Source organism: Centropristis striata, chromosome 9, assembly GCF_030273125.1.
Source record: "Centropristis striata isolate RG_2023a ecotype Rhode Island chromosome 9, C.striata_1.0, whole genome shotgun sequence".
Lineage (NCBI taxonomy): Eukaryota > Metazoa > Chordata > Actinopteri > Perciformes > Serranidae > Centropristis > Centropristis striata.
Window position 1 is genome coordinate 10076737 of NC_081525.1, and position 115690 is coordinate 10192426.

The following is a 115690-nucleotide window of genomic DNA, read 5'->3' on the forward strand; positions in this document are numbered from 1 at the left end:
ATATATTGACCATCGTGACAGGCCTAGTAACGAGTCATTGTGTTTTGTGCTCAGGCTTTGTGATGGACAACCATCTGAACAGACACACGTACGGCTTCATCCAGAGCCGCCTCGTCCCGTTCTACCTCCACCTGGGCTCAGCCTGCGCCTTCCTCAACCTCACCATCTACGCTGTGTATCATCCCGCCGACCTGCTGGACGACAGAGAAGCTTTCCAGGTGAGTCCTGAAACAACTTTAAAGAACTGAACCCCAACGAGCTGATTCAGATCGTTTTTTGCTTTTTCTACATTCTCCTCTCTGTGTTCTTGTATTTCACTGCAATATATAAAATCTCTATAAATCTATAAGTCCTGCAGCTCTATGGAATCAGCACAATCATGGCTAGAAGTGGGAACAACTCAAATATGTCTTTGTGCAGAATAACACAGTTAGAATGACAGAAACCAGAAAAAAATAAATAAGCAAGTTGAATTTCTCAACTTTGTGATGTCAAATTGTTTCCACATATTGTACATATTTAAGTATTGTCATGTTTCTAGCATCTCCTGTCCTCTTCTCTCTGCTCTGTGTAAACAGCCTCTCCTGTCCTCTCCTCTCTGCTCTGTGTAAACAGATTTTCAGTGATTTTTTTTTTCCAGAATGTAATGTTTTTAACAGGATCTGGTTAGTGCAAAAACTTTATTTTTGGACACGTTTTAAATGACACATGTAGAATGAAGAGATTCTGACAGAAATGTCACAAATTTAATCTTCGTTTTGGTCCCTTTTTTCTAACAGAAACTTTTGTAACCTCTGATCTGTTCAAGGACTGTCGGAAAGTTAAAATTCTGACGATAATGCCTGTTTTTACAGTTTCTTTCTACGATAAACGGTGGATTTTTGGCAACATTTTAAATGAGACATAGAATAAAGTGATTCTGACAGAAATAAGACAATTTAAAGCTTGAAAAGGAAATGTTTAAAACCTCTGATCCCTTTAAGGACTGTTGGAAAGTTCAAATTCCAAATTTAAAGTCTGTTTCTACAGTTTCTTTATATGACAAACTGTGTATTACGATCACATGAGTTTGTTTCAGCAGGTTAATATCTACTCTCCTCCTCCAGATCTTCATCTTCTTCGTGTCGGTGACGGTGGCGGCGGTCAACGCTCAATGGTTCGGCCAGATGACGTCAGAGATCATGGCCGACATGCACCTGATCGAGCAGGCGTGCGGGCTCGGCCAGGACATCGGCCAGTCGTCCAACCGCGAGGCGTACGCCAAGCTGTGTGAGACGGACGTGAAGTACCGACACCTGAGCGGGCGGCTGTGGCTCTACCGGCTGCTCTCCTCGCTCTGTAACCTCTGCTGCATCGGGTGCAACTTCTACAGCCTCTGCTACATGGCCGAGAACCTCGGCACGCTCTAGACCCTCACATCTCTACTCCCGTTTCTGTATCAATGCAGTAAGTTATATATTTAAAGTCTTTCCAAAGATAAAAAGCTCTGAGCCTTGTTCTTGTTAGAGCCCGATATGTTGTCAAATATTGGGGCAGATAGCGTGTTTTTTAAACTTGAAATGAAATTAGATCTTCTCTTTGGATTTTATTTACTGATTTTATTTTGCAAAGGTACTGAGAAGGCTGATTTCTTTTTTTAAAGATCTCTTAATTGGTTTTTCAACAGTAAAACCCAGGGAATAGGGCATTTAATCATAATAATGAAAATGATAATAGTGAGAAAAAACCCATAATAAATAAATAAAGAGCATTGATCCCATTAGTTCAACATACATTTTTTTATATAATATCCGTGCATATCGGAGAACAGATACCATCGGGCTCTCGTCCTTTAATGAATGCTCAGACTTTTGCTCTAGTTTTTGTTTTGTCTGAAGGTTGCCGGGAGGTAAATGTGTTGCTGCAGTGACTAATTTCTCACCTTTCACCCAGTGAGTCTGAGGCCGTTCAGGAACATAAAACATGAGGGATGTTTTTTAGAAAACGTTGCAGTATGAATGACACTTTAACAGTTAACGTGCTGCACTTTATTTTTTGTAGAGAAGCCAAAGAAAGTCAGTGAGTCCTGCTGGTCCTGTTTGGGTGCTGTCTGAATATTCGCCGTTTCACAGGTTCGTCCTGTTTTTATCACGACGTAAACTCAAGTGAAGTAATGTCACTATGATCAGATTTATTGTGGTGCAGCAGGTTGGAGCAGTAATGAGAGAGATAAGAGTTGTTGCTGACATGATGTGGGTCTAAATGTCCCTAAATGTGCCTAAGAGTCCCTTATTTAAATGTATGTAAACTTTTGCATGTGTAGTTGAAAGGGAAACCCTCTCAGGGGCTCTGTTTGTTTCGGTTTTTTGACCTGATTGATTTCTCTGCAGCTTCCCCGTATGACTGGTTACCTGCCTCAGCCCGACCTGTCTGTTCACTTCTGCTTTGTTTCTTTACTCCTCTGTGTTCGGAATGTCCGTGTGAATGTGTTCAAACAGCCGCGGGGAAATTATGCAGCCATGATTGGAATTTAAGCCAACTCATTTTTTGAGTTTTATTGCACTTCTCAGGTTACCAGAGCTGTTTTTAGTCCAAGTTTAACCTTCTGAACCCCAACGAGAGTGGGTTTTGTTTAAAAGAGCGCCTCAAAATACACGTTTATTGTAGAAAGACAATACTTCAATATGTGGAGAAAACTGTCATTTTACAACATTCAGGACACTTATGGGCACTTGGAAAAGTGTTTATATATAAATTCCATTTTATTCCAAGTTTTAAAAAATAAATAAGCACAGAAATTCAACTTGTCTTTCCTTTATTTTTCTGATTTCTGTCATTCTAACTGCGTTATTCTGCACAAAGACATGTTTGAGTTGTTTCCACTTCTCGCCATGATTGTGGTGATTCCATAGAGCTGCAGGACTTATAGATTTATAGAGATTTTATATATTACAGTGAAATGAAAGGGCAGAGAGTAAAACTCCCTGAAATAGCTCGTTGTTGGGGTTCAGAGGGTTAAATATCTTTGTGTGCAGAGATCTTTGATGGTTTTATGAAACTCTTCTCTCTTGTGTTCTTCTACTTTGTGTTTGTCTGTTAAACCAAAGTGCCTTCAGATTCAACAGCACCTCCATAATGAGGGAGCGGCAGCTGAGGACTGAAGTAAAAACACTTTTTTTTTTTTTTTTTTTTTCTTTGTTTAGACTGGACTGATGACGGTGCTTATTCAATAATAAATGCCCATATCTCACAAAAACAATGCAATATTACCTTTAAATTGATGTAAAATCACATTTGAGGGGAAATCATTTGACTGTTTTCTGCAAAAAGCTGCACTTCTTAATTTTAGAAGAGCCATTTTACCAAACATCTGTGGATATTTGTTCCTATTTCTTATTTTTAATGAATTAATGTGTTGTTGATGTGTCTTATGTAATAGTGAATATAAGTCGCCTGAAAACCAGTGAGGTCAGAGGTCATGAGCCTGAGGGCAGTGGGTTTGTATCTACGATGTTTTAATGTGTTTGTATTTGTATTAAAACATGTTCTCTTTGAGTTTCATCTCCATTCATTTGTAGTATTTGAAGGTTGGAAGTTTGACTTTCAGCGTGAAGTTTTTTACATGTATTTAGAGTAAACAGTATATAATCTAATCTGTAGATTGGCTCCATGCAGCTGAGACGCCTGGTGGTGAGAAAAAACGTTGCTCTGCTGTGATGTCGTGTTGAGTCTGATGTGACAGAAGGGGGAACCATTGCTCCACTAAAGTTTATCACCAGCTGATAGTAAAACAGCCAGTTACAGACTTTTGAATCATGCAGCACTTATATTAGAGACGCTTGATGGATTAAAAAAAACACACAGAAATATGAATAAAATCACTAATAAGAATGCTACTTGATGGATAATACAGTAGAGCACTTTAAATCATGTTTACACCTCACACCTTTATTTATTATTTGTCACTTGTGCAATAGTAGTTTAAGTCTGAATATTTAGCTATTATCTACTATGTTAATGTTTTTCTCCTATCTTATACAGTCATGGAAAAAATGATTAGACCACCTTGTTTTATTCAGTTTCTTGTTACATTACATTACATGTCATTTAGCAGATGCTTTTGTCCAAAGCGACTTACAATAAGTGCATTCAAACTGATGGTACTAGACAAACACCATAGGAATCAAGTAAGTACATAACTTCAAGAGCTGACTGTCATCGCTAATGGAGTGCTATATGTTGAAGAAAAGAAGAGAAAAGAATAAGAGCTTTTTTTTTTTTCTCATTTTAATGCCTGGTGAAACTAAAGGTACATTTGTTTGGACAAATATAACAATAGCTGATAAGAGTTTAATTGAAGAGCTGATATCTAGATGTTTAACATGGTTTTATTGATAATGATTTTGGTAATTAAGAAAACCATGTTAAATGTGTAGATGTCAGCTCTTCAATTAAACTCTTATCAGCTATTTTTGTTATTATATTTATCCAAACAAATGTACCTTTGGTTGTACCAGGCTTTACATTTCTATTTCAGTTAGGTCCCAGACTGTGGAGATATGGGATCCCTACTGGTTGCAGAATTTCATCTCAATATCTCTCTGCATTGAGATTGCCTCCAGTGATGACAAGCCTCCAGACCCTGTCTCTCTGACACCTCGGTATATGGAGCTTGGCCTTCAGACTGCAGATGGTACTGAAGCTCACTCCAAAGAATGCCACAACTTAGTTTTGCAGAACACCAGCTTGAAGTAGCAGCAGGGCTCACAGGGGGAACCAGAAGCTCAAAGCAAGAGTCAATAGCAACAGCAAAGAAAATCTGTTTGGCAGTTTCTGAGAAGATTTGGCTTTTTTTTTTTCATGGGCACAACCCACAAACTCTGCTGCTCATCACACAAATATGGTTCTGTTTAAAAGGGAAATAAACAGACTTTCAATGGAATACATTTTTTAGCAAAGAAGATAATCTACCAAACAAATTTTCTTACTTTTTGTGCATATTTTATATAAATTGCTATCTATCTATATCTATGTATCTATACCATATCAATATATCTATACATACAAATATATCTATATATATTAATCATTATCTATGTAGCTATATCTATCTATATCTATGGTTGTCATGGATATATAGATACATCATTACCACCATCCTGCCACTGCACCTTATTTACTTATCTTGTGTTTTTGAAGTGTCCTTGTCCTATTCTTATTTTTGTACCTCAGTATTTTATTCCATTGTATTCAAATACCGGACTGCAATGACAACCTAATTTCCCTCCGGGGATGAATAAAGTAATCTATCCATCTAAATATATCTGTTTATCTATATCAGGCAGGCAACGACCTGCGAGGTCCCTATTGTATTTCAAATGATTTTTTGTTTGTTTGTTTTCTTCTTCCCAAATGATTGCATTTTTCACTGCCTGAACATACCCCAAAACTCATGAAACTTTAAATATAAATGAATCTCGTAATATAGGCCACGCCCATTTTCGCCTAGAGTTTTTTTCCCCGAAAATTCGCGAAATGTCGTAAACCTACTTTTTCGAACTCCTTGGCAATTTCATCGTTTTGCATCAAACTTTGCACACAGCATCTATGGACCCTCATAACAAAAAGTTATTAAAAGAATTTTGTGAACCCAAAGAATACTCAAGTTATTAAATAACAACTTCCTGCAGGTGGCGCTATTATCAACACAAAACACGAAGTGTTGCATATCTCCACATTGGTGTGTCTGAATGACATGAAACTCAAGATCCTACTTCCCCATGAGCCCCTGAGGCTCTGTGCAAAATTTTGGCCGATGACCACTAGGTGGCGCTCTTTAAATTGAAGTATTTTATATCTCCAAATCGGTTGGTCGGATTAACACCAAACTTGGTATACTTATTGTCAATGCCCTCCTGAGGATAACCCTTGAAGATTTTATTGGTCGGCCCCTAGGTGGCGCTCTGGTGGCAGTCTAATTTAATATTTGGCACTGTGCCCAGACCAAAAGACTTAAGGCAATGAAATTCATTATCATTATCATGTTTTTTAAAAATCTTTTTATCTATGTTATTTTGTTTATTTGTACCCAGAGGTAGATTTTGTTTGCAGTATAGAGTCCTCATACACACACACAAAAGAGGCACATATCACAAATCATTCAACATATTGTACTTTTTACTCCTCTACATTTAGCTGACAGCTTTAGTTACTTTTCAGGTCAAGATTTACAATGAAAAACATGATACATTTAAAATTATTACCCATTTTTTATAAATTAAACCACTTAAGAGTTTATTAGGTAGTTCAAATGAGCGGAGTGGAGTCATTTCACAGTGTAGTATTAGTACTTTTACTGAAGTAAAGGATCTGAATACTTCTTCCACCACTGTCCTTTTTACTTTCCTTTTTTCAAAACTATTTTTTTAAACTATTTTTTAAAAACTTTTTTGTAACTTTTTTTTAAATTCTTTTTTTATAAAAAATGTAAAAAAAAAATGTCTTTACATTTTTTTTTTTACTTTTCAGGTCGAGTACTGCGCATGCGTGCCTTTGCAGCGTATTGCGCATCCGCGGCCCCACTGCAACATAAAAAAGACAGATTAGAGTTTTGTCAGAACAAAAATTAAGGTCTTTGTCCCTGTGTGCATTTGCAAACTGTAATCTGGCTTTTTTATGTTTCTTTTGTAGTAATGTCTTCTTCCTGGCAGAGTGGCCTTTCAGCCCATGTTGGTACAGTACTCGTTTCACTCTGGATAATGACACACTCTTACCAGCTTCAGCCAGCATCTTCACAAGGTCTTTTGCTTTTGTTCTTGGGTTGATATGCACATTTTGGACCAAAGCATGTTCATCTCTGGGACACAGAACACGTCTCCTTCCTGAGCGGTATGATGGCTGGACATTCCCATGGTGTTTATACTTGGGTATAATTATTTGAACAGATGAATATGGCACCTTCAGGCATCTGGAAATTGCACCCAAGGATGAACCAGACTTGTGCAAGTCCACAATTCTCTTCCTGATATCTTGGCTGATTTCTTTTGACTTTCCCATGATGTTACACAAAGAAGCAGTGTGTTTCAGGTGTGACTTAAAATACATCCACAGGTGTGTCTCTAATTAACTCAAATGTTGTCAATAAACCTATCAGAAGCTTCCAAAGACATGACAGCATCATTTGGGCTTTCCCAAATTGTTTCAAGGCATAATAATGTTAGTGTATGTAAACTTCTGACTTTGAAGAAAGTAATAAAAAATTGTCTAAAAAAAATCCTTCTCTCATTATTTTGGCATTTAGCAAATAGAAATAATTTTGGTAATCCTAACGGACCTAAAACAGGAAAAGTGATTGTCTGATTTCATGTCAGTGAGAAAAAAAGCCTATGTGTCTTTTTATATAGTGTATGTAAACTTCTGATTTCAACTGTATATATGTTTATGAATCTAAATCTGTTTATCCATAACTATGTATCTATATATTCATCTATAGCTGTTTATGTATCTTATCTATATACATCTATCTATATATCTTCCAACCTAATTCAAATGTATTGTTACTTCCTTGCGCAGCAATAGTTTGTATATACAGTACAGGCCAAAAGTTTGGACACACCTTCTCATTCAGTGCATTTCCTTTATTTTCATGACTATTTACATTGTAGATTCATCAAAACTATTCATGGACACATGTGGAATTATGTACTTAACAAAAAAGTGTGAAATATTTGAAAACATGTCTTATATTCTAGTTTCTTCAAAGTAGCCACCCTTTGCTCTGATTTCTGCTTTGCACACTCTTGGCATTCTCTTGATGAGCTTCAAGAGGTAGTCACCTGAAATGGTTTTCCAACAGTCTTGAAGGAGTTCCCAGAGATGCTTAGCACTTATTGGCCCTTTTGCCTTCACTCTGCGGTCCACTGCACTTGGGGACACATTCAAAGTTTTCGCAATTTTCCGGACCAAATGGCCCTCATTTCCTAAAGTAATGATAGCCACTTGTTTCTCTTTACTTAGCCGATTGGTTCTTGCCATAATATGAATTCTAACAGCTGTCCAATAGGGCTGTCAGCTGTGTATCAACCTGACTTCTGCACACACAACTGATGGTCCCAACCCCATTAAAAAGGGAAAACTAATTAATTCCACTAATTAACCCTGACAAGGCACACCTGTGAAGTGAAAACCATTTCAGGTGACTACCTCATGAAGCTCATTGAGAGAACACCAAGGGTTTGCAGCGCTATCAAAAAAGCAAAGGGTGGCTACTTTGAGGAATCTAAAATACAAGACATGTTTTCAGTTATTTCACACTTTTTTGTGAAGTACATAATTCCATATGTGTTCATTCATAACTTGATGCCTTCAGTGAGAATCTACAATGTAAATAGTCATGAAAATAAAGAAAACGTATTGAATGAGGTGTGTCCAAACTTTTGGCCTGTACTGTGTGTGTATACATATATATATGTGTATATATATACACATGCATGTATATATATATATATATAAGTACTTCAGAAGCGATATGTGGTCAGGTAGCTTTCCCAAACGTCAGGCTCACCCGCCGCCTATTGTTGTAATTAAATGATATGACAATGTTCTGAGTGTGCTATAGCCTATCTAATCAAAGGGAATCTTTTGATGTCCTACTTCATTTATATTGGAAAAAAAATTTAATAAACAAACTCTTTCATAGCGATAGCTTCCATGGCTATGATTATAATCAATAACACGCAGACACAAGCAGAGGTCCCCATCACGCACAGTCAACTGACAAGGCTTCAAATCATAATAATAGTGTTACTGTAAATATTAATTGAAAATGAGAATTTGTGAAGTTATCGCTTCAGTGCTGATGTTTAGCCACAGGCTGGCGCAGTTATTACATAAAAAGTTGATCGGAGGAGACTCAACCAGGCTCTGTGTTCATGTTCCGGCTCAACAAAACCTTTTGCCCCGGTCGGAGTTAACTGGTCTTATTGTCCGGTTATTGTCCGGCTCTGAGCTTTGTGCTCTGTGCACCTTCTCATCAAAGGAGCTGCGATCGCGAGCAAGCTTCCCCCATATTCCAGGGATTTATTATGATGCAGCTGCTGCGTTGCCATGGTGATGAGATAAACAACGTAAAAGTACTTCAGAAGCGATCAGCAGCACCGGCGACCCGTTGCTCTGTTTAACGTGGTCAGATAGCTTTCCCAAACGTCAGGCTCACCCGCCGCCTATTGCTGTAATTAAATGATATGACAATGTTCTGAGTGTGCTATAGCCTATCTAATCAAAGGGAATCTTTTGATGTCCTACTTCATTTATATTGAAAAAAAAGTTAAGTAAACAAACTCTTTCATAGCGATAGCTTCCATGGCATTAGTTATGATTATAATTAATAATCAATAACAATTATGTATTACTAAACTGACTGACTAAAATAAATGTGAACCATGCCTGGGTGTAGAAAGAGAATAGCCTATACTAGTGCATGATGATAAGTGTTTTTTTTCTCTTTTCTTTATTGTGCTTGATAATAAGTTAGCACGCTACTTTTATTTTGACGGGACTTTTATTTTCCCGTCTGTCCGCCATCATATTAATGAGTGATTAACTAATTAAAAAGATTAAAAAGGGAGCGAACTCCTTCGTCAGGAGAACTGTATTGGGCACGGGTACTATCGGGAGGATTGTGGCCCATACAAGCACTTGACAATAAGTTGATAATGTCCTCGTTGGTCAGTGTTGCTGCCACAAGGTTCCCAGACTGACTCATGCTCACTTATTGCGGCAGCAAAATACAAGATGGCAGTGCCTTGATGACGTCAGTCAAGTTTCATTATATATATTCAAGGTTCATTCCATATATTCGAGAATTCATTCAATATATTCAAAGTTTCATTCCATATATTCAAGGTTCATTCAATATATTCAAAGTTTCATTCCATATATTCAAGGTTCATTCCATATATTCAAGGTTCATTCAATATATTCAAAGTTTCATTCCATATATTCAAGGTTCATTCCATATATTCAAGGTTCATTCCATATATTCAAGAATTCATTCAATATATTCAAAGTTTCATTCCATATATTCAAGAATTCATTATATATATTCAAGGTTCATTCCATATATTCAAGAATTCATTCAATATATTCAAAGTTTCATTCCATATATTCAAGAATTCATTCACTATATTCAAAGTTTCATTCCATATATTCAGGAATTCATTCAATATATTCAAAGATTAATTTCCTGAACGGCATGCCATAAATACATGTATGTATGTATATATATATATATATATATGTATATACACATACACACACACATACATATACATGTATGTATATATATATACACATATACATGTATGTATATATACGTACATATATATGTATGTATATATATATATATATTTCTATTTTATCTATCTCTAATATTAATATTAATATTTCTGACTGATTGTGAGGAGCTTTAACAGAGAAACCTGCAGATCTTTGATAAATCATTTAATAATCACACATACAGAGCCATACTTCACGTCAGTTTCTTTTAATGTAAAAATACATAATTGTGTTTCAGCTACAAATCCAGGGTTACTGTTCGACATGAGCTCAGTTCACAACCACTCCACCTACAAAACCAACATTAGTCTAAAAAATGTAATAAATATAAAAAGACGTAGATAAAAAAAAAACAACCTCAACACTCGTACCTGACTATTAAAGGTTTTAAAAAAACACGTTTCTCTTCTTGTAATACTTAGAAAACCTGAAACTTACATTTCAGAAGAATACAATAATCTCAGTCACCAGCAATGAGTAACAGGAAGTGATGTCATTCAGGCCGACCTCAGGTAAAAGTGCGAAAAAAGAGAATGTGTGGATCCTCTTTTTACAAATAAAAACATGTTAATCCTGCATAGAGAACCAGACAAACATCCCGTAATACTGAGCGAGCAAAATGTAAACCATGATATTAAATGATTTCCCAAAAAAAAGGTGGCAGCAACATTAATTTAAAGCCACAATCCTCGATCACTGACATGAATAAAAAGAAATGTACTAAAGAGTGAAACAGCAGATAGTGACAGTGTCAGTGCATCTCACTGTGCTTAAAGGCATCTAAAGTTACATTCCCTGTAAACAGTAAAATCTACGGTGTCCCTGAGAGCTCACAGCACTGCAACTGAAGAAAACGTGCAAATACACAAAACACAAGCAAACTGAGAAAACATCTTCATCAATTTGATGAATTTGATTTCATCAAATTACCATTATCTTAAAATAACGTGACAATATCAAGCGTGTCCAGACGTGTGCATTACTTTTAAGTGTCCTCTGGAAACACTGTCTGTTGTGGTCTTTGCAGCGTTTTCTAAATGCTGTTCTTGTGTTGTCAAATCGATGAAGATGTTTTCTCAGTTTTGTGTATTTGCATGTGTTTTCTTCAGTTGCAGCGCCGTGAGCTTTCAGGGCCACCATAAAAAACAGAAAAAAGCGTTAAAAAACAAGGATTGTGCCTTCAAAATGACCATTATTTGACTCAGGCTTAAATATCTCATTTAACTTTGTTCGAAAATGTTGTAACATAAATATTGGTTCCATGTTTCCCTTCTTCTTCTCCTCCTCACGTGTACAGTATCAAAATACAAATGTTTAAAAAGAAAACACCATAAAAAACAACAACCCATAATCCCTCTGGAGGGTTAATAACCAGCAGGAGAGACACGGTGACCGCGCCCAGCATCCCACGCCTCTGCCGCTCAAAACGCTCCATAAATAAAAAAGTCTTTACTAAAAATAGTTTTTTTCTCTTTTCAGCATAAAAATAATAAAATCCAGTGTCTCTGTCATACAACCACCTTGCCCTTGATGTCCAGCTTGGTGCTTTCACTCACTTTGTTGGACTGCTCCTCTGTGAGGGTGATGTAGGAGTAAATCAGGCTGCCCGCAATACTGCAACACACACACACACACACACACACACACACAGCAACAAGTCACACACAGAAACAACAGAATACATAATGTTGGCTTTTAATTTCACCCTTTAATGCTTATGGTCTAAAGTACATTCAGGGCATCTCCAACTCCACTTTTGTCTGTTAGATCAGCTCAAAGTAAAGTGCGAAAGGGTTATATTTAGTCTCTGAACCCCAATAAACTGTTTCAGGGAGTTTTTTTGCTCTTTTTACATTTGAGTCTCTGTGTCCTTATATTTCACTTCATTCTCTATATAAATATAGAAGTCCTGCAGCTCTATGAAATCAGAACAATCATGGCTAGAAATGGGAACAACTCAAACATGTCTTTGTGCAGAGTAACACAGTCATAATGACAGAAATCAGAAAAACGACACAGGTTGGATTTCTCTAATTCTTAAGTGCCCAAATATTGGAAATAAATTGTTTCTCCACATTTTGTACATATTTAAGTATTGTCGTGTTTCTAGCCTCTCCTGTCCTCTCCTCTCTGCTCTGTGTAAACAGATTTTCAGTGAATATTTGTCACGTGACCGTTGGTCTCAGCAGAATCAATCATGTCTTCACAGTGTCTCTGAGGAGCAGAATTTAATGTTTTTAAACAGGGTCTGGCTAGTGCAGACGCTTTTAAAACTTTAAATGACACATGTAGCATAAAATGATTCTGACTCAAATATCAACATTTTAAGCTTTGTTTTAGTTACATTTTCTAATGGAAACAAGTAACCTATGATTTGTTCAAGGACTGGCGGAAAGTTAATTCTGTTGATAATGCCTGTTTTTACAGTTTCTTTCTACGATAGAGAGTGGAATAGAGAAAGTTAACTAAGGAGGACGAGCACTACCAAAAATCATGTAGGTGCATCGTTCTATCTGAATACTGAAAAAAAAGAGGAAAATACTGTGTCACTGACTCATGGTTTTGTTGCTCAATGTCGCAATGTTCTCACCACTAAAACAGTTTTTTTGAATCAGCATTTTTAAAGTTACAATGAATGTTCATTCCAATAGTTTCGGGCAAAATGAGATGAGTTATCCTCCGTGTCCGTCAGCGTGAGGCTGAACATGTTGTGGCACATTATCAGTATTAAAAATCACCGTAATTCCAAACAAGACGCAGCACGCAGATCCAGCCACCTGCAGCTGATCGGCACATTAGAATCAGTGATATCTGTTTCAGCATTGACTCTCACAGACAGATATCATGTGTGGGTTCACAGTTTAGGAAGCAGCAGTCTCACTCAGTAGTGGGCTTACTCTGCTGCTGATCAGAACCAGAAAAGAGAACAAACTTCAGTCCACAAGCTTTTGTGAAGTCATGGCTGCAGCGTGGCCAAAAACAACAGAATATGATAACGGGGACTAAATGATTCAATCTGCTGTGTGACTATTTACTTCAAATTGTTTGTGCCAGCTGGGGAAGGCTTGTGTCAGGGAAAAGTTCTGCATAGGGAAATTTGCAGCGAAAATTTGAAATGTGGCTTTAAAGAAAATATGAATAAGTGAGTTTCCATCAGCTGGTTTAGAGCAAATAAACAAAGCTGCAGTAATGCACTTTGGTCAGCAGATGGCAGTGTAATGTGTTGCTCTAGGCTAATCCATCAGTAAACAGGAGAAGAAGAGAGAAAACAACAAAAGCAAAAAGAGGTTGCTGATCGGAGAGAAAATGGAGAGAAGTCTTTAGGAATTAGATTCAATTGTACAACTTATAATTATTTTTTTCATGTTAGAGGAAGTAGCCGATCAGTCATGTGATGTTCACTTCGTAAGAAAAATAATTTCCATCTCCTGTTTAGTGAATTAACTATATTGGTAAAGAGACAAATACCACCTCAATCAATCATAAAAACTTTTATACACATTTTAGAAAGTTTTATAGAATTTTGGTGTTTCTATCAAGCTTTCCTCATGAGAACCTTCAAAATGTGCAGAGATCTCATTGATGGAAACAAGACTAGCATGAATTATAATAAAAACCACTTCATACCTGATATTCAACCCTATGAAGTTGGTCCAGGAGAAGATGTAGTCTCCACTGATCACCATGCCGATGTACGTCACCAGGACATTCTGCAAAAAAAAAGACAATATTAATTATTTTCTTTTAGTGCATTAAGCATTGCATCAAACTTCAATCAGACCTGCAGGTTACCTTGATGCAGCCCACGATGGTAGTTGTTAAAGCAGAGTTGTATTGTGTACACAGCACAGTGGAATACATCAGGACAAACCTGCAAAACAACGTCATCACTACATGACACGACATGAATTCAGATTTCACAACGTTGATGCAACATTTGAGACAAAGGGTCACTGTGAGCTTCTCTCAGTCAAAGCTGGGAACCTCTAGTTCATCCACTGAGCAGCCATAACACAGACATCTGCTATCATCCAGATGTTTCATTCTAGCAGAAAACATGCATGCACGTCAAATAATGAGCCTGTATTCTTACCCCATGATGCAAGAGAGGATGAACTGGACGAGGAAATATATATCTGACCATCCATCGTACTCCACTGCCTGACAGGAAGCAAAAGAAACAACCATGAGACAGACATTCAACAGGAGATATGCAAAATATGTAACAGTTATGTATTAAAGGTATATTATGCATCAATTGTTGGTTGTAAACACACTGTTTTCCCCTCCTCCCGTTTCAATGAGCAGCGAGTGCATGAAGGGAGAGGGAGCGGCAGAACAAAGCGGAGAAACAGAAATTAATGTTGTTTCTTTAATGTTTCAGGTCAGGTACGTTCTGAAGGACTATTAAAAACTCAGCCACACCTCTGCAGAGTCTGTGTGAATGCAGAACTTTAACCTGTAGCTGCATGTTTGTGTTTCGGTTAAACAGAAACAACAACAGCCTGGAAAAACACTGGACTATATAAAAAACACACAGTGCACCTTTCTCATGAAATGTCATCAAATATGGTGCAGAAACTAAAGGGTGCCGCCTCGGTGTTGGTGTCAGATGCTGACGGCTGAGACAGAGCTGTGATGGGAATGAGAACCGGTTACACACCCATGGGCTGCATGGTTATTGGCTGGGGATTACACACCCACCCAGAGGTGGACGCCCAGCAGCAACATCCCAAACACAGCAAAAAAGAGGAAAATAAGAAAATACAGGCCACGCCGAGCTGAGCTGCACCTGACAGACTGACGGACTACAGCTGAACACTGCAGAAACTAGCTGCTACAAGACTTTTCCTCTACTTATAGTTTAACCCTATTAACCCAAACAAGTAGTTTCAGGGCGTTTATTTTTTTTGCTCTTTTTAGTGCTGCAGCTCTATGGAATCAGCACAATCATGGCTAGAAGTAGGAACAACTCAAACATGTCTTTGTGCAGAATAACACAGATTGACAGAAATCAGAAAAGTTGAATTTCTCTGAAATTATTTTTATTTTTTTAATTTGTTTATAAATAAACATTTTTCCAAGTGCCCACAAGTGTCATGAATGTTGGGAAAAAACGTTTCCACATATTGTACATATTCTCAGTATCGTCATGTTTCCAGCCTCTCCTGTCCTCTCCTCTCTGCTCTGTGTAAACAGATTTTCAGTGAATATTTGTCACATGACCTCAGCAGAATCAATCATGTCTTCACAGTGGGGAGCAGAATTTAATGTTTTTAACAGGATCTGGTTAGTTTTCTAACAGAAACTTTTATTACCGATGATCTGTTCGAGGACTGTCGGAAAGGTCCAATGATAATTCCTGTTTTTGCAGCTTCTTCTACGCTAAACCGTGCGCCCTTGGCGAGTTTATACATTATTGTTTGTTTGTTATTTTAGGAAAAGGCTGCATAATATTCCCTCAAGTATCGTTTGAGTTCAGTTTGTTTCGGAAAAACAAAGTCACTCCTCATAAAACTGCTCTGGCACTCAGCAGAAGAGAGGAAATGAGGATTAAATGAGCACTGCAGAGTTGTTGATCACAGTTTGGGAAGTGGAAAGCAAGAAACAACTAACACTTACACACTGACAAATTGAACACTGAGCCTGCACAAGCCTTAAAAGGTAGTAGTCTGCATCTTCCCTGAGGTTTGTTCAGTCAGAAGAGTCTGTAGGCACTGCTGTAATAACTCTACGAGGTGCATAATAGCAGCTTTGTGCCTCTCTGGCTGCTGGGCCCCAGCTGGGCGAAGCAGGAGCTCTCTGCCAGCACTGACCAACCAACAGGCAGCCCATATTTACAGCACACACCCAGTTACACATATGTCAGGATTTAACCATGCAATAAGTGATCAGCTCCAGCTACGCCAAGTAATAAACTACAGAGAATCAACTCAATGCTTTAATTACTCACATTTCACACAATTTATGAATAAATGATCCATGAATACAGATGTTGGGATGAAGATAAGCAGCAGAATAGACTTACCTTCTGCATATCTCCAGTCACATGAGCCAGCAGAAGCGTGGGAATTATCATAAATAATGCATTATAATACAGCAATCCATATTTCCCCAGCTCCTGTGGAAGAGAGCACAGAAACAGATGGGCATGAAGCATCAGGAACATGAAAAATAAGCAGAGCCAGGACAGAACAGAGAGGGTTATTCACCAGTGTTTCTCAGCATTCCTCACTAACTAGCATACAGATGTCATGCAACACAAGCTCCAATCTCCTGTTTGCATCAGTCTCATTCTGTTTCTCACACACACACACACACACACACACACACACTAAATGTTGCCTTTATTTCCTTTTTCTTATCCATCTCAGCCCCAATAAGTTTATTAAGCCATAAAACCAGATAGATGAAATAAGTTTCATATTAACCAAAAAGGTTTACATATGAAAAAAGTTGACAAAGACATTTTTACTAAAATATTAGTTCGTTTTGTAACCACACAATACAGTTTCAGTTAGTTTTTATTTTTATTTCAGTTAACGAAAATGTTTTTTCAATTCTACTTTTCGTTATTTCTTTAGTTTTCGTTAACTATAATAACCTTGCCTCTCTGTCTTGTGCCACATTAGCAGCTGGTAGACTCTGTAGACATCACAAACTAAATCTGGATCAAGTTCAGCGTCTGCTGTAACGTGAGTCTGCTCATGTGACATAACAAACTACTAAAACAAGCTACAAGCCTCTGACTCCTTCTGACTTGACCGTCAAACTGTAATGAACCTGACTGTTAAAATACAAAGACTACAGCCAATAATGATACTTAAACAGACATAAGCAACAGACATAATCTAATCACCGTAGTGGCAATGAAAAGAAGCAGCTTGTGGTGTTGTGGACAGCGAGTGCCTTGAAGCCAGACCCTGAAGGACACTTTGGCTTTCTATATTCATCAACTCAAGCTCAATGCCAAAAAAAACTCCAGCCCAACAATGGTGACCATTCATCGGACGGCGCTGCCACATACCTTTGCATCTAATTTTTGTTTCACATAGGCTCCATTGGCTGCAGTCAGCACGTCGTTCAGGAGGATGAACACGTAGCCTTGCAGGTCAAAGGACAAGTCAGCACTGTGAGCAGAGAGGAGAGAAGAGGTTGAATTTCTCTGATAAAGTGTCATGAATATTGGGGGAGAAAACGTCTGGATTTACAGTGAATTCCGCAGAATTTAATGTTTTTAACAGGATCTAGTTGTTACAAACGCTTTCTTTTTGGGAGAGAAGTAGAATAATGTGATTTTGACAGAAATATCACAATTTTAACCTTCTTTTTGGTCACTTTTTCAACCTACAGTATGATCTGCTCTTTCTTTCCGACTGTCAGAAAGTTAAAATAATCAGATAATGCCTTAAATTACAAAAATACATATCTTCCCAGCTAACAGGTGATAATGATAACTCAACAAAAATATATTTTTTAAAGGAGAAGAAATAAAGTAGTGAAAGTTCTGGCTTTAGGTATGCTGTGTTTCAGATTTAACTATTATAAAACATGTGTCTAATGAGTCTGGTAGTAATGTCAGTTAAGTGGGGACATATATCAGAAGAGGACAACTCTTTGTAGTGAAGGTAATTTAGGTTGGGTTAACAGCCGGGGACACCTGGATGCAGCAGGACTTACCTTGCGGCTATAAACGCCCCGAGGATCATTGTAAATACTGTCAGCTGGACTGACCTGGAGAACTTCTTCCTGCCAAAAGGTCAAAGACAGCAGAGCAATGAAACTTTATCCGGATGCTTTGAACCGTCAGTAAAAAGCCACCGATACAAAGAGTGGCAGTGTGGAGAGTGAAAAGAACCAGTAAAAGACTGAGAAGGAAAGTGGGTTATCTATTACAAACAATCTTACTTGAGCAGCAATCCCTCAGCCAGCATTGTGAATAAGATGGAGAACCTCCTGAGGACAGTAAACATCGGCAGACTGGTGGGAAAAAAAAAATACTTTTATTAACGTGAGATCATGATGGCACTGACTGGATTGTGTCCAACTACCAAGCACACGCCCATTCTCTGTTGGCCAAAACACTGAGGCGTTAACCAGCTCACAGGACTTACTTTAACCTTTTGGTTCCTAACAGACCAGTGATTTGATTTCCCACATAAAGGAGAGGTAGAGGGAAAGTCTGTAAAAAAAACCCAAATGAACATGAATTAAACAAATGTCCTGAATTAACATAGATAACATTAAAAACACACCCAGGAAAGTTAAGTGTTGTGTATTTCATTTAAATGTATATTATACCTGCATTTTATGTACACTACTGGTCCTTATTGACTTCTGAATTACATGTGAACTTAGTATTCTTCCTATTTTAACTATTTTCTACAGCAGGATCAGATAAATATGGCTAATAAGTAATATATGAATACTTACTTTGATTGTCTGTACCGTGATATAACTCAATAAAAGGAGAAACAACTGTCCTGATCCTGGTGAACTATAAAAGCCCATATTGCACCTGTTCTGAACACACTTCTTCTTTTCTATAACATTTTAAAAAGGTCTACTTCCTCCACATTCTCCTGCCCTGGACTCATGTGGAACATTTCATACTGCTGCCTCCTTCACTGCCACTTTCATGTGGCTTGCACCACTAGTGGAGGTAGTGTCTTTGTTGTTTGTTGCTGTCTTAGAGTTCTATTTTTATTCTGTATTTATTTATTACCTTAATATGTTTAACTCTGTATTTGAGCTGCTGCAACACCGATTTCCCCCCATAGGGATAAATAAAGGAATACGTTATCCATCTCATACTTGACATACTTTATTCAGTGTCTTACTGCCTTTTATTTTCTCGAATATTGCTTCGTTCTGTTCTATAAGTTATGTTATTTATGAGATGAGATAAATCTTTATAAGTCCCATGATGGGGAAATTGCACGGTTGCAGCAGCAAGTGGAAGCAGACACCTAGATTTCCCTCGGGATAAGTAGAGTATCTATCTATTGACATATGATCTTGAATGTTATACTTTCAATTAATTAAGTGGTGTGAAACTAAATACTAACTTCTTATCTTTCTAACCGTATACTGTTTTAACTTTTTGTTGTTTGTTCTATTGTGCTAACTGTATCACATCGGACATTTGGATCTCCTCGCAGTAAAACAAACCATCGTTATCAACACACCCGGACCGTACTTCTGTCCTTCACAATAAAATACAGTACAGTAAACATACAGATGTACTTTTAAGATCGTCGCCTGAGCGTTCTTACTGCTTTCTCTCATCAGATTTACTTTCATATGGTAATTAGACATGTAAATCTCCATGTACATTGTTAAATATGTATAACTCAATTATACCTACACTGGTGGTGGCGATCTTATTCAAAATGACCGTGAAAACACTGGAAAGTGCGGCATTGCAGATGTGTCCGATTTGTGATACAGTCTCTATACCTGGGCAATATAGATGATTGTGATTTCTAAATTACGGCAAACCACATTATTTGCATCAAATATTGTGTAAAAAGTTTCCATAACCGCACATATCAGATAGCACATACACCAACACCAACACGCCTTAAATAGGCCAATATCAGCCAAAAATATCTGTCAACTGATATATCTGTCGGGCTCTAATATTAAAGGTGTTCTCACCTTGCGAGGTATGCTCTCATCACAGTCTGGGAAGCTGATCACCCTCGCAGCCTTGCCCACCCACAGCACGACCACTGTGGCCAACATCTGCACATTCACAACAAAAAATCACTTTATATCTGATACTTTCAGTGACAGAGTTTGGAAATTAGTTAGCACGAAGAAAGTAAGTAAGTAAGTACATTTTATTTATAAAGCGCTTTTCACAGGAAAAAACAACCCACAAAGTGCTTTACAAGGGCATAAAACAACATCCAGGCTAACACAGAAAAACACAATACAACAAGAAAACATAATTAAAGCCTGGGCGTCTAGTTGACCAGGTACATATAGTCAACTAAATGCCTGTCTAAACAGATCTGTCTTAATCTGAAAAAAGTAAGGTAAAAGGGGGCTTACTTGTCCAATTCCGACACATATTGAAGAAGGGAACCTAGAAAAGCAGAGTCCTTATTAGTCCCAGTGAACTAACAGCTTACTGAACATTAGCTTCAAATATAGCTTCTTAAAATGTAAATAAAGCTCTGCTGCTAGCTAAAAGTTGCCGTTAGCTAACAAATGAGCCCAAACCGCTACACAGCCAACACAACTTCCAGCAGCTAGGTTAGCTAGCACGGCTCTTAGCCTCTCAGCCGGCCGTTTGAAGCCGTTACCGGCCGTTAGCCACAGACCGGTACCGGCCACACACAGAGCGGTGGTTACTACCTGTAGTTGGTCAGGACACTTTTGTTCACCACGACGATGAAAAACGAGCTGATCCCGTAAAACCCGGCGGCGAACAGCTTCACGAACAGAGTCAGAGGTTTGTCCGCCATCCCCGACAAGTTCTCACTCCTCTCTGAGAGTCAGCTCCAACCCTGCCATCACTACAGACACACACACACACACACACACACACACACACACACACACACACACACACACACACACACACACACACACGGAGACGTTGACGTTTCACAACTTCCGCCTCAACATTAAAGAGCATTCAACAGATTTTAAAGCGCGGTTAGTGTACATAACTGGAATTAACGAAAGTTAAAGTGTTGTTATGTCAGCATTACTTACCTGAGTCTGCTAATAAAAGAAGTGGTTAAACACACTGAACTGCACTTTGTTTGTTTGTTAAAGCAGGAATTGGGTGGATAATAGTTATAATTTCCAGAAGCTTAATTTTCCATAGAGGCCATAGACTGTATATAAATAAGAGAGGCAGAGCGCCACACGTCATACTCTGAAGACCACGCCCACCGGCGGGATAAACTGCTAACGGCTAATAAAATGTCTATTTTTAGCTAACACTATAAAATTTAATAATAAGGTATGATTATTTTAGCTAATGTTAACTCTCTGTTTGTCGGCCTTACTAACGTCAGTCTGCTAATAAAATAAGTATTACACACACTGAACTACATGTTGTTTATTTGGTAGGAAATCTAAAGCAGAAATTGGGGGGAAGGCTGGAAATTTACTTATCCCTCGGTAGAGGCTGAGCGTCATACTCTGAAGACCACACCCACTTTGGCTAACAAATGCCTGTTTTTACCTCAAACTTTTAAATTTAAGAATAAGATATGATTAATTTGACATTCTATAGGTGTGTTTCCACTGAGTACTTTCTGAGTACTTTTTGGAAAGTGTTTTGGCTCCGCCCACTAGTTAGTTCCCCTAGTCCTCTGCTCCCATACAGGTACTTTTGTAGTGGCTAACCAACGGCGTTCAAATGTGACAACAGACCCACGTGGCAAGCAGTGTTGCCAACTTGTTGCTATATTTAGACTATGCAGACCCTCTAGAGACTCTTTGTCTCTATATTTATATTATTCAGACCCTCTAGAGACTATTTGGCTATATATTTATACTATTTACACCCTCTAGAGACTCTTTGTCTCTATATTTAGACTATTCAGACCCCTCTAAAGACTCTTTGTCTCTATATTTAAACTCTTCAGAACAATTATTTTTCAAAAAAAGTGACTAGCGACAAATCTAGGGACTTTTTTTGGTGTTAGTGGAGACTTTTGGAGACTCATACCTACTCTTCTTAACGAGCAGCATGCACCGTCCCAAAACACTCACAAGCGGCCCAGTCGTCCTGCAGCAGTCTCTCTCAGCTGCAGTCACAGTTGGAGATGTTAACCCCTCAGTGCCCAGTCTGCACCAGTCTGCAAATGAATCACGCATGAGCGGAGTCGCTGCCATAACCGTATCCATTCAGCATAGACTAGTCAGTAGCGGCTTAGAAAGTACCGACCCGAGGCAGGTACTTTCTGAGCCACTACCTGAGCCGCTAACTGGTGAAGTTGGGCGGATCCTCTCTCCCAAGTCACGACCATAGCGGCTCACTAGAGGGAAAAGTGCCTATTGGAAACGTGGCTTATGTCTACCATAAAGAACAAAAACTGTTAGCAAGCTTATGTTAGCTGTCTAAATTATCCACATTCTACTTAAACACAAGCATAGAGACAGAGCGCCACACGTCATACTCTACCTACTACTACTTTTAATTGCATAACACCAGCTGCATGAAATCATATTTCAGTTTTTATCAGCCTATTAAAAGTCAAACTAAGAGTACAGATAGATTAGTAAACTGGCCTCCTGGGCAGAGGACTCAGGTGTATCTTTTCATTAGTATTTGAATTATTTTTCAGCCATTTAATAGGAAAAAGAACATTTACAGTCTGTAGAGAGAGGAAGCATTTAACCGTGATCTATTTATGGCTGACCCCCAAACGAAGGCCGGCTTCTTGACCTGACCCTGTCGGAGCCTGTGTGTATTCTGGCAGGTGGTTGTGGGATAAAAACCTGACGTGTCTCTGATAAGAAATGTCCCTCTGCATGTGCCACGTTGCTGAACAGACAGCAGAGTTGAGGAGTCAAACCCTCATGCATTTCTTTTGGAAAAGACACAGCAGCTGGTGTGAGCCATGTCCGGACTCAACGCGTCTCTCGGATATTTTGTGGCTGTCGTCATCTTCGCAGCCTTAGTCCGAACGCTCCTTAAAAAATGGCCGCGCTTTGGCTTCATGTTGGAGTTTGCCTCCTCTTTCATGCTGGTGGCGTGTTGGCTGGAGGTGCAGACCATCGTGGAGGTGGGTGAGTGGGCCGGGGGCCTGGGGCCTGACGTGACTTTAACCATCCTGTTTGTGGTGCTGCTGACCCATGGCGTGATTTGTGGCGGTGCGTCGGGGAACCCCTCCCTAGTTGTGCTGAAGTTCCTGCAGCTGGAGGCCTCCACGCTGCCCACCCTCCTCGCTGTTGCAGCCCAGTTTCTGGGGGCCCACCTGGCTCGGCTGGTAGCTGGATACTACTGGAGTCTGGAGCTGACAGACATGCACATGATCAAAAACCTGATGGCCAGAGAGTGCAGCACGTCTATGCTGGTCTCTCTGCTGCAGGGTTTTTTCACAGAGTGTGTTTGCACGCTCATCTTTCACCTCATCTATCTGAACCTGCGGCGCAGATCTGCTCTGATCCGGATCCCCCTGATAGCTGTCCTGCTCACTTTCCTGTCCCACACAGGTAAGATTCAGAGCCTGGCTCCTTCATCACGAAAAAGTGGAAAATCCACTAATATAAAAACTTCGTGATATTGAGCCTGACTAATACCAAAGGCACTCAAAAGGCTGATTTTCTGAAGCAATAGCTTTATTAAAGAATATTTAACATAGCCTACATTATACCACCCAATTACAGTAATAAATAACCAGAAAAAAATCTGACATTTATTGTAGAAATAAACTCTAAAAACAGGCACTGTCATCAGAATTTGACAGTCCTTGAACATCATAGGCTATGAAAGTTTCCATTATAAAAAGTGACCAAATCGAAGCTTAAAATGTCGATATTTGTGTCAGAATCTCTTTATTCAACAAGTGTCATTTAAAATAAAGCATTTGCACTCACCAGATCCTGTTAAAGGAAGACGTGATTGGTTCTGCTAAGACCAACGGTCACATGACAGATATTCACTGAAAATCTGTTTACACAGAGCAGAAAGGAGAGGACAGGAGAGGCTGTTTACACAGAGCAAAGAGGAGAGGACAGGCTGTTTACACAGAGCAGAGAGGAGAGGACAGGAGATATTGCAAGTAGAGGTTGTAAAAATACAGATGGTTCAATATGTATAGCATGTGAATAGCATTTATTTCCACATATTGACGTATTGTCATGTTTCCAGCCTTTCCTGAAGAGCAGAATTTAATGTTTTTAACAGGATCTGGTTAGTTCAAACTTTATTAACAAAGCATTATTTTAAATGACACATGTAGAATAAAGAGATTCTGACGCAAATATCAACATTTTATGGAAACTTTAGTAACCTATGATCCATTCAACGACCGCCAGAACGTTCAAATTGTGACGACAATGCCTGGTTTTACAGTTTCTTTCTATGATAAACAGCGTATTTTGGGCGATTTTTTACATTTTCAAACCGCTGGCTGGTTGGTTCGGTCAGAAAAGGGTTAAATTTTGTGTATGAATTTGGCCATAGACAGCCAAAAGAAGGACAAACTATCATCTGGTTCAGTTTCTGCTTTTACAAATTAAATGAGTTCCTTGGACTCATTTAATTGGACTCCACTTCAGTGTGATTCATGCATGTGACTCTCTGTTTCAAGGATTATTAGATAGACTTGTGCATCTGTTTCCACTTTAAAACCATTGGTACAATAAAGACCGACTAACTTTATTTGTCCGATCTTATTTGCAGCTCGAGGCTACACGTCAGCGTACATAAATCCCTCCCTGTCCTACGGCCTCACCTTCTTCTGTCCTGGATTCACCCTCACACAGTACGCAGCCGTCTACTGGCTGGGCCCTCTCACAGGTAAACTACATTAAAGTGAAATATATCGGTCAGTTCTTTAACCCTCGATGGTACGCATTATGATGCCAGTTAAGAAAAAAAATGTTTTTGTCTTAAAATAGACTTAATAAACATAATCTGAAGAAATTTTATAATTCTTCTTTTTTTTGGAAGTTTTTGAGGTTTGATGCCTGTAGGCAACATTGTACCATAACGGTGCACAACTGAAAAAGAACATTTTTAAAATTAATTTTGACATAATTTATTTAATAAACATGTGTAAAAGATTCAGTAGCTTCAACAGGGTACAAATTCACATCGTTTCCTTTGGAAAAGTCTGCAAAAAAGGGTTTCAATACAGCCTCCTGGAGGTCATGTGACGAATTAAACCATTGCTAGTGGTTCCCTATACTCTTCCCTCTTATAAAAAAATATCACATCACTCAAAAAGATACATTGTAGAAATTTGACAGGCCAAAAATTGGTATGTTGTCTGGGGGCAACACCGTACCATAGAGGGTTAACAGTGATCACACAGTTTACAGTGAGTGTCTGTCTTCTAGGCATGAGTCTGGCTCTCCTCCTGTACATGGGCCACATCCCCAGGATCTTCGCCAAGAACCTTCTGTACTCTCAGAAGACCCGCTTCAGAGTGCCGAAGGGGGACAAAGCAGAGAAGAAGCAAATGTGAAGAAAATATACATTTTTATTTTCTAAGTCAAACTTTAAAGGAAAATACCTGATAATAAGATATTGTTACTGTACAGAAAATGTAAAATATCAACAGGACAAATTAATTTAATCCTTCAATTCTTGTTGGCAGTTTTTAATAAAATCATTTACATCAATGAAGTTTGACTCTTGGAAGAAAAAAAAAAACCATGTCCACCAACAATTTTTTTTTCTCACAACACATGGTGGCCCCCTGCTGGCAGCATCAGGAATCACATTGTGACACACAGCAGACAGATCATAGAGGCCAAAATAAATCAATAAAACTACTAAGAGATTGTGTATACAGGTGCATCTCAATAAATTAGAATATGATAGAAATGTTTATTTATGTCCTTAATTCAATTCAGGTCTTCATTAAATGTGAGCCATAATCATTATAATTAGAAGAAATTAAATAAATTAAGATGTAAACTGTTTCATTCTGTGTGTAATGGATCTATATAAAGTGTAATTTCCACTTTTTGAATTGAATTACTGACAAACTTTTATATGATATTCTAATTCATTGAGATGCACCTGTAGAAGTGGATATATGCATAAAATAAATATGAGTGGTTCAGAGGAGGGGAGCTGCTGCTACGCGCTGGTGGCGCTCTGGGCATCGCTGGGTTTAGCAGACACTTTAGGCTTTTTATCTTTTGGCTGTTTTTTAGTAGAAGGTCCTGGATCTGCAGGTGAGACAGAAGAAACACCAGTCAGTACCTTGTGTTTGTCTCAGTGGGAGTCAGAGGATCCTTTGCAGGTTTTTTTCTACGTCACCTGGCTGTTTCTTTGTCTCCAGCTGAGCCTCGGGGCGGTCCACCCACAGACAGTGATCCGGGTCGTTCAGTAAGGTCCGGCTCTGCCCGCAGCTGAGGCACCGAACTACAGTGAAGCGGGTCCTGCCTTTTTTTCCTTAATGACATAAAGTCAACAAACAGGAGGTTAGTTTCTCTGAGATTGACTCTCTGAACCCCAACGTTAGATACATGTTTTCTTAAAGGATTACCAAAATCACACATTTTATTGTAGAAAGAAAATGTAAAAACAGTAAAAATAGACGGAGTTTGAACTTTCCGATGGTCCTTGAATAGGCCACGGGTTACGAATGTTTCCATTTTAAAAAAGTGACCAAAACGAAGCTTAAAATAGTGATATCTGTGTCAGAATCCCTTCTACATGTGTCATTTAAAACGTGTCCAACCGGTCACGTAGCAAATATTCACTGAAAATCTGTTTACACAGAGCAGAGAGGAGAGGACAGGAGAATCTGGAAACATGACAATACTTCAATATGTGAAGAAACTGTTTTTTTAACCACATTAATGACACTTGTGGGCACTTGGAAAAGTGCTTATATATAAATTCAATTTTATTCCAAATGTTATAAAATATTTTATCAGAGAAATTCAACTTGTGCTTTTTCTGTTTTTTTTTTCAGATTTCTGTCATTCTGTGTTATTCTGCACAAAGACATGTTTGAATTCTTCCCACTTCTTGCCATGATTGTTCTGATTCCATCGAGCTGCAGGACTTATAGATTTATATAGATTTTATATATTACAGTGAAATACAAGGACGCAGAAAGGAGAATGTAAAAAGAGCAAAAAAAAACGTCCTGAAAAAGCTCGTTGGGGTTCAGAGGGTTAAACACACAGACGAGCTGTGATGAAAATAATAAAGTGATTTACTTCTCTGTCTTGTTGTCGCAGTAACACCGGGGATAAGCACTGAGCAGCACTTCTTGCATAATGTTCTCTTCACTGATGGGTCTCTGGAATAAAATACACAATTAAAAAGATGCTGAAAATGTTTTTATGGATAGGTAAAAATGAAAGAATAAGGGTGGATAGGTGTGCCCTTGTTTGTCAATACTGCATAATATTGCAGTATTTTGCTATGCATTAGTGTATCGCAAAACAAACACCAACTTTAAATATTTTACTGTATTCATTATTGCAAACAAATTAAACTTGTTTGATGTTACATCAGGGGTCGGCAACCAAGGTTATTATAGTAAATGAAAACTAACGAAATAATGAAAATTAGAATTGAAAAAACATTTCCCTTAACTGAAATAAAAAGAAAAAGTGAAAATGTCCTTCATTTTTGTCTTTGTCAACTTTTTTCATACGTAAACCTTTTTGGTTGATATGAAATCTATTTCATCTATCTGGTTTTATGACTTAATAAACTTATTGGGGATGGGATGGATAAGACAAAGGAAATAAAGGCAACATTTATTGTGACTTTTTTGAATCTCGCACCCAACAAATACCCCATTACAAAAAACTAAAACTAACACTAAAACTAATAAAAACTAAACTAAAACTAAGCATTTTCCAAAAAATAAAAACGAATTAAAACTAGCAAACTCACTCTAAAAACGAATGAAAACTAACTGAATTTGAAACCAAAAAATCACAACAAAATTAAAACTAAAAATTGTGAAAAACTATTATAACCTTGGTACATATTGTCACACTGTTAAACTAATCGCCATTTTTTGTCAAAATTGTTTTTTTTTTGCCTAAATCATCTCCTCATGACGCCGGCCACCTATGGTAAAATCGCCTCCATCCTCAGTTGATCAGATCATGTGATTTTACCTCTTTAAGATAATGGCCTATGTCAAGTGTGTGACTTAAGTAAATGTATTATGCCCAAGTCAAAATAAAATGTGTCTTAGGCAATTTTATTAGTTTTCCAAGATGGAGCCTACCTTTGCACAACTAATTTCCATGCTTCAGAGTGCGCCCCCAATCGGTAAGTGATGACATTTTTAGCTATAATATACATTTACTTCTTATTAATAAAGGCTAGGCTATGAATATTGAAAAGTTGTTTAGTCTTATTATTGAGGTATTTTTAGTCTGATAAGAACCCAGCAAAGAAGAGCTAGAGAGAGATTGTTCAGTTTTCAGTTTAGTTTATCAGTGTTTTATTGTTGACACTGATATTTGTCACTTTACTCTAAGGTGTCTACATAAGAGTGACATGAGCGTGTCATAAAAATGACATGGGATGTGTCATGAACATTAATGACACTTTGAAGTAACATTAATGCTCATGATACTTGTCATGTCATGTTTCTGACATTACATTACATGTCATTTAGCAGACGCTTTTGTCCAAAGCGATTTACAATAAATGACATGCTTGTGTGACACTAGACACCTTCAAAATAAAGTGTTACCATATCTTGCTTAAGTCACAAAGGCATGTTCAAAAAATTGCCTAAGTCATTTATTTCTCTTAAGTTACATAATTTACACACAGTGTTATTACTATGCCAATAGCCATCCTTTGTTACATCCTTTTTGAGTGAAATGATCAATAAATGTCATATGTTACACTTTTCGTGAAGTTTTTTGTGTTTCCTGCAAAACTTGAAAAAATGGGTTAGGCGATTATTTTAACAGGGTGACGATATGAGTCCCTGAGCAACAATAAAAAAAACAAAAACAGTTTATTAAGTTCAGACTTGAGTGACAGCACCTCCTTCAAAATAAAAGACCAGAGGAAACCAGCTCTACTCTGAGATAACTTACTGTCTGAGGACCAAACGTCTCGCTATAGTTTTCTGTGTGAAGCTGTAGAAACGAGCCAGCTCCACATTCTCCGGCTTCTGAGATAAAACACAATGAGCTGCCTGAAGAGAAATAAAATAAAACCTGATTAGCAAAGAGGCTACCACGTGAGCTACATGACAGTAGCGTCACTACTTTAAATTAACTTTTTATTTATTTCCTACCTGGTAGAGAAAGTTCAGTCTTTGGTAAGCGTCTTTATCTTTCAGCTGGACTGCCATTATAGGAAGAAAGTCACAAAAAAATATGAAGAGTAGCAGGCCTTACTTTTAGCTAGCAGCCTGACGTCACCGGTATCAAATACTATTACACATCCGCGCAAAACCTCCAAAATAAAAGCACCCAATCAAGCCGTTTCAGGACTTTTTTGTGCTCTTTTTACTTTTTTTTTTTTAAAAACAATTGTTATTATTATTTAATTGAATTAATTTTAATGTTAATATATTAACACTTTTCCAAGTGCCCACAAGTGCATATTAGCATAAAAAGAAAAAGAAAAAAAAACATGATGGGATAAAAGTAATATTGTTTACCAGATTTAATTTAATTTATTTATTTTGCTACAGCCTTGTTGACTAATTTTCTGATATTTTATTTTAATTTTTTAGGTCAACAAACTTATTTTAACATGTTTTTACATCAGAACAGTGAAATTTAAAACATATATAATTTAGGCATAAAAAAAAGAAAGAAAAAGAAAAAGAAAACATTAAGGGATGAAGGTAATATTCTTCACTGGGCACAGATTTAATTTAATTTATTTAGTTTGCTATGGCCATGTTGACTGCTCCTCTGTTATTTTAGGACCTCTGTTATTTGACGGAATTTTTCCGTCAACAAACTTAATTTTAACATGTTTTCACAACAGAACAGTGACATTTTTCACAATTTAGGCATCATGAAAAACAGTTGCATCTTTACTCAGTATTATGTAGAAAAAACCATGTAATAGAATAATAATAAGTTACAAATAAGTTACAGGACCATAAGTAAATATATGAGTAAATATATATATATATATATATATATATATATATATATATATATATATATATATATATATATATATAATAAAAACAATTAAAAAACAACAACGACGAATTAATGAAAATAAACTAAATAACTTACCAAGAGCTAAAAAATTAGTTTAAAAAAAAAAACCCGAACTTAATAATTAATTAAGATTAAGAAATTGACGATCTGTTGACTCTTTTTCATAATAAAGTAAAATAGCTCGTAATTGAATTGCCTCTTCGCTGAAGCCTGTCTATAATTAGAGTCAATATTTTAAAATATTGTATTTCACTCACGATGAAAATAATGACTTTAACCTGATTATTTGAGCTTCTTCTTTTTTGTATAATTACAGCATCAGAACTTTGCCACAATTCCCGTTCTAGTGTTCTTTTTAGTCAGGCGGCGCCCTGGCTTCCCCAGAACGACAGAGGGGTCCTTCAACAGTCTTTTCCGTAAACAATTTGAAAGCGAGCAGCGAGACTCACAACAGCGTCCGGCTGAATATAATATATAAATAAAGGATATTTAGGCTGTAATAACCCTGTTTTAGTTCACCTTTACTAACTGAATGTATTTTGTATTTTTTTCTGTGTGAGCTTGTTTATCAACATGCCATTGCTTTAACGAAAACGATAGGATAAATATAGCTAGTTAAACGGATAAACACTGATTAGTTTTGTGTTTCACTGCAACATATAAAATCTCTATAAATCTATAAGTCCTGCAGCTCCATGAAATCAGCACAATCACGGCTAGAAGTGGAAACAACTCAAACATGTCTTTGTGCAGAAAAACAGTTAGAATGACAGAAATCAGAAAAAAAACCCTGAAAAAACAAGTTGAATTTTTATGATAAATTATCCTATAAAATTGGAATACAATAGAATTTATTTATAATCACTTTTCGGAGTAAGTAACTAATATCGGAAGAAATAGTGTCTCCACATATTGTAGATAATGAAGTATTGTCATGTTTCCTGTCCTCTCCTCTCTGCTCTGTGTAAACACCCTATCCTGTCCGCTTCTCTCTTCTCTGCTCTGTGTAAACAGATTTTCAGTGAATATTAGTCACGTGACCGTTGGTCTTAGCAGAATCAATGATGTCTTCACAGCGTCTCTGAGGAGCAGAATTTAATGTTTTTAACCTTTGCCTGTTCTTACAGCTTCTTTCTATAATAAACGGTGAAAAAAATGATATCTGTACCGTTTGCAGAGAGGCATAAAACTGTTATTGATAAAAGACTAAAGTCTTAACATACAATACAGATTGGAACGATTATTAGTACTTATTTTAGTTTCATGACTTTTTGTTTCCCTCTATGTGGCTATGAACACGTTTTCACTGCACAACAATCACTTTCACGCTGAAATCACAAAAGCACTAACAGTTGCATTTATTTGAGTGCGCAGACAAGGTTGTTAGTCGCCCATAATAAAAAAAAACAACAAAAACAAACAAGTCAACAAATTGTCTTCACCAGCCTTCGATAGCTAACCACTAAGATATGGCCACTTCTTTTTTTTTTTTACTTCTTCAAACTAAACATTAAGTACACAATATACACACATGGGGGGAGGGGGAAGCGCATTTGTTTAGTCCAGAAGAACACAAAGGACAGAAGTTCAACATACAATACTCATTTTTAATAACAACAATAAAGAAGAAAGTATAAACCCTGTCAATCTAACATCATAATTTGCCTGTAAGGTGCACCTCTGGTATCAGGAGACTAAAGAACGGGTTCAGTAGGTCTGTCCGCTACGACAACATCACACGTCCATGAATGCTCTGAAATGTTTCCTATAAAAACCGGTGAGAGAAAAATGTCCGTAAAACATGTGGAAATAGCAACTGAATGAAACCGACTATATATATAACAAGGAGGGGGACAAATATGAAATTCAAGTATCAAAATAACTAAGACACTGACGAGCTGAGAAGGTAAATTACAAAGGTAGTAAAAATCATGGGAGGAGGAACATCGACACAATCAACAATACATTAGGCAACATTTGTTTAAGGCAGTTGATTAAAAAAACTAAATAGAACTAGGCATCTTCTTCATTCCAAGTTAAATACAAGCCTAGCCCGAACGTGTCACCAGGAGATCTGTTGTACAAAATAACTATGCCCGACTCAAAAACTAAAGCACTTCAGTTTGACTTGTCTTCTGACGTCTGAGTGAGAATAGAGTTCGTGTGGACAGCGGTGGAGTTGTGCTCTATGTTTTTTTTGGTCTTCTTCACAGTGAGGTTTGTCAGGGCTTTATAAGGCTGCTGCTGCGTCAGGAGTGGCGGCGAGTCACTCTCAGCCTATTGTCTGGCACGTAATCTAAATGGTTGGCACATGTGTGTGCACAGCATGGCGAGGGGCGGCGGGCGCTGACTCCAGCTAGCGGTTCCCCTTCATGGCCTCCTTGGCTGCCAGGATGAGAGGCGTGAGGCTGGAGAGCGGCTTCGCCAGCTTCAGGAACGGATGCTGCACAAGAGGAGGACGGGAAAGGGTTAAAAATATATTAAATCGAGTGCATGTAAAGATAAAACACAAGACGAGTTCAATGAAAATAATCCATTAACAGGACAGTGTGGAAAATGTTTTCAGATCCTTTATACAAAAGGACACACTATAGGTGAATAACTTAACCCTCCTGTTATGTTGCAGATCAAATTGACCCATTTCGAAGTAAAAAAATGATTGTTTAAAATATTTTTTTCGGGATGAAATTTCTTCTGCTTGATTTATTTATATATATATATATATATAATATAATATATCGCCATGAAACCTCCCCAGTTTGCTATTTACATAAAGACAGTGTTTTTTTGCATCACAAGTTTTCTGATATTTTATGTTTGAATATGCAAATTAGTTGTGAACTCATTAAATATGCACTAATTTGCATATATTTCCAGGACATAAATCTGAACATTTGGATAAACCAAGTTTCAAAGTTATCATTTTATTTTGTTGATATATTATTTTAATTTTTTTTTACTTTGATCATTTCATAAATCAGAATATACTGTCAAAAAGTAAAACTAAAACTAAAAAATATACCTTGTCTTTCCACTATTCTGAAAGAAGACGTGTTACGGGAAGAAAATACCCAAAACTTAATTGATGCATTTATGTAAGCAGCATTTTTATTTTGTAAAGACAGGGCTCCTTGTAACTACTTATTTTTCTGTTATGAGGATTAATTAAAAAATGTCTAATCACTTTAAATTAGCTGTGCTTCTTTTAGGGGGAAGAGTGGCCACAGGGAAAGGGCCACACCCTCTCAAATGTCCGCTCACTTTGCGTGTCTCCATTACAAAAAGGCCCACAGAGGGATTTACGAGACTCCGGAGGTGACGCATGGTTTCCGATCGTCACAACGGATTAAACACGGGAGACACAACTGTGGCCGCCGTTGCTAACTGTGCACAACGTCAGCAGCTGATCATAAACAAAGCAGCATGGCTAATTATGCACAGCCGGCCCCGCGGCTCGTTAAGAAGAGTAACAACGAGTCTCCAAAAGTCTCCAAAAACACCAGAAAAAGTCGCTGGATTTGTTGCCAGTCGCTTTTTGAAAAATAGTCGCTAAGCGGGTCTCAAAAGTTGCTAAATATAGCAACAAAGTAGCTAAGTTGGCAACAGTGCTTTTACAAATGGTGCGTATTGTTGTGGCGTCGAGTACTATGTCACATCCTGTTAGCGTTCTATCCAATCAGCAACCAGGCTTTTTTCAGGGGAGAAAAACGGCCCTGCTCTTCAACAGGGATAAAAAAGTCCCATCAAAAGACTGCTCCGGACGGCTCATATTCAAATTAGAGGCGTTTCGGTGAGTTAGATCTGCCTCGTTCCAGGTATTGGGCTGTAGTGGAAACACCCTTATTGATAATGTTTTTCATGTTAAATCTCGACCTGAAAAGTACCTAAAGCTGTCAGCTAAATGTAGTGGAATATAAGTATAAAGTTACATAAAATAGAAATACTCAAGTAAAGTACGCGTAGCTCAATATTGTACGTGCATAAAGTACTTGAGTAAATGCATTTAGTTACATTCCACAACTGTAGCAGTAAGGGTTTTACCTGCAGCAGCTCTTTGCCTCCGCCTCTTTTCTCTACGTCCATTTCCAAGCAGCGGTTGAGGAAATCTCTGAAGACCGGAGACAGCTTCTCGGGGTTCTGCAGCTCAGGCGTGCCGTTTGTGGCGATCAGGTATAACGCCTGTCAGAGTCGGAGAGATGAAAGGAACAACTGTAAAATCTAGTTTCAGGAAATGATTTAGCTCACAGCAAGTGAATAAAGTCAAACTGGTAAAGTGAGGACAATTAAACTGATCTGTTTGAAGTTACGCTCCAGATATAACCGACATTCACACAGTCACCATCAAGTCCTTTTCTATATGACTTAACCATCTGAACCCCAACACGCTGTTTCAGGGCGTTTTTGCTCTTTCTACATTTTCCTCTCTGTGTCCTTGTATTTCACTGCAATATATAAAATCTATATAAATCTATAAGTCCTGCAGCTCTATGGAATCAGCACAATTTGTGCAGAATAACAAAGTTAGAATGACAGAAATCAGATAAAAAAAGAAAAAACTAGTTGAATATCTATAAAAAAGATATTTTAAAAAATTTGAATAAAATGGAATTTATATATAAACACTATCTCAAGTGCCCACAAGTATCACAAATGTTGGGGGGAAAAACAGTTTTCTCCACATATTGTACATATTGAAGTATTGTCATGTTTGTATCCTCTCCTGTCCTCTCTGCTCTGTCTAAACAGCCTCTCCTGTCCTCTCATCCCTGCTCTTTGTAAACAGCCTCTCCTTTCCTTTCCTCTCCTCTCTGCTCTGCTCTGTGTAAACAGATTTTCAGTGAATATTAGTTATGTGACCGTTGGTCTCAGCAGAATCAATCATGTCTTCACAGTGTCTCTGAGAAGCAGAATTTAATGTTTTTAAAAGGATCTGGTTAGTTACCTTTTTTTTTTTTTTTAAAAAGACACATGGGGAATAAAGAGATGATGACACAAATATCAACATTTCAAGCTTTGTTTTGGTCGTGTTTTATAACGGAAACTTTTGTAACCTCTGATCTGTTCAAGAACTATCGGAAAATGTCTACAATAATGTCCATTTTTACAGTTTTTTTCCTCTGTTAACAGGGCTAATAAGTGATGTAAATAAAGACTAAAATAAGCAGAGCTTTGTCACTCACTCGTAGTGGGTTCTCGTTCAGGTAGGGCGGCTCTCCTTCGACCATCTCGATGGCCATGATCCCCAGCGACCAGATGTCCACTTTGGGCCCGTAGGCCTTCCTGGTCACCACCTCAGGGGCCATCCAGTACGGCGTGCCCACCATGGTGCTACGTTTGCTCTGCTCCGGGGTGATCTGGGCGCAAAAGCCAAAATCGGCTTTTGGGAGAAAAGAAGGAGAAGAGTTGATGCACAGCTGCAGTGAAAGACCATAGAAATCCATATTTAACAGGCTGTTGCAGGACTTACTCAGCTTGACAGAACCATCCATCCCCAGTAACACGTTGTCACTCTTGATGTCTCTGTGGATGACCTGGTTCGCATGCAGGAACTCCAACGCTTGCAAACACTGGAGACAAAGAGAGAGAGGGAGGGGTAAAGTTGTTAAGCTTCTAACTGTCACATAAACAGGATTTGATGCATTTTATTTAGCTCTGGTTGTTGTAAAGATCGTGTACCTCTCGGCAGACAGCAGCGATCTGAGCTTCGTCCATGCAGGTTTCCGTCACCACGTCTGTCAGCGAGCCACCGGCCAGATACTCCATCACCACAAACAGCTCCTCCCCCATCAGGAAACTGACAAACAAACATGTCAGCATCACACACACACACACACACACACACCCCGGGTCTCTCTGACCGTGCTATTATCACCACTTTAAGGATTTGCTGTAATGATGATGAGATGTTGTGCTCAGCCTGCAGGCTTACTGTCAGACTCACCTGTCTAAGAAGTTGACGATGTTTGGGTTCTTCAGCTCCTTCATCACCAGAATCTCGTTGATGATCAGCTCCTTCTTCGGCTGCTTCTGTAGGTTGATCTGTTTAATGGCCACCTGTTAAAAAGGAAACATGATGAATCAGTGTTCGTATAAACATAATATCCAACTATTCAAACTTTCCTTTGGTCTTTAGCATGATTGCACAAGGAAAAATTGAAGTAATAACTCAAAACAACTATAAAAAGACTCAAAACAATTACAAAGAGACTAAAAACGACTACAAAGACCCTCAAAGAACTACAAAGAGATTCAAAACAACTACAGAGATTCAAAACAACTACAAAGAGACAAAGAACTACAAAGAGACTCAAAACAACTACAAAGACAATTAAAACTACAAAGAGAAGCAAAACAACCACAAAGAGAACTACAAAAATATTCAAAAACAACTACAGACACTCAAAACAACTACAAACAGATGCAAAAACAACTACAAAGACACTTAAAACTATGACAAAAACACCCCAAAACAAATACAAAGACACTCAAAACAACTACAAAGAGACTCAAAAACACTACAAACAGACTTAAAATAACTACAAAGAGACTTAAAACAACTACAAAGAGATGCAAAACAACTACAAAAACACTCAAAAAAATTACAAAAAACACTCAATGAACTACAAAGAGATAGAAAACAACTACCACAACACTCAAAACAACTACAAAGACACTCAAAACAACTACAGCAACAATTCTCAGACGGGTGTTTTTGTTTGTCTGTTGACATTATTATTTAAATGTGGCCTATACCAGAGTAACATATGAGCAAAAAGAATCTGATTTGGGACACTTTTGCCTGCAGTCTGATCATTGATTATAACTTTCATCTGTCAATTTTTATATCATGAGCTCCACTAGTTCAGTTTTCTGATTAGTTTTTTTATTGTCACCACATCCATCACTCGTCACTCCTCACCTCCTGTCCTGTGGCGACATCGATGGCTGTGAATACTGTTCCTGAAGCCCTGTGAAACAAATAAGATGAGCACATTTACTTCAATGCTGATTTAAACATCAGTCCACTTAAATCAGTCTCCATATGCATCATGCAGACTCATTGATGTTGCCACGTTTTCACACAGAAATCCCTTCAGTCATACATAACATATAGCCCCATAAAAAACATATTAAAAAATATATATGACACAGGAAACATCTGACAGGTGGATCTGTACTCACCCCTGACCAATTTTCTCATATCTGGTGTATTTCTTTTTGGGATCTCCAATACTGACTATCGTTCCTGTAAAGCAGAAAACAAACACGTATGCAATTTAATCAATATAGCAAGAACAAATAAATAAAAGCAAATAAATAAGGTGAGATTTAACCCTCTGAACCCCAACAAGCTGTTTCAGGGCGTCAATGCAACTTGCATTTCTCTGATAAATTACTTTTTAAATTGGAATACAATTGAATTTATAGATAAACACTTTTCCAAGTGTCCACAAGTGTCATTAATATTGGAAAAAAGAACTGGGTCTCCACATATTGTCCATATTGACGTATTGTCATGTTTCCAGCCTCTCCTGTCCTCTCCTCTCTGCTGTGTAAACAGCCTCTCCTGTCCTCTCCTCTCTGCTGTGTAAACAGCCTCTCCTGTCCTGTCCTCTCTGCTCTGTGTAAACAGCCTCTCCTGTCCTCTCTTTTCTGCTCTGCTTAAACAGATTTTCAGTGAATATTGTCTTGGTTACTTTTTCTAACGGAAAGTTCAATTTTTTAAAACAGTGAATTTTTTTAGGAAACAACATGTTTCAGTTTTGGGGTTCAAAGAGAAACTGTGTTCTGTTGATGATTAGATAAGTCATTTACTCAGTTTGTCCATGATCTCCTCGTCCGACATCTTGCCCTTCTTCTTCTGTCTGTCTGCAGCCTTGGAGGCAGCATCTCCGTCTGGACATGTGCTCGGAGCAGGGATGGGGTCGATAACGGAGCGAGTGTACACCTGCATGAGAAATAAAAAAACAAATAAATATCAGGCTCACAGTCTCAGAAAGTGACACATGAAAGACAGATTTTCAGAATTTAAAAGATGTTCTAAAATTACATTTTAGACCAAGGTCAAAAAACCCCTACAGATGTTCTAATCACCATTGTATCGTAATGTTTTGTTTGTATTTTATATTTTCATCTAGCTATGTAATTTAAGTAAAGTATAGTTATTAATAGTTTTAAGAGGGAGGGTCGCTTATAAGCCCTTCGGGCTTTTTGATCTTTCCTGCACATTTTAACTGTTTCTTGTATTGTTCTTTTTTATGATTGTATGTTTGTAAGTGCAAACAACAATAAATAAATAAAACTAAACCCTTGTGACTTACACTCTTTGTGTGTTCTGGTCTCGGCGCCACAATAGGAGGAGGAGCTTCATCGTCATCATCATCATCAATGTGTTTGATAGTCGGAGAAGAGGGTTCAGTGCCTTTTTTGACAGGCTGATAAACAGAGAAAAAAAGGGTTGTTTTGAGGCAATGCATAGTACGAATAAACCAGCTCCTTTTTTTTTAAACAATATGACAGGATACTTACAGACTGAGGCCCTGGAGTGAATGCGTCTTTTTCTATGAATAAATACAAAGAAGTAAAGTCAGAAAATATGTTTTATATGTGCTTGTGTAAGTGTCTTCAAAAGGTTTTATTTCTATTGTTTCAGATATAGCGCCTCCTGGTCAATCATTGTTTTACATGAGATAATATTGATCCTCTTTTTATGAGAAAGAAAAATGTTATCTACTCGAACACAAAGAAGAATTTTAGGCAATGATTAACTTGTACCTACAAACACGGCGGAGTCTTAATCTCATGGACAGAGATAAGAATAGATTAGAAGAGAATATCATAAAAAGTTTATTTATGTCAGTATTTCAATTCAAAAAGTGGAAATAACACATTATATAGATCCATTAAACACAGAATGAAACATTTCATGTACTCGTTTATTTAATTTCTTCTAAATATAATGATTATGGCTTACATTTAATGAAGACCTAAAATTCAGTGTCTCAAAAAAAATGTCATATTACAAAAGACCAATTTTAAAAAGTATATTTAATATGGAAATGTTGGCCTATGAAAAGTATCAATCTCAATACTTGGTTGACTTGAACTACTGGAAATAAACTTTTCATCATATTCTAATGTATTGAGATGCACCTGTATACAGTAATATGCAAAAGCCTGTTTTGATAACGGACGCTTTTATTTTGAAGGGACAAAAAGAGACTTGATCCTGACGATCGTAAAACTAACTCAGTGAGATGACTACATTTACTTAATGAACTCACCAGAAGATGAGAAGCTGAGGTACTTCTGCCGGCCGTTGCCTGTAGAGTCGTAGAACTTCAGGACGTCGAGCACGGCCTGCGGGTTTTTCTTCTGCTCTGACTTGGTGATGTTCGAGGTCTGGAGTAGTCGAGCCCATTGCTCCGGCATGCCCTGTGCACCACAAACAAGACGATGTGATGTCAAAACGGTGTTCACTAAGATGTGATGCAAAGTGTGAGAACAAAAGAAAACTTACAGTGAACTCCCCCGTGACAGCATCAAACCCGACATGTATGGTGTGTTCAAAATCTGAAGGCGGTGAGATCTCGGGTCGCTCTTTGTCTCGATCTTTCTTTCGACCACCTGACAGTAACGAAAAAATCACACATGAGCACATTTAGACTCATCACAAACACACATGTAACCCTTTGGAATTTTTAAGGCATTTTCTCCATTTTTGACACCTTTTAATTCTGCCTGTATATACCATTAAAAAACAGTTTACCATGCCATGTTCGTATTATTTTTTTCCAGTGCAACCTCACCTGCAGTCATGGAAAAAATTATTAGACAACCCTGGTTTTCTTTAATTTCTTCTTCATTTTAATGCCTGGTACAACTTAAGGTACATTTGTCTGGATAAATATAATGATAACAACATAAATAGCTCATAAGAGTTTTATTTAAGGGAAAAACAAGGAGAACATCTATTTCTATATTTTAACCCACAGCACAAACACATTTTGATTGTATGAGAGGTAAAATGAGGAGAACATCTAGTTCTATGATTTTACACTAAATATATTTGACCTTATCTCTGGTTTTACTTGGCCTTTCATCATCAAACACAAACTGGCCTGATGGAGTTTTAAGTCAGTACTTTAGAGGGAAGCTGGCAGCAGGGCTCAACTCTACTTCATATTTTACAGCATGATGTCATCAAGAAGTCCTATTATTTGATTTGATTTGACTCTAGAGCACACTTAGAATGATCACACACATGAATAATACATTTAAAGTTAAATATCATTAAACCAAGCGTACCTTTTTCAGCCCCGGAGAAGATTGAGATGATTTTGTTGCGAGGTTTTTTCTCCTCGGGCACAGACGGCAGCGGTTTGGAGCTGTGGTTGGCTGAGAGCGAGTCTTTGCCGGAGCCGGTGCTGAAGATGGTGCTGCTCATCCTGACCGGAGGGGCCGGGGGTTTATCCTCGGGGTCTCCGTTATCACACATCATTAGAGGTGGTTGTTGTTGTTGTGAGCCTCACAGGGTGAAGAGGGTGGGGAGGGGGCACAGCGGACGACAAACAGAGGGTGCGAGGCAACGCTCACACCAGCATGAGGCACGGGCGTGCTCATGCGCTACGGGAGGATGAGCCGAAAAAGACAGCGGAAGAGGACGGAAGCACCGTCGAGGTACCTGGAAGGGAATCAGACATTTGTAAGCCCATTAACAAATTATGACAGGGTTATTAATACAGCAGAGTGTGGCGATATATAATCAGAAAAACCTCTCTCTCCACTGGGAAACAACTTAGTGGCACTCATTACTGAAACTGAGTAGTATATTATTAGAAAACCCAGGTCACAATAGTGTAGGGCAGGAAATACTGAGTAGTATGGAGGGAAACCCTAGACATAAAAAGTTTTTTCACAGGGTTTGAAATGTGTGTTTTCTTTAAAAGATCACGCAAAACACACCATTTATTGTAGAAAGAAACTGTAGAAACATAGCCTGGCTAACACCAGACCAAATCTCATTGGAGATTAGGTCTGGACACCTTCAATGCATTTCTCCGTAGAGGAGGTGTGGTTTACGATCCTCCGGAGCCGTTTATTGGGCGCTTAGAATGTCTATCAAAGCGTCGTAGGTAGCTCTTAGCCAATCAGATCAGTTATACCAGATGACGTAGTAGAGCAACAGAGATGGATGTTTGTTGTGTGTGTGTCTGTGAGAGAGTGTTGCTGCTGCTTTGCTTCTCCAGTTCTCGCTTTCTGCAAGATTATTTATTTTCACGCTTTATTCCCCCTCATGTCATTCAGCCACACACATCCACTGATTTTATGGGCAACAAACAAGCTGCTGCGGGTCTCTGGGGGCTCCGCTGTCCCCCGATTCGGAGCGAGATCACCGGTGGTGACCGGCGGTCTCACCGGCTCGGCGCAACGAGCCGCAGAAACCGCCCGTGCGGCGCTAATAGCCCCACTACCGGTGATCTGGCTCCGAGCCGGGGGACAGCGGAGCTGCCGAGAGACCTTTCGCCTTTCAACTTTCACTCTAAACTATTTAAAACACCATCTACAGCTAAAGAGAGTTTCGCGTCTGCAGCAGCCATGTTGGATCCGGAAAGCTTCCAAGTGCCGAGTAGTACGCGTCATCGTCTCACCGTCCCTCCCCGCTCTGTGATTGGATCCCTAAAACAGGGCTAGCGAAATCGCCTAGTTGCCAGACTGCCTGGAGGTTCGAAATCAAATTCGAGCGCGCAAGGCAGTCTGGGTATACCCAGGCTAGTAGAAACAGGCACTATCATCGAACTTTGAACTTTCCGACAGTCCTTGAACGGATCATAAATTACAAAGGTTTCTGTTAGAATAAGTGACCAACACAAAGCTTAAAATTTGTGTCAGAATCTCTTTATTCTACATGTGTCATTTAAAATAAAGCGTTTGCACTAATCATCCTGTTAAAAACATTAAATTCTGCTCCTCAGAGACCAACAGTCATGTGACAAATATTCACTGAAAATCTGTTTATACAGAGCAGAGAGAAGAGGACAGGAGAGGCTGTTTACACAGAGCAGAGAGGAGAGGACAGGAGAGGCTGCTTACACAGAGCAGAGGCTGGAAACATGACAATACTTCAATATGTACAATATTTTCCCCCAATAATTATCAAAGACATTCAACTTGTTTTTCTTTTTTTCTATTTATGTCATTTTAACTGTTATTCTGCACAAAGACATGTTTGAGTTGTTGATTCCATAGGGCTGCAGGACTTATAGATTTATATAGATTGTATATATTGCAGTGAAATACAAACACACAGTGAGGAAAATGTACAAAGAGCAAAAAAAACTTAATCTGCTTGTTGGGGTTCAGAGGGTTAAAGTACAAGTTAAAGGCTCATTAGATGTAAACTTATTGAACTGAACCAAATCATTTGTCGATATCTATCTGACGTTTACTAAAAATGTGGTGAGAGTTTAACACTGAAAGTTAACTGAAAGGAGATGGGAGATAAAAACAGGGACCACAGCTTATTTTGGGTCAACTAATTCCCCTCTGAAATTATAACACTATTAGAATTGTTGAAATCATATTTTTTTGGAGCAAAGTCGTATTTTTCTGTGTCATATGAAGCCTAAAAACAAAGCAAACAAGATGAGGATAAAACAATAAAGCAAGTTCTCCCACTACAAATTAGCACAGAAATGAACATCTTCACACCTCACTGCTTCTTATTAGGCCAAAAAGTGTCAACAGGTTATTATTTTCCTGTATAAAACTGCATTTCCGTCTATTTCACTCTAAAAATGCCCTTCAAATGAGTAACAACAGGGGCGGCTAGCATGCTAACTGACGCTAGCATGAACTACTTCTCGGCAAACAAGTGTGCTAATCTAACATTAGCATGACAAGCTAAGCTAATGCTAGCCTCAAGCTAGTGCTAACAAGTCTGAGAACCGGAGTTTAGGGGCGGCTAGCATGCTAACTGGCGCTAGCATCAACTACTTCTCGGCCAACAAGTGTGCTAAGCTAACATTAGCACGACAAGCTAAGCTAATGCTAGCCTCAAGCTAATGCTAACAAGTCTGAGAAGCAAAGTTTAGGGTTGGTTTTGGGCTAATTAGCAGTAGTTTAGAGAGCGGTATAACGGCAGCTAACTCCCCGGTAGGTGAGGTGTGTTACCGGGGTAACGGACGGGCTCACCGGAGACTCCTCAACCGTTAAACTTGAGCAGGACTTCTCTCCCGGCCGCTCCGCCTCGAAAACGTCTGTAAATCCGTTAAAAGTACTTCTTCCGTGACTCGGGGCATCTGGTGGTACACCGCGTACAGATGAGTTGGAAAAAACGTGGCTACAACTATTTACAGAGCAACTTTTCTTATTTCTGTGCGGCCCGGGGAGGATACCGCTATGGCGGAAGGGAAGCGGAACTACCGACCGACCCAGCCCAATGAATGAGAGGAGTTAGTCTGAACCATATATATATTTATACATATATATAAATATATATATGGTTCAGACTAACTCTAATTATTACTAATGCTGGTGAATAAAGGTGTTTTATAGCTTTAGAACTAAGATTAGTAGTGTTCAGACCATAGATATATATATATAAGAAAGGCTTTATATAAATATATATATATATATATATATATATATATATATATATATATATATATATATATATATATATACACACACTATATAAAGCCTTTCTTATATATGTCTATGGTCTGAACACTAAGCTCAGCTCTAAAGCTATAAAACACCTCTATTCACCAGCATTAGTTATTATTACATTTACATTTACATTTAGTCATTTAGCAGACGCTTTCATCCAAAGCGACTTACAGGAAGAGTAAAAGCAAACAATCAAGGTATAGTGCAATAAGAGCTATTAGTGCATCAATAAGTGCTAGTGACAATTCTTTGAGGAGTAGAATTATCGTGTGGTGCTAGGAGAGAAGATGCTCTCTGAAGAGCTGGGTCTTCAGGAGTTTTTTAAAGGTAGAGAGGGACACCCCTGCTCTGGTTGGAACTGGTAGTGTGTTCCACCAGCGGGGAACAAGAAATGCAAAGAGTCTGGATTGTCTTGGACCAACGGGGGGCAGAGCCAGGCGCCGTTCATTGGAAGAGCGCAACGGTCATGAGGTTGCATATGTCTGAATTAGGGCGTTCAGGTAGGTAGGAGCAGTACCGGAGACAACTTTGTAGGCCAGCATTAGAGATTTTAATTTGATGCGGGCTGCAACAGGTAGCCAGTGGAGCTCAATGAGAAGCGGTGTGACATGTGACCTTTTTGGCTGGTTGTAGACCAGGCGCGCTGCCGCGTTCTGGATCATCTGAAGTGGTTTTATTGTGCAGGCTGGCAGGCCTGTCAGGAAGGCGTTACAGTAGTCAAGTTTTGAGATGACAACAGCTTGTGTCAAGAGTTGAGTGGCATGTTGAGTTAGGTAAGGTCTGATTTTTCTGATGTTGTAAAGTGCAAAGTGGCAAGACCGGGCAACTGAGGCGACATGACTGGAAAAGGTGAGTTGGTCATCAATCATCACCCCTAAGTTTCGCACCACCTTGGTGGGGGCAAGACACAGGGAGTCAATCTTGATGTTGATGTTGTGGTGTATTGTGGGTTTAGCAGGGAGGACCAGCAGTTCAGTTTTTGAGAGGTTCAGCTGGAGGTGATGTGCCTTCATCCAAGTGGCTATGTCAGAGAGGCAGTCAGAGACCCATGCAGAGACCGATGGGTCATCAGGAGGAAATGACAGATAGAGCTGAGTGTCATCTGCATAGCAGTGATAGGAAAAGCCATGTGAGCGGATAACCTGACCCAGAGAGGTGGTGTAGATAGCGAATAGCAGGGGTCCCAGCACTGAGCCCTGGGGAACCCCTGTGGTGAGGCAATGCAAAGTAGACAACTGTCCATGCCAGGATACACTGAATGAGCGTCCTTTCAGGTAGGAATCAAACCAGGACAGAGCCAAGCCAGAGATGCCTTTTTAGAGAGAGTAGAGAGGAGGATGTGATGGTTAACTGTGTCAAACGCAGCTGACAAGTCAAGAAGAATGAGAACTGAGGACTTTGCTGCTGTTCTTGCTTCTTTTAAGGCTTCTGTCACAGACAACAGAGCAGTTTCAGTTGAGATTATTAGAGGAGTCAGTCTGAACACTAAGCTCAGCTCTAAAGCTATAAAACACCTCTATTCACCAGCATTAGTTATTATTAGCTCTGTTAAATATGTGTAAAATGTCTGGAAGTTAGAGGTTAAACAGGGTCGAAAAGCATTTTAGGCAATGTAGTTCAACAGTGATAATATCGTCACCCTGTTTAAATAATCGCCTAAGTCGTTCTTTCAAGTCTTGCAGGAAACATAAAAAACTTCACCAAAAGTGTATAATTTCACTCAAAAAGGATGTAACAAAGGATGGCATATCTATTTGCATAGTAATAACACTGTGTGTAAATTATGTAACATAAGAGAAATAAATGACCTGTCAGAAACATGACATGACAAGTATCATGAGCATTAATGTTACGATATGTAAAGAGGCTGGTTAAACACCCTAATGTACTTGTCAAACAAGATGAGAAATATCAGTTGTTCAACATGACAAATATCAGTCACCACAGAGCAAACACACCCAACAAGAAAGGAGATCATTAGTTATTTATTATTTAGAGTATAAATATTGTTTGCAGCAGGGATATGGGACACTGGCAATCCTCAGTTTAAAAAAAGCTCGTACATAGAGCTCTAAAAACACAAAAACAACCATTAATTTCCCCCTTTAGATAGCTTTACAGTTGGGAAAAAATACAGTATCCTATATATACATGTTATATATTAGCTTGTAACAGTTCTTCATTGAGGCTTTAGTTAAAATCTGGTGTTTTTACGACTGAACCATTTTATAAAAGTAAATATTTAAGATGTCTTGTTATATACATGATTCCAAATGATTCAGCCTGACATATTTAAATTGACAAGAATGCACTGTTTAATCTATGATAATAATACCTTTATTTATATAGCACCTTTAAAAACAGTGTTTGCAAAGTGCTTTGAATAAAAGAATTCACTGATTCTACTTTTTTCTTTATTTAATTTTTTACTGTTTACTGATATCTTGCATTTTATTGATGCCTCTTGTTATTGCACTATCCCCTTTGCTGCTGAACATCGACTAATAAAGGATTATCTTATTTAAAGTAAAGCTGGGCGATATGGACAAAAGTCATATCCCAATATACTATTTAGGCTGAATATCGATTTTTTTTTAATAGGAGTACCTTTTAAAAAAAACAACAAAGTTTTATAAAGTTCACATTTAAATGAAAAATATCTTGAATAATGGTTTAATTCCATATCACATTTTAAAATATATCGATATATGTTTTATATCGATATATCGCCCAGCCCTAATTTAAAGTAAAGTTTTGTGGCTTTGAATAATGTAAGTTTTCGCTGATAAACATAAGAGGGTAAACAATGTGGTCAAATTAAATTCATTTTAATTTTCCATATTATTCAGTTATGCTGCTCACAGTCATTTCGATTTGAGTCAATTTGGGGAAAAATGGATTTTACTTTTACACATTTCTGTTATAACAACAACCATCTACATCAACCTACACACTGTGCTCAGTCTACACACTCTACAATGTTTAACTGCACAGTGAACAACGTCAAGATAAAAGAAACAGCAAGAAGGGAGATCTTTTGATTTTTTATTATTTAGAGTGTAAAGTTTTGTTAACAGCAGTGATATGGGACAGTCTGACATGACCTGTGGCCACGGACATTCATGAGTTAAGTGTTTAAATAAATAAGTGTCGTCTTCTTGTGTTCTCTGGGAAATAAAGCTGTTTTATCTGGATTGAACTGATATTTTATGTGCTGTACTTTTTTATGTTGATAACTTTGATCATAATGATGCTAGAATGATCCTGATATCAGACAGAACTGGTATGACTTTAGGAGAGATCCAGTGTGTTGACCATCACAGTTAAATGGTTCGATGTTTCCACATGTGTCTGGACAGAGAGACGCAGCAGAGCATCGTGACGAGGAGAGTTCCTGCACACACAGGAGCCACTAAAGACCCGTCACCCACCGGAACCTGGACACTCAGCGGGACTCGCTCCTGCAGGACACAAGATATTGTTTGAGTGATGAAACAAAAGGAGCAATAGATGATTATCAAGAGTTATAAAAAAGATGGACATTTTTAAGATTTTAAGAAGATTTATAGAAGAACCACCTGCTGAGGCTGGAGTTTAACCCACTGACATGAGCTGGAGTTGTCAGCAGTGCATGGAGCGTCCACCACAGTGTGACGTGATAAACTGTCGAACTGACGACCTGCAAGAAGAAAGAAGTTTAGATCAAGACAATCAATTCATTTTCTGTCTCAACAACTAACAGCAAATGACTCAGTCAAGTTGTTGTTTTAACCACATTTTAACCAGTTATGGGGATATTAGTTCCACTATAAATAAAAGAAAATATATTTTTTTTAAATTTCGAGCCTGACCAATATATACATTTTGAGACCAAGTTGATAGAGATACCAATACTTCTTAAATAACTTAAAAAAAAATATTTAATACTATTATACTGTACATTAATAAACATTATGCATACAATTTGTTACGTTGTCAACCAAGTTTAGGATTGAAAACTGAGAAAATAAAGATTTTTTAAAAGAAGGATAAAATAAATAGCTAAATATAACTATGTATGAATCGATTGCTGACCATTTAAATAAAAAATTCAAATGAAATAAATAGATCTGTGAGACCATTTATAAATCACTCCAAGCATCATTTTCTGCATAATATGTTTTGTAAAGAAGTTTTTTTCACATCGGTGCATTTTGGAAAAATTATACACTGAAACTGAAACACACACACACACACACACATATATATATACATACATATATATGGGTATGATGTATATTATTATTATTATTTTTTTTTCCTCTTTAAAAACAAAACACCCCAGGTACTAATTTTGTTTAAAATGATACTGCGAATAGCTGAATGTAAGAAGCTGAATAACATAATTAAAATCTATATATTTTAACACTTTTTTTATAGTTTCTGAGAAGAGAGATTCACATCACTACGAAATAAATTTGTTCTCACATTGTTCGGTGCGCAGCAGCAGCTCTGGAGCTTCGATATGGATGGATGTGAATGTTTCTCCAGCAGCAGACGGCTCGTGGTATCGACTGTGGACAGGAATCGTTACCTTCAGTGTTCTGGGAGTCGGTCCATCAGCAGGAAACACATAGCTGACAAATCCTGTAGTCTTGTGAGCGGGCAGCTCCAGATCAATGGCTGAATCAAGTAATATCTTACAGAGAGGAATATATACATTAATAAATTATTATAAAAATACAATGTAAGAGCCATTTTATTTGCTTGAACCTCCCAAAACTTTGCAGAGAAGAGCGCTTATTACATGTTCAGAGGTAATGAGTTAATAAAAGCACCTGTGTATGATTGTTTGCTTGTGAGATGTCCGGGATAGGGAAACATTTTACTGAGTGCACGAATGGTATAAAGTTTATAAATTAGAGGTTTATTTTGCTGCGGGAAAAATAACTGCCCTCCATCTGAGACTTGTAGCTGTTTCCTTCTCAGGAACATGAATACCTAACAGTCAGAGTGTCAGAAAACCTGCTGTACAATAACCCCTGACCTCCATGCATCTGTGCACTTTGCACTCTGTTTTTTATTGTACATACTTGTTGTAAATTATGCAGACTTTTTAAGTAAATACTACTTAAATCTCACCACAATTTGCACTATATCACACTACTGTACCTTGGGATCATGTTAACTGGAGTCCAATTCCATGTTTGTGTATGCATGCTTGGCCGATAAATTTGATTCCGATTTGTCTTTAGAGGAAAGTAAACATTTTTTTTGAGAAGCAATAATAAATGGCATTAACTGTGGACATTTCATTTGTGTGCATAAAGACTTTATCAGGTAAAAAAGGGGTCTTGAGACTGGTCTTGAGACCACTTTTTGAAGGTCTCGGTCTTGTCTCAGAATCGACAGCATTTTTACTCGGTCTTGTCTCGGTCTCGGACGAAGCGGACTCTGGATTTTATTTCAAGACCGGCCAAGACCACAACTGTGCATTTTTGGATTTAGTTGTTAATATCATTACTGCGTATTGCTTGACAGGAGAAGAGGCCGTGAGAAGATGTCAGCCAACTCATCTGTAATAAAATTTGTTTACATGAACCACAAAGATTTTTTGTGCACAACTACAAAAAACAAAACACAGCAGCTTGTAAATTCTGCAAAGCAACGCTAATGGAGACGGCTGGGACTGTTCCTGGTCTTGACTCGGTCTCGCCCTGCCTCGGTCTTGGTCTTGTCTCAGTCTCGACCCGTCAAAGTCTTGGTCTTGTCTTGTTCTCGACCCCTCAAAGTCTTGGTCTTGTCTCAGTCTCGACCCCTCAAAGTCTTGGTCTTGTCTCGTTCTCGACCCCTCAAAGTCTTGGTCTTGTCTCGTTCTGGACCCCCTCAAATTCTTGGTCTTGTCTTGGTCTCGATACACTGTGGTCTTGGTATTGACTTGGTCTCGGTTTAACTGGTCTTGACTACAACACTGATACATAGTGTACATGAATGTGGTTTGTAATAATTATTTCCACAGATGTATTATGTTTCGTCCCAGTTGCTTAATATAAATAAAAGTTGTCAGTCTTACCTGCCAATCCATTTGCTGTCTCAGGGATGCGAGCTGGTACGGGTCTACATAGACCCCTCTGGGCCATTGATGGACCAGCAGGACTCTGAGCCCACTGAGCACATCTGGGCTGAGCTGAACAGAGGTCACCAGCTCCCTGAAACACATCAGGAATCATTTACTCATTACAGTCACTAGGAGCCCTTTAGAGGATTATTGTTTGATGTTTGTTAATACCTGTGGAAACCTTTCTTGATGATCTCCACTGAAACTAGTGAGGATTCAAGCTGCCGTTTCAGAAGATCACAGTGGTTCTCGTTCTTCTCATCTACAGAGATATTAAGGTTGTATCATTCAGAGCACTTTAGTTAAAGCTGTTATAATATACATTTAATTAATTATTTGTTAGTTCTGATAAAGCACTGAAAAAGACGAGGGGGCCACAAAAATGGGTTTATTGGGAACATGCAAGCTTATATTAAAAATCAAATAAAGATTTTGGTAGACAAGAAATTTAATTTTAAATTTCTGTACAGTAAAGTCATTTCTAGGAGACCAATACAAAATACTTGGAGTTTTAACCCTCTGAACCCCATCACATTTCTTTTTTCTTTAGTGAATCGCCAAAAATACAAAAATACAGTGTTTATAGAAAGAAACTGAAAAAAAGGCATTATCGTCATTTGAACTTTCTGACAGTGGAACAGTTAAACAGATCATAGGTTATGAAAGTTTCCTTTAGAAAAAGTGACCAAAACAAAGCTTAAAAATGTTATATTTCTGTCAGAATCGCTTTATTCTACATGTCTCATTTAAAAACAGTCATGTGACAAATATTCACTGAAAATCTGTTTACACAGAGCAGAGAGGAGAGGACAGGAGAGGCTGTTTACACAGAGCAGAGAGGAGAGGACAGGAGAGGCTGGAAACATGACAATCCTTCAATATGTACAATATGTGGAGAAAACATTTACATTTTTCTTTCTCAACTTTTGTTTTTTCTTTATTTTATTTTTACACTTTTAGCCATAAATGTGCTGCTTCCATATAACTACAGGACTGTATGTATATATATATATATATTGCAGTGACACCAAAACTAACAAAAACACAAAACTAATCAGTGTTTATTCGTTTAACTAGCTAGATTTATCCTAAACTTACCGTTTCCGATGAAGCAATGACATGTTGATAAACAAGCCCACACAGAAAAAAGTAGAAAATACATTCAGTTAGTAAAGGTGAACTAAATCAGTCTTTTAACAGCCTAAATATCCTTTATTTATACATTATATTTATCCGGACGCTGTTTTGACTCTCGCTGCTCGCTTTCAAATTGTTTACGGAAAAGAATGCTGAAGGACCCCTTCGTAGTTCTGGGGAAGCCAGGGCAGCGCCTGACTTAAAAGAAAAGAAAAATTGGAATTGTGACTAAGTTATAAACCAAAATTATGTATTTTAAGCAGACCGATCACATAACCTGTCATTAATAATAATTTTCATCGTGAGTAAAATACAGGAGTTCAACTTATTTTTGACTAATTATAGAAAGGCTTCAGCGAACACAGCAAGGTTCGAGACCGCCTAACGTTCGGCTGCCAGACAACGTTAAAGCGGATCAGCTGGATCTCGCTGGTCAAATGTGAAATATATTAATTATTATTAATAACTGCGGTTAAAATGTTTAATAGCTGAATTTTAAGTGGAGATTAGTGGACACTGGGCTGCTGCAGACGTAAGAACACCAACTGAAGATGAGTTTCGAGGCGAAGCGCTGCGGAGTTCAGTTCAGTCCTCCTGCTGTGGTTTTAATCTATGAGGAGAAGGAAAATAAACATGTTCGGAAAAGAGTCATCCCTGTCCGCAACTTCTCTAAATACTCCGGTAGGACAGCAATTATTCTGCTTCTCATACAGGCACAGAACCTGTTAACTAACTACTAATTATTATTATTAGATGTAAACAACAGGGATCTCCCAGCACCATATTATACCCATATACAGGTACATCTCAAAAAATTAGAATATCGTGGAAAAAGTTCAATATTATTTGTCAATTATTTCAGAAAGTGAAACTCCTATATTAAATAGATTCATTACACATAGAGTGAAATATTTCAAACCTGATTTTCTTGTAATTTCATTATCTCTAAGCCAGGATAATCAAAATTACAAGTAAAACATTAATTAAGAAATAAAATGTCAGTCCTAAAATATCAGAAAACCAGTCAACATGGCCGTAGCAAAAACATATAAATAAAATGTAATTAAATCTAGGCCCAGTGAAAGAATATTACCTTTATCCCATAGTTTCCTTTTTCTTTCTTTTTTTGATGCCTAAATTATATATTTTTCAAATGTCAGTGTTCTGATGTGAAAACATGTTAAAATAAAGTTTGTAGACCTAAAAAATAAAAATAAAAACCAGAAAATTAGTCAACATGGCTGTAGCAAAATAAATAAATAAAATAAAATCTGGGCCCAGTGAAGGAATATTATCTTTATCCCTTTTTCTGGGAATATGCACAATTAAAGCACTGAGTAAATTACAAGGATACAGGCTTTAAGAAGGGTCCTTTATTTTTAACTAATTCTGGGGCCATCATAGACATTCATTATGTCAGTTTACATCATGATATATATACCTTAATAACCACAAACACACTGGGTCATTCTGGAGTCTTGTGAAAATAATACAAAATTGCCACATATAACATGTGTGCACTATACCTGAAAGATACTTAAAGGCAACATGATGCTCACTGAGGGTGGAGGAACAGAGTTTATCTGACCCAGTAGACTGCCAAAGAGCTGTTTCAATTCCTGATGTGTTGTCCTTCAGACTACAGCATGGCTGCAGAGAGGCTGAAGAACCACCCTCGACACAGAGACTACCTGGAGAATGTGTCTCAGGGCCAGCTGGAGAAGCTTCACATCATCCTGAGAGATCACATGCAAGGCCTCAGCCTGGAGCACAGCCTGGACTCGTTCCGCCTGGACCCCGACCAAGACCTCAACAAACTGGACGACGACGAGCTGGCTCGCAAAAAGGGCCAAATGGACGGACTGTTCGAAAAGAACCGAAAGCACAAAGACGACCCTGACTTTGTTTATGATGTGGAGGTGGATTTCACCAAGACCACACAAGAAAAGTGCAGCTGGGATGAAGAGTCTGATGATGGATTTTAAAACTCTGTTCTACAATCTTTTCTTTCAGACTGTAAACCACCCGACATACTGTAAAAAATATATATTTATTGTGGAGGCCTGGCCTCACACCTCTCAAACTACTTGTTTTATCAAAAACTGTGAGTCCTCACAACAAAATATTAGTATCATCAGCAAGAAAAGTCTCTGCTGGACATGTTGATGTAAGTTTCACGTCTAGTAAAAAAGAGGTTAGCATTAGTCTCTATGGACAGTTGGTTGGAGTTGCTGTCACACTCAGGCTCACTGAGACAAATCTGTACATCCGACTGATTCCAGAGTAGGCTGTCTGTGAAGAGCATACATTTCTCTACAATCTGCCCTAGAAATGATTTATGAAGAGTGAAAGTTGTGGGAACCAAAACAGGTTTTTCAGAAAAATGTCAGATCATTTCCCAGCCTCTCTCAACTCGAGCTATGACATCATCCACTCTAGCTCTGAACATTCCGTCCAATACACACCCATTATAAACTCTGAGACGCTCTGAAAACAGCATTAAAGGTAAACTGTGATAATGTAAAAACCAAAAACTCAATCATTTTTTAATGTTAAAGTATAGCGAATTGGCACATCCCCAAAGTGAGGTGTTTCTGAGCTTGTCTCACCCTGATTGCCCGTTATTTTCAATGGGAAATTTTAATCGCAGTTGTTTAGATTTTTGCGTAAAGCTGTGAGGCGAATCTCAACAGAAAGACGTTACAGTATTAATTCCCAGACAACAACAATAAAGACAGCAGGTACAAGCATTACCCACTTACAACTATTGGTCTTGAAATAGTCATTTTAAACACACATCTCATGTTCCATTTCAAACTACAATGAATGAAGTCAGGCATGAATGTAATAGTGAATATTTATTTGTTATAAAATACTGAATTTTACAAAATACAAAGACTTTGGCTCTTTTTATTTGTGGCTTACACCTAGGTGAGTGATATTCACAGTCGAGTATGAAAGAAGATTCTAAAATCCTATTAAATAAAATTTGAGCGTACACCAATAAGTAATAAGCAATACAACATATATATCTTTGGAAAAAAACAAACTCCACAAAATATTGTTATCATACAAAACATATATATATACGTATATATTTCCATAAAAGCGATGGCAAAGTTTTAAAGGAGATAAACTATATCATAAAACCACGCCTGCAGTATCAAACCTCTTGAGGGGAAAATTTCATTCAAAGTGCGTAAATACCTCATTCAGAGAGACACTGACTGACTGACCTTTAGTACCACAATACATTCAAAAATGTCGCTTTTTCGTTGTTGTTGAAAATAATCAATGAGTTTACATTGCTTTGCTTGTTTGGTTTAAGATAATCTAAACATTAATTTTACACTGGTATCATTGCAGTCATGTATGCAGTGCTGATGTATTTCCCTAAGGAGGTAGGTAACTGAAAGTCTGACACATCATTCCTTTTACCAGCAAAACTTGGTTTTAAGGATTTAAGGTGTTTGAAATTGTAAATTCTCAGCAGGCTTTTCATTCGTTTAAAAAATAGTTCTTTATAAAATTGATATTTCAAGTATGCTAAAGCCACAATCCAAGATTTCTATTAGTAATGACAATATATACACTATGACTTGAAAGGAAGGACTTTCTGATCGGTAATCGGGGAGATAACGGTGATACTCAAAATCTGGATTAGGCCTTTAAAGAAAGCTGTATGACCCGACATGTATATGGAGAGTTATAGGAACTGAAATATATATTACACTATTAAACTACATCCAAAATACATACATTATTAGTAAGGTATTTCTGATGGTAAGAAATCTCATTTCTTCTTCTTGTCTTGGGTACACCTCGGACAAAACCTGAGATTTGAGAGGAGAAAAAAAAGATTTTTAGACACTGAGGAAAGTCAGGAGGTATGTGTTATATTAACCCTCTGAACTACAGCAACTTAAAAAGTATGTTTTCTTTAAAAAGTTGCCAAAAATATAGTTTATTGTACAAAGAAACTGTAAAAACAGGCGTTATTGTTGGAATTTGAACTTCTCGTCAGTCGTGGAATATATATATATATATATATATATATATATATATATATATATATATATATATATATATATATATATATATATATATATATATATTACATATATATATTACAAGGCCAAAGTGAGTAAAATCTAAAAAGAGCAAAAAAACTCCCTGAAACAGCTTGTTGGGGTAATGACATAATTAACATCCTTTGAACTAATTAAAAGTTCTTACCATTTTCCTTTGGGTTTCGAGGTGAGATCAACACAAGCAAAGTGGAACCATTCGATCGGACACTGAGGGATGAAAAACAACATTATTGTTCAGAATCTTCCACTCAAACTGGTTCTACTGGTAAAGAAACATGTGAAATATAATTTTGTCTAGAAAGATAAACTGAAAACCTACATCTGGATTATCACATCCAATCATTTCTCCATATGACACCTGGTGGCAGAGGCAGTATGTCGGCTCATTGGGGTCGACCGGCATGTCCAAGACGTCTGATGGCTGCATCGGCAGCAGAGCGTCACTCAAGTCTGGGCTAGAGTCCAACATAATACATGGAGCAAGATCAGAAATAAACATGACTGACAGATTTTCTGGTCTGAAAAAAATGTGTAGTGTAAATTCTGGAAGCTGCAAAACCTTAACTGGTCTGATCCAGCAGCCCAGACATACCTGTTCTTTATCTTTTTCTTTTTGGGAGAATCTTCATCAGAACCTTTCCTTGCTCTTCCTCTGGAGGCTCGCTTGTCTCTCAGCCCCCGGGCCTCTCCCTCTGTGGAAAATATTTACATTTATAGATGTACTTCAGTCCAGTTTGTCTTATTGATGAAAGTCTGTCCACAGTTACCCAACTCACTTTTCACCGCTCTTCCCTCTGTGCTTTCGTAGCCGCTCACTTCCAGTTTCTCCTTCAGCTCGTTCTCAAACCGCGCCAGATCTGCGTCCAGCCTGCGGATGTGTTTGTCCACCTGAAGAGAATGCATTTCACGGAGATCAGACACTGACAACAGGTGGGGTTTCATTTGCAAATTAAGAACATATGTTAACTAGGGATGCAACAACAAATCGATAAAATTCGATTACTAAAAGTGTTGGCAACAAATTTCACTATTGATTCATTGTGTCGCGCGATTATTACACCACTCAATAAGTCGTGGAGATGTTTGCGTATATATATTTAAAAAAAGTTGAGTTGAGCGGAGCAGAGCAAAACGGAGCAAAAACAAAAAAGGAAAGACCATCTGAGAGACAGAAAGAAGAAAGACCAGACGGAGTAAGACCGAAGTCATCCAACGTGTGTAAGTATTTCACAGTAACCAAACAGAAAAGGTGTGTTGATTTCCAAATATGCAAAAACGAGATGGATTGGCACAGAAGCACCACGGTGGTGATTCAACACGTAAAACGGATCCATGTTGGAGTCCTTGATGAGGAGGGAGGGAGTTCAACAGCAGGGTAAGTCACTACAGAATCCTACTTTTATTCACTCGCCTTTTTGGCCTATTAATTTTTCAATCTGTTGTCATGTATATATTATGCTTTGTCCCACATCGGTTATTGTTGACAATATTATATATAATATATTTGTGTGTGTTGTACTTTTTTATTTCATTCATGTTATTTTATAGCACTTGGTCATCTTAAGCTGTGTTTAAATGTGGTGTATAAATGAACTGAACTTGCACTTACTACAGTGATGGTTATAAATGAATGAATAAGCTTCAAGTGAACTTGGGAGTGGATGGATGTGTGTTTGTGTGTGTCTGAGTGTAGGAGTTTGAGTGTGTGCGTCTGTGAGTGAAGTGTAGAGAAAAACTTCTAACGTTCAAACAAATCCTGTTAGGTTTTTTGCACGGTCAGTTCTGTTTTTGGAACAAAGGGTTGGAAATTAATGCTTTTTGTATTTAAAAAAAAATCTCACCTATTAATCTGAAAAATGATCGACAGATTAATCAATTGTTAAAATAATCAGTTGTAGCCTTAATGTTAACTATTGATAAGTAACACAAACACCAGTAAGTCTGTTTATGACCCACCATTTCGTACGTCTGCATGGCGAGCTGGACTTTGTCGTCGCTGAACTCTTTGCACTTGCTGTAGGCGTTCTGGATCTTCTGCAGGTGTTCCACTCTCTGCTCTGAGGCCAGGTTCTTCACCTTCGCTATGTACTCTTCAGCCAGTTTGTCGATCTCTCCTTTCTTTTCTGCATAACAAAATGATTATTACAGTGCTGGAAAAAAACATTATGGTTGTCTAAAATGTAAATAAAATCAGGATGTCATAATTTGCTACTCCTTTTTTTTGCATATATTTAATTGAAAACTGTACAAAAACAATATATTTAATTTTCAAATTAATAATATGAAGTCACCAAACTTCATTAATGTCAGGATGATGCAATCAATCAAAACTCACCTGAGATTATTCTCTAATGAGACAGAATATAATGTAATTTAACACTTGTGCAGGTAGACCATGTGTGAGTAGGGGCTTTTAATCCATATTTCATTTGTATGATAAAAACTTGATGAGATTAAATGATTACCTTCAGTCCTATTGTCCAGGTCCCGCATCAAAGTGAAGTTTCTCTGCAGCTCACATGGAAGGTTTTCAATACCTAGAGAGAAAACCAACATTAGGAGTAGGGAGACCAAGGGACAGGCTTTCCATCACTAACACTTCACCACCCACAAACCAAGCAATAAATTACTTCATAATAAATAGATAGATAGATAGATAGATAGATAGATAGACTTTATTTATGCCAAGCTGGGAAATTACAGCATAATAGTATTAATAGTGGTTATAAGAACAGCATTCAATAACAATTAAAAGCAAGAACTGAGGAAACGCTTTCTTAAATCTCATCAATTTGCAGTGAGCGAACACCAGAGGCTTCAACCTGTACCAAGAGGTAAAACAGGTTAGAAATAATTAGACATACAGATATATACTAACAATTATAATAATCATTAAATAATAAGATTGATTAAAAAGTATATATACAAACACTGAAAAAAATTGAATGTACAGAAATACAGAAATGTTCTTTTTCTTTTTAAAGCATCTGGTTTGGGATGTATCTGCTTTTTAAAAATAATTTACTTATTTTACTTTTCTTATTTGTATTTTTTATTTTACCATTTTTATGGGATGTCTTCGCTATTTTTTTTTTTTACTATTTAGTTATTTTATTTTTCATTTTATGACTTTTATAGGATATCTCTGCTTTTAATTATTTTACTATTCTTATTTGTTTTTTTCATTGGATTATTTTTTATGGGAACTCTATTTTTTAGTAAAATGATTTACATATTTAACTTTTCTTATTTGCATTTTTTTTTCTATTATTGTATATTATTTACTAATTTTACTTTTTTTAAATTGTATTATTTATGGGATGTCTCTGATTTCATTTTTTTTTTATTAAAATATTTGGATATTTTCTTTTCTTATTTTTTATAGGATGTCTGTGCTTTTAAAAAAAAATATTTTTTTACTTTGGTATTATTAATATTCTCATTGTATATATATGTATATATATATATGTAGTGTAAATCAAGCTATAGGGATTACTGTGCTTGGTCCGTAACATTACATATGTGACGCACTTCTAACACCCCGCCCCGGCGCGTAACTGCTTACGGGAAACGCGGTTATCAACAGGTTGTTAATGCATGGTGCCTGCCATCCTCTGAACAAACCCACATTAGTCCAAACATGGGCATCATTAAAAACGTTATAACATTAAATATGACGATAGCATTTAAATCAACCTTACAAAACCACTGCTAGTTGCTAGGTCAACTAGTTAGCTTCTGTGACAGCTATCGCTACCTACAAACCTACAAACTCCGTTAAATATTAGACATTTGTTCAATTTATGATCACATTTAGTTTCTTCTTGAAATAGTCAAACATAATACATGTAGAGTTTATCCAACTTAATACAACCGACGGCGATGCTAATCAGAGAGTTAGCTCCGGAGCTAACGGCTAGCTGCTAACGCACTGTACTATCTGTCAGTCATCCACCAAGCAAAAAAAGTATTCGACACAGTAAAACTAAACCCCAAACAGTCGTAAGATGTTCAAAATGTTAACACTAGTACAGTGCCCCCCCAGATACTCACTGTCAAGGTAATGTTCCAAGTATATAGCCGTCGCCATTTCGGGTTAGCCGATTAGCTCCTTCTGTTAGCTCTCAAACTGTTGGCCGGAGAGTTGTGGGGGCTTGTTTAATCACCCCGGGTCGCCCGTCGGTCGATGGCTCGGAGGTGCAGCCTGCAGTCTCTGGGCGGTAGCTTAAAATGAAACGACGCTCTCTGCTGCAGTCACGCAGAATCAGTTTCCCTCCACGACACCATGCACTCTCGGGAGCTGCAACACAGGAGGAGACAACTTTTTCTGCCTGTGTGAGTTTGTGTGAACGAATGCCCGCCCCTTGCTGCTGCGGTTCACTTTCCAACAGTCAGCTGGTGGGTGACGTCATTCAAAACAAACGCCTCCCTCTCCAAAGAGACTGAACGGGGCAATGAGGATGCGCTGTGGGCGGGGCTAAGGGTAACTAATTTTATTTATTTTATCTATTTTTTATTGTCAATCATCGTTATTACAAACATTCAAAGTAAAGAACAAACAACATTTCCATATTAAACATACTTTTCAAAATTGGTCTTTTGTAATATTACATTTTTTTGAGACAGTGAATGTTAGGTCTTCATTAAATGTAAGCCATAATCATTATAATTAGAATAATTTAAATAAATGAAGACATGAAAAGTTTCATTCTGTGTGTAATGGATCTATACAATGTGATATGTGTAACTTTTATATGATATTCTAATTTATTGAGATGCACCTGTATTCAACTGGAAGTCACCAGATGACACGGTCACCCGTTAATCCGTAACACCAGTGTACCGTTAACATAGACATATATGACCGTTAAGGCAAAGCAAGTACGAGCCAATCACAGCATACCGTTGGCCCTCGTCACACGGAAGTGGGCGCAGTTTCTTAAACTAAACTGGGTTGAAAAACGCTTTTTGACACCGAGGAGGGCATCGTTGTTGTTTTTTGTTTATCTCACTTCCGTTCGTGTGTCCCATCAAAGCCTTCATCTGTTCATAAAACTAAAATTACTAAAATAATCAAGTAAGTAAAAAACAGTCTTCTTTTACCGATAATGAGCTTTTATGCTGGGTTATAAAGACCAGTGTTGTTGTCTAAACGTTAGTTAACGCGAGGTAACTTCGACTGCGTTTGGCATCAAAGCTAGCTAAACTTGTGATTAAGCTACGCTGTTGTGGTCTTTCACGTTATGGGATCAATATTGGACATTATCTCTCTGGTGCAGATCGTATTAATAAGACATGAGGATGGCTAAGTGACAGCTGGCCTGTTGTTACATGAAGCCATTATCTGTTACCGTTAAGTTAGCTCGTTAGCTCAGAACCAAAACAGCTGCCCGAATATTAACTGGTAGCGAATCATGGGTTATTTTAGGACACGTTTATAATGACACATGTAGAATAAATTGATTAAGACAGAAATGTCACTATTTTAAGCTTTGTTTTGGTTACTTTTTTCTAACGGAAACGTTCGTAACACATGATCAGTTCAAGGACTCTTTGAATGTTCAGATTCCCAAGATAATGATTTTCTTCTACATAAAACATACTTTTCACTCAGATCGCTTGTTTTCAGAGGGTTGAACAAAAAGTGACACGTACGGCAGTGACAGTTATCTATTATTAGCTTCTGCTGGTGTTGTAATTGACTAACAAAAGTCGTTATAATATTTATATCTTATACTGTAAGGAAGAGTAACCTGTATCTGCGAAAACGACCGATGTGCTCACGCTTTGTATTCTTTTCTACTTATTTCTGTAAATATCATTGTAGACCTATGCTAATGGTGCTAAGAGTCACGAGGTTTGTTTGGCTATGCCGCTCACGCCCAGTCACCAGCTGATCATGTGTCATTATTGACAGACCCTGAATATGTGTGTGTATATATACATATGTGTGTTATTGTTTTAGGTGAAAGATGGCTATGGTAAAGAGTGGTTGGCTCCATCGACAAAGTAAGTAGACAGACATAGTCCGTATACTATAATATATGCTGTTATAAAGTAGGGCTGGGCGATATATCGCTATAAAAGATACAGGTATATTTTTAAATGTGATATAGAATTAGACCATATCGCATATCGATATAGTTCAATTGTTTTTTCTTTCTTTATATATATTAATGCTGCCCTTACTAGTGTTTGTCATATTTAGTACTTTTGTAATGTACGTTATTCTGTTCTCATATAAATATATTTATTTCAGAAAAAGATTGGCCTATTTTATTTCATAGGCTATTTTTCTCAAGATTTTTTGCTATTTAAATGTGCACTTTATGGAGCTTTGATTTCAAAAGAAAAAAAAAGAAAAAAGGTACTCCTGTTATACAGTATTTATGTTCACTTAAATAAACGGTTTCAATAAAACTACTTGTGACATGTCATATTTGGCTTTGACTTTGACTGAACATTTGCTCTCACTTTGCGATAAAAATATCGGGATATATATTGTATATCGATATCCAGCCTAAATATATCAGGATATGACTTTTGGTCCATATCGCCCAGCCCTGTAATAAAGGCTAAAAGGTTAAAGATGCTGTGTGATATCCTGTATGATTGACTGTTATGTTTTCCTTACAGGTACCATACTGCGCCGGTGGAAGAGAAACTGGTTTGACTTGTGGGCTGATGGACGGCTTGTGTTCTACAACGATCAGCAGCGGCGTGACATGGAGGACGACATCCACATGAGGGTCGACTGCATTAACATCCGGAGCTCGGCTGCATGCCAAGGTTCCCGGCTGCATCAGTGTGTCGCTGCTTCACACTTAAACTCTTAATTTATGTTCATGTTTAAATATGTGTTTCGTCTCTTTTTGCTCCTCAGAGCTGAACCCACCGGAGGGGAAGAACCGAGACGCCCTGCTGCAGATCGTGTGCAGGGACGGACGGGTCATCAGTCTGTGTGCAGACAGTGCAGATGATGCTCTGTAAGACAACACACACACACACACACACACACACGCTGAGTCATCATATCAATTGCATGGATTGTTACTGTGTTTACATTTACAGATATTTAACATCTGAGATATCATGACTTTGTGTTGCAGGGCGTGGACCATGGCACTTCAGGACGCCAGAATCAATGCTGTGAGTTTCTGCTTTGTCTTTAATTCAATTTTTAAACATTTATTTAATCTCAAGAAATTATTGAGCTTTCATTTTCAACAATGATGAGGTAGAATTACAAAAAATCATACACACATTGAAGTTAACAAGAAAACAAACAAAAGTCGACAACAGTTAAAAACTGGTACATTCAAGCCCAGAATAGTTTGTAATCGTGGTTTAAAATCGACCTGTAAGTACATTTGTGTTTAGTTTGAATGTTTTTCATGGGTGCAGCAGAAAAACTAAAAGCATTTTCCAAAATTTTGTGTTTACATGCTAAACTTCAAGTATTAGCAGATCACTAGAGCGTCTGGAATAATGGCTATGAGACCAGTTTAATAAAAAAAGAAGTTAAACATGCATATGGCATGTTGCTACTAAGAGCTTTATAAATAAAGTAACTCTTTAATGTTAGCGTGGACTGATAAACTGAATCAAGCGGTCTGAGAGTGGAGGCAGAGGCGTGTCTGTAGATAACATCACCACAAACCTAAACAGACAGAAGACGGCCTCAATTATCCGTTTCCTACCAATCCTGGGGGGAAAATTGTGTCTGTGTCTGCACAAATATCCAATTTTCAGTTGTAGGTTGCAGGCCAGTGTGTCAATGTGACATTCAAATGTAATTTTCTGATCCAGATACAGAAATATTTATACTCTGAGACAGTCCAGCATCCAGTCAGAGAGGTTATGTCCAAAATGTTGTCTGCAATATTTCTGGCTCTAGAGAAAATCATATATTTACAGGAGCATCTCAATAAATTAGTCAATTTCCAGTAGTTCAAGTCAAACAGCCCCAATCAAGTATTGAGTCATATAGATGGACATAGTTTTCAGAGGCCAACATTTCCATTTTAAACATTAGAATATTAAAAATAATAATAATTTAAAAAATATATTAGTAATAAGAAATATTACAGAGACACTCGATTTTAGGTCTTCATTAAGCCATAATCATTATAATTAGAAGAAATGAAATAAATGAAGACATGAAATGTTTCATTTTGTGTGTAATGGATCTATATAATGTGTTATTTCACCTTTGTGAATTGAATTACTGACATAAATAAACTTCAAAGGTTTGTACTGCCGGAGTGTGTAGCGTTAGTAAAACACTGCAAAATTGTGTCATCTGCATAAAGATGTGTGTTATAATTTGATATATTGTTAATGTAAATAGTGAATAAGACAGGGCCAAATTACTTTTTGTTTACCAAAACCATAAAAAAAATGTTTTTGTCAAACCTGTAGGTATAACTTTATCTGTCTTATTCAATAAATAAACTGCAACCTAAACTGTTAGAGAATATTATTTGAATACTGTCAGGCAGGCTGAGCTCATGAAACAACAACTCTGTCATGGTGCATCTATTTTTAGGTGGTGGCTACACCTCAGATCGGCTTTGCACAGGAAGCGATGGCGTCAGCTCCTCCCCCCTACTCAGAATACGCTCCCCCACCTCAGGTAAAGACAAACAGTCTGTGTATGATTAAAAATGTATTAAATTAACACTGAATGCAAAGACTGTTTAGTAATGTTATGGGTTTGTGATTACAGAGGAGTCTTTATGCTCTTTTTTTTTTTTGTCATTCTCCAGCAGGTCTATGCTCCGGGTCCGTATGGAGAGTATGTTGCTCCTCCACCTCACGCTACTCAGATTGTCTACTCTGCTGACGGGCAGCCCTACGCTGTGGCCTATCCCTATCAGTACCAAGGTAAACAAAAGTAACATTTTCAGCACAAACGTAGCAGCTTGCAGCACCTCGGCTTCTTACTGGTTCTAACAGATGACATTACATCACCCCGATTTTAGCTTCTCTTCACTGGCTCCCTGTTGGTTTTAGGATTGATTTTCAGATTTTACTGATCACTGATTCACAAAGCTGTTTGAGGTCTGGCTCCTAGCTATTTAACATTATTATTATTAACTCCATACGAGCCGACCCGCATCCTCAGATCTTTGGGTCCTTCTGACCGCTCCAAAGTCAAAACTGAAAACCAGACCAGGCTTTCTCCACCAGAGCGCCCCGATATCTTTTTGAGTGATGCGATACTTTAAAAAAGAGGGAAGAGTATAGGGAACTAATAGCAATGCTTTCATTTGTCACATGACCTCCAGGAGGCCATACTGAAACCCTTTTTGTAGGCTTTTCCAAAGTAAACAGCTTTGCCATTTTGTGCCACAAAAATCACTCAAAACGTAATTTCCTGGGGCATTCCAGGTGGCACACCTGGTAGAGCGCATACCACAGAGGCTCAGCCCTCGTAAGCAGGCGGCCCGGGTTTGAATCCGGCTTGGAGCCCTTTCCCGCATGTCTTCCCCTCTGTCTCCCCCCTCGACTCTGCATATCTGTCTACTATCAATAAAGCTATAAAATGCCCAAAAAATATTTTAAAAACAACAAAAAATGTAATTTGCTGGCCCTTTTCGATCTGGAAAAAATCTATTCCTACTGATAGGTGAATCTTTATTTTTGATAGTTTCATACACTTAGACATTCATTTCAATGGGTCGTTGGTTTGATGGTACAATGACAACATTCAGACAAGAAACCGGTTAAAAAAGTTCCTTTCATAATGTTTTAAAATTTAAAATGTTATGTATTGTACCGTTGAAGCTACTGAATCTTTTACACGTTTATTAAATAAATAATGTTAAAATTAATTTAAAAAACTCTTTTTCACTAATGGTACAATGTTGCCTACGGGCAACAAACCCCAAAAACTTCCACCAAAAAAATAATTATAAAATTTCTTCAGATAATGTTCATTTAGTCGACCCCACTTTTTTTCCTAACTGGCATCATAATGTGTACCATAGAGGGTTAAATCACTTCTTAAAACCCACTTTTATAGACTTGTAATGCCGTCTATCTGCCATCTATCTCACCACTCCTTTTTACTTCTTCACTTTTTACTTTTTTTTACTCCTTTTCCCGTTCATTTTCTGTGTATCTGAGAATGTCTTGTGTTTGTTCCTGCTCTGTCTCTTGTTTTTCTTTTAATGTGAGAATTGTTTTTAGCCTCATGGCATCATTCTCCTTGTGATTAACTGCTCTCTGTCCAAGCACTTTGTAAACTGCTGTTTTTAAAAGGTGCTATATAAATAAATGTTGTTATTATTATAAAAATAGAAGAAAAGTTTAAACTCCTTACCTGCAGACCTGAATGTTGTCTGGTTGCTGCTGCAGGTGGCTACGCTGCTCCAGGAGTCAACCACGTGGTGATCCGGGAGCGGCAGCGTGAGGACGGAGGGGACGTGGCATTGGGGATGCTCGCCGGAGCTGCCACTGGCCTGGCGCTTGGCTCGCTCTTCTCCGTCTTCTAATGTTTTAACTGCTGTGTGTGTGTGTGTGTGTGTGTGTGTGTCCTGTATTAGCAGCGCTCGGCTTCTTCTCTGCGCCGTCACAGGAGTCAAACAGTCTGTTGGGCTACTTTCCATCTACGAAGCATGATTGTGATGAGCAGCGATTTACTCCCTACGTGTTCTACAGGTGCATCTCAATTTAATTTAATCAATTTAAATATGATAGAAAAGTTTATTTATGTCAGTAATTCAATTCAAAAATGTGAAATAACACATTATATAGATGCCTTACACACAAAATGAAACATTTCATGTCTTCATTTATTTAATTTCTTCTAATTATAATGATTATGGCTTACATTTAATGAAGACCTTAAATTCAGTGTCTCAAAAAAAATGTAATATTACAAAAGACCAAATTTAAAAAATCTGTTTATTATGGAAATGTTGGCCTCTGAAAAGTATGTCCATCTATATGACTCAATACTTGGTTGATTTGAACTACTGGAAATAGACTTTTCATCATATTCTAATGTATTGAGATGATCCTGTGTATATATATATAAATATATTATACACACAGTAAACACTGTTAGCACTTTCTCTTGTCTGAATATTCTTAACCAAAAAATACTCACTTTTTAAGAGTTATTTAAGCGTCAGGAAACACAATACTCCTTTTCTGTACTGTACATTTCAGGTCCTGCCTGTTGGGTTTCATGGAGCACATTCCTTCTGTATATTTGCAGAATTATCTAAATAGCCATAAGTTTTTCTTGTGTTTGTTTTCTGTGTGCTGCTGGACTTGTTTTACACGTCTTTGTTTCCTCGGCTCCTCGGGTTATTTGTGGTGGAGGCGGGCTGAGGATGAACAGCAATAATAACTCATATTGTAGCATTATAAGGTACATGAGAGGGTTCTGGTTGTGTGGTGATGTCGCCACCACGAAAACGTCTGTGAGCGAGGAAACGCCGGCATTTCCACCATGTGCTTTGAAGTGAAAAGGGACGTCGCTCCTCATATGTGTAATAAGCATTATCTATGATCTTTTGTTCATTGGCAGCTGTTGAATAATACTTTTTATTTCATTTGGAACGTGTTTGAATTTTGGTTTCGACACATACTAATCAGGCTGATCAGTTTATTTAGAGTTAGTTACATTTCAGTCGGCCTGCAGTTTTATTTTTCACTCCAAATGATGTCAAAATTCTCCAGTTTTCATGTTATTTATGAATGCATTTGTGCACACTTTCATATCTGTATTAAGCACTAACAGCGATGTTAAAGACTCCAGATGGTCAGCTTGTGTGTAACATTGATGTGATTTTTCTACAGTTCAAGTGTTTAAAGATGTGAAAATAATCAAGCAGTTGTATTCCTCTAATATCTAATGCACTAATTATATTCTGATCATTTAGAGTACAGTTATGACTAAGAGATGTATTTTAACAATTAAATATATATTGGCAAAGTTAATAAAGACTCTTGGTGTTGTTTGTTTATTAACCCTGAGACCTTTTTATTCACAGAACACGTTGTAGAGATACAACAAAAGTGCAACAAGTTTATTTATGTCACCAGTCAGTAACTTTAAACCGCCACAGAAACTCTTAGACACAATATATTATATATTATAGAAGTAATTCAGAACGTACAGTAAAAAACAAAGAGTAGAAATGCATGCACAGACATGCAAAGGCATTATTGTGCAATATTTGCTTTGTAGAAAAATTCAGGAACTCAATAAAAAACCCCAAAGATCCTTATGAAGATAAAGGAAAATTTGTAAAATAGAGAAAATAACGCAACCAGTAAAATGTATTTACATTTTATGGAAGCCAATTTATGCCAATAAAAGCCAGATTCAGAGATGACTTATGAGAAGAAAACAAGCAAGTTTTACATTTTACAGCAAACATTCCCATTTATAAAAGCTGACCTAGAAACTGATTTTTTTTAGGTGCAATATCATATATTAGAGTTATGTAGTGTTGAAAATGTAGCATCAGCTTCCAACCTTCATACTGAAGAACAGTGATGGTGGTAAAGTTTTCTTTGAAACAAGTAAATATCTCTTTTTTTTTGGGACATGCAAAAGTAATATACAGTTGAAACCAGAAGTTTACATACACTATATTAAAAGACACATATGCTTTTTTTCTCACTGTCTGACATGAAATCAGACAATCACTTTTCCTGTTTTAGGTCCGTTAGGATTACCAAAATTATTTCTATTTACTAAATGCCAGAATAATGAGAGAAGGATTTTTTTAGACAATTTTTTATTACTTTCTTCAAAGTCAGAAGTTTACATACACTAACATTATCATGCCTTGAAACAATTTGGGAAAGCCCAGATGATGCTGTCATGTCTCTGGAAGCTTCTGATAGGTTTATTGACAACATTAGAGTTAATTCGAGACACACCTGTAGATGTATTTTAAGTCACACCTGAAACACACTGCTTCTTTGTGTGACATCATGGGAAAGTCAAAAGAAATCAACCAAAATATCAGGAAGAGAATTGTGGACTTGCACAAGTCTGGTTCATCCTTGGGTGCAATTTCCAGATGCCTGAAGGTGCCACATTCATCTGTTCAAATAATTATACCCAAGTATAAACACCATGGGAATGTCCAGCCATCATACCGCTCAGGAAGGAGACGTGTTCTGTGTCCCAGAGATGAACGTGCTTTGGTCCAAAATGTGCATATCAACCCAAGAACAAAAGCAAAAGATCTTGTGAAGATGCTGGCTGAAGCTGGTAAGAGTGTGTCATTATTCAGAGTGAAACGAGTACGAAGACATGGGCTGAAAGGCCACTCTGCCAGGAAGAAGACATTACTCCAAAAGAAACATAAAAACGACAGATTACAGTTTGCAAATGCACACAGGGACAAAGACCTTAATTTTTGGTCTGACAAAACTGTAATCTGTCTTTTTTTATGTTTCTTTTGTAGTAATGTCTTCTTCCTGGCAGAGTGGCCTTTCAGCCCATGTCTCAGGACTCGTTTCACTCTGGATAATGACGCACTCTTACCAGCTTCAGCCAGCATCTTCACAAGGTCTTTTGCTTTTGTTCTTGGGTTGATATGCACATTTTGGACCAAAGCACGTTCATCTCTGGGACACAGAACCCGTCTCCTTCCTGAGCGGTATGATGGCTGGACATTACCATGGTGTTTATACTTGGGTATAATTATTTGAACAGATGAATATGGCACCTTTAGGCATCTGGAAATTGCACCCAAGGATGAACCAGACTTGTGCAAGTCCACAATTCTCTTCCTGATATTTTGGTTGATTTCTTTTGACTTTCCCATGATGTCACACAAAGAAGCAGTGTGTGTCAGGTGTGCTCTAAAATACATCCACAGGTGTGTCTCGAATTAACTCTAATGTTGTCAATAAACCTATCAGAAGCTTCCAAAGACATGACAGCATCATCTGGGCTTTCCCAAATTGTTTCAAGGCATAATACTGTTAGTGTATGTAAACTTCTGACTTTGAAGAAAGTAATAAAAAATTGTCTAAAAAAATCCTAACGGACCTAAAACAGGAAAAGTGATTGTCTGATTTCATGTCAGACAGTGAGAAAAAAAGCATATGTGTCTTTTTATATAGTGTATGTAAACTTCTGGTTTCAACTATAGTAAAAATAATAAAGAAAGTAAATAGAAAACGTTACAAGAGTGCAGATGTAAACACGACACATAAGTGCTGAAACAGCTGATTCATTGATTGTCTAATGTAATTAATTAACCCTCTGAACCCCAACTAGCAGTTTCAGGGACTTTTTTGCTCTTTTTACATTTTCCTCTCTATCCTTGTATTTCACTGCAATATATAAAACCTATATAAATCTATAAGTCCTGCAGCTCTATGGAATCAAAAACAATCATGGCTAGAAGTGGGAACAACTCAAACTTGTCTTTGTGCTGAATAACACAGTTAGAATGACAGAAATCAGAAAAAAAAGAGGAAAAAAACATTTTCCAAGTGTTTTAAATGGCACATGTAGAATAAAGATTCTGACAGAAATATCACTATTTTAAGCCTCGTTTTGGTCACTTTTTCTAACAGAAACTTTCTGCGTAACCTATGATCTGTTCAAGGACCGTCAGAAAGTCCAAATTCGGCGATAATGCCCGTTTTTACAGTTTCTTTCTACGATAAATTGTGTATTTTTGATCTTTTAAAGAAAACATGTTTCAGAGGGTTCGGAGGGTTAATGTTCTGATCATTGATTAATCAAGTTGATTTTCCAGTTTTCTGTTCCTATAAATCTGTAAGAAATATTTACTTTGGCCACTAATCAGATTAAGGAGCGTTTGGCTCCAGTAACCTGTGATTTTTCCACAAATTTTTGACAGTTTGACACAGAAGATGAATAAAATAGTATAAATGTCAGTGAACATGTTTGTTAGTTGCAGTCGTATTGATGAGCAGAGTGAGTATTATTAACCTTCTTGACCAAAGTCCTCAGTGAACTTCTGGAGCTTGTCCAGGTCCTGCTGGTTCACCGTGGGCTTGGTGCTGCTCAGAGACCTCAGCATGTCCTCCTGCAGGGAGACATCACACAGGTCACACAGCTGGCTTTATTAGGGCCTCGGGGCATAAGTCGCGAAAAACTGCCCAAAATTTTGCAATGAAATGAATGGGAAGGCCGAAAAAAAAATGAGCGAAAAAGAACAATAATTGGAGACTTTTAAACGTCTACTTCTCCGGCATAATTTCACCTAGAGACTCCATTTAAACTTTAAAAAGTAGACACAAGTCTTGTGTATCGGTGTATTAGTCCACGTTTCGATAGGTCATATAGTTTTTTATCAATCCCTGTTCAATGACCATGATCATTTTTGGAGATTATAATGGGTGTGTATTGCACGGAATGTTCGTATCACAGTGTGTGACATCATCGCCAGAGTGTAGAAGGAGAGAATAAATTGTCAAAAAACAAATTTGAAAACTGCGCTCCAGGCCGCAAATTCCACTCTACAGAAATAATTTATACATAGAAACGTAGAAAAATTTGTCTTCTCCCTCACAATCCTCTGGTAAAGCTGTCAGAGTTATAGTTTGGGCGTAGGATGCACAGATGATCCACCAACACGCACCAACAGCCTCATTGGCTCCCATATTAAAAACGCAGGAAGATTTCTAAAAAAAGGAAGAAAGGAAGAAAGGAAAAGGAAGAAAAAAGTTTTTTTAGATCGCTCTAACAAAGCTATTTTTTCATTTTTCTGAAAAAAAAAAACCCCATATGTAGACGTTCAGGAAGAACTCAGGACGCTCAAAGTGAAGTCGGAAATTCCAGTCCGTCAGTCTCTGCTGTCAGTGTGCCCGAACAGGTGCCAGTTAATTCTGTTGATTGCTTTGATCTGATTGCCTTTGATCTTTGATGTGATTACAGGTACACACACACACACACACACACACACACACACACACACACACACACACACACATTTTGAGGTTAAAGGGCATAGTTTGAAATCTCTGAAGAATCTCATCATTGTGTACACACACCGGCAGTAGCCCCCGTGGCCCTTTCAGAATTTCCCCAGAGGAAATTTTCTAGTTATCTGATTACTACACTGGGAGTCTGTTCTCACCATGCAAACCACCGGCTCCAGGAGTTTCTCCCCGGGGACGTCCACCCACGTCATCGGCACGGCGCCGGGATCCCCCGGAGAACACGGAGTCAGCAGGTCGTCCACCACCTTGTCCGGGTCGGTCCATAACGACCCACGAACCTTAATGAGTGTGTGTTAGTGTGGAGGGAGAGAAGAAACATCATATACTAATTCTGAAAATGTTTTTTAGTGTCTCAGTTTGACAGATTCATGCGGTTGTTCAGGCTGGTTCAGGACACACACACACACAGACACACACACAGACACAGACACAGACACAGACAGACAGACAGACAGACAGACAGACAGACAGACAGACAGACAGACACACACACACACACAGATTTCAACTTATATTTCATGATTCATATTTGTAATTAAACATTTTTTAGTGGCACTTAATGTAGAAAAAACAAACAAGAAAAACCCTCTAAAATTGCTGTATTCTTATTATTTTTGTTTCTATGGTGTGTAACAGTAAGCTGTGATGAACAGTAATTGTGTGTTTTTTTACCTTCTTGAAGTGTGTGGCTGACTGAACCTTCCTGACCGGCTGCATCAGAGCGTCTCTCACTATGATACTGACGTCTGCTCCAGAGTATCCGTCCGTCTTCTTCCCCAGAGCCACGAAGTCGGCCTCCGTCAGCTGGCTGGGCGTGGAGCCCAGGTGGAGCTTGAACATGAAGGAGCGGGCGTGCTCCTGCGGCAGAGGGATGTAGATCCTCTTCTCAAACCTCAGAGAGACACAGAAGACTCAATCAACCAGAAAGAATCATTTCACCTCTTAAATCCTGACTGTTTTCACTCCTTAAATCTTCCCTTAAAAACTTCTCTGGAGACGTCAGAGTTAAACAAGAATTAAACCCCAGTTGATCTCCGGAGTTTCAACTAAAAACGGAACATTTTGCACCAGTTTTAAATTTCTCCCCAATTACAAAGGTTTCCTATTATTTTAAATCTAAATTCTGAAAATTATCATCTGAACCTATCTTAACATCTTTTTTCTTTAAGCTCCTGCACCTTATTTTTATCTATTAAATTTTATTTTCTACATGTGGGATTGAGTTTATTACAAGTTTTTTTTTTTTACATTTACAAGTTTATCAGACCACCTGTCATTAAAACAAGAAAACATAAATATTTTAGAAATCTTTCAAAAGCTTGTTTAAAACTAAAAATGTTATTGTTATTTATTTGGCAAATAAAAATATAAATTTGACTCTTAATCAAGAAACAATAATGAGCTTTACTATTTCTACAGTTTTTTGTAAAATAAGTAAGTAATAAGTAAATTTGAAAAATCATGGATAACAATAATAATTGTATTTTAGCATTAAAAATATAATTTTGGTTACATACTGCTGTATTGTGTGTGTTTATATATGTGCATATATATATATATATATATATATTTCAAAATACGAAGAAATATACAAATTAAATTATTTTGTATGATGCCTATATTGTTACATGTATGTCTAATGTCACTGTTCTGTTGTGAAACATGTTAAAGCTTTATTTGAAAAAAAGGAAAAGAATAATTCTCAAGAATATATATACATTAACAGCATTAGTAATTACCAAAATCATTTTTTATGTTTCTGTAATGTTAATACAGCAGAATGTGGGAGCTCTTTAACCAAAATTATTTTTTAATGCTAAAATATAAATATTATTGTTTACGGTTTCACCAATAAACTGTAAAAAATAGTAAGGCACATTTTAATTTCTTGGATATAGTTATTTACTTGCATTCCTGAACAGAAAAATGAGTTTAAGTGGTTGAATGTTGATTCATTTCTGACTTCTGGCTCAAATCTGGCTATAAAAAGGTGAATTCATTTTGTTATTTGATGAATAAATAACAAGAATATTTCAGTTTTAAACAAGATTTGAAAGATTTCCAAAATATTTATGTTTTCTTGTTTTTCTGACAGGTGGTCTGATACATTTTATCAGACCATATAGACCGCCTTATTATCTTATTTAGCTTCTTTCTTTTTCATATATTTTATATGCACTGACTGGGCGGAGCGCATGACAATAAAGGCTTCTGTTCCATATTTTAAAAGCTCTCTACAGTTTACAAACCTTTACATTATTTTACTGGGAAGAGAAACCAACCTCCTCCTGATGGCAGAGTCCAGGGTCCACGGTATGTTTGTGGCTCCAAGCACCAAAACTCCCTCGTTGTTGTTCCCAACACCTGACAGGAGAAAGCTTTGTTATAAACACACAGAGTTCTGCTGTGTGGAAAAATATTATTATATTCTTGATATTTTAAAACAATAAATATTTACAGCACAGTAATTAAATCCTGTCTCAGATACATGAGCAGACAACCACAAATACGACCATTTTTTCTAAAGTTCTGACAAATTATGTAAAAATTGTTATATACAATAGTGTTGCAATGTAAACGTGGTTTGTATTTTTTTTTTTCTCATTTTAGTTCACATTTATTTTCCTGTATATAATTAGATTTTTATGGGAAGAAAATTACTGGTTACACCAACTGACACTGGGTTAGATCATCTCATTGACCCATTTGCATGATAAGTATAGAGATGTTCCGATTCCGATACCAGTATCGGAAATTGCTCCGATACTGCCGAAAATACTAGCATCGGTATCGGCAAGTACTGGAGTCCAGGCACCGATCCGATACCAGGTAATGGTATCACAAAGAGAGTCCGGTGGCTAATGGTGCGTTCAAGGTCTACACGAATGTCAGAATTTTCAACGTTGTTCCGAGCTCCAAGTTCCGACTTTCAAGTTCTGACTTTGAGTGTAAATTTAACACACGAAAAGCGTTTAGGTAAGAATGTGTTAGACCCGCCTTCAAAATAAAAGCAAACACATGTAGCTTTCAAAAGACCACATGGATGTGTTAGCAGAGTCCACCACAGAATTTACAAGAAGACTGTCAAAATAAGATGCCTTAAATAAAACGTAGAAGAACCCTTATTCTCCTTTACAATAATTCTCTAAAATATGCAATGATTAAGATGGAATAGTGGCATTAAAATCTGCGAGAGGCACCAAATTTAGGCTTTTAGGGCAAAAATGTTCTTTTTTTTAAATTTATTTAAGTTGCTGTTGCACTACTGTTTTGTATACTGTCTTATTTAGAAATAAATGTAAAAGTAAATGACTTGAATCTGCTGTATTTATTCATGTTTTACAAAGGGTTTAACCTGAGCCAGGCCTTACCACAATGATAATCATATCACAGTCATGCAGGTGTAGTATAATATTTTTTTTATAACATACTGGTATGGGATCGATACTCGGTATTGGCCGATACCCACAGCACAAGCATCGGAATCGGGAGGGAAAAAATGGTATCAGAACATCTCTAGATAAGTATCTGACTGGCTGCGTTCCCAATCCACTTCCTGTTTGAAGTTTCTCTCACTGTTTGTAATATCTGGTTCCTGTATGTTCATTACATTAAGTCACAACTTCACCTGGAACCAACTCCAGCCTTTTGATCATGTCAGACTGAATTTCTGTGTATAAGTGTAGGAGTTTCTTTGGTCGGGAGAGAACGCTGAGGACTTCTCTCCGTGCTGCATGAACTAACTAAAGGCTTTGATTCATCACAGCGACTTTCTGCATTTTTCTTCAGAGACTCAGCAAGCATTCTCAGTATTTTGAGAGGAAACTCCACCTACAGCTGCTTCAGACTCTCGGCTCCTCTCCTCTCTCACCTTGCATCTGGACCAGGAACTCGGTCTTGATCCGTCTCGCCGCCTCGCTCTCGTTCTCGCTCCTGGAGCCGCAGAGCGAATCGATCTCGTCGATGAAGATGATGGACGGCCGGTGTTCTCTGGCTAGAGTGAACAGATTCTTCACCAACCTGAGGAGAGACGAGAGAGTGAGGAAACAGTTGCAGTTTAATCATGGAGTCAGAGAACACACAGCGGGCCTCACTTCTCACTCTCCCCGAGCCACTTGGACACCAGGTCGGAGGACGAGATGGAGAAGAAGGTGGAGTTGTTGGCTTCTGTGGCCACCGCCTTGGCGAGGTAAGATTTCCCCGTTCCGGGAGGTCCGAACAGAAGAATCCCTCGCCAAGGAGTCCGCTTCCCTACAAGAACACATACGGAGTTATTAAATACTGTTCACTGTCAGGAGGTTTAACTCTCAACGCCAACGAGCTGTTTCTCTGCTTTTTACATTCTCCTCTCTGTGTCCTTTTATTTCACTGCAATATATAAAATCTCTATAAATCTCTAAGTCCTGCAGCTCTATGGAATCAGCACAATCATGGCTAGAAGTGGGAACAACTCAAACATGTCTTTGTGCAGAATAACACAGTTAGAATGACAGAAATCAAGTTGAATTTCTCTGATAAAATTATTCTTAAAACTGGAATAAAATGGAATTTATATATAAACTATTTTACAAGTGCCCACAAGTGTCATGAATACTGAAATAAACTTTTCTCCACATATTGAAGTATCATCATGTTTCCAGCCTCTCCTGTCCTCTCCTCTCTGCTTTTCTCATTTCTCAGATCCCAAAATTTCCCTGTTACTAACAAAGAATTTCAAATGGTAATCAAAGATATTCGTCATGGAAAAAAATAAATGAATAAATATATATATATATATATATATATATATATAGATAGATAGATAGATAGATAGATAGATAGATAGATAGATAGATAGATAGATAGATAGAGAGAGAGAGAGAGAGAGAGAGAGGGAGAGAGAGAGAGAATTTTTGAATCTACTTTTCTGGTGAATAAAAAATTCACAGAATCACAAACATATATCAAAATATAAGGATTATTTTTTAATTTACAGTTAAATAAGTAATGTAAGTATATAATAATAATAATAATAATAATAATAATAATCCATATAAGGACTGTCAGAAGGACTGACGATAATGCCTGTTTTAACAGTTTCTTTCTACGATAAACGGTGTATTTTTGGCGAAGCATTAAAGAAAACATTTGCTTCACACATGTTGGTTTCAGAGGGTTAAAGCTGTTGGTACCTTGGAACAGATGAGGGAACTTGATGGGCAGGATGACGGCTTCTTTTAAAGCTTCTTTGGCTCCTTCCAGTCCGGCGACGTCGTCCCACTTAATGTTTGGCTTCTCCATGACGATGGCACCTGAAGAGACACGGGTTCAATAAATACTTCATTATTTTATAAAACATGAAATAATGAACATATTTAACTGCTGCATCAGCCTCAAAGTTCATCCAACACAGTGAGAGCGTCGTTCACCTGAGAGCTGATTCTGGAACTTCTTTTTCTCTGCGTCTTCTCCATCACCACTCTCATTCCTGGAATTAAAAGAGTTTACTGTGTGATTTATTCAATGTGATTTAATTTTGTTTTATGGTATGCAAAAACACTTGATTTATGCAGATCTCATAGTTTCCTAATGTTCAGAAATCTGGATCTGCAAAAGTTTTAGAGAGGAGAGGACAGGAGAGGCTGGAAGCATGACAATACTTCAATATGCGGAGAAAACTTTTTTTTGTCATTTTGTGTCTTTTTTTTTTGGTCATTCCGTGTTTGTAACAATATCCGTGACACCTGGAAAAGTGTTAATATATAAATTATATTTTATTCCAATTTTTAAAAATTATTCATCAGAGAAATTCCACCTGCATTTGTTTAAGTTATCACCATTTCTAGCCATGATTGTGCTGATTCCATAGAGCTGCAGGACTTTATAGAGATTTTATATATTGCAGTGAACAACAAGGACACAGTGAGGGAAATGCCCTGAAAAAGCTTCAGAGGGTTAAATAAGAACTGTATAAAGTCTCCTCAGCATTGAACAGCCGGACTCTGACTCACCCGTCTGACTCTTTGACCGGTTTGGCCGGAGGAGCGTTCTCCTTCTTCTTCAGATATTCCTTCAGCTGCTCCGCTCGGTCCAGGTAGTCGGCACACTTGGCTCTGATGCTCTGAGTCGCTCGGTCGCCCTGAGCCTCGTCTGCAACACAACGCCACATCTTTAGATCTTTACAACAGCATGTAGAAAATCCTACATGAAACTTTGAGACTGTAACAACGCACATATGACCTAAAGAATAAGGGGGATGGCTTCCGGAGGATATGGCGACCGCTTATGGACCTCTGACACTACCACACCATAATAGGGTTTGGCATGCTTATATAACATTCACAAAGGATGAACTGTGAACTGTGACCATGGACTGATTTGATTTAATTTGGTGTATTTTTTATTTATTTTTGTTGTTTGTTTTGTACTGTTTTTGTTGGTTTGTTTTTTCTATTCCCTTATTTCCATGATTGTCTGTGACATTACTAAAATTTTACAAAATAAATAAAAAGATAATAAAAAATAAAAAAAGAACAGCATGTAGAGAGCACAAAGATCTTATGATAAATCAGACACTCACATTTGATGACATGGAGGAAGTACTGCACGGCGTTCTGGTAAAGTTTGAGCGCCTCCTCGTAGTTTTTGTTTTTGTCCTCGGCTGCAGCTTTGCTGGCCAGATCGATCGCTTTCTGGAAAACAAGAGATGAGGAAACCTCACTGTAACAACACACCGCAACACTTCACATCACACATATTCATGTAGAGTACTTGCTTCTACTTCACTGCATCTAAGAGGCATATATTATTTTTTTACTTCACTACATTTAGCTGACAGCTTTGGTTACTTTTGAGGTTGAGATTTAACATAAAAAACAGAAAAACACAATAAATGCAGGACTTTTACTTGTATTGGAGTATTTTCACAGTGTGGTATTAGTACTTTTACTGAAATAAAGGATCTGAATATTTCTTCCACCAATGCACATGTTGAACCTTTAACAAATATTGCACTCATTCATATTGAGACTTTGATACAAATAATTAATTAATTTGCCCAGGCCCCGTATATAGAGCTGTCAAATAAATGTAGTGAAGTAAGAAGTACAATATTTCACTATAAAATGTAGTGAAGTACAATTAGAAAGTAGCATCAAATGCTAGTACAGTATAAAAGTGCAGTATAAATACAATATAACTTTACTTCAATTGTATATTTAATAATAATAATAATTATTATTATTACTCTGAATGGGTAAACACCAGCCTGAGGAATTATTTCACAACCTGGCAACCCAAATGTTCTCATCAACTTGTAGTTGAGTTTTTTTTAAAGTATCTTCTTTAAAAATGAATGATCAATGAATTATATCTTTTACTTTTTTTTTATTTTATTAATGCGACTTAAAGTTGACAGTTGATTGAAATTAAGGATTTTTTTAAAAAAAAGTCTCTTCTTTAAAAATCAATTAAATCAATCAATCAGTTAAATCAATTTTATCTGATTAATTTTTACTTATTTTATTTTTCTGCCATAAATAATTGAACTGTTAGTATATTTCATTAATGTTTTTATCATGTTTTTATGTTTGCTTTTTGCTAAATGTAGCCTATTTATTGTTTTTATTTCTAATGACACACTTTTCAAGCACTTTGAGCTGTTTTTTTATGTATGAAAAGTGCTACAAACATACAGTTATTATTATTGTTATTATTTATATTATTATTTATTTCAATATGATAATTATTACTCTGAATGGGTAAAAACCAGTCTGAGGATTTTTGTCCCAACCTGGCAACCCAAATGTTCTCATTAACTTGTAGCTGACATATAAGTGATTACAAACACACTAATAAAACCATTTAAACTGACTTTTAACACTTTTAAACTCTGATTTCTTTATTTAACTTAAATTAAAGTCGACGGTATTTTTAAAGTCTCCCGTGACGTCACAGTTATGTAAGCAGGTAACAAAGTTTGTCTCACCTGTAGATTTCCTCCCGCCATCAGCTCCGGATGTGTCGCTTCAGATGAAACTGTAAACTCGCTGTAAACTGTTTTTATTTCTCTGTTAGCGGCTCCTGGTTTATGAAACTATAAATAACCTCCTGAGGAGCTGCTGCGACTCTTCCGCCTCAAATAAACACCGGACTGTCACTTCCGCGGTGGTCACGTGACAATGTTGTTGTCCTCTTAAACAGCTGCAACGCGTTTTATCACATTTAAATATTTTATGAATTTAGTTTAACCCTTTAATGCACAACATGGGTCATAAATTACCCGTATTCATTCCCCATGTTATTTCATGCTGGCTGTGTGTTTCTTTATTTTATGATTGAATAGTCCAAGTATTCTTTGATTATCTTTTTTTTTTTTATTACAACCGATCATTATATCGATTTTTCATTTCATACTTTATGAAGACATTTTTTTTTGTATTATCACATCAATTTTACACACATGGGTCAAAAATGACTCATTTGCCAAATTTGATTTAAAATTAAATGACCTAATACTATAATAATAGTAATTTGTTTCACATAGTTACTTTAGCAGTAAGAGGGGCCAAACACTCATATATTTATTATATTTCACATGTTTATGTATCATTTTGTCACACATACAGTGTATCTGGAAGGTATTCCCAACGTTTGACTTTTTCCATATTTTTGTTATGTCACAGTCTTATTCCAAAATTGGTTGAATTAATTTTTCCTTAAAATTATACACACAATACCCCATAATGACATTTTTGACCCATGTGCATTAGAAGCGTAGTGATACAAAAAGGGTTTTTATTAAAAAATTCAGAAATGAAAACAAAAAATTAGGATGTATGATGATCAAAAACAAGTTGATTGAGGAAAACCTGGAATACTGAATGATGAAATTAATTTATTGCAAAGATATAGAAAATAAAACCTTGGTCGGGTAATAATAATAATAATAATAATAATAATAATAATGTTTTTTTTATTGTTTATTTGTATTTCTCTATGTATTTATTTATTGGTATATCTGTCAAATTATTTCCTGTATTTCTCCTTTATTTGGTTTTATAATAATAATAATAATAATAATAATAATAATAATAATAATGAAGATGGTAATAATAATTTATTTTATTTTTATCTGTTTAATTATTTATTGTCTTTAACTGTTTTAGGCTGATTATTAATAAAGCTTAATCATTATTTACTACATTTAACTTTTTTTGTGAAGAAAAAGGTTTTATAAAAATGATAATAAAACTAATGCTCATTATTGATATTTTTTATTATAATTTTAGTAAAATAATAATTGTTATTGGTATTTATTTAAAAAAATAATTAGTCTTTTACTGTTTTAGTCTGGCTTTAAACAAAGCTTTCTTTCTTTCTTTTCCTAATTATTTACTGTATTTATTTTTAGTGTTATCTTTAATTAGGTTTTTATAATAATGATAATAAAAATATGAATAATTTTTTTTTCTTCTAATTTTTGTACATTCAAAATGTTTTGATTACTACTTACTAATGGGATCAATCGTGTAGTAAGTGTAATAAGTATTATCGTTATTTTATTTATTATTCATTTTATCCATCAAATGATTTTGTTTTTTAAAATTGTTTGTTTATTGATATCATTTAATCTCAGTTATCACTTTATGTTTTATTTGTATGAAAAGTACAAATAAAGTCTGATTCATTGTTTGATTAAAAATCAGTTGCAGGTGTAGATGTGACAATACTGACCTCTAGTGAATATTGATCATTATAACTAAATCACATTGTTTCAACAATATGAAAATATCTGATAATTGTTTTATCATAAAGCAGGATGTCTGTGACTTTTCAAAATAAAATCAACCTCACACAGTAAATAAATAAACATGAGCACTGCCACCTGTAGATTGAATAACAAATTTACACTTTATTACATCCATTTAAAAAGGCAAATAAAAAGTGTGCAAAATATATAGAAATCTTACAACAGCTGGGGTAAATAAAAATAGATGCATTATACTGTAGACGGACAGAGAGGAGAGGACTGAGGACAGATGCAGTGTGATGCTCAAGGTTCGTCCAGGTTTATTCAATATATGACAGCAAAGCACCACAAACATGTTGGAGGAGGTCTGACACTGTTGTTGTTGTTGTTGTTGTTTATTTCCCTCAGTGTGTTTACAGGCAGGAAGTCATCAGCTGTCTCCGTTAGACAGTTTGGGATGTAACGCCTTCAGGATGCGGTCGCTCTGCGTCAGATCTGCAGGGAGCTCATTATTCTGCAAACACACACACAAGAAGTTATCTGCTCATGTTGTCTGTTAGTTTATTATTTTATCATCTCCTCTTTATAATCTTTTACCTTGTTGGGGAGTGCTGGGTCGGCGTTGGCTCCCAGCAGCAGCAGAACAGTCGGCAGATTTCCCCCCATAACAGCAGCGTGAAGAGCCGTGGAGCCGTTCTGCAGAAAACACACAGAGAGCTGCTCTGAATTCTCTTATAATTAAAGTATTTGCATATTTGATTAATGCTTTTATCTAGTGTTTTTATAATTCTTTTACTATTACTCAGCAGGGAATATTTCCCGTTGGCAGCGTCCTGTAACTACCTTCAGAAGGCCGACTGAAGGAGAAAACTTGAGAAGCTCCTCAATGACACTGTTGTGTCCTTTATAAGCCGCCTTGAATAATGCTGTTGATCCGTCCTGTAAAGGAACAAGAGAAAACAAACAACTCAAGGTCCTCTTACACACTTTCTCTGGATTTAACCAAAACCCTCTGAACACACAGCGGTTTGGAAACATGTTTTCTTTAAAAGATCGGCAAAAATAAACCGTTTATCGTAGAAAGAAACTGTAAAAACAGGCATTATCATCAGAATTTGAACTTTCTCACATCCTTGAATGGATCATAGGTTATTAAACTTTATTCTACATGTGTAATTTAGAATAAAGCGTTTGCACTAACCATATTCTGTTAAAAACATTAAATTCTGCTCCTCAGAGACACTGAAGACATGATTGATTCTGCTGAGACCAACGGTCACGTGACAAATGTTCACTGAAAATCTGTTTACACAGAGCAGAGAGGAGAGGACAGGAGAGGATGTTTACACAGAGCAGATAGGAGAGGACAGGATAGGCTGTTTACACAGAGCAGAGAGGAGAGGACAGGAGAGGCTGGAGACATGACAATAGCTAAATCATTTATCAGAGAAATTCAACTTGCGTTTTTTCTTTTTTTCTTCTAAATTTCTGTCATTCTAACTGTGTCATTCTGCACAAAGACATGTTTGAGTTGTTTCCACTTCTAGCCATGATTGTGCTGATTCCATAGAGCTGCTTATAGATTGATAAAGATTTTATGTTTTGCAGTGAAATACAATGGGACACTGAGGAAAATGTAAAAAGAGCAAAAAAACGCCCTGAAACGTCTCGTTGGGGTTCAGAGGGTTAAGTAATACTAATATAACTTCATACTTGTCTGTCAGCGTCTCGATCTGCACCTCGCAGCAGCAGCACCCTCACCACCTCATTGTGACCCATCTGGGCCGCCATCCACAGTGGGGCCGTACCGTCCTGGAGAACACACGGAGGAGGAGGATGAATAGACAAAAAGAGGGAAAGAGGAATATTAGAGGCAAGACATAACCTTGAGGGAGGAGAAGAGGAGCTGTAGAAGTGACTTTGTGTCCTTTAAATGTGTTAAAATGCTAATGAGGGAGGACATTACCTCCCTCGGTTGGTTAACTTTGGCACCAGATGACAACAGCTGACGAATCACAGTCACATGACCCTCCTGGGCGGCGAGGAACAGAGAGGTGGCTCCATCCTGCAACATTGAGAATCAGCTCACGCAGGGTCACACTCTCCTGCAGAAAACTGTCAGAAAAGCTTCGAAACTAATCAAAAAGCGCATGCATAACATGAATATATTACGGCTATTTTATAATAGTCAGGTGCAAGTATGGTGTAACCCTAAAAAAATACTAACAAAAGGTTTCTCAGTATCAGATGTACTTAAAAACATACTGAAAGTTTACCATTTTTTGACTCCAACAAATGAAATTTTCAAAATCACCAGGTCTTTAAAATGACCATTACTCCATTTAGTCAGGAGGCTGAGCTAAATAAAGGGAACATATTGGACAAAAGCTCCACATTTTTTCCACATGCTCTATCACCATAAGTTTCAATTTTTGATGGATGCCACTTCCTCAAGATTGTGGATCGGAGATTGAAACCATATAAAATCTATGAGAACCAATATATCTTCAAAGCCACTTAGAAGATCAATCATGGTGTCAAAATCTACATTTTCTGGGTCAAGGAATCATTTAAAGCTATTGAGAATATCACTAGTTGATTATTTGATCAAATAGATATGTTCATTTTGGCCATGTATCTACGTCATGTCCAACTCGTTAATATAGGCCATATACGGTGCATATATTCTGAAAAATTAATAACATGCATAAATTTAATTGAACTTTATTAGCTTCACTCGTATTATTTACTACATTTACAACCACAAAGATCAGTGCAGTTCCAGTGAGCCTTCCTGCATGAGCACCTTCACCACAGACACTTTACAGTTTCCCTTCAGTAATTACAGATTTCTCCTTTCTCATAGGGCTTTGCCTAGTGTTGGAGGCTTCCTGTCCATCTTGAAAATGACACCTTTCTAATGGTCAGACTTTGGTAAACTTTTAGTATGTTATGAAGGACATTTAATACTATGTAAAAAACAGCTGAGAAACCTTTGGTTAGATTTTTTTTAGGGTTGGGTGCTTTTTTTCTTCATATATGCACCTGCCTATAAGTATATGCATGTGCAGCTGGGCTGTTTCCGCGTGCCTCAGGGCAGACTACAATCCTGCCAAATGTCAGCTGTGTCTGACTCAGCAGAAACCTGAGCGGCTGGATTCCAGCTGCCGGGACAATGTGTGCATCTAACCGTCATGTTCCTGACAGACGGAGGCTGTGACAGCGAGAGGAAACATTTTAATGAAATCAGCCAGAAGCTGTGGCTCACATGGAGCTGGTCGTGGACGTTGGCTCCGTTCTTCAGGAGGGTCTCCACCACCTTGGAGTGTCCGTACTGGGAGGCGACAGTCAGAGCTGTGCCGCCGTCCTGCAAACACAAACACACAGAAAGGAGACAGCAGTGAGAACAACAGCTGGTAGTCAGAGAGAGAACGTCTCTAAAGCCTCCAGAGGTGGAATAAAAGCAGCCTGAGCATCATTTCTGTCTCCTTATCTCTGCATGAAGCCTCTGAATCACTCCCAGTGCTCATGTCCTGCTGCTGCATACCTTCGTCTGGAATTCAGTCGATGCACCGAATTCAAAGAGCAGCTTGACGACGTCATTGTGTCCCTGCTCGGAGGCGAAGAACAGAGCCGTAGAACCTGTCTGCAACAAACACAAACAATTAAAGGGATACTTCTGTTTTCATTTGTTTCTGAAAATGTTTGCATACCAATCGATACCACTCTTTGTACACTAAATATGGCACAAAGACAGGAAACTAACCCGGCAGGACTGAAACCTACTTTTTCTTTGAAAGATCTCCAAAAATACACCATTTATCAGAGACAGAAAGTGTAAAAACAGGCATTATTGTTTAAATTTGAACTTTCTGACAGTGAGAGCTAGAAGTGGGAACAACTCAAACATGTCTTTGTGCAGAATAACACAGTAAGAATGACAGAAATCAGAAAAAAGTTGAATTTCTTTGATAAATGACGTTTTAGAAATGTGTATAAAATAGAATTGCCAACACATGTCAGGAATATTGGAAAATGTAATTGTGTCTCAACAAATCTAAGTATTGTCATGTTTCCAGTCTCTCCTCTCTGCTCTGTGTAAACAGCCTCTCCTGTCCTCTCCTCTCTGGTCTGTGTAAACAGCCTCTCCTGTCCTCTCCTCTCTGCTCTGTGTAAACAGATTTTCAGTGAATATTTGTCATGTGACCGTTGGTCTCAGCAGAATCAATCATGTCTTCACAGTGTTTTTAAAGTTTCTTTATACAATAAACTTTGTATTTTTGGCGATCTTTTAAAGAAAAGATACGCTTCATGAGGTTCAGAGGGTTAAAATATGCAAAATTGATTTAGTTCGTATGGACTACAACATCAATGCAGTTGTAAAGTAACATTTTAGGGGGACAGAGGGATTAACCCAGTAACACACCAGTTTGTAGTGGCAGACTACACTTTGGCCAGGAGTAGTGACTTTTTGTGTGTTTGTAATCCTGTAAATTCTCATATTGTCTCTTCAGCCTCACCAGTTATTCCCCATCATACCTCTCTCTGGAAGTTGATGTCGGCTCCTTGCATGATGAGTTCTTTGGCACACTCATAGTGTCCGCTGTAGGACGCCACCATCAGTGCGGTCGTCCCATACTGAAAAGAAAACACAGCAACAATAAATCAGAAACTATTCTGCCTGTGAGCTTTTTTTTGCAGATGACTTGCAGAAAAACACTTTAAATGTGGTGATTGAAAAACTGCTAATTTCTGCAGACTTGCCAACTCAACATCCTTTATTATGATGAGAATGAAAACACGGATTGGGTGGTACACACATGCAGCCACAGAGGTAAGCTCTCTGTCTCCCTACCACAGCTGGATTATGGTTAAAGCGTGCAGGGAGCAGCCGGGACATGCAGCGTCCGTACACTGTCTCTGCAGTCTGCGTCCACACGCCCGCTGTTCAGCAGCAGCTGCAGCAGAGCCAGGTTCCCCTTCCTTGCTGCCCAAAACACGGCATTAGCCAGGGGTGTTTCCTTCTGCAGGGTAAATACACACAACAACCTTGAACCACCATTAAAGTCTTACACAGTGACAGAGGAGCAGCCAGTAAAAACAGCAGCTCTGCTTTCTCCTGCAGGTGCAAAGAGTCAAACAAACACGTTTATTGTCCCTGGATACACCTAAAGTAATCTGGAGTCTTTTCAGAGAACTATGTTGCATTAAACTGTGCATGCACTCAGGAACACTCTACACACGGTAATGTGTGATGTTTAAGTAGGTCATATGATAGCCCATTACACTGACACCCAGCTGGAACCACTGGGGTATTTAATTCCAGCTCACAGTTAAAACAGCATTTCGTTAAATAAACCCTGAGAATAAATAAATCAGAGGAACAGAAACAGTTCTGATCTGGTTCCCCGTCGAGGCCCTGCAGGACGCGTGCAGAGCATGATGGAGCATGATGGAGAAGGAGAAGGTCGCTTTACCTTAAAAGACATCCTGCAGACCTCAGTCGTGACTCATGTTTCTCGCAGCGGACTCAGTCATTAGAGAGAGACGGAGCTGAGCGCCACGCAACTGTTTTTGCCGCACTGTGTTTGGGTGTTGGCGGCGCCCGGACATAATAACAGCCAGACAGCCGAGCTGAGCTCATCCTCTGCAGGAGGTGCTGGAGGAGGAGAGGAGGCCGCTGGGGGGCGCTGCGGAGCACACACAGTCATTACTGTAAAGCCAGAGGGACAGTCGATGGGGAGGACATGCATGTTTTCTATTTCACTACATTTTAAGGGGAAATGTTGTAATTTTAATTCACTCATTTAAATAACTCCTATTATTTTTTACAAACTTTCTCTGTAGTTTATTTATTTTTTAAATATTGTTTGCATGTTGACTTTTGCTATTTTTCATATTTTGTATTTATGTTGCTGTTTTTTATTCAAAGTACTTGTATGTAAGGATAAAAACCTACTTGGCAATAAAAATGATTTTGTTTCAGTTTTTTTTTTTTTGGACAGCTTTAGTAACAAGATATCCCTCTCCCTTAGAGTTTGCTTTCATAAATATTTATTTTGCACAGAACTGTAAATAAAATTTATTTATTAAACTACTTGTATTAATCTGAAAATAACCTGAAAATTTATGTGCCAAACTAACATATATCTTTTTTTAAAAATTGCTATAATTGTCGTTTGCCTTTTCCTGCTTCTATTTATGTCTTATAATTTATTTTATTTTTTATACATTGTGGTTTTATAGGTTTATATACATATATTCCTTTTTTCTCAATCCATGGAGAGAAGCCATCCAGTTTCATTGTATTCGAGTGTAATGACAATAAAGATCTTTCTGATTCTGATTAAATTGTTTGTTTAAGTTAAAATATAAGATTAAACTTTATTCTTCCTGTAGTGGGGAAATTAAGTCGTCACAGCAGCTTCAGATACAGAGTTACAAAGAAGGTTCAAACAAATTTGCATATAAAAAAATAAAAATAAATTACATTCTTACATAAATATACATACATTATATACACAAAGTACTTACATGGCTGCTATTAAACCTTATTATTAATATTGCACATAGGGTTTTTGTATTGCACATTAGTGAAAATAGATTGCTGCATTTTTTTAAATAAAAAATATAAATGTATATAAAATGTTTATGTGTGTGTGTGTGTGTGTGTATATATATATGCAAAGGATATACACAGTATAGTATAACAGAGAAAGAGTATTAAAACAGAAATATAATATAGAAAGTATGCAGAATATATCTATATAAGGTATACTGTACGGCAAATATGTAAATGTATTTAAAATATATATGAAGTTTTTTTTTAAAAACTTTAATATGACAGTAAGTGTTTGGCTGTTTTTGCTGCCAGACTTTTTACTGTTTGTTGTTTTTGGATGTATTTTTTATAATTCACTTTAATTTAAGATTCAAGACCATTAAGCATTAAATTATCTATAATGGTCCATTATATTAATTTCCAGAATTCAACTTTTACTTTATGGTTAATATTTGTAATACAGTTATAATTCAGTCCTTTTTTTTTAAAATGGCATTTGCTCTTAATGTAGAAAAACAAGAAAATCCCTGTAAAATAATACAGTAAACAACTTTAAATAACTTTGCAACATAGTTAAAAGCAGCTCCAGGTTAAACACACTGATGCTTCAGTATTAACAATCCAATAATGTAACATATAATAATAAAACAATCACAGACAGAACTTCACTAAAGGAGGGTTTGGAGCAAAGTATTTATACATTTACGTACTTAAATAAATGATGTGCGTGTTTCCTGCAAACTGTTTTTGGAAAGTTCGATGTCAGGTATTATGCTCAATTATAAACCGGTAATTGAGGGATTTACAATATTGCAGCTTGAGCTCTTTCTGAATGATGATGGAGGAGCAGGGAAAGCATCTTATTTTTGTTGACTAATGTTCTTCTCAGTGCCGCCACAAGTGTTGATTAAGGGATTGATTAAAGTATAGAGGGAGCATGAGCAGCTGAAGCTTTATAAGGAGGCGGACAGAGAGCTGCTGTGTGTCTCAACATGGGAACAAAACTGATTCTCAGCCCTGAAGGTAAGCTGCTCACACCTTTATTTCACCTTTACATTTAAGAAAAACCTCTGACAGTGGAGCAGTTAGTTTAGAGATTTATTCTAAAAATGTATTTAATAAAGTTATTTAATTTACTTATTTTGTAGTCCACACTGTAAAAAAAAACGTTATTTTCAATAAATTTACTGTATTATTTCATTTTTTGGGGGGTATTTTTTCTTAGTTTTTTGTGCAGATGCCATAAAAAAAGTAATGGGACATTCTAGATTTTTTTATTAACATTTTTATTCAATCACTTAATGGTTTTTAATGTTATATTAAAGTGAATGCTATGTTGTGATGCTATGTTGATGCTAAATTGTATTTTCAAGTCATGTGATGTCAATGATTTTTAGTACTGTATAATTTGCAGGAAGTCTTATTAAAGTATTGGAGCTCAGGCTGCTTTGTGCATGCAGCAACATGTTGAGTTTGTAACAAATTAACAAATTAGTGGAGAAACACAAAGGTTGCACACAAGTGCACTGCATGGTACAATTAAGCAAATTAACATGCTGTGACGAATAAGAAAATGCTGAACAGGACCAGTGGAATCTGACTTTGGATCAAGATGGGAAGAGGAAAAGCTCTCAGTGACTTTAAGAGGATTCATTCCACTGGAATATATAAAATACTGCAGCTCTATAGAATCAGCACAATCAGAACAACTCAAACATGTCTTTGTGCAGAATAACACAGTTAGAATGACAGAGATCATAAAAAAAATACAAGGTGAATATCTCTGATAATTATTATTTTATTTTTTTTAATTGAAAAAAAAATGGAATTTATATATAAACAATTTTCCAAGTGCCCACAAGTGTCATGAATATTGGGAATAAATAGTGTTTCCAATTATTGTATATTGAAGTATTGTCAAGTTTCCAGCCTCTCCTGTCCTCTCCTCTCTGCTCTGTGTAAACAGATTTTCAGTGAATATGTGTCACATGACCGTTGCTCTCAGCAGAATCAATCATGTCTTCACAGTGTCTCTGAGGAGCAGAATTTAATGTTTTTAACAGGATCTGGTTAGTGCAAATGCTTTATTTTAAAAGACACATGTAGAATAAAGAGATTCTGACACAAATATCAACATTTAAGACAGCTTTTGGTCACTTTTTCTAATGGAAATTAGAACTTACAACCCGTATAAGGACTGTTGGAAAGTTCAAACTCTGACGATAATGCCTGTTTTAACAGTTTCTTTCTTGGATAAACGGTGTATTTTTTGGCTTTAAAAAAAAAAAAATAGAAACCATACTTTTGAAGACGTGGTTGGTGGGCTGAGAGGGTTAATTGGCTCGTGACATTTGCATCTAGATCTATCTGAAAGACAGATCAGTAAATAAAATCAGAAATTGAGGTTGACGGTGTACATTTGATGACCATTTAAAGAGGGACTCTCCTGCAGGTGACTGAGAATGTCGATGCAGCACGAGATCAGGCTGAGTCAGCAAAAATGGCCTGTCAATAATTACACAGAGAGGGATATTATAGCAGGGCTGCAGTGCTTAAACCACTCATTACAAAGATGAAATGCACATTTAAGAGTTCAGCGATGCAAAAATCCATAAGCAGCACAGCGATGTGTGGTGGACACCCAAAGAGCAAAGCATGACCCGAGATATTAATATACTGTGATAATCACAATGTGTCCTTGCAGTCCAGCAGGCCGGCCTCCTGCTGCGAGCCGCTCTGCTCCCCCTGCTGCTGTCCGGTCTGCAGCTCGTGGCCTCAGACTCGGATGAGGCGGTCCTGACCGAGTGGGACGTCTGGAAGAGCAGCCACGGCATCAAATATGAAGAGATGGTGAGACTGGGACTACATAGTGAAATACAAGCAGCAGCAGCAGTGAGGCATATATCTGATCTGATACTCTCTCTGTGATCTTTGTGTTCTCCTGCAGGACGACATGCAGAGGAGAGTCATCTGGGAGGGAAACAAACAGATGATTGAAGACAATAATCAAGGCTTTTTCATGGGGATGAGGCCGTTCACCATGGCCATGAACAAATACGGAGATCTGGTGAGCTGCAGCAGGTTCCTCTCTACATTAAAATGATTTTACGTAAAGATAAAGCTTTAGTGGCATTAATAAACTCATCATATTTAGAGACTTAATTTGAAAATCCAAACACAGCTGAATTATTATTAGGGCACAAGCACAGACCATGGGTTATGCTCGGTTTCTTATTATTTAAGATTTTTATTTTAACAAATCAGGTGCATTTTTGAGGACATAAACATGCTCAAGTACTCATTGAGGCCCCCTCTTTAACTTTGACCTAGAAGAATTACATTTGGTACGTAGCTGTAACTTGCAGAGATGTACAAAAAGCCTCTTACCCTAAAAGTCAGCCAGCTTGATTAAATATCAAATTCTAGGGTGTTTTTTCACCACAAACTCCTCCTTGAGATGTAACCTGATCAACTTCATATTTCGTCAGAATCTTAAGACGTTTCATAACTCATTAACTGTTCTTCATAGGTTCTTTTCGTTGGCAACAGTGTGAGTGTTAAACAAGGGGAAAAAGACGAGACGATTGAACACTCATGTTTGTTGGTCAGCAGTAATAATGACTGTAGCTGCAGCTAGGTCGCCCAAAACTGCAGTTCCTCAAATGGCCACTGGAGGCTGGTGCCGAAAGTGATCTGGTTATTCCAGACAGTTTATTTTTGGACATATTCAAAATGAGATTTCCAAGAAATATTAACATTCTAAGCTTTGTTTTGGTCACTTTTTCTAACGGAAACTTTTGTAACTTAAGATCCGTTCAACTGGACTGTCGGAAAGTCCGAATTCTGACGATAATGCCTGTTTTTACAGTTTCTTTACATTTCGACTTAATAGTTCAGAGGGTTAAATAAATGAGGGTCATTTTAATCACTATACCAAGTAAAAGACGTTGACAACATTAATTATATGAAACGGGGTTTGTTCTCCGTATCTAGACGAGACAGGAGTACCAGGTTCTGCAGGGTGCCGTGATCGACTCCCAGTTCGCGAAGAGAGGGAAGACGGTCTCGAGCCGACGGCTGCGCAACAACGCTAAACATTTAGACGGCTGGTTCGTTGACTACAGGAAGATGGGTTACGTCACCGAGGTCAAAGACCAGGTAAGACTGACTCAGGTCCTGTTGGTTTTTAACCAAAACGAATCATGAACACTTTCAGATCGACTGTAAATTTTTAATTTTAATATATATATATATATATATATACACACACACACACACACACACACACATATATATATATATATATATTTAAATGAGCAAACTTAAGGCTTATCTTTTTAATTTGGCTTTTACTTGACCATTTTTAAATATTTTTCTGCTCATGCATCTTAGTGTTTCAACATCTTATATATATATTTATTATCATGCTCTACTTTTTAATTATTTATTCATTATTTTCATCTAGCTTTTTTACTTTTTATTATTTACTTTTTTATTTTATCTTACCTTACTTTATTTTTATTTATTTTATCTAATTCATTTCTAACCAGCCTCCAGTGTTTCCTCACTGCTGGACGTTGAGATGGAGCTTCCTCAGTTTGTGCTTAGTTTATAATGGGATGGGTGGATGGATGGTTGGGCCTGGGCTGTGGGTGTTGGGGTGGAGGGTTGTTGATGGGTGGAGGGTGTTTGCTTGTTTCTATGTTTTATTATTATTTTAAATGTATGTGAAGCACTTTGTGTTAAATTTCTCTTGTATGAAAAGTGCTATACAAATAAAGTCTGATTGATAAACGTTCCGTCCAGGGTTACTGCGGCTCCTGCTGGGCCTTCAGCACTACGGGAGCCATCGAGGGACAAATATTCAAGAAGACAGGTCAGCTGATATCCCTGAGTGAGCAGAACCTGGTGGACTGCTCCAAATCCTACGGGACCTATGGCTGCAGCGGCGCCTGGATGGCCTACGCCTACGACTACGTGGTCAACAACGGGCTGCAGACGACCAGCTCGTACCCGTACACCTCCGTGGTGAGATTCCAGCTGTTAACAGATTATTGTTCAGTGTCCAGGCTGCTGTTATAACCCTCAGCTCTGTTTCTCTTCTCAGGACACCCAGCCCTGTTACTACGACAGCAGGCTGGCAGTCGCTCACATCAAAGACTACAGGTTCATACCTAAAGGAGACGAGCAGGCTCTGGCCGACGCTGTGGCTTCTATCGGACCGATCACAGTCGCTGTGGATGCAGATCATTCAAGCTTCCTGTTCTACAGCTCAGGTTAATAGAAAAACACATACTCTACACAATCATTATGTCAGCTAGGCCTGTCACAATTACACATTTTTGAGGACAATATATTTTCCCAGAAACTATCAGGATAAGCGGTAGTATCGTATCAATGTTGTTTTAGTTTTATAAAGATATTTGAGTGTAATAAGTTCATTCTTTTCCACCGCAATGAATTTTTAAATCTTGAGAATATTAAACATTGGAATTGAAATGTGGAAAAGAAATATCTTTGATAAATAAAACAAATAAATAAACTACAACCAAAACAAATAAAATATACTTCCAGGCTCTGTTAACAAAAAAATGCAATGAGACAAACATTATGTCTTATATTATTTAATTATTAAAATAACATAAACAGCTGGAATGGCTGCTTGGGAATGGTTTTCTTGATAATGATTTTGGTTATTATCAAGAAAACCATGTTAAATGTCTAGATATCAGCTCTTAAATTAAACTCTTATCAGCTATTTTTGTTTTTTATCATTATTTTTGTCTAAACAAATGTACCTTTAGTTGTACCAGGCATTAAAATGAACAAGAAATTGAAGGAAAAAAATGGTCTAATAACTTTTTCCATGACTGTATTTGAAACCATATCCAAATCAGTGATCGAGGCTCCTGGTCTGCAGTGAGTGAGTGGAAGCTCACAAACAGACCGGGAGCCTTGATTAATCAAATAACATACGGTTAATAAGGTCAAAACACATATACAATGATTTAAACAACTGTCTATGCAGGTTACAATTCACTTAATGCAACGGAAAGAAACAGAGTCAGTGTGGATTGCATGATATAACGTATATGCACCGCTCACGTCTCGCTCCAGAGGGGAATCCCAGTTAGATTCATCAGGTGGACGTTAACATGACTCTGACTGAAAACTAATGTGGCACCACATCTGTTGGTATGTGTAAATAAGCAACTGTTTGCTAACAAGGTTGTCATATTGCAATAAAAGCTGATAATTTCAATGGTTCTTGTATGCTGTGAATTAATGCAGGTTAAATGTCTTTTGCAGGAATATATGACGAGCCGAGCTGTAACCCGAACAACCTGAGCCACGCGGTGCTGCTGGTCGGCTACGGCTCTGAAGGAGGCCAAGACTACTGGATCATCAAAAACAGGTCAGAACACCCTCCAGATATAAAATGCATTGGTTGATTTGGTCTAAAAGGACATTTAGTGCTTCTTGCATGTTGTTCTAAACTGCAACGCTGCCTTTTCTTCTTTCTTTCAGTTGGGGCAGCGGTTGGGGTGAAGGCGGCTTCATGCGAATGGTCCGAGACGGCAGGAACACTTGCGGCATCGCAAGCTACGCCCTGTACCCGACTCTATGATTCTGAGAAGACTCTTCAGTTGTGCGTTTGTGCTGAAGTCAGTCATTGCTTTAACAGCTCAAACACTCCTGTCATCACATCCTCAGAACCTCCTGCTGAACCTTTCTGATGCTGTAGATAAAATGTTGTGGACACATTGCTTCTCTCAGGGACGTAGAGACACTACAGAGCACTGCAGGGTGACGTGTTTTTGTAGGAACTTAGCGTTACCCTGATTGAAACGGTACCAATTTTGGATTATTGCAGAAAATAAGCTCTAAAACATGTAAAAGCTCCAAAATGAGGTATTAACTGACAGATTTTATGTCATAAAACATTGACTTTGAGACGAGGGAACAGGTGCAAAATCTATTTTCTGTTTTTTAATGAGCCGTTCCTGTAGCCTTCCGAAAACTCGCCAAATATAAAAAACTACAATTTAAACAATTAAAGTGGGACAGTGTGATAAGCATAGCATATATATGTTATTATGTCACTTTAAAATGAAAATGTGAATTTCTAAGCAACAATAACTAGAACTTGTTGCCACAGTAGCCACTGTTCCACAGCTGGGTTTAAAAAAAAAAAAAGTTATAAATAATTGATTTATTGTTATTATACAAACCCATTGATGTTGTAGACTCTCAGTAAGTAACTAAGTAAGTTTTTAGCATTTTAACCCTCTGAACCCAGTGAAACATTTTTCTTTAAAAGATCAACAAAAAGTACACCGTTGATCATAGAAAGAAACTGTAAAAACAGGCATTATGGTCGACATTTTTACTTTCCGACAATCTTTGAATGGATCACAGGTTATTAAAGTTGCTGAGAGAAAACGTGACCAAAAGTAAGCTTAAAATGTTGATATTTCTGCCAGAATCTCTTCACTGAACATCTGTTTACACAGAGCAGAGAGGAGAGGGCAGGAGAGGCTGAATACATGACAATACTGAGAATATGTACAATATGTGGCGACACAATTTATTTTCCATTTTAATGTGGGCACTCAGAAAAGTGTTTATATATAAATTCCATTTTATTCCAATTTTTGAAAATTATTTATCAGAGAAATATGGCAAAAAAAAAATCACTGAAACAGCTCGTTGGGGTTCAGAGGGTTAAACACTATTGTAGCTACTGAATTCACCAGTTTATTTTTAATTCTTGTTTTATCTCAGACTGCACTGCTTTACTACTTTTGTTACATTAACTCATATTATTTTTGGTAGAAAACAACATGTAGAATGACGGGGTGGTGGTGGGGACGTTAAATATTCAGATGTTAGTGGCTGAGACTTTGAGTCTTTACAGGGTTTGTGTGTGATGTTCAGGTCCAACACTGAGCAGCACACACACAGATCTGCAGAACGAATCCGACTAACCTCTCAGAGAAAACCTGCTGATGTTTCAGCCTGGGGGCCTTCAGGCCTCAACTTGAATGTGTTTCAGAACAAATAAAATGGTGCTTTGTACTTTCAATGCAAATAAATAAATGTTTTTCTGCATTTTTCTACCATCATATACAAAATGTTGTCAGTTACCAACTGGATGAACTGACATGTCTTACCTTCTGAAGTGACTGATAATAAAGTGATAAACAGTTTCCCCTGAGTGTAAATGTGTAATTTACTCAATTACTGTACTACAATTTTAAGGTGCTTTTTACGTAAATACGTCCATTTTATGTAACTTTATACTTTTTACTCCATTACATTTAGCTGACAGCTTTAGTTACTTTTCAGGTCGAGATTTAACATAAAAAAACATGATATCTTAAACATGATTAGACTTTCTGATACATTTAACCATGTAACAATTTATTCAATTTTGACAACTTTTTACATGGATGCATATTATAATAGTCATACTAAAAAATATATGGAATATATAAAACAATCCCAGTAGGGTTTTGATACTTTTTTACTTTAAGTACATTTTGATACTGATACTTTTGTTTGCACTTTTACTTTACTACGTTTTAAATGCAGGACTTTTACTTGTTTACTTCTACATGTAAAAGTCCTGCATTTAAAACTTACTGAAGTAAAAGAACAAAAGTATCAGCATCAACATTAAAGTATGAAAAGTAAAAGTACTCGTTATGCAGAATGGACCCACTCAGATTTTTTTTTATATATTCCAAATATATTATTTGTTATTCTGTTATGAGGTTTATTCTAAAAAAATGTCTTATCACTTTTAATGTATCTTGTTTTTTATGTTAAATCTCAACCTGAAATTAACTTAAGCTGTCAGCTACATGTAGTGGAGTAAAAAGTACAATATTTGCCTTCTAAAATTTAGTGAAGTAGAAGAATAAAGTAACATAAAATGTAATGTAATAATACTCAAGTACTAAAATTGTACTAAAGTACAGTACTTGAGTAAATGAACCAGACAGCAGGCGCCGTCACTCAGGTAAATGTTGGGTTTTTATATACTATCACGATCAAAATATATATTTTAATGGCATCCGAAGCTTTTCTGCCTTCACACCACACCCTGATTCACACCTCCACCAGGTATTTTCTTAGTGATAAATAAATATGTAACTAATAAGATTAAATCCACAAGTTGCTGCAGTTAATCATTCTGCAGCCCTATTACTTAGTGATAAAACATTTCTCCTGAGCAGCTCAGAGTGTTTGAGGTGTGAACTGTCCCAGAGTCATTCAGCTCTGTGTGTCTGTGCAGAAGTGCAATATATAAAGCTTTTGTTGTATGGGACCAGTGCTCGGTGCGATTGCCCCGTGGCCCTAATTACAAAGGGACACAAAACTACTTCAGAGACATACAATGACCAGAAAGAGACTAAATAAACATACAAAGAGGCAAAAAACAAACAACGACATACAAAAAAAAAAAAAAAGAGACACAGAAAATGACTATGAAGAGTGGCAAAACAAACACAAGAGAGACACAAAGAAATTCCATAGAAAAACAAAATAAGAAAAGATGCAAACCAACTACCAAGAGCAAAACAGCACATCTTTACCTGGGCACATGTTTATCGTGCTGCCGTGCTTACCAACTTATCGACTCCAGTCCAGCTTAGTCGGTCACAGTCCGAATGGAAGACACAAGAATCGCAAAGATTCTCCTTTATGGTGGACTAAAAGAAGACCAAGGAGATCGGGGTGGGCAGAGGAAACGATACAAAGATGTACTGAAAGCCAACTTGAAATCTTGCAGCATAGATCCAGATACCTGGAAGGCACAGCTCATGTCGTGGGCTCTGTTCTGAGGGCCTGGACTCCTCTGAAGACTCTGAACGTGGCATTCAGCAGAAGAAAGACAAACGATGGCGCCAAGAGATTCCTGCACTGGCCCAATGGACAGGAGACCAATGGAATTGTAAAGACTGCAGGCGCACTTGCATGTCTCGTATTGGCAGAATTGGTAGAATCAGGCAACATTCTGTACAACTGATCCAGTATTGACAGCATGGAATACCTTGACAAATAGCCAAGACCAAGATCAAAGAGTTTGCCAAAAGAATAAGATCAACCGTGTCTGTTTTGCAGATCCTAAGGCTCCTGAATATAAAGGTGGAACAGTTGGAAGCAGATGTAGACGTCAACGGAAATGACTTCAGTCAGCTGATTCACAAGGTACCTGCAGTTGATTTTGCTCAGTTAATAAACTAAAACGCCTTCACAAGCTGAGAATAACTGCATTTAAAAAAAAATGTACAGTTGTGTCAGACCGGGAGAGGGTTTTGCAGAATGTGAATGGAACAAAGTTAAAGGCAGCAGATCTTCTGTCAGAAGCTGCAGCTCTCCGTACATCGATACACCGTACGTTAGTTAACAGATGTTAGACCAAGTCTTGCCTGTGACTTAAGCCAAAGACGTGTCATTAACAACAGCGTTTCTGTTTCTGTCAGATGTGATGAAGTGGCGGCCTGAGGTGAAACCCACAGAGTCGCTCTCTCTCTCTGAGGACGACAGAGTCCGGATGGTGGAGGAGGCTCATAGCAGCGTGCAGGAGACGAGAGAGAGAGGCTGCAGCGCTCAGAGAGACAGAGCTGACAGAGAGCAGCAGCACGCACACAAAGGTCACACTTTAAAAAATATGTAACTTTTAAAGCTGCAACCAGCAAACCAAACACTTCGCTTCTACATTTGATTAATAACAACAACATATTGACCCTTCATCCTTCATCTTGGGGCATAATTGAGGGCTTATAACGAAGAGACAGAAAGGATTACAGACATGAGACCTACTGTTATAGAAAGGTATTGACATAGACTATAATGTGAGCATAGTCACTAAGGGGTGGGGGTGGGGGGGCTTTAGGATATGCTGAAAAAATAAAAAATCCCCCATTGAACAAGACAATGTTTAACATCTGATGCCAAAAATGTGATTGACATCCCCTCAAACCCCTGGAAAGCCACTGATTAGGTATTTCCAACTTCCAATTTTAGGGGAAACCCTGTTTTATTAAAAAAACTACATTACTACTTATGTCGACATCAGCACCATAGTTGTAGTTCTTCCGTTTTAGGGTTGTACTAGGGTTATGAAAACATATTTCTACGCAATATATCGAATATCACACACTGTCTAATAAATAATTATACTGCATTTATATTATCTATGCTAAAAAAAGACAACAATGTTTGTTCAATGAAGATATTTTAACTAAAACAGGAGAGCAGTGCCGACTGCTCTGCTCACGAAATGGAATGGAGCCCGAGACATTTACAGTGAAGCGCGATTCAATGAGATCGCACCACATCCGGTAGGATCTCACCATACATCCGGTAGATTACAAAATAAAACAACGGACAAATCTGATCGTAAATCGTCACTTTGTCAACATTAGTGTCTCCCACTGCAACAGAATAATATGTTGATCAGCAAATCAACCTCAGACACGAGGCATGTAATGGGCGAAGGTTTGATCCGTTAAATACACAGAGGATCAGGGAGATTTCAAAATAAAACAAAGCAGATCGTCTTTTTCTGGCGAGATCTTCGCGACAAAGTGATTATGTACATTCACTGAGTGTATATTTAGAAAATAAAACATATATTTCCAGATAGAAATGTAATCAAAATCCATTTTCATGCAGAAACTAAGTCAAAATATTATTTTTTTTTTCACTAAAAATGAGAGAACTGTCCGCCATGTTTTTTTTCTCGGGATATGACTGTCATTTACTTGCATTGTAGCGAAATCTGTGTCAGTTTCACGGAAATCTGAGTGATTCCGTGGCTATTGATTTTGGATTTTGATTGATTGATTTTGAGTTAAGCAATTCCTGTGTGACCAGGTTGGTCAAGCATTCCCTGCTCTGTAACTGGAGGAGCTGCTGCCATGGTAACCAGGAAACTAAATGCCTCTAAGAAAACTTGAATCATCCAATGTTGGTTTCTTGGAAACTCCAAGCAAGAGGCGGAAAAACAGATCTGTGATGAATTCTTTGTCAGCCACACCGCAAAGCTATGGAGGATAGATATCAGGGAAGCCAGCTCGCTAAAGTAAAAATAAAATACATACAATGCTTAATAACTTTATTAGACCACCTGTCATAAAATTGCGAAAACATAAATATTTTAGAAACCTTTCAAAAGCTTGTTTAAAACTGAAATGTTTTTGTTATTTATTTGGCAACTAACAAACTGAATTCACCTTTTTATAGCCAGATTTGAGCCGGCTAACTGGGCAAGTCAGTAATTAATCATTCAAACACTAAAACTAATTTTTCTGTTCAGGAATGCAAATAAGTAACGATAATTTGATAACTCAATCAAGAAATTATAATGAGCTTTTCTATTTTTACAGTTTGTTTGTAAAACAGTATACATTTGAAAATTCATGGATAACTATAATAATAATTATTATATTTAAGCATTAAAAATATAATTTTGGTTAAAGAGCTTCTACATACTGCTGTATTAACATTACAGAAACTTAAAAAAATATTTTGGCAATTACTAATGCTGTTAATTTAGGACAGACGAGGCATAAACAGCTGCTATTATACATTTGTTAAGCACTTTATATATATAAAAAAAAGAGCTAAAAATGTATCTCGTCACTTCAACCTTTAATGAGATATAAGTACGCTGGTACAGACCTGAAACTTTTTCTCTTTTTTTGCACTTTACACACTTTCACGCTGTTATAATGTTGTTTTTCACTTGATTTGATGTATTTTTAAGAAAAGAAAAGTTAAAAAAAATCAAATCACCACCAAAAATAACAGCATAGACTGATTTTTATATTTTATTATAATTATATAATTTTTGGCTTAGTTTTTTTTCTTTTTTTCCTGAAAGCCGTTTTTAAACTTTGTTTCTCACTCCTGCAATTATTTACATATTATTTTACTTGATTTTATGCATTCTGTTTTCAATAAAGTGAGCTTGTTTTTAATTGGGAAAAAAAATTCTAACATCTAGCAGTGATGTAGGAAAAAAACCCAGCATAGACTGATTTTAATATTTGTAACTTTTAAATATATATATATATATATATATATATATATATATATATATATATATATGATTCATTATGTATAAAGTTTAATGTTGACCTCAGTGGTTTGTCCTTAGATGTAGAAAGTGCAATCGAGATGGAATACTTTGAATTTTACCCTAAAAAAGTGATTTAGGTGACAATTTAAATATTATGAAATTTGTTTTATTTTCCATCTTATTATACATTAGTTAATTATGGCATTTTACCCCTGTTTTGTGCTCATTCTAAGTCTATTCCCTCGTCATTATTGATGTAGACATATTGGCTGTATTAACCAGGAGTGTGAACGGTGAAAATATTCATTTGGCTCAAGTGTCAGAAATTATTTAGACAAAACAATGAGAGGCTCAAACAATCTGAGCTGTCATAGAGGTAAACGGATGAGCTGCTGGTAACCAGGAGACTTTGTTTTGTCTCATCACTGAAACACGTCACACTAAATACTGGCAACAATAACTGCAGTGAGTCCGGCTCACCGAGTGTAACATGATCGTACCCTGAATCAGGGAAATTATCTGGGAGGTGATACTGAAACTTCAAAGTCAGATAGAACAATAAACCATACCTCCTCTTTTTTGGTAAATATATTTAGATTATGCTAAAACAATTCCTACAGGCAGCCTTTACTAGTATAGCAGAAATAACAATTTTATACTTTAATTTAGAAAAGCACCGTCAGCAAAACCCGTCAGTGTTGCTTTTATAAATCTTTATATCTTCCTGAGACCGGGAAGTACAAAAAAAAATCTTTAATCTTTATATTTAAAAACAAAAAATATATAGTTTATAAGAAATTTAAAAGATTTGTTATTTGTTATGTTATTCTTTTTAACATGCTCCTTGTAAAGGACAGTACTGCTTATTTACATTAGGCTTCATAATTAAAAAAAAACATATATCATGACAAGAAATATAATAAATAATTGTATTGTACGTGTGTGTGTGTTTGTGCACAAGATATATATATATATATATATATAAATCTGACTCTTCCTCAATAGTTTTCAACAATCTTTTTTCTCTCTCTCCCCCACAAAGACTCGAAGGGTTTAAAATTAACAGACTTCTAAAAACGTAATATAATACAGGGAGTGCAGAATTATTAGGCAAATGAGTATTTTGACCACATCATCCTCTTTATGCATGTTGTCTTACTCCAAGCTGTATAGGCTCGAAAGCCTACTACCAATTAAGCATATCAGGTGATGTGCATCTCTGTAATGAGAAGGGGTGTGGTCTAATGACATCAACGCCCTATATCAGGTGTGCATAATTATTAGGCAACTTCCTTTCCTTTGGCAAAATGGGTCAGAAGAGGGACTTGACAGACTCTGAAAAGTCAAAAATAGTGAGATATCTTGCAGAGGGATGCAGCACTCTTAAAATTGCCAAGCTTCTGAAGCGTGATCATCGAACAATCAAGCGTTTCATTCAAAATAGTCAACAGGGTCGCAAGAAGCGTGTGGAAACACCAAGGCGTAAAATAACTGCCCATGAACTGAGAAAAGTCAAGCGTGCAGCTGCCAAGATGCCACTTGCCACCAGTTTTGCCATATTTCAGAGCTGCAACATCACTGAAGTGCCCAAAAGCACAAGGTGTGCAATACTCAGAGACATGGCCAAGGTAAGAAAGGCTGAAAAACGCCCACCACTGAACAAGACACACAAGCTGAAACGTCAAGACTGGGCCAAGAAATGTCTCAAGACTGATTTTTCTAAGGTTTTATGGACTGATGAAATGCGAGTGAGTCTTGATGGGCCAGATGGATGGGCCCGTGGCTGGATCGGTAAAGGGCAGAGAGCTCCAGTCCGACTCCAGCAAGGTGGAGGTGGGGTACTGGTATGGGCTGGTATCATCAAAGATGAGCTTGTGGGGCCTTTTCGGGTTGAGGATGGACTCAAGCTCAACTCCCAGTCCTACTGCCAGTTTCTGGAAGACACCTTCTTCAAGCAGTGGTACAGGAAGAAGTCCGCATCCTTCAAGAAAAACATGATTTTCATGCAGGACAATGCTCCATCACACGCATCCAAGTACTCCACAGCGTGGCTGGCAAGAAAGGGTCTAAAAGAAGAAAAACTAATGACATGGCCTCCTTGTTCACCTGATCTGAACCCCATAGAGAACCTGTGGTCCCTCATCAAATGTGAGATTTACAAGGAGGGAAAACAGTACACCTCTCTGAACAGTGTCTGGGAGGCTGTGGTTGCTGCTGCACGCAATGTTGATCGTGAACAGATCAAAACACTGACAGAATCCATGGATGGCAGGCTTTTGAGTGTCCTTGCAAAGAAAGGTGGCTATATTGGTCACTGATTTGTTTTTGTTTTGTTTTTGAATGTCAGAAATGTATATTTGTGAATGTTGAGCTGTTATATTGGTTTCCCTGGTGAAAATAAATAATTGAAATGGGAATATATTTGTTTTTTGTTAAGTTGCCTAATAATTATGCACAGTAATAGTCACCTGCACACGCATATCCTCCTAAAATAGCTAAAACTAAAAAAGCCCCACTCCAACTTCCAAAAATATTCAGCTTTGATATTAATGAGTCTTTTGGGTTCATTAAGAACATGGTTGTTGTTCAATAATGAAATTAATCCTCAAAAATACAACTTGCCTAATAATTCTGCACTCCCTGTATAGTTAAGACTCATGACTGCACAATACTTCAGTAAAAGTATTAAGTAACAACACACTGTGAAATGACTCCACTACAGTAAAAGTCCTGCATTCAAAACTTACTGAAGTAAAAGTACCAGCATCAAAATGTACTTATAGTATCAAAAGTAAAAGTACTCCTTATGCAGAATGGACCCACTCAGATTGTTTTATATATTCAAAATATAATAGATTTGTTTTAATTTTGTAAAGACAGGGCTCATCTAACTACTTAATATACTGTTATGAGGTTTAATTTAAAGTCTAATCACTTTAAATTGATGTTTTTTTTTTAATATTAAATCTCGACCTGAAAAGTAACTAAAGCTGTCAGCTAAATTTAGTGGAGTATAAAGTTACATAAAATGGAAATACTCAAGTAAAGTATGAGTACCTCAAAATTGTACTTCAGAACAGTACTTGAGTAAATGTACTTAGTTACTTTCCACCACTGGAAAGGTCCCTGTTGTGGGATTAATAGAGGAAAATCTAACATAATCTAATCTAAATTTAAGATGGAGAGAAGAATCTGTGTTACACAAATCAGGAACCTGTTCTCTTGCTTTGATGAGTGATTCAAATAATTGTTTGGCACAAGAACATTATGATTCAATGGTATTTCATTGGAAAGAGCCGTCAGTGTTGATTGATTCTGTCATCTAATAATAAAGAAGTAGTTGTACAGGTTATAAATTATCACATTCTATAATGGTTTGGTTCATAACTTTTACCTTTGTGTAATGCGGTGGTGAAAGAAATATTCAGATATTTAATTACTGTAAAAGTCCTGCTCTCAAAACTTACTGAAATACAAAAGTATCAGCATCAAAATGTACTTAAAGTATCAAAAGTAAACGTACTCTTTATGCAGAATGTTTAATATAGTCTAGATATGATTAGATTATTATTGATGCATTAATGTAAGCAGAGTTTTAATGTTGCAGGTAGGGCTCATTTTAACTACTTAATAGACTTTAATTTAAAAGTTTTATACATTTAAAAAAAAAAGTTAACTCTCAACCTGAAAAGTAACTAAAGCTGTCAGCTAAATGTAGTGGAGTAAAAAGTACAATATCTGCCCCAAAATGTAGTGAAGTAGAAGTATAAAGTTACATAAAATGGAAATACTCAAGTACCTCAAAATTCTACTTCAGTACTTGAGTAAATGCTCCACAAATGTGTATATGAATGAACTAAAATGTAAATAATTCCCTCCATGTTTCTCCCAAATTACTTATTTTTTGTAATGAAGAAAAAACGTGTGTGTATTAAATCTATAAATTGTCTCTGAGTGTGTTTGAATAAAAGTAGCGCTGTCATGCATCTAGAAAAGTCCTGAGAAACAAACACAAATCTGTCATAAGAAATAAAGGACAGAAATCTCATTCATACAGGAGAACTAAACATAAATGTCACTCAGCTCAGCCTATCTTCTATCTTAAATAGTAAATACCATTCTAACATAGACCCAAAGGTGTATCCATTAATCCACCAATCACAAGACGAAAACTAAACTAATTGGCAATTATTTTTCAGTTTTGAGCTGTTATTTATATACGGTCTATGGTGTTGAGTTTGCACTCCTATATTTTGTCAACATGTGTGTTGGGCCTACGCAACGGGGCGTCAAATATGTTGGGGTAGCTGGTTACAGATACCAATTGCCTTCATCACGGGTCACCAAAAATGTTGGGAATTAAGGATGGCTCTTTTATGAATAAATGATGACCTTGCACAGGGTGTCAAATATGTTAATAAAAGGGCGTTATCATAAATGCTATCCCTCCCATAAAGATACCAAATATGTAGGGATGAACCTGAGCAACACTTGTGTGGATTTCATGGTTCAAAAGTGTGGTTAGATGGCTATAAGAATTATTAATAATTATCATAAATAATGATTAATTATAAGAAATTATATGACTATATATATTACTCTAAGTCATAGCTCGTTGGGGGCACCATCTGTAAGAACAGAAAAATATAGCCAATTCACCTAAATCAGTCTCATAAAGTTATTAAACTATCAATTTGGAACACTAATTATTAATTATGAATATAATTATAATCAAATTACCATATTAATATTTAGTAGTGGTTGAAGGAATCGTGAATTCTTGTCACAGCAGAGGCCAGCATATCGTTCATAATGTACAACATTAAATAGACAGCATTCGTTATCAAAAGGTATTTATTCTAAAACAAGTAAAGCAAATAAAGGTACACATCTATAAAGTATAGAAAACTTGAATTGTGTGGGGGATTGAAGCTCCCCCACACAATGAGTCGTAAAAAATTCCAGCTGTGAAGCCAGGAGACGAGGCCTTGTCGTGTGGCAGTGTGAGCTGTTACAAACTGTATCTTGTTACAGTTAATTTAAAATATATTATGTGTAAATCAGTGCATGAGCAAATCAAAAGGGTCAGTATAGTTAGTTGCATATAAGACTGACTGTCTGTAAAAAGCAAGGTTAACATACAACTTTGATTGTAACACGAATACCACATAAATATACTTAAAACACACATATATGTGAATCCAGGCCTCTGGATTCCCTCCTGAAGAAGAGGTGTTGCTTCTCTGGGGAACGGTGGAGAAAAAAAAGAGAAGGGAGGGAGGACTGGCTCCCTTATAGCAGACCAGTGGACCTCCGGTAGTGTCAAGGTGCCTTGACCAATGAGGTGACCTGGAAGGTGTCGTAAATGCCCAGAGCATTCTGGGAGGAAAGTTTTTGAGAGGACACTGGCTGTTGGAGCCATATTGAAAACTTAGATATAATTTGAAAATAGGTAAACTTGTTTAAAGTTAATTATGTTATTTTTTATTTGTAAAGAAATTATTTCTGAGGTTTGGAATTTCTGAAGGAACTCGGAGACACTTATTTTGTTTGTATTAGGATGATGACGTCGTGGTGCGCCTCCCACGGCCAGGTGTCTATTTAATTTTTGTGAATGGGGTTTTTTGGATGGTTAGGAGGCGGAGTATGAATAGTTTTTCGACTGCACTCAAACATTTGTAAACACATTTAGAAACCATCGCATTAAGTGAAGATGTTTTATTTTGTATTGACGATGGGGAAAGTCAACCGGAGTTCTGTTTAATAAATATCAGAGCTGGATAAGCGTCTCCGTGTGTGCTTATTGTGATGTGTGTCGGCGCCTCAGCAGCCTAACCTGTTTGGCTAAAAGGACAAAGGATTAGCCACTTCACTGGCAGTGACCTGCCATTTTGTGAGTTGACTCAGAAAGTTGTTTCATTTAATCCACAAATGTTAAAGTCCACAAATGAACCCAAGATTCACCTTTTGGTACGATCCCAACATGTGTGTCTGTGACTTACCTGGTTTTTCAGGTTACAGGAAGTCACTCCCTGTACGGCTCAGGGGGGAGTGATTGACACAATAAAGCAGCAAACAATCATTGAATAAGCGTTTAATCGTATTTGGACTGGTGAGAAGCAACATCACCCGTCATCATGGAGAGAAAAATCCTTCACTGGGTATTTCTGCTTGGATTGGTTTATGCATCCTCTGTGCAAGGTAAATATTTTAAAGCTTTGATTGATTGTCCTTTGACTTATAATGTTATGCCATATATTTAGTATCAGAGGAGGTTGGAGATATTAGTTATGTGTTTATAAAGTTACATTCCTTTACATTTAGCTGACAGCTTTAGTTACTTTTCAGGTCAGGGTTAAACACCCACTCATGCACCATAATATTTATCCTAACTCCGCTATGAATGAGATTTTTATCCTTTTTTTAAAATTCTGACATATTTGTGTTTGTTTCTCAGGACTTTTCTAGATGCATGACAGCTTTACTTTTATTCAAACACACTGAGACAATTGATAGATTTAATACACAATCTTTTTTTCTCCATCATGACAAAAAAGTAATTCAGGAGAAACATGAGTGGAATTTTGAGATCCATTTCTGTAACTTTATACTTCTACTCCAATACATTTAAGAGGCAAATATTGTACTTTTTACTCCTCTACATCAGTCCGCGAGTTAACATAAATAAAGCACATACAAGTATATTAAGTAGTTAAAACGAGCCCTACCTTGACACCATGAAAACACTGCATAGATAAATGCATCAATAATATTAATATTAATAATAATAATAATAATCATAATAATCCAGGAATATATTTAGAATTTATGAAACAATCTGAGTGGGGCCATTCTGCATAACAGGTACTTAAAATCTTAAATTCAACATTTGTTTCATTAAACATAATTTCAAAAGTGTATGTCAAGACTAAAATTCAGTTATTTTGCATAAAAATTAAATGACTGTTAGCCTGAATGATCTTCCTGTAAAAACAAAACAAGCATCTGTGAGTTTCCAAGATGGCATTTACTGCCTGAATCGTCTGCTGTCAAGGACACTGGAGGAAAATAAACAAGAGCAGAAACATAAATCCTGGCTGGCAGACAGCATCAGGTGCCACTGCGCTGCTGTTGAAGAGTTACGGGGGAAAATAGTAATATTGGTTTCATGACATTTTATAGGCATTACAGTTTAATATCGCATAACAGTATATGTGGGTGTTATGTTGCTAAAATAACGACTAGTCTCAAGTTCTTCAATGCATCAACGCACTTGTTTATTTCTCGACCCTCACACACTCAGCGCACCTACGGTGGCCTTACAGTGTCAAAAGTGCAACGTAAAACAGGCATCAAGTTTGGTGCAAAATGTAACTATTTTTTACCACTCAATAACTAATAAAATGGTCATAAATCCTTTAAAATATCAACAGTCATGGAAAAAAATTATAAGGCCACCCTTGTTTTCTCTAATATCTTGTTGATTTTAATGCCTGGTACAACTAAAGGTACATTTGTTTTGACAAATATAACGGTAACAACAAAAATAGCTCATAAGAGCTGATATCTAGACCTTTTCCATGGTTTTATTGATAATGATTTTGGATATTATCAATAAAACCATGGAAAATGTCTAGATATCAGCTCTTAAATTAAACTCTATGAGCTATTTTTGTTGTTATTGTTATATTTGTCCAACAAATGTAGCTTTAGTTGTACCAGGCATTAAAATGAACAAGAAATTGAAGAAAACAATGGTCTAATAATTTTTTCCATGACTGTAATTTAGTCATCAAGATGTTAACAAACACCATTGAACAATCTATGATGTTTGCATCAAAACTTTTGGCAGATGGATGGAAAGCACTTCGGTTCTGGAGATTGGTCAGAAACCCTATTACTGTCAATAAACATAGGAAATATCCATCCTCTGAATGCTCTAGGTCTCTAGTTTGGCATTGTAAAGTTTCACGAGGCTGTGATTATCCTAGAGGTGACAGCAAATCATTTTAAACGTTTAGTGCAAGTTTTAAAAAATGTTCTCACGGTGATCGAATGGCTACAATGGGAACTGATTTATTTTATTATTTCAAAACTGTAAAAAAAAATGATTGACAAAAAAAACTTTTGCTTTGAAATTTGAAGAAATGTATCATGTAAAACCTTATATAAAAATCCATAGGACAATGTTTGAGGCAAAAGGAATAAGCATCAGAAAAATATGACATATTTGATTTGATTGTTGTTTTAAAACACTGTAATGTTAACAATTTTTAAGCTACAACTTCAGCCACATCAAACGCGGCACCTATGGCAGTACCACCAACAACCGTGACACCTACGACAGTACGACCAACAACCGTGGCACCTACGACAGTAGCACCAACAACCACAGAAGCTACTACTTTTGCACCAACAACTGCAACACCTACAACAGTAGCACCATCAACAGCAGCAACTACGACTGCAGAACCAACGACTGTAGCACCTACGACAATAGCATCAACAACAGCAGAACCTACGACTGTAGGACCAACAACCGCAGAAGCTCCTACTTTTGGACCAACAACTGCAGCACCAACAACAGTAGCACCAACAACCGCAGAAGCTACTACTTTAGCACCAACAACAGCTGCACTTACAACTGTAGCACCAACAACAGCAGCACCTACGACTTTAGCACCAACAACTGCAGCACCAACGACAATAGCACCAACAACCGCAGAAGCTACTACTTTAGCACCAACAACAGCTGCACTTACAACTGTAGCACCAACAACAGCAGCAACTACCACTGTAGCATCAACAACTGCAGCACCTACTACTGTAGCACCAACAACCGCAGAAACTACTACTTTAGCACCAACAACAGCTGCACTTACAACTGTAGTACCAACAACAGCAGCACCTACGACTTTAGCACCAACAACTGCAGAACCAACGACAGTAGCACCAACAACAGCAGCACCCACGACTGTAGCACCAACAACCACAGCAACTATGACTGTAGCACCAACGACTGCAGCACCTACGACTGTAGCACCAACAACCGCAGCGGCTACAACTGTAGCACCAACAACCGCAGCAGCTACAACTGTAGCACCAACAACCGCAGAACCTACGACAGTAGTAACAACAACTGCAGTACCTACAACTGTAGCACCAACAACCGCAGAAGCTACTACTTTGGCACCAACAACTGCAGTACCTACAACTGTAGCACCAACAACAGCAGCAACTACCACTGTAGCATCAACAACTGCAGCACCTACTAGTGTAGCACCAACAACCGCAGAAACTACTACTTTAGCACCAACAACAGCTGCACTTACAACTGTAGTACCAACAACAGCAGCACCTACGACTTTAGCACCAACAACTGCAGCACCAACGACTGTAGCATCAACAACTGCACCACCTACAACTGTAGCACCAACAACAGCAGCAGCCACGACTGTAGCACCAACAACCACAGCACCTACAACTGTACCACCAACAACAGCTGCACTTACAACTGTAGCACCAACAACTGCAGTACCTACAACTGTAGCACCAACAACCGCAGAAGCTACTACTTTGGCACCAACAATTGCAACACCTACAACAGTAGCACCATCAACAGCAGCAACTATGACTGTAGAAGCAACGACCGCAGCACCTACGACAATAGCACCAACAACTGCAGCAGCGACGACTGTAGCACAAACAACTGCAGCACCTACGACTATAGCACCAAACACTGTAGCACCAACAACCACAGCACCTACGACTGTAGCACCAACAGCTGAACCACCTACAACTGTAGCACCAACAACAGCAGCACCCACGACTGTAGCACCAACAACCACAGCACCTACAACTGTACCATCAACAACAGCTGCACTTACAACTGTAGCACCAACAACCGCAGAAGCTACTACTTTGGCACCAACAACTGCAGCACCAACGACAATAGCACCAACAACAGCAGCAACTACCACTGTAGCACCAACAACCGCAGCACCTACGACTGTAGCACCAACAACCACAGAAGTGATTACTTTAGCACCAACAACCACAGAAGCTACTACTTTAGCACCAACAACTGCAGCACCTACAACAGTAGCACCAATAACAGCAACACCCACGACTGTAGCACCAACAACCACAGAATCTACGACTGTAGCACTAACAACTACACCACCTACAACAGTAGCACCAACAATAGCATCAACTACCACTGTAGCACCAACAACCGCAGCACCTACAACTGTAGCACCAACAACCCCAGAAGCTACTACTTTAGCACCAACAACCACAGAAGTTACTACTTTAGCACCAACAACTGCAGCACCAACAACAGCAGCACCTACGACTGAAAAACCAACAACCGCAGCACCTACGACAATACCACCAACAACAGCTGCACTTACAACTGTAGCACCAACAACAGCAGCAGCAACAACTGTAGCACCAACAACCGCAGCACTCACGACTGTAGCACCAACAACCACAGCACCCACGACTGCAGCACCAACAACCACAGCAGCTACAACTGTAGCACCAACAACCACAGAAGTTACTACTTTAGCACCAACAACCACAGAAGTTAATACTTTAGCACCAACATCTGCAGCACCAACGACAGCAGCACCAACAACAGCAGCACCTACGACTGTAGAACCAACGACCGCAGCACCTACGACAATACCAACAACAACAGCTGCACTTCCAACTGTTGCATCAACAACTGCAGTACCTACAACTATAAGACCAACAACCGCAGTAGCTACTACTTTAGCACCAACAACTGCAGCACCAACGACAGTAGCACCAACAAGAGCAGCAACTACCACTGTAGCACCAACAACCGCAGCACCTACGACTGTAGCACTAACGACCGCAGAAGCTACTACTTTAGCAGCAACAACAGCTGCACTTACAACTGTAGCAGCAACAACAGCAGCACCTACAACTGTAGCACTAACAACAGCAGAAGCTACTACTTTAGCACCAACATCTGCAGCACAAACGTCAGTAGCACCAACAACCGCAGCACCTACGACTGTAGCACCAACAACTGCAGCACCAACAACCACAGCACCTACGACTGTAGCACCAACCACTGCACCACCTACAACAGTAGCACCAACAACAGGAGCACCCACGACTGTAGCACCAACTACCACAGCACCTACAACTTTAGCACCAACAACCACAGAAGCTACTACTTTAGCACCAACAACTACAGCACCAACGACAGTAGCACCAACAACAGCAGCAACTACCACTGTAGAACCAACGACTGCAGCACCTACAACTGTAGCACAAACAACTGCAGCACCAACTACAGTAGCACCAACAACAGCAGCACCAACAACAGCAGCACCAACGACTGTATCACCAACAACCACAGCAACTACAACTGTAGCACCAACAACCACAGAAGTTACTACTTTAGCACCAACAACCACAGAAGCTACTACTTTAGCACCAACAACTGCAGCACCTACAACAGTAGCACCAACAACGGCAACAGCCACGACTGTAGCACCAACAACCACAGAACCTACGACTGTAGCACTAACAACTGCACCACCTACAACAGTAGCACCAACAACAGCAGCACCCACGACTGTGGCACCAGCAACCACAGCACCTGCAACTGTAGCACCAACAACCCCAGAAGCTACTACTGTAGCACCAACAACCACAGAACCTACAACTGTAGCACTAACAACTGCACCACCTACAACAGTAGCACCAACAACAGCAGCACCCACGACTGTGGCACCAGCAACTACAGCACCTGCAACTGTAGCACCAACAACCGCAGCACCTACAACTGTAGCACCAACAACCACAGAAGTTACTACTTTAGCACCAACAACCACAGAAGCTACTACTTTAGCACCAACAACTGCAGCACCTACAACAGTAGCACCAACAACTACACCAACTACAACAGTAGCAGCAACAACAGCAGCACCCACGACTGTGGCACCTACAACCACAGCACCTGCAACTGTAGCACCAACAACCCCAGAAGCTACTACTTTAGCACCAACAACAGCTGCACTTACAACTGTAGCAGCAACAACAGCAGCACCTACAATTGTAGCACTAACAACCACAGAAGTTACTACTTTAGCACCAACAACCACAGAAGCTACTACTTTAGCACCAACAACTGCAGCACCTACAACAGTAGCACCAACAACTACACCAACTACCACTGTAGTTGGTGTAGTTGTAGTAACAACTACACCAACTACCACTGTAGCACCAACAACCGCAGCACCTACAACTGTAGCACCAACAACCACAGAAGTTACTACTTTAGCACCAACAACCACAGAAGCTACTACTTTAGCACCAACAACTGCAGCACCTACAACAGTAGCACCAACAACTACACCAACTACAACAGTAGCAGCAACAACAGCAGTACCCACGACTGTGGCACCTACAACCACAGCACCTGCAACTGTAGCACCAACAACCCCAGAAGCTACTACTTTAGCACCAACAACAGCTGCACTTACAACTGTAGCAGCAACAACAGCAGCACCTACAATTGTAGCACTAACAACAGCAGAAGCTACTACTTTAGCACCAACATCTGCAGCACAAACGTCAATAGCACCAACAACTGCAGCACCAACAACAGTTGCACCAACAACCACAGCACCTACGACTGTAGCACCAACCACTGCACCACCTACAACAGTAGCACCAACAACAGCAGCACCCACGACTGTAGCACCAACAACCACAGCCCCTACAACTGTAGCACCAACAACCACAGAAGCTATTACTTTAGCACTAACAACCACAGAAATTACTACTTTAGCACCAACAACTGCAGCACCAACAACAGCAGAACCTACGACTGTAGAACCAACGACCACAGCACCTACGACAATATCACCAACAACAGCTGCACTTACAACTGTAGCACCAACAACTGCAGTACCTACAACTGTAGGACCAACAACCTCAGTCGCTACTACTTTAGCACCAACAACTGCAGCACCAACAACAGTTGCACCAACAACAGCAACAGCTACCACTGTAGCACCAACAACCGCAGCACCTACGACTGTAGCACCAACAACCACAGAAGCTACTACTTTTGCACCAACAATAGCTGCACTTACAACTGTAGCAGCAACAACAGCAGCTCCTACAACTGTAGCACTAACAACCGCAGAAGCTACAACTTTAGCACCAACAACTGCAGCACAAACGTCAGTAGCACCAACAACCGCAGCACCTACGACGGGAGCACCAACAACTGCAGCACCTACGACTGTAGCACCAACAACTGCACCACCTACAACAGTAGCACCAACAACAGCAGCACCCACGACTGTGGCACCTACAACCACAGCACCTGCAACTGTAGCACCAACAACCCCAGAAGCTACTAATTTAGCACCAACAACAGCAGCACCTACAATTGTAGCACTAACAACAGCAGAAGCTACTACTTTAGCACCAACATCTGCAGCACCAACAACAGTAGCACCAACAACAGCAGCAACTACCACTGTAGCACCAACAACCGCAGCACCTACAACTGTAGCACCAACAACCACAGAACCTACGACTGTAGCACTAACAACTGCACCACCTACAACAGTAGCACCAACAACAGCAGCACCCACGACTGTGGCACCAGCAACTACAGCACCTGCAACTGTAGCACCAACAACCGCAGCACCTACAACTGTAGCACCAACAACCACAGAAGTTACTACTTTAGCACCAACAACCACAGAAGCTACTACTTTAGCACCAACAACTGCAGCACCTACAACAGTAGCACCAACAACTACACCAACTACAACAGTAGCAGCAACAACAGCAGCACCCACGACTGTGGCACCTACAACCACAGCACCTGCAACTGTAGCACCAACAACCCCAGAAGCTACTACTTTAGCACCAACAACAGCTGCACTTACAACTGTAGCAGCAACAACAGCAGCACCTACAATTGTAGCACTAACAACCACAGAAGTTACTACTTTAGCACCAACAACCACAGAAGCTACTACTTTAGCACCAACAACTGCAGCACCTACAACAGTAGCACCAACAACTACACCAACTACCACTGTAGTTGGTGTAGTTGTAGTAACAACTACACCAACTACCACTGTAGCACCAACAACCGCAGCACCTACAACTGTAGCACCAACAACCACAGAAGTTACTACTTTAGCACCAACAACCACAGAAGCTACTACTTTAGCACCAACAACTGCAGCACCTACAACAGTAGCACCAACAACTACACCAACTACAACAGTAGCAGCAACAACAGCAGTACCCACGACTGTGGCACCTACAACCACAGCACCTGCAACTGTAGCACCAACAACCCCAGAAGCTACTACTTTAGCACCAACAACAGCTGCACTTACAACTGTAGCAGCAACAACAGCAGCACCTACAATTGTAGCACTAACAACAGCAGAAGCTACTACTTTAGCACCAACATCTGCAGCACAAACGTCAATAGCACCAACAACTGCAGCACCAACAACAGTTGCACCAACAACCACAGCACCTACGACTGTAGCACCAACCACTGCACCACCTACAACAGTAGCACCAACAACAGCAGCACCCACGACTGTAGCACCAACAACCACAGCCCCTACAACTGTAGCACCAACAACCACAGAAGCTATTACTTTAGCACTAACAACCACAGAAATTACTACTTTAGCACCAACAACTGCAGCACCAACAACAGCAGAACCTACGACTGTAGAACCAACGACCACAGCACCTACGACAATATCACCAACAACAGCTGCACTTACAACTGTAGCACCAACAACTGCAGTACCTACAACTGTAGGACCAACAACCTCAGTCGCTACTACTTTAGCACCAACAACTGCAGCACCAACAACAGTTGCACCAACAACAGCAACAGCTACCACTGTAGCACCAACAACCGCAGCACCTACGACTGTAGCACCAACAACCACAGAAGCTACTACTTTTGCACCAACAATAGCTGCACTTACAACTGTAGCAGCAACAACAGCAGCTCCTACAACTGTAGCACTAACAACCGCAGAAGCTACAACTTTAGCACCAACAACTGCAGCACAAACGTCAGTAGCACCAACAACCGCAGCACCTACGACGGGAGCACCAACAACTGCAGCACCTACGACTGTAGCACCTACAACAGTAGCACCAA

At 37.8% G+C, this 115690-nt stretch overlaps 12 protein-coding genes across 19 annotated transcripts in view; 5 read left to right on the top strand and 7 right to left on the bottom strand.

Moving 5' to 3' along the window:
* The window catches only part of si:ch211-121a2.4 (transmembrane protein 205), a 6531-nt gene extending 2997 nt beyond the window's left edge, over window positions 1-3534 (top strand). Inside the window, exons 3-6 of one of the 3 annotated variants that reach the window (XR_009394897.1) lie at window positions 55-218; window positions 1107-1446; window positions 2041-2111; window positions 2370-3534. Coding sequence is in view for 1 of the 3 variants with exons in the window: in XM_059340944.1 (XP_059196927.1) it covers window positions 55-218; window positions 1107-1409 (467 nt within the window). In the remaining 2 variants the exon portion in view is untranslated. The remainder of the gene's footprint in view (window positions 1-54; window positions 219-1106; window positions 1447-2040; window positions 2112-2369) is intronic. The other 2 variants (XR_009394898.1, XM_059340944.1) reach the window with 2 other exon arrangements.
* Window positions 3535-10506: 6972 nt separating this feature from the next.
* Window positions 10507-20855, bottom strand: slc35d1a (solute carrier family 35 member D1a). Its single transcript, XM_059340933.1, has 12 exons — window positions 20680-20855; window positions 20374-20407; window positions 19975-20061; window positions 18429-18496; window positions 18223-18294; window positions 17995-18063; window positions 17342-17444; window positions 16343-16435; window positions 14408-14475; window positions 14107-14185; window positions 13942-14024; window positions 10507-11928 (listed from the first exon to the last, which is right to left on the bottom strand). The coding sequence occupies exons 1-12, from the start codon at window positions 20787-20789 to the stop codon at window positions 11823-11825; spliced, it is 972 nt and encodes a 323-aa protein (XP_059196916.1). The 5' UTR covers window positions 20790-20855; the 3' UTR covers window positions 10507-11822.
* A 1777-nt stretch (window positions 20856-22632) lies between these two features.
* aqp12 (aquaporin 12) lies at window positions 22633-25617 on the top strand. The gene is made up of 3 exons (XM_059340938.1): window positions 22633-23499; window positions 24692-24808; window positions 25351-25617. The coding sequence occupies exons 1-3, from the start codon at window positions 22905-22907 to the stop codon at window positions 25476-25478; spliced, it is 840 nt and encodes a 279-aa protein (XP_059196921.1). The 5' UTR covers window positions 22633-22904; the 3' UTR covers window positions 25479-25617.
* Window positions 25034-29412, bottom strand: rpp21 (ribonuclease P 21 subunit). The gene is made up of 5 exons (XM_059340946.1): window positions 29256-29412; window positions 29053-29153; window positions 27193-27275; window positions 26282-26416; window positions 25034-26190 (listed from the first exon to the last, which is right to left on the bottom strand). Exons 1-5 carry the CDS (start codon window positions 29310-29312, stop codon window positions 26099-26101), a joined length of 468 nt encoding a protein of 155 aa, XP_059196929.1. The 5' UTR covers window positions 29313-29412; the 3' UTR covers window positions 25034-26098.
* A 2073-nt stretch (window positions 29413-31485) lies between these two features.
* Window positions 31486-43586, bottom strand: pak2b (p21 protein (Cdc42/Rac)-activated kinase 2b). 2 transcript variants are annotated; one of them, XM_059340928.1, is made up of 15 exons: window positions 43339-43586; window positions 40453-40828; window positions 39665-39771; window positions 39429-39579; window positions 38674-38705; window positions 38466-38579; window positions 37960-38092; window positions 37327-37390; window positions 37064-37112; window positions 36086-36198; window positions 35821-35938; window positions 35612-35711; window positions 35325-35521; window positions 34186-34323; window positions 31486-32587 (listed from the first exon to the last, which is right to left on the bottom strand). In XM_059340928.1, exons 2-15 carry the CDS (start codon window positions 40643-40645, stop codon window positions 32501-32503), a joined length of 1596 nt encoding a protein of 531 aa, XP_059196911.1. In that variant the 5' UTR covers window positions 40646-40828; window positions 43339-43586; the 3' UTR covers window positions 31486-32500. The 2 variants fall into 2 exon arrangements, with proteins under 2 accessions (XP_059196911.1, XP_059196912.1); XM_059340929.1 differs by having other exon boundaries at window positions 43318-43586.
* A 3294-nt stretch (window positions 43587-46880) lies between these two features.
* Window positions 46881-51199, bottom strand: pigx (phosphatidylinositol glycan anchor biosynthesis, class X). Its single transcript, XM_059340939.1, has 6 exons — window positions 51011-51199; window positions 50084-50174; window positions 49868-50003; window positions 48283-48493; window positions 47394-47494; window positions 46881-47276 (listed from the first exon to the last, which is right to left on the bottom strand). Exons 1-6 carry the CDS (start codon window positions 51072-51074, stop codon window positions 47139-47141), a joined length of 741 nt encoding a protein of 246 aa, XP_059196922.1. The 5' UTR covers window positions 51075-51199; the 3' UTR covers window positions 46881-47138.
* Window positions 51200-51431: 232 nt separating this feature from the next.
* Window positions 51432-53738, top strand: cep19 (centrosomal protein 19). The gene is made up of 2 exons (XM_059340945.1): window positions 51432-51730; window positions 52688-53738. Exons 1-2 carry the CDS (start codon window positions 51601-51603, stop codon window positions 53032-53034), a joined length of 477 nt encoding a protein of 158 aa, XP_059196928.1. The 5' UTR covers window positions 51432-51600; the 3' UTR covers window positions 53035-53738.
* A 156-nt stretch (window positions 53739-53894) lies between these two features.
* On the bottom strand, window positions 53895-59605 carry ing5a (inhibitor of growth family, member 5a). Its single transcript, XM_059340941.1, has 8 exons — window positions 59194-59605; window positions 57606-57677; window positions 57097-57263; window positions 55917-56028; window positions 55733-55832; window positions 55460-55595; window positions 55286-55347; window positions 53895-54882 (listed from the first exon to the last, which is right to left on the bottom strand). The coding sequence occupies exons 1-8, from the start codon at window positions 59228-59230 to the stop codon at window positions 54843-54845; spliced, it is 726 nt and encodes a 241-aa protein (XP_059196924.1). The 5' UTR covers window positions 59231-59605; the 3' UTR covers window positions 53895-54842.
* A 491-nt stretch (window positions 59606-60096) lies between these two features.
* plekhb2 (pleckstrin homology domain containing, family B (evectins) member 2) lies at window positions 60097-66799 on the top strand. Of its 2 annotated transcripts, none has more exons than XM_059340943.1 (8): window positions 60097-60217; window positions 61106-61149; window positions 61777-61929; window positions 62024-62126; window positions 62250-62289; window positions 63689-63775; window positions 63912-64026; window positions 65503-66799. In XM_059340943.1, the coding sequence occupies exons 2-8, from the start codon at window positions 61113-61115 to the stop codon at window positions 65637-65639; spliced, it is 672 nt and encodes a 223-aa protein (XP_059196926.1). In that variant the 5' UTR covers window positions 60097-60217; window positions 61106-61112; the 3' UTR covers window positions 65640-66799. The 2 variants fall into 2 exon arrangements, with proteins under 2 accessions (XP_059196926.1, XP_059196925.1); XM_059340942.1 differs by having other exon boundaries at window positions 60100-60217; window positions 63909-64026.
* Window positions 66800-69222: 2423 nt separating this feature from the next.
* Window positions 69223-79204, bottom strand: LOC131977555 (vacuolar protein sorting-associated protein 4B-like). Its single transcript, XM_059340932.1, has 11 exons — window positions 79064-79204; window positions 77657-77768; window positions 77088-77226; window positions 76506-76564; window positions 76269-76388; window positions 75192-75348; window positions 74969-75117; window positions 73380-73461; window positions 71770-71989; window positions 71235-71375; window positions 69223-70181 (listed from the first exon to the last, which is right to left on the bottom strand). The coding sequence occupies exons 1-11, from the start codon at window positions 79082-79084 to the stop codon at window positions 70080-70082; spliced, it is 1302 nt and encodes a 433-aa protein (XP_059196915.1). The 5' UTR covers window positions 79085-79204; the 3' UTR covers window positions 69223-70079.
* Window positions 79205-80981: 1777 nt separating this feature from the next.
* Window positions 80982-86473, bottom strand: ankrd29 (ankyrin repeat domain 29). 4 transcript variants are annotated; one of them, XM_059340934.1, is made up of 10 exons: window positions 86305-86473; window positions 85741-85851; window positions 85367-85465; window positions 84375-84473; window positions 84096-84194; window positions 82794-82892; window positions 82541-82639; window positions 81671-81766; window positions 81425-81523; window positions 80982-81341 (listed from the first exon to the last, which is right to left on the bottom strand). In XM_059340934.1, the coding sequence occupies exons 1-10, from the start codon at window positions 86314-86316 to the stop codon at window positions 81258-81260; spliced, it is 897 nt and encodes a 298-aa protein (XP_059196917.1). In that variant the 5' UTR covers window positions 86317-86473; the 3' UTR covers window positions 80982-81257. The 4 variants fall into 4 exon arrangements, with proteins under 4 accessions (XP_059196917.1, XP_059196918.1, XP_059196919.1 ...); XM_059340935.1 differs by having other exon boundaries at window positions 85683-85851; XM_059340936.1 differs by lacking the exon at window positions 85741-85851.
* A 5602-nt stretch (window positions 86474-92075) lies between these two features.
* On the top strand, window positions 92076-94647 carry cts12 (cathepsin 12). Its single transcript, XM_059340947.1, has 4 exons — window positions 92076-92417; window positions 92497-92665; window positions 93699-93804; window positions 93918-94647. Exons 1-4 carry the CDS (start codon window positions 92346-92348, stop codon window positions 94015-94017), a joined length of 447 nt encoding a protein of 148 aa, XP_059196930.1. The 5' UTR covers window positions 92076-92345; the 3' UTR covers window positions 94018-94647.
* Window positions 94648-115690: the final 21043 nt, after the last annotated feature.

Bases quoted from the DNA above. Each gene is read 5' to 3' on its own strand.
- slc35d1a (XM_059340933.1), bottom strand. From the start codon at position 20,789: ATGGCGGACAAACCTCTGACTCTGTTCGTGAAGCTGTTCGCCGCCGGG. The intron at 20,062-20,373 runs GTAAGCCCCCTT...GTGAATGTGCAG, and splicing joins TATGTGTCGGAATTGGACAA to ATGTTGGCCACAGTGGTCGT. The intron at 17,445-17,994 runs GTAAGTCCTGCT...CTCTGCTCACAG, and splicing joins GGGGCGTTTATAGCCGCAAG to TGCTGACTTGTCCTTTGACC.
- aqp12 (XM_059340938.1), top strand. From the start codon at position 22,905: ATGTCCGGACTCAACGCGTCTCTCGGATATTTTGTGGCTGTCGTCATC. The intron at 23,500-24,691 runs GTAAGATTCAGA...TCTTATTTGCAG, and splicing joins CACTTTCCTGTCCCACACAG to CTCGAGGCTACACGTCAGCG. The intron at 24,809-25,350 runs GTAAACTACATT...TCTGTCTTCTAG, and splicing joins CTGGCTGGGCCCTCTCACAG to GCATGAGTCTGGCTCTCCTC.
- rpp21 (XM_059340946.1), bottom strand. From the start codon at position 29,312: ATGGCAGTCCAGCTGAAAGATAAAGACGCTTACCAAAGACTGAACTTT. The intron at 27,276-29,052 runs GTAAGTTATCTC...ATTTTATTCCAG, and splicing joins AGACGTTTGGTCCTCAGACA to AGACCCATCAGTGAAGAGAA. The intron at 26,417-27,192 runs GTAAATCACTTT...TATGTCATTAAG, and splicing joins TGCGACAACAAGACAGAGAA to GAAAAAAAGGCAGGACCCGC.
- pak2b (XM_059340928.1), bottom strand. From the start codon at position 40,645: ATGATGTGTGATAACGGAGACCCCGAGGATAAACCCCCGGCCCCTCCG. The intron at 39,580-39,664 runs GTAAGTTTTCTT...TGTGGTGCACAG, and splicing joins CTGTCACGGGGGAGTTCACT to GGCATGCCGGAGCAATGGGC. The intron at 35,522-35,611 runs GTAAGTCCTGCA...TTCTCCCAAAAG, and splicing joins GGATGGTTCTGTCAAGCTGA to CCGATTTTGGCTTTTGCGCC.
- pigx (XM_059340939.1), bottom strand. From the start codon at position 51,074: ATGTATTTTCTACTTTTTTCTGTGTGGGCTTGTTTATCAACATGTCAT. The intron at 48,494-49,867 runs GTAAGACTGACA...CCTCTCTGTAAG, and splicing joins GACAGCAAATGGATTGGCAG to ATATTACTTGATTCAGCCAT. The intron at 47,495-48,282 runs GTGAGAACAAAT...TTCTTCTTGCAG, and splicing joins GCTGCTGCGCACCGAACAAT to GTCGTCAGTTCGACAGTTTA.
- cep19 (XM_059340945.1), top strand. From the start codon at position 51,601: ATGAGTTTCGAGGCGAAGCGCTGCGGAGTTCAGTTCAGTCCTCCTGCT. The intron at 51,731-52,687 runs GTAGGACAGCAA...GTTGTCCTTCAG, and splicing joins CAACTTCTCTAAATACTCCG to ACTACAGCATGGCTGCAGAG.
- ing5a (XM_059340941.1), bottom strand. From the start codon at position 59,230: ATGGCGACGGCTATATACTTGGAACATTACCTTGACA. The intron at 57,678-59,193 runs GTGAGTATCTGG...TTTTCTCTCTAG, and splicing joins CTTGGAACATTACCTTGACA to GTATTGAAAACCTTCCATGT. The intron at 56,029-57,096 runs GTGGGTCATAAA...CATTCTCTTCAG, and splicing joins CCATGCAGACGTACGAAATG to GTGGACAAACACATCCGCAG.
- plekhb2 (XM_059340942.1), top strand. From the start codon at position 61,113: ATGGCTATGGTAAAGAGTGGTTGGCTCCATCGACAAA. The intron at 61,150-61,776 runs GTAAGTAGACAG...TTTTCCTTACAG, and splicing joins TGGTTGGCTCCATCGACAAA to GTACCATACTGCGCCGGTGG. The intron at 62,290-63,688 runs GTGAGTTTCTGC...ATCTATTTTTAG, and splicing joins AGGACGCCAGAATCAATGCT to GTGGTGGCTACACCTCAGAT.
- LOC131977555 (XM_059340932.1), bottom strand. From the start codon at position 79,084: ATGGCGGGAGGAAATCTACAG. The intron at 76,389-76,505 runs GTGAACGACGCT...GTGTCTCTTCAG, and splicing joins GTTCCAGAATCAGCTCTCAG to GTGCCATCGTCATGGAGAAG. The intron at 70,182-71,234 runs GTGAGAACAGAC...GTCTCCCTGCAG, and splicing joins TGGAGCCGGTGGTTTGCATG to GAGGACATGCTGAGGTCTCT.
- ankrd29 (XM_059340934.1), bottom strand. The intron at 84,474-85,366 runs GTATGATGGGGA...TGTTTGTTGCAG, and splicing joins ACATCAACTTCCAGAGAGAG to ACAGGTTCTACGGCTCTGTT. The intron at 82,640-82,793 runs GTAATGTCCTCC...TGTGTTCTCCAG, and splicing joins AAGTTAACCAACCGAGGGAG to GACGGTACGGCCCCACTGTG.
- cts12 (XM_059340947.1), top strand. From the start codon at position 92,346: ATGGCCTACGCCTACGACTACGTGGTCAACAACGGGCTGCAGACGACC. The intron at 92,418-92,496 runs GTGAGATTCCAG...TTCTCTTCTCAG, and splicing joins CGTACCCGTACACCTCCGTG to GACACCCAGCCCTGTTACTA. The intron at 92,666-93,698 runs GTTAATAGAAAA...TGTCTTTTGCAG, and splicing joins CTTCCTGTTCTACAGCTCAG to GAATATATGACGAGCCGAGC.